Source organism: Coregonus clupeaformis, chromosome 8 (assembly GCF_020615455.1).
Source record: "Coregonus clupeaformis isolate EN_2021a chromosome 8, ASM2061545v1, whole genome shotgun sequence".
In the NCBI taxonomy this organism is placed as follows: domain Eukaryota; kingdom Metazoa; phylum Chordata; class Actinopteri; order Salmoniformes; family Salmonidae; genus Coregonus; species Coregonus clupeaformis.
In genome coordinates this window covers 20934260-21062262 of record NC_059199.1, presented here as the reverse complement: position 1 = coordinate 21062262, position 128003 = coordinate 20934260, and the positions used below count along the sequence as shown (strand labels likewise).

At 44.5% G+C, this 128003-nt stretch overlaps 1 protein-coding gene across 1 annotated transcript; it reads right to left on the bottom strand.

The window, feature by feature from the left end:
- Positions 1 to 14660: 14660 nt before the first annotated feature.
- Positions 14661 to 103932, bottom strand: LOC121572450 (semaphorin-4F). The gene is made up of 18 exons (XM_041884523.1): positions 103128 to 103932; positions 36500 to 36651; positions 36070 to 36129; positions 32898 to 32996; positions 31987 to 32098; positions 30639 to 30758; positions 30134 to 30288; positions 29804 to 29985; positions 28015 to 28156; positions 27193 to 27252; positions 18060 to 18225; positions 17571 to 17680; positions 16781 to 16932; positions 16266 to 16321; positions 15898 to 16009; positions 15727 to 15805; positions 15421 to 15563; positions 14661 to 15231 (listed from the first exon to the last, which is right to left on the bottom strand). Exons 1-18 carry the CDS (start codon positions 103216 to 103218, stop codon positions 14661 to 14663), a joined length of 2562 nt encoding a protein of 853 aa, XP_041740457.1. The 5' UTR covers positions 103219 to 103932.
- Positions 103933 to 128003: the final 24071 nt, after the last annotated feature.

Genomic DNA, 128003 nt, shown 5'->3' with positions numbered 1-128003 from the left:
TGAATACTTTCTGAAGGGACTATATTTACACTATCAGTCAAAAGTTTGGAAACACCTACTCATTCAAGGGTTTTTATTTTTTACTATTTTCTACATTGTAAAATAATAGTGAAGACATCAAAACTATGAAATAACACATATGGAATCATGTAGTAAACAAAAAAGTATTAAACAAATGAAAATATTTTTTATATTTGAGATTCTTCAAATAGCCACCCTTTGCCTTGATGACAGCTTTGCACATTCTTGGCATTCTCTCAACCAGCTTCACCTGGAATGCTTTTCCAACAGTCTTGAAGGAGTTCCTACATATGCTGAGCACTTGTTGGCTGCTTTTCCTTCACTCTGCGGTCCGACTCATCCCAAACCATCTCAATTGGGTTGAGGTCGGGAGATTGTGGAGGCCAGGTCATCTGATGCAGCACTCCATCACTCTCGATCTTGGTAAAATAGCCCTTACACAGCCTGGAGGTGTGTTGGGTCATTGTCCTGTTGAAAAACAAATGATAGTCCCACTAAGCCCAAACCAGATGTGATGGCATATCGCTGCAGAATGCTGTGGTAGCCATGCTGGTTAAGTGTGCCTTGAATTCTAAATAAATCAGTGTCACCAGCAAAGCACCCCCACACTATAACACCTCCTCCTCCATGCTTTATGGTTGGAAATACACATGTGGAGATCATCCATTCACCCAATTTTACACCGGTCTAATGTCGATTGCTTCTGTTTCTTGGCCCAAGCAGGTCACTTCTTCTTATTAGTGTCCTTTAGTAGTGGTTTCTTTGCAGCAATTTGACCATGAAGGCCTGATTCAAACAGTCCCCTCTGAACAGTTGATGTTGAGATGTGTCTGTTACTTGAACTCTGTGAAGCATTTATTTGGGCTGCAATTTCTGAGGCTGGTAACTCTAATGAACTTATCCTCTGCAGCAGAGGTAACTCTGGGTCTTCCATTCCTGTGGCGGTCCTTCTGAGTGCCAGTTTCATCATAGCGCTTGATTGTTTTTGCGACTGCACTCAAATAAACTTTAAAAGTTCTTGAAATGTTCCAGATTGACTGACCTTCATGTCTTAAAGTAATGATGGACTGTCATTTCTCTTTGCTTATTTGAGCTGTTATTGCCATAATATGGACTTGGTCTTTTACCAAATAGGGCTATATTCTGTATACCCCCCTACCTTGTCACAACACAACTGATTGGCTCAAACGCATTAAGGAGGAAAGAAATTCCACAAATTAACTTTTAACAAGGCACACCTGTTAATTGAAATGCATTCCAGGTGACTACCTCATGAAGCTGGTTGAGAGAATGCCAAGAGTGTGCAAAGCTGTCATCAATGCAAAGGGTGGCTTTTTTAAGAATCTCAAATATAAAACATATTTGTTTAACACTTTTTTGCTTACTACATGATTCCATGTGTTATTTTATAGTTTTGATGTCTTCACTATTATTCTACAATGTAGAAAATAGTAAAAAATAAAAATAAAAAAAACCTGGAATGAGTAGGTGTGTCCAAATTTTTGACTGGTAGTGTATATTAGAACAATAATATAAACGCAACATGTAAACTGTTGGTCCCATGTTTCATGAGCTGAAATAAAAGATCCCAGATATTTTCCATATGCACAAAAAGCTTATTTCTCTCAAATGTTGTGCACAAATTTGTTTACATCCCTGTTAAATATTTCTCCTTTGCCAAGATAATGCATTCACCTGACAGGAGTGGCATATCAAGAAGCTGATTTAAACAGTATGATCATTACACAGGTGCACATTGTGCTGGGGACAATAAAAGGCCACTAAAATGTGCAGTTTTGTCACACAACACAATGCCACAGGGAGCGTGCAATTGGAATGCTGACTGCAGGAATATCCCCCAGAGCTGTTTGCCAGATAATTGAATGCTAATTTCTCTACTTTAAGTTGTTTTCTACTTTCAATGTTGTTTTAGAGAATTTGGCAGTCCAATCAATAGAATTTACCACAGGTGGACTCCAATCAAGTTGTAGAAACATCTCAAGGATGATCAATGGAAACAGGATGCACCTGAGCTCAATTTACGAGTATCATAGACTGGTCTGAATACTTTTTTTCTATTGAACTACATATTGCCTACATCAGACTGAAATAGAGAATAAGTGATCTGAATAAATTAATGAATGTGACTCATTAGATTTAAAGAGTTGCCATGCTATAGAGTCAGTACAAGCAAAAACGTTCCACTTGCTTGCCAGGATGTGTTTAATATTCGATCTCACTGAGCTAGTGGTTAGTGCCACAGTGTCAAACATGCGCTTCAACGTGAGCCAAATGTGGCCTACAGGATATTTTAATGGCCCGCCATGTGTCCAGCTGCTAACAATCACTGAAACGAAAGTTAGACACTCAGGGATTATGGAAAATTCCAAAAATGTCGGAAAGGACCATATTTTTTGCAAATTGTGGTGGTAGAGCCGAAGACCGGGCTTTAATCCAAGGTGCGTTGTTGACTTTTAAAAGTAATTTACGCTTGATCCGCAGTTTACTGTGATTGCGATCTCCGCAAACATAAAATAAAACGCTTTTTAAAGGCACATTGTTGACGGTGCAGTGTGCAGTGCGACTTTGATCTAACAACGGCTGAAGGTTCCTACTGAGATACTGTTGATATGCTCCACCTCTCTCTCTGGAAGAGATGAGGTCTCAGGTGTTTGTGTGTGTGTTTGTGTTTATTCTGTACAGGCTTCCTTCTTTTCACTCTTGTCAATTAGGTTACTATTGTGGACTACAATGTTGTTGTTGATCCATCCTCCGTTTTCTCCTATCACAGCCATTAAACTCTGTAACTGTTTAAAGTCACCATTGGCCTCATGGTGAAATCCCTGAGCAGTTTCCTTCATCTCCGGCAACAGAGTTAGGAAGGACGTACTGATACACCATCCAAAGTGTAATGATTAATTTCACCATGCTCACAGGGATATTCAATTTTTCCCTCTTTGCGAGGCATTGGAAAACCTCAATGGACTTTGTGGTTGAATCTGTGTTTGAAATTCACTGCTCGACTGAGGGGCCTTACAGATAATTGTATATGTGGGGTACAGAGATGAGGTAGTCATTCAAAAATCATGTTAAACACTATTATATTGTGAATGCTTTCTGAAGGCATAGGTATTCCTTTTGTCGAGGTGGGTGTGGACAGTGTGGAGTGCAATAGAGATTGGGTAATATGTGGATCTGTTGGGTTGGTATGCGAATTGGAGTGGGTCTAGTGTGTCTGGGATGATTGTGTTGATATGAGCCATGACTAGCCTTTCAAAGCATTTCATGGCTATAGATGTAAGTGCTATGAGGAAATAGTCATTTAGGCAGGTTACCTTGGCATTATTGGGCACGGGGACTATGGTGGCCTGCATGAAACAAGATGGTATTACAAATAGGTTGAAAATGTCAGTGAAGACGCTTGTAGATTTTGAGTCTGATAAAGCCTCATACTGACCCCTGGTGGTAAATATGGATAATTACATTATTTAAGAGTTACTCTTATCTTATATTCCTTTTTCTAGTTTATCTTTTATTTTAGGCACTTTTAAATTATTTTGTTTTGAAAAGTGCTTTAAAAATGTAATACATTATTATTATTATTATTATTAGTAGTAGTTATTTCTTCTTCCGGACGCCAAGCGGTACTGGTGCATCAAGTTTGACATCAACAGGCTCCTGACCAGCTTCTATTCCCATGCCATAAGACTGCTAAATAGCTAACAAAATGGCTACACGGACTATCTGAGTTGACCTTCATATTTTATTCTTAATTTTGCACTGACACTATGCACACTCAGCCCTACACACTACACACACTGATACTCCAACACACATACAAACACTCACTTCATAATTTGCTCACACACACATAATATGCACATACATTTATACTGACTCTACACACATCCACTCTCACACACAATCATCATATATCCTGATGCCTAGTCACCTTACCCCTAAACATATCTACTTCTATCGATCCAGTATCCCTGCACATTGTATGGTACTGGAACTGACCCTGTATATAGTATGCTTACTTACTTTATTGTGTTCTTCATGTTTTTATATATCGTGTGTTTTTGTTCTACCTTGTTACTTTTAGTATTACATTGTTATTGATTACTGCATTGTTGGGGTTAGAGCTTGCAAGAAAGGCATTTCACTGTACTTGTGCATGTGACATTAAAACTTGAAACTTGAGTAGTATCTATTTAATACCAAGAGAAGAAGAACAAAAACAAAGAATGAAAATGAAAAGCTATTTGTCGTCTACGGTTTGATCGAACATTGCGTCAATCAGTGACAAATCTTTTTTATTTTATTACTGCATGCTCTGGTTTAGTGCACACACACCACAGTCCAGACAGCAACAATCCCATAATTACTCCAAAGTAAAAATACAGAGAACATTTATGACGATTCTGCTGACTTAGGTGGGGTAAGTACGTCACTAAAGTAAAAGTTAAGTGGAGAAAACATCCTTCAGTTTGTTGAACCTGCTCCTTGATCCACACCATTCTACTGACTATCCTGTTCTTGTGAGCCTGATTAATTCTAAAAACAACCAAGTGAACACACACACACTCCACACACAACTCCTATGGACATATTTTACCGTTGGAAATGCCCTTTTTAAATAAAATGTTCCTGACGTTCGCTGAGATGGCATTCATGGTAATTAATGCCGGCTCAAACTTAAATGACCTTTGAAAGTCAAGTGCAGTGAACATTTCGACGATGCGCCTTCGATTGAATACCAGCCTTGGGATCCATTGAAATCTAGGGGTGAATTGCAGACATCACAACAACAAAATTTTTTGTCTTTTGTTCCCAGATATGGCTGCCCCCAGAAGCCTCCTCTCTGACGATTAGTTTCAGTGCTACATCTGTCTGGATGTGTTCACTGAGCCAGTCACCATCCCATGTGGACACACCTTCCGCAAGAACTGTATCAGTGAAAACTGGGACAGCAGTGACCAGTACAAATGTCCACTGTGTCGGGACTCGGAAGATATTCCATAGAAGACCCAAACTACATGTCAACAAAGCATTCAGAGATGTTGTTGATCAATTGAAAGCAAGACACATTGCTAAATACCCAGACCTGGCCCCTATCCCCGGCCCGCCCCCAGTGGGTGTGATGTACACTGAACAAAAATATAAACCCAACATGCAACAACTTCAAAGATTTTACAGAGTTACAGTTCATAGAAGGAAATCAGTCAGTTTAAATAAATTCTTTAGGCCCTAATCTATGGATTTCACATGACTGGGCCGGCACCCAGCCATGGGTGGGCCTGGGAGGGCATAGGCCCACTCAATTGGGAGCCAGGTCCACCCACTGGGGACCCAGGCCCAACCAATCAGAATGAGTTTTTTCACACAAAAGGGCTTTATTACAAACATAAATACTCCTGGTGGACATTCCTGCAGTCAGCATGCCAATTGCATGCACCATCAAAACTTGAGACATCTGTGGCATTGTGTTGAGTGACAAAACTTCACATTTTAGAGTGGCCTTTTATTGTCCCCAGCACAATGTGCACGTGTGTAATGATCATGCTGTTTAATCCGTTTTTTGATATGCCATACCTGTCAGGTGGATGGATTATCTTGGCAAAGGAGAAATGCTCAATAACAGGGATGGAAAAAAAATGTCTGCACAACATTTGAGAAAAATAAGCTTTTCGTGCATATGGAACATTTCTGGGATCTTTTATTTCAGCTCATGAAACATGGGACCAACACTTATTTTTGTTCAGTGTACAAGGCCTTGCCCTGCCTTATATTCTCAATATATAGTGTGGAGTGATTTGATTGAACACCTTTGGAAGGCATTGCTTGTCACTCAAAAGCAGCCGACCAATGTGCTGCTGTAGCTGGTACTGTACTACTGCACCGCCATAGCTCTGCGTTGTGTGTGTGATTGATTGATTGAGACTGAAGATGCGGACTTCGGAGATCAGGCTGTTTTAATGTATCAGAGTCCTCTGATGAACAAAACATTGCTGATTAGATCTAACTTCTCTGAAGAAAACTGAAAAAGCATGCCTACCTCTCTCAGTGCATCAAAATGATTTGAGCACGAGCACAGAGGGGTAAAACGTAAGTACGAGTTGGATGCAGGCTGCATGCTATCAAATCAACATGCTATATGAATATATGAACCTGGTGAAATTCAAAGTATTTTAACACAACTGTTACATTCACCGCTCTTGAATTTCTCCAACCTTGTAAAACAAAACAAAAGAGTCTACCAGGCTGAAGGCATGATTCTGAATTCAGCTCAAAGCTTTCCATAGGGTTCAGGGAAAGTGAAGGTTGGTCAGGCCCTCAACTGCCCATTTACACACTATATCAATTCCATTTAATCTTGATCATACAAAAACTCCTCACTTGGTCTGCTTAATAATTAATTTCGCGCAGATAGATTTTGGGTAGAGTCGATCCTATCGCTTCCTCTCTTGTTCTAGTCATTCTATTTATATGGTCTCCTCCCCAACCTCCACTGTACTGTAAAACAACAGCAAAATAGCTACATTATATTAAAATGCTTTTTTATTTTTTTTACATTTTAGTCATTTTAGCAGACGCTCTTATCCAGAGCGACTTACAGTGAGTGCATACATTTTTTTTATTTTTTTTTCATACTGGCCCCCCGTGGGAATCGAACCCACAACCCTGGCGTTGCAAACGCCATGCTCTACCAACTGAGCTACATCCCTGCTGGCCATTCCCTCCCCTACCCTGGACGACGCTGGGCCAATTGTGCGCCGCCCCATGGGTCTCCCGGTCATGGCCAGCTATGACAGAGCCTGGATTCGAACCAGGATCTCTAGTGGCACAGCTAGCACTGCGATGCAGTGCCTTAGACCACTGCGCCACTCGGGAGTTATTAAAAACATACGTTTTGATTGAAACCCCTGCCTGTGTCCCAAATGGTGTAGCGAAATGCTTGTGCTTCTAGCTCCAACAGTGCAGTAATATCTAACAATTTCCCAACATACAGTGGGGAGAACAAGTATTTGATACACTGCCGATTTTGCAGGTTTTCCTACTTACAAAGCATGTAGAGGTCTGTAATTTTTATCATAGGTACACGTCAACTGTGAGAGACGGAATCAAAAACAAAAATCCAGAAAATCACATTGTATGATTTTTAAGTAATTAATTTGCATTTTATTGCATGACATAAGTATTTGATACATCAGAAAAGCAGAACTTAATATTTGGTACAGAAACCTTTGTTTGCAATTACAGAGATCATACGTTTCCTGTAGGTCTTGACCAGGTTTGCACACACTGCAGCAGGGATTTTGGCCCACTCCTCCATACAGACCTTCTCCAGATCCTTCAGGTTTCGGGGCTGTCTCTGGGCAATACGGACTTTCAGCTCCCTCCAAAGATTTTCTATTGGGTTCAGGTCTGGAGACTGGCTAGGCCACTCCAGGACCTTGAGATGCTTCTTACGGAGCCACTCCTTAGTTGCCCTGGCTGTGTGTTTCGGGTCGTTGTCATGCTGGAAGACCCAGCCACGACCCATCTTCAATGCTCTTACTGAGGGAAGGAGGTTGTTGGCCAAGATCTCGCGATACATGGCACCATCCATCCTCTCCTCAATACGGTGCAGTCGTCCTGTCCGCTTTGCAGAAAAGCATCCCCAAAGAATGATGTTTCCACCTCCATGCTTCACGGTTGGGATGGTGTTCTTGGGGTTGTACTCATCCTTCTTCTTCCTCCAAACACGGCGAGTGGAGTTTAGACCAAAAAGCTCTATTTTTGTCTCATCAGACCACATGACCTTCTCCCATTCCTCCTCTGGATCATCCAGATGGTCAATGGCAAACTTCAGACGGGCCTGGACATGCGCCGGCTTGAGCAGGGGGACCTTGCGTGCGCTGCAGGATTTTAATCCATGACGGCGTAGTGTGTTACTAATGGTTTTCTTTGAGACTGTGGTCCCAGCTCTATTCAGGTCATTGACCAGGTCCTGCCGTGTAGTTCTGGGATGATCCCTCACCTTCCTCATTATCATTGATGCCCCACGAGGTGAGATCTTGCATGGAGCCCCAGACCGAGGGTGATTGACCGTCATCTTGAAGTTCTTCCATTTTCTAATAATTGCGCCAACAGTTGTTGCCTTCTCACCAAGCTGCTTGCCTATTGTCCTGTAGCCCATCCCAGCCTTGTGCAGGTCTACAATTTTATCCCTGATGTCCTTACACAGCTCTCTGGTCTTGGCCATTGTGGAGAGGTTGGAGTCTGTTTGATTGAGTGTGTGGACAGGTGTCTTTTATACAGGTAACGAGTTCAAACAGGTGCAGTTAATACAGGTAATGAGTGGAGAACAGGAGGGAGAGCCGGAATTCTTACTGGTTGGTAGGTGATCAAATACTTATGTCATGCAATAAAATCACAGTTGAAGTGTACCTATGATAAAAATTACAGACCTCTACATGCTTTGTAAGTAGGAAAACCTGCAAAATCGGCAGTGTATCAAATACTTGTTCTCCCCACTGTATACCCAATACACATAAAAAAAGTAAGGAATGGGATTTAAGAATATATACATATATGGACAAGCAATGACAGAGCGGCATGGACTAAGATACAGAATAATATTATAGAATAGAATGCAGTATATACATATGAGATGAGTAGTGCAAGATATGTAAACATTATTAAAGTGACTAGTGTTCCATTTCTTAAAGTGGCCAGTGATTTCAATAGGCAGCAGCAGCCTCTAATGTGCTAGTGATGGCTATTTAACAGTTTGATGGCCTTGAGATAGAAGCAGTTTTTCATTCTCTCGGTCCCAGCTTTGATGCACCTGTACGGACCTCGCCTTCTGGATGATAGCGGGGTGAACAGGCAGTGGCTCGGGTGGTTGATGTCCTTGACGATCTTTTTGGTATTCCTGTGACATCGGGTGCTGTATGTGTCTTGGAGGGCGGTAATGCGTTCGGCTGACCGCACCACCCTCTGGAGAGCCCTGCGGTTGTGGGCGGTGCAGTTGCCGTACCAGGTGGTGATACAGCCCGACAGGATGCTCTCTTAATTGTGCATCTGTAAAAGTTTGTGAGGGTTTTAGGTGATAAGCCAAATGTATTCCGCCTCCTGAGGTTGAAGAGGCTCTGTTGCGCCTTCTTCACCACACTGTCTGCGTGGGTGGACCATTCCAGTTTGTCGGTGATGTGTACGCCAAGGAACTTGACACTTTCCACCTTCTCCACTGCGGTCCCGTCGATGTGGATAGGGGGGTGCACCCTCTGCTATTTCCTGAAGTCCACAATCATCTCCTTTGTTTTGTTGATGTTGAGTGAGAGGTTATTTTCCTGGCACCACACTCCCAGAGCCCTCACCTCCTCCCTGTAGGCGGTCTCGTCATTGTTGGTAATCAAGCCTACTACTGTTGTGTCGTCTGCAAACTTGATGATTGAGTTGGAGGTGTGCTTGGCCACGTACTCATGGGTGAACAGGGAGTACAGGAGGGGGCTGAGCACGCACCCTTGTGGGGCCCCAGTGTTGAGGATCAGCGAAGTGTAGATGTTGTTTCCTACCTTCACAACCTGGGGGCGGTCCGTCAGGAAGTGCAGGACCCAGTTGCACAGGGCGGGGTTCAGACCCAGGGCCTCAAGCTTAATGATGAGCTTGGAGAGTACTATGGTGTTGAATGCTGAGCTATAGTCAATGAACAGCATTCTTACATAGGTATTCCTCTTGTCCAGATGGGATAGGGCAGTGTGCAGTGTGATGGCAATTGCATCATCTGTGGATCTATTGGGGTGGTAAGCAAATTGAAGTGGGTCTAGGGTGACAGGTAAGGTAGAGGTGATATGATCCTTGACTCTCAAAGCACTTCATGATGACAGAGGTGAGTGCTACAGGGCGATAGTCATTTAGTTCAGTTACCTTTGCTTTCTTGGGTACAGGAACAATGGTGGCCCACTTGAAGCATGTGGGAACAGCAGACTGGGTAAGGGAGAGATTAAATATGTCCATGAACACACCAGACAGCTGGTCTGCGCATGCTCTGAGGATGCGGCTAGGGATGCCATCTGGGCCGGCAGCCTTGCGGGGGTTAACATGCTTAAATGTCTTAATCACGTTGGCCATGGAGAAGGAGAGGCCACAGTCCTTGGTAGTGGGCCTCGTCAGTGGCACTGTGTTATCCTCAAAGCGGGCGAAGAAGGTGTTTAGCTTGTCTGGAAGCGAGACGTCGGTGTCGGCGACGTGGCTGGTTTTCTTTTTGTAGTCTGTGATTGTCTGTTGACCCTGCCACATACGTCTCGTGTCTGAGCCGTTGCATTGCAACTCCACTTTGTCTCTATACTGATGTTTTGCCAGTTGAATTGCCATATTCCCAGTCACCTTGCCATGGTTGAATGTGATGGTTCACGCTTTCAGATTTGCGCGAATGCTGCCGTCTATCCACGGTTTCTGGTTAGGGTAGGTTTTAATAGTCACACTGGGCACAACATCACCTATACACTTCCTGATGAACTCAGTCACTGCTTCAGTGTATATGTCAAAATTATTTTCGGAAACTACCCGGAACATACAGTGGGGAAAAAAAGTATTTAGTCAGCCACCAATTGTGCAAGTTCTCCCACTTAAAAAGATGAGAGAGGCCTGTCATTTTCATCATAGGTACACGTCAACTATGACAGACAAAATTAGAAAAAAAATTCCAGAAAATCACATTGTAGGATTTTTAATGAATTTATTGGCATATGATGGTGGAAAATAAGTATTTGGTCAATAACAAAAGTTTCTCAATACTTTGTTATATACCCTTTGTTGGCAATGACACAGGTCAAACGTTTTCTGTAAGTCTTCACAAGGTTTTCACACACTGTTGCTGGTATTTTGGCCCATTCCTCCATGCAGATCTCCTCTAGAGCAGTGATGTTTTGGGGCTGTCGCTGGGCAACACAGACTTTCAACTCCCTCCAAAGATTTTCTATGGGGTTGAGATCTGGAGACTGGCTAGGCCACTCCAGGACCTTGAAATGCTTCTTACGAAGCCACTCCTTCGTTGCCCGGGCGGTGTGTTTGGGATCATTGTCATGCTGAAAGACCCAGCCACGTTTCATCTTCAATGCCCTTGCTGATGGAAGGAGGGTTTCACTCAAAATCTCACGATACATGGCCCCATTCATTCTTTCCTTTACACGGATCAGTCGTCCTGGTCCCTTTGCAGAAAAACAGACCCAAAGCATGATGTTTCCAACCCCATGCTTCACAGTAGGTATGGTGTTCTTTGGATGCAACTCAGCATTCTTTGTCCTCCAAACATGACGAGTTGAGTTTTTACCAAAAAAGTTATATTTTGGTTTCATCTGACCATATGACATTCTCCCAATCCTCTTCTGGATCATCCAAATGCACTTCAGACGGGCCTGGACATGTACTGGCTTAAGCAGGGGGACACGTCTCGCACTACAGGATTTGAGTCCCTGGCGGCGTAGTGTGTTACTGATGGTTGGCTTTGTTACTTTGGTCCCAGCTCTCAGCAGGTCATTCACTAGGTCCCCCCCGTGTGGTTCTGGGATTTTTGCTCACCGTTCTTGTGATCATTTTGACCCCACGGGGTGAGATCTTGCATGGAGCCCCAGATCGAGGGAGATTATCAGTGGTCTTGTATGTCTTCCATTTCCTAATAATTGCTCCCACAGTTGATTTCTTCAAACCAAGCTGCTTACCTGTTGCAGATTCAGTCTTCCCAGCCTGGTGCAGGTCTACAATTTTGTTTTTGGTGTCCTTTGAAAGCTCTTTGGTCTTGGCCATTGTGAAGTTTGGAGTGTGACTGTTTGAGGTTGTGGACAGGTGTCTTTTATACTGATAACAAGTTCAAACAGGTGCCATTAATACAGGTAACGAGTGGAGGACAGAGGAGCCTCTTAAAGAAGAAGTTACAGGTCTGTGAGAGCCAGAAATCTTGCTTGTTTGTAGGTGACCAAATACTTATTTTCCACCATAATTTGCAAATAAATTCATTAAAAATCCTACAATGGGATTTTCTGGATTTTTTTTTCTCAATTTGTCTGTCATAGTTGACGTGTACCTATGATGAAAATTACAGGCCTCTCTCATCTTTTTAAGTGGGAGAACTTGCACAATTGGTGGCTGACTAAATACTTTTTTGCCCCACTGTATCCCAGTCCGCGTGATCAAAACAATCTTGAAGCGTGGATTCCGATTGGTCAGACCAGCGTTGAATAGTCCTTAGCACGGGTACTTCCTGTTTGAGTTTCTGTCTATAGGAAGGGAGAAGCAAAATGGAGTCGTCAGATTTCAGATTTGCCGAAAGGAGGGCGGGGGAGGGCCTTATAACCATCCCGGAAGTTTGAATAACAATGGTCGAGGACTTTAGCAGCGCAGTCGAAATGTTGATAGAACTTCGGCAGCCTAGTCCTCAAATTTGTTTTGTTAAAATCCCCGGCTACAATAAATGCAGCCTCAGGATATATGGTTACCTGTTTGCATAAGTCCAGTGAAGTTCCTTGGAGGCCGTCGTGGTATCGGCTTGAGGGGGGATATACACGGCCGTGACTATAACCGAAGAAAATTATCTTGGGAGATAATACGGTCGGCAAAGTTTCCTAAGAGCTAGTCGCGAGGCCGCAATCTTCGTCGGAGCCAACGTTGGTGTAAGGGGCTTTGGTCAAAAGTAGTGTACTATATAAGGAATAGGGTGCCATTTGGGACAAAGCCCCTCACTCAGAGAAACAAAATGGCGGACGTCCAGCCAGGTGAGGCTGGGAAATTCCATAACAGAATCCCTCTCAGTTTTCCAAAATTCCATTTTGGAATTCCAATCCACTTCCTTTTTTTCATTGTAGGGGGTCCTTTTTTTAAGTTGAGCCATTTTTTACATTGAGCATCACTCCGTGGGAAATATAGTATTCATTCTAAGAAAGATTTCTACATATATTTCAGGATGTTGTGTATCCCTGGAAATAATCAGAATTCATGTAAACATTACAGTTTTGAAAACATAGCTTGTCCAAAAAAGTGTACTTTTGGCACAATTTACCCCGGATATGGGGTAAGTTGAGCCACGGAACAGGGTTAGTTAAGCCTCCAACAAATGTATGTACTGAATGAAATATTACCACTACCTTTTTAAAACCATGTCTATCTTTATTTCCAAAACACAATTCAACACAATCACAAATGCTTTTTGTCTTTTAATAATTTGAAGCACCTGTTAACACAGGCTTAACACCTAACAAACACTTTGTACTTTTTTAAACATGTTTGACATAGGCCAGACCCTGTTGTTACCTCATATCCCAGCGATAATGCCTTGCATTACGCCTGGGAAGAAAACACTTCAATTTGCTCAACTTGCCATTGGCTCAACTTACTCCATGGCCATTGGCTCAACTTACCAAGGCAAACATTTTGACTATATTAGTCCACATAGCTACAAGGATGCACTTTCATGCTAGGTTTAGGACCTCATATTGAAGCTTATAGAGACCCCAACTATAGTATAGAACAATCTTAAAAATATCTACTTTGGTTTAGGTACAAGCATCATGAATCCTCTAACACAATAAATTAATTTGACTTGGTGAAAATCCGTTTTTTGGACCTAACTTGCTTACCACTTTTTCCAAGTGGTTCTTCCTTCACAGACGCCATGAAATAATGACCTCATCCTACATTTTTTGTCAAATTATACATTTTGTGTATGGTTCCCTAGAAACAAGGGTGGCTCATTTTAAGTTCAATTCAAGTTACCCTAATCTCCCCTAATACTGTTCCGCCTCCAGTTCATTTAGGAACTGTTTTTTTTCAATCATGATCTTAGAAAGTAAATGTTGACCTCCTGACCTAATGTTTGACCTCTAACCTCGGACCTCGGCCAGTCCAGTCCATCTTAGAGGTCAGAGACAGATCCATAGTTATTCAGGCGGCATATAGATTCTCCACCCTTCTCCCAAAGTACTGCACTTCTTGTACACTCCCAGTCATGGAGTTATCAATTGTGGAAACCCTCTCTGGCCAACGCTTACACCAATCCAATGCTTTTAAATCCATGAGCAAGAGGGAAGAAGTGAACAAGTGCACACTTCGGGAGAAAGGAGAGATTATTGGGACGCAACAGCCGTCTCCGTTAATAGAAGTCCTGGAGGTGTCCTGGAGAATTGGCGGAGAAATGACCTCTCACCACATCATGCACAGGATCGGTGCCGTCTGCCACATAACAAGAGGGAGTAGAGCTCTATAATGTTATGAACCGGTAATGTATCTCTTTTTGGCTGTGTCTCAAATGGCACTCTACTTCCTAAATTGTGCACTACTTTTGACCAGGGTCCATTGGCCTTTGGTCAAAAATAGTGCACTATACAGTATAGGGAATTTGGGACACATATTATGTCTTGCCCCAGTTTCTCAACATGTATGTCACTCTCCCATGTCTCTGTCATGCCTTTGTCATGTTTATGCTCATGTTTCTTCCATGTCCCCCACATGTATTCTGTGTCTCTTCTGTGTCCATCCCGTGTCCATCCTGTGTCTCTCTAACATCTTTGTTTATGTTCATGTATCTCCCATATCATGTTTTCCATGTCTCTCACATGTAAGATGTGTATTGCGTGTGTCTACTGTGTCCTTCCAGTGTATCAGATAGAACTCTCCTCACACTGGGCTAATGGTGCTGGTAACTTAAACAACACAAACCCTGCTAGCTCCTCCTCCAGTCCCCCCAACCCCTCCCCTAGCCCCTCGTCCTCCTCATCCCCCTCTCCTCCTCCCTCTCCTCCCTCCGGCCTCCCCCTTTCCCTATCTCCCCCCCTCTTCTCGTCCGCCACAGTCTCCTGAACGTGAAGCTTTAGCCCCTCCGCCACGGTCGACGTCGCTGACATCACCGGCGTGTTTAATGGATCGGTGTTAGCGTAGCCCGCGTTGCCACGGTTACCGCCGTAGCCACTGCCGCCGCCGTAGTTGCCATGGTGACTGTTGCCGTTATTGTGGTGGTGTGTGAGGAGCAGCGTACCGTTCCCCATTCTCTTCTCCGTTAGCGGGAAACCCTCGGACAACAAACTGGCGCTGCTAGGAGATTGAGGCGTCGCCGAGGAGTCAAGCAAGTCCCGTCCCTTCTCCGAGGAGAGGGAATGGTCAGGGTGGCGCTGGCTAATCCCGCGGCGGCGGGACAGGACGTAAAGGAGGAAGCCTCCGAGGGTGACACCCAGGCTGGGGGAAAGAGGGGGAGAATGGGGGGAGAGAGGGGGGAGGGAGGAGAGGAAGAGGGAGAGAAAGGTTTATTAACATTTGGATGCGTGTGTGCATACGTACGTGCATGTGTACGTGTGTATCCACGCATTTGTCCATATGTGCATGTCTGTATGTGTTTTCATACGTGTGTGCGTGTGTTTATCCTACCTGAAGCAGAGGATGTAGACGACCAGTATGTGGCGCCCTCCGGCCAACGCCACAGCCCCCCCGGTGCTTGGGCCCTCCAGGGTGAGCTGGTAGGAGGCTCTACTACAGGGAGGACTCTCCTCTTTACCCCCTGAAGCACCCTCCTGGTGGGGGGAGAGAGGCGGGTAGGGGGGATAGAGGATTAGGGGGACAGAGGCAAGAGAAAGGGACAGGATGGAGAGAGAGAGATTTATTAAAGATACATTTTGGGAGCAGCAAAGAGTGCTTGCATATGTGTATGTGTGTGTGTGTGTGTGTTCAGCCTACCTGACACAGACAGGTGTATGTCCCCAGGCTCTCCGCTGTGACGGTGACTTCCAGGTCAGAGTGGTGCTGACGGGTGTGTCTTGAAGAAAAACATTGCAAGCATTGAGAGATATTATTATTGTTGTTGTTGTTATTATTATTGTTATTATTCATATTATTACTAAGCATCACCTGTGTGGTGGGTGTACCCAGGTACAGGGATGTGGTGACACCTGGACACAGGGGAGAAGGACACGGAGACCCACTGAGACAAGCAGTACCCTCTGGGCAGGGGAGCAACGACCTGGAGGTGGGGGGGTAGTGGAGGGGAGAGGAGAGGGAGGGATAGAGGAAGGGGGGAAGGAGGAGAGAGGGAGGGGGAGAGAGAGGGGAGGAGTGGGAGGCAAGGGGGAGGGGAAGAGAGAGGGGGAGGTGGGAGTAAAAAATATATATTACTGTGTTTTTTATGGATTTCAATTGCAGCTATAGCCTGGAAACTCTTTGCTGTAATGTACATGTATAGATGGTATTTCTCATTGATTAACAAGTAGTTAACTCACCTTCTCCACTTTCACACAGCCTCAGAGCATCCTCTACCTCCTCTCCCTGGATAGGACTGCAAACACACACACACACACACACACACACACACACACACACACACACACAGTTAGTTCAGCCAGAAACCCAATGTGTGTGTGTGTGTGCGCATGTGTTTTTAACTATACTTGTGTCCCCACAAGAATAGTAAACACATATTTTTTTTTTGTGCATACAAGGTCAAATGCTATTTCTATGGGGTTTAGGGTTAAGGTTAGAATTATTGTTAGGATTAGGTTTAGGATTAGGAGCTAGTTTTAGGTATAGGGTTAAGGTTAGGTTTTGGGGTTAAGGTTAGGGTTAGGGTTAGGTTGAGGGAAAATAGGATTTTGAATGGGAATGAATTGTGTGTCCCCACAAGGTTAGTTATACAATACTGTGTGTGTGTGTGTATGTACAGTATGTATGAAGTCTGTGAATGTGTTTGTGTGTGTGTGTGAAAATACTTTTGTAATAGAGTGTGTGTATTACGCACCCTGTCATGCTGGGACTGCAAGCTCCCTCTTTGACCCTCCACACACACCCCAGGGGTCTCGCCCGGGCACACTCCTCACAGGAAGAGTATAGGCTGCACCCCTCCGCCCCCACACGGGCCAGGGACAGTTGGGTACCCACCAGAGCCTGGCCCTAGGGAGGGGAGAGATAACGGGAGGGGGTGGGGTAGAAAAAGAGAGCGAGAGAAGATGTAATAATGTCAATGTGTAGTAACACAAACATCAAAGTGTAACTATTATCACTCTGAAAGTGTAAGTACACTGCAATGGCAATGTCCTAATGTAACGACATTATTTGGGCCTAACAAAAGGTGTGTGTAACTGTTTTGGTGTGTACTTGTGTGTATGCCTGCGTGTGTGTGTGTACGAGTGTGTAAATTCTTCTGTGTTTGGCGCGTGCGGCATGTGTGTACATGTGTATTTGTGTGTAAATATTTCTGTGTCTCCGTGTGTATAATAATAATAATATGCCATTTAGCAGACGCTTTTATCCAAAGCGACTTACAGTCATGCGTGCATACATTTTTGTGTATGGGTGGTCCCGGGGATCGAACCCACTACCTTGGCGTTACAAGCGCCGTACTCTACCAGCTGAGCTACAGAGGACCACATGTCTCTCTCTGTGTGTGTGTGTGTGTGTGTGTGTGTGTGTGTGTGTGTGTGTGTGTGTGTGTGTGTGTGTGTGTGTGTGTGTGTGTGTGTGTGTGTGTGTGTGTGTGTGTGTGTGTGTGTGTGTGTGTGTGTGTGTGTGTGTGTGTGTGTGTTTGTTACCTTGTGCAGCAGTATGTTGTTGACAGGTTCCTGTGCAGTGAAGAGAGAGATCTCCTGTAGTAAGGTAGTGTTCTGTCCTACCACCGCTACTCTATGGAGCTCCCCACGGTCTGTAGGTTAGACATACATACACACACACACACACACACACACACACACACACACACACACACACAGAGAGAGAGCGACACACACTCACGTTAACAAGGTTTAAAGCACACTCTCATTTAAATGTATCTTTCTCACATTCATTCCTCCTTTAAGTCTTTACCAGATCCCTAATTTCTCCTCCCAGAAGTCTTCCTTTCTCTCACTTTACCATCCCTCCTTCCAAGTTACCCCACCAACACTACTTTCTCCCCCTTAACCACCCCTCAGCCACCCCTCCACTCCTTCACTCCTCCACCCTTGAATCCCCTTTCTCTCTGTCTCTCTCCTCACATCTCCCTCCACTATCCCTCCACCACCCTTCTATCCCTCCCCTCTTACCTGTGCCGAGGTGCAACACGGTGGCTGCGTTGCTCTGGTCGTCATCCGACCCTGTGGTCGTCCTGGTAACAGCTACTTTAGTGTATGTGATTCCCCTCCTCACCAGTAGGGGCGCTGCGATCACACTGTTCTCCATCAGAGGGTGGTCTCTCATAAACGTCAACACCTTGAGGCATAGATATATATACAGTGGGGAAAAAAAGTATTTAGTCAGCCACCAATTGTTCAAGTTCTCCCACTTAAAAAGATGAGAGAGGCCTGTAATTTTCATCATAGGTACACGTCAACTATGACAGACAAAATTAGGAAAAAAAAATCCAGAAAATCACATTGTAGGATTTTTTATGAATTTATTTGCAAATTATGGTGGAACATAAGTATTTGGTCAATAACAAAAGTTTCTCAATACTTTGTTATATACCCTTTGTTGGCAATGACACAGGTCAAACGTTTTCTGTAAGTCTTCACAAGGTTTTCACACACTGTTGCTGGTATTTTGGCCCATTCCTCCTTGCAGATCTCCTCTAGAGCAGTGATGTTTTGGGGCTGTCGCTGGGCAACACAGACTTTCAACTCCCTCCAAAGATTTTCTATGGGGTTGAGATCTGGAGACTGGCTAGGCCACTCCAGGACCTTGAAATGCTTCTTACGAAGCCACTCCTTCGTTGCCCGGGCGGTGTGTTTGGGATCATTGTCATGCTGAAAGACCCAGCCACGTTTCATCTTCAATGCCCTTGCTGATGGAAGGAGGTTTTCACTCAAAATCTCACGATACATGGCCCCATTCATTCTTTCCTTTACACGGATCAGTCGTCCTGGTCCCTTTGCAGAAAAACAGCCCCAAAGCATGATGTTTCCACCCCCATGCTTCACAGTAGGTATGGTGTTCTTTGGATGCAACTCAGCATTCTCTGTCCTCCAAACACAACGAGTTGAGTTTTTACCAAAAAGTTATATTTTGGTTTCATCTGACCATATGACATTCTCCCAATCCTCTTCTGGATCATCCAAATGCACTCTAGCAAACTTCAGACGGGCCTGGACATGTACTCTCCTAAGCAGGGGGACACGTCTGGCACTGCAGGATTTGAGTCCCTGGCGGCGTAGTGTGTTACTGATGGTAGGCTTTGATACTTTGGTCCCAGCTCTCTGCAGGTCATTCACTAGGTCCCCCGTGTGGTTCTGGGATTTTTGCTCACCGTTCTTGTGATCATTTTGACCCCACGGGGTGAGATCTTGCGTGGAGCCCCAGATCGAGGGAGATTATCAGTAGTCTTGTATGTCTTCCATTTCCTAATAATTGCTCCCACAGTTGATTTCTTCAAACCAAGCTGCTTACCTATTGCAGATTCAGTCTTCCCAGCCTGGTGCAGGTCTACAATTTTGTTTCTGGTGTCCTTTGACAGCTCTTTGGTCTTGGCCATAGTGGAGTTTGGAGTGTGACTGTTTGAGGTTGTGGACAGGTGTCTTTTATACTGATAACAAGTTCAAACAGGTGCCATTAATACAGGTAACGAGTGGAGGACAGAGGAGCCTCTTAAAGAAGAAGTTACAGGTCTGTGAGAGCCAGAAATCTTGCTTGTTTGTAGGTGACCAAATACTTATTTTCCACCATAATTTGCAAATAAATTCATTAAAAATCCTACAATGTGATTTTCTGGATTTTTTTTTCTCAATTTGTCTGTCATAGTTGACGTGTACCTATGATGAAAATTACAGGCCTCTCTCATCTTTTTAAGTGGGAGAACTTGCACAATTTGTGGCTGACTAAATACTTTTTTTCCCCACTGTATATATACACACTACCGGTCAAAAGTTTTAGAACACCTACTCATTCAAGGGTTTTTCTTTATTTTTACTATGTTCTACAATGTAGAATAAATAGTGAAGACATCAAAACTATGAATTAACACATATGGAATTATGTCGTAACCAAACAAGTGTTAAACAAATCAAAATATGTTTTATATTAGAGATTCTTCAAATAGCCACCCTTTGCCTTGATGACAGCTTTGCACACTCTTGGCATTCTCTCTGTTGTTGTTGCCCTACTCTGGCTCCAGATGTAAGGATGTTTTATGTATATCATCTATCTAATGTATATCTTATGTACAGTGAGGGAAAAAAGTATTTGATCCCCTGCTGATTTTGTACGTTTGCCAACTGACAAAGAAATGATCAGTCTATAATTTTAATGGTAGATTTATTTGAACAGTGAGAGACATAATAACAACACAAAAATCCAGAAAAACGCATGTCAAAAATGTTATAAATTGATTAGCATTTTAATGAGGTAAATAAGTATTTGACCTCCTCTAAATCCGAAAGATTTCTGGCTCCCAGGTGTCTTTTATACAGGTAACGAGCTGAGATTAGGAGCACACTCTTAAAGGGAGTGCTCCTAATCTCAGCTTGTTACCTGTATAAAAGACACCTGTCCACAGAAGCAATCAATCAATCAGATTCCAAACTCTCCACCATGGCCAAGACCAAAGAGCTCTCCAAGGATGTCAGGGACAAAATTGTAGACCTACACAAGGCTGGAATGGGCTACAAGACCATCGCCAAGCAGCTTGGTGAGAAGGTGACAACAGTTGGTGCGATTATTCGCAAATTGAAGAAACACAAAATAACTGTCAATCTCCCTCGGCCTGGGGCTCCATGCAAGATCTCACCTCGTGGAGTTGCAATGATCATGAGAACGGTGAGGAATCAGCCCAGAACTACATGGCAGGATCTTGTCAATGATCTCAAGGCAGCTGGGACCATAGTCACCAAGAAAACAATTGGTAACACACTACGCCGTGAAGGACTGAAATCCTGCAGCCCCCCCTGCTCAAGAAAGCACATATACAGGGCCGTCTGAAGTTTGCCAATGAACATCTGAATGATTCAGAGGAGAACTGGGTGAAAGTGTTGTGGTCAGATGAGACCAAAATCGAGCTCTTTGGCATCAACTCAACTCGACGTGTTTGGAGGAGGAGGAACTTCACTGCATCAAAGGGACGATGGACGGGGCCATGTACCGTCAAATCTTGGGTGAGAACCTCCTTCCCTCAGCCAGGGCATTGAAAATGGGTCGTGGATGGGTATTCCAGCATGACAATGACCCAAAACACATGGCCAAGGCAACAAAAGAGTGGCTCAAGAAGAAGCACATTAAGGTCCTGGAGTGGCCTAGCCAGTCTCCAGACCTTAATCCCATAGAAAATCTGTGGAGGGAGCTGAAGGTTCGAGTTGCCAAACGTCAGCCTCGAAACCTTAATGACTTGGAGAAGATCCACCAAGTACTAAGTCATGTTTTGCAGAGGGGTCAAATACTTATTTCCCTCACTAAAATGCAAATCAATTTATAACATTTTTGACATGCGTTTTTCTGGATTATTTTGTTGTTATTCTGTCTCTCACTGTTCAAATAAACCTACCATGTAACGATCCCGGCTGTCTGAGTCGGGGTCTGGTCGTAATCTCCAGTTTCCCGAGGGTTCGGGAACGCTCCGGGGAGCGCTCTGGTTTCCGCACCTGCTTCCTATTAGCAATTTGCACACCTGGGCCTAATCAGCACCTTTCTTAGGCTCTGGCCCAACATCCAGTTCCTGCCGGATCGTTAGCCATGAACAGTAGGTGTACTGTGTATCAGTTCAAGAGTATCTTGCGTGAGTTTTGTTATTTTGTACTTTGTTGAGTTTTGTGTTCTTACCTCCGTTTTTGTTCCACCTGCAGTCACACGTCCGGAACCTTCACTCCACCTCTGCCTGATGGTCGGCGGCTGCCGAGCCATCACTGGACCCAGACTGCACCCCCAACTACTCAACCACGCCGCCCGCTCTGTCCCTGGATTATACTGCACCTTTTTGTCGTATCTAATAAACCCTCACCTTCGTTCAACTCTCCTTGTCCTGGTCTGCTTTTGGGTTCTGGCTGAGGGAACTGTGACAGAACGATCCGGCCAATTATGAACCCAGCGGACCTGGACTCTGTTCGCCATGCCATTACCCAGCAGGAGAAGATGTTGGGCCATCATAGCATGGTACTACAGGAGATCGCGTTGTCAGTTCGGAACCTTTCTACCGGCCTGACGGAGGTCCAGAACCAACGCCAGTGTCCGGTGGAGGACTCACTACCGGTTTCACCCATCTCGCCTGCCGCTTCTGAAGTTGTGTCCCTCCGTGAGCCCAAGGTGCCGACGCCGGATAAATATGAGGGGGAGCTGGGAAGATGCCGTTCCTTCCTTATGCAGTGTGGATTAGTGTTCGATCTACAGCCCTACTCTTATGCCACTGACAAGGCTAGGATAGCCTTTTTGATTGAGTTGCTGCGTGGTCGAGCGCTGGAGTGGGCTTCAGCCGTTTGGGAACGACAGGATCCCTGCATGGCTTCATACCAGGGGTTCACGGCCGAGATGAGGAAGCTCTTCGACCATTCCGTCCGAGGGAGGGACGCAGCTAGGCGTCTGTTTTCTCTTCACCAAGGAACTCGCAGCGTGGCCGACTTCGTGATCGAGTTCAAGACGTTGGCTGTGGAGAGTGGGTGGAACGAGGAGTCTTTGCAAGCGGCCTTTTACCAGGGCCTGTCGGAGCAGCTCAAGGATGAGTTGATCTCCTATCCGGAGCCTAGTGACCTGGACAGCTTGGTAGCCTTGTCTATTCGGGTGGATAATCGAGTCCGAGAGCGAAGGAGGGAGAAGCAATGGGGTCCGTCCAATCGATCAGCTTCTCAGTTCCCAGTCGGATCGGGTGGTGGACCAGAACACGTCGATCATTCTCCACCACTAAGGATTAGTAGAGAGGACCTCTCTCCCGATTCTGAACCCATGCAAGTGGGGCGGCACGGGTTAACCAAGGAGGAGCGTCAACCTAGACGTAGGACCAACTGCTGCCTCTACTGTGGTCGCTCGGGACATTACATCTCCACTTGTTCCCGGCGGTCGTCAAACTGCCCGGCTCGCTAAAGTTGGGAGGACTTTTAGCGAGCCAGTTTCAACCTCTCAGTACCTCTGTCAGACCCCGCTTCCCGGCTACCCTTGTGAACAGGAATCAGAGCTTAGCGCTTAACGCTTTTATCGATTCAGGTGCCGATGGAAGCTTTCTTGATGCCGAGTTGGTGGAACAGCTGGGGCTTTCCAAGGAGCAATTGCCGGAAGCCATTGAAGCGACCACTCTGAACGGCAGTAGTCTGGCACGTATCACGATGAGGACTGAACCCGGTTAAGATGCGGTTGTCGGGGAATCATTCGGAGATGATTTCATTTTTTCATTCTGCCGTCTTCCCATGTTCCTCTGGTCCTTGGATACCCCTGGCTGAAGGAACACAATCCCACGTTCGATTGGGCGACGGGCAAGGTAACGAGTTGGAGCCTTGATTGTCATGCTAACTGTCTCAAGACTGCCTGCCCCCATTCGGTTCCCAGTCAGGTGATTGAGGCTAAACCCCCAGATTTGTCCCTGGTTCCCGAGACATATCACGATTTGGGGGAAGTTTTCAGTAAGCAGAAGGCTCTGTCACTTCCTCCCCACCGACCATATGATTGTGCCATCAACCTGGTTCCTGGAGCTGTCTACCCCAAGGGAAGGTTATACAGTATCTCCCGACCTGAACGTGAGGCGTTGGAGACCTACATCAAGGAGTCCCTAGCTGCTGGTCTCGTTCGTCCCTCGTCATCACCCCTGGGGGCAGGATTCTTCTTTGTGGGAAAGAAGGATGGCTCTCTTCGACCGTGTATTGATTATCGGGGTTGAATGACATCACGGTCAAGAACAAGTATCCCCTGCCCTTGATGAGTTCTGCCTTCGACTCCTTACAGGGTGCTACGGTGTTCACCAAGCTAGACCTACGCAATGCGTATCACCTGGTCCGGATCAGAGAGGGGGACGAGTGGTTGACGGGTTTCAATACACCGATGGGTCACTCGAGTATCAGGTGATGCCGTTTGGACTGACCAATGCTCCAGCGGTATTCCAGAGTATGGTGAACGACGTCCTGAGAGATATGATCGGTCTCTTCGTGTTTGTTTACCTGGATGACATTCTGATCTTCTCGAAGGAACCTTCCGACCACGTCCAGCATGTCCGGCAGGTTCTGCAGCGATTGTTGGAGAATCGTCTGTTCGTGAAGGCCGAGAAGTGCGAGTTTCACGCCCACACTACATCCTTTCTCGGGTACATCATCTCCAGGGGTGAGATTAGGATGGATCAGGAGAAGGTTAGAGCGGTTCTGGAATGGGTCCAGCCCGGTACGAGATTGCAACTCCAGAGATTTTTTGGGGGTTTGCGAATTTCTACCGCAGATTCATCCGGGATTACAGCCGTGTGGCCGCTCCATTAACTGCCTTGACTTCCAGTATCAGGACCTTCAAGTGGAATCCGGAGGCGGATCGTGCGTTTCTGGATTTGAAGAGGCGATTCACCAACGCACCGATTCTCTCTCAACCGGACACGGCCCGTCAGTTCGTCGTTGAAGTGGGACGCGTCGGATGTGGGAGTTGGCGCCATCCTGTCGCAGCGATGCTCCACGGACAGTAAACTCCATCCCTGCGCCTACTACTCTCGTCGCCTTTCGCCTGCAGAGAGGAATTACGATGTGGGTAACCGGGAGCTTCTCGCGGTGAAACTTGCCTTGGAGGAGTGGCGCCACTGGTTGGAGGGGGCGGAGCAACCGTTTATTGTCTGGACTGACCACAAGAATCTTGCTTACGTGCAATCGGCTAAACGTCTCAACTCCCCGTCAGGCCAGGTGGGCGTTGTTTTTCGGACGATTCAAGTTTGCCCTGACGTTCCGACCTGGATCTAAGAACGGCAAGGCGGACGCCTTGTCCCGGATGTTCTCCAAGACGGAGGAGAGTGGGTCCAAGACCGAGACTATTCTCCCCCGGAACTGCGTCGTGGGAGCAGTGATGTGGAAGATTGAGGAGGAGGTGCTGGCGGCCCTTCGGACTCAGCCCGGTCCCGGTAACGGTCCACCCGGTCGGTTGTTTGTGCCTGAGTCGGTTCGTCCTGCTGTCCTCAAATGGTCCCACGCCAGCAAGATGGCTTGTCACCCCGGCGTGGCTCGGACTATGGCGTTTCTTCGCAGACGTTTTTGGTGGCCTGCCATGGCCGAGGATACTCGGGGTTTTGTTGCTGCCTGTCCAGTGTGTGCGCAGAATAAGAGTACCAATCGGCCCAGCTCTGGACTACTTCATCCCCTTCCTATTCCCCGGCGTCCATGGTCGCATCTGGCCCTGGACTTCGTCACGGGGTTGCCCGCTTCTGAGGGGAACACGGTCGTTCTGACTATCGTGGACAGATTCAGCAAGTTCGCCCACTTTGTGCCTATTGCCAAGCTTCCCTCTGCCTCGGAGACGTCCGAGATCCTGGTTAGGGAGGTTTTCAGGGTCCACGGGTTGCCCAGTGATATCGTTTCCGACCGTGGCCCTCAGTTTACCTCTGCTGTCTGGAAGTCCTTCTGTTTGGCCATTGGAGCTACAGTCAGTCTCACATCTGGTTTTCACCCCCAATCCAATGGTCAGGCGGAGAGAGCCAACCAGAAGATGGAATCCACGCTACGCTGTCTGGTCTCTTCCAACCCCACCTCCTGGGCCTCTCAGTTGCCTTGGGTTGAGTATGCCCACAATACTCTCCCTACATCTGCCACTGGGATGTCTCCCTTCCAGTGCCTGTATGGCTACCAACCTCCCCTGTTCCCTTCTCAGGAGAAGGAGCTCTCAGTGCCTTCTGTTCAGGCCCATATTCGGCGTTGCCACCGGACCTGGCATCGGGCCAGAAAGGCACTCCTTAGAGGTTCGGACCGGTATCAGCTCCAGGCGAATCGTCGCCGGATCCCCGCTCCCACCTATACCATCGGAGATAGGGTTTGGTTGGCCACACGGGATCTTCCGTTACGGACTGAGTCTAGGAAGTTGTTACCGAAGTTTATTGGTCCGTTTGTGGTGGAGAAGGTGATCAATCCAGTGGCAGTGCGACTCAAACTACCGAGGACGCTCAGAGTCCATCCCACCTTTCATGTCTCCTGCCTCAAGCCTGTCTTCCTCAGTCCTCTGTTGCCTCCTCCGCCTCCTCCTCCTCCTCCTCGGATGATCGGAGGTGGTCCTGCCTACACGGTGCGTCGCATTATGGATTCCAGACGGCGGGGCCGGGGTTTCCAGTATCTCGTGGACTGGGAGGGGTATGGTCCTGAGGAGAGGAGTTGGATTCCGCGGCGACAGGTCCTAGATGCGGATCTCATCAGGGACTTTTACCGCCTCCATCCTGGCGCTCCGGGGAGTCCGCCCGGTGGCGTTCGTCGGAGGGGGGGTACTGTAACGATCCCGGCTGTCTGAGTCGGGGTCTGGTCGTAATCTCCAGTTTCCCGAGGGTTCGGGAACGCTCCGGGGAGCGCTCTGGTTTCCGCACCTGCTTCCTATTAGCAATTTGCACACCTGGGCCTAATCAGCACCTTTCTTAGGCTCTGGCCCAACATCCAGTTCCTGCCGGATCGTTAGCCATGAACAGTAGGTGTACTGTGTATCAGTTCAAGAGTATCTTGCGTGAGTTTTGTTATTTTGTACTTTGTTGAGTTTTGTGTTCTTACCTCCGTTTTTGTTCCACCTGCAGTCACACGTCCGGAACCTTCACTCCACCTCTGCCTGATGGTCGGCGGCTGCCGAGCCATCACTGGACCCAGACTGCACCCCCAACTACTCAACCACGCCGCCCGCTCTGTCCCTGGATTATACTGCACCTTTTTGTCGTATCTAATAAACCCTCACCTTCGTTCAACTCTCCTTGTCCTGGTCTGCTTTTGGGTTCTGGCTGAGGGAACTGTGACAACCATTAAAATTATAGACTGATCATGTCTTTGTCAGTGGCCAAACGTACAAAATCAGCAGGTGATCAAATACTTTTTTCCCCTCACTGTGTGTGTATATATATATATATATATATATATATTACAATACATGATTATATATTATATTTTATTCATGTAAATGAATATCGAAAACATGTTTAAGATGGAAACACTAGTGTAATGCATCACATGATTGTTTGTTCAATGTGTCAATGTGTTTGTACTTGTCCCTATTCAAATAAACAAAATAATAATTATAATATATTATATTATGTTATTATACATGATATATTATATAATATATTACCTTGTCAGGCAGTTTGAGAGAAGATTCGAAGCCCTTCGCTCTCAGAGCACTGTTTAGACACTGGTGGATGAGAAAACAAACAATAATTTAATTAGTCAGTGTGTGTGTGTGGCTGCTTGAGAGACGATGACTCCAATATTTTTTATACAGTTTTTATCAATTCAACTCAATGTATTTTTTTTTATTTCATTTAATTTCAATTCAATTTAATAGATCTGTATTGTTCCTGAATGGCAATTATTGTGCAGCAAAAATGAGATATACATACATCAAAACAATGATTTCACTTATTGACCTACTTTATTGTACTATTTAACTAGGCAGGTAACTGATTGGTCTAGGTGTAGTTACAGGTTCTAGGTGTTATGTTATAGACCAGGGGTATTCAAATTTTACCTTACAAGGTCCCGACTACTGCTTTTTCTCTGTTCTACACGATAATGAATTGCACCCACCTGGTGTCCCAGGTCTAAATTAGTCCATGATTAGAAGGGAAGAATGAACAAAAGCAGTGGAACTGGCTTTGAGGTCCAGATTAAAATGTAAGGGTTCTAGACTGTCTGCCCTGGTCTAGTGTAGGTACTAGTTCTAGGTGTAGGTATGGGTTCTAGATGTCATGTTGTAGACCTTACCCCTACCTGTTCTGGGTGTAGGTACAGGTTCTACCTGTAGTTTCAGGTTTTAGGTGTCGTTATGTTCTATGCTGTACCTGGTCCTGGTCTAGGTGTTGCTACTGGTTCTAGGCGCTATGTTCTAGATTATGCTGGTTCTAGGTTATGTTATAGACTGTGCAGGTTCTAGGTTTTGTGTTCTAGACATTACCTGTCCTGGTCTGGGTGTAGGTACGGGTTCTGGGTTGATCCAATTCTCACAGGTCTTCTTCAGTTCTTTGAAAGGTCCGTCCATCACTTTGCTGATGTCAGCCAGACTGTACACACAAACCGCTGACAACTCCTCATGCTCCCTACACACACACACACACACACACACACTTACTCATTCCAGGGTTTTTCTTTATTTTAAACTATTTTCTACATTGTAGAATAATAGTGATGACATCAAAACTATGAAATAACACATGTGGAATCATGTAGTAACCAAAAAAGTTAACTTAAAATAGCCACTGTTTGGCTTAATGACAGCTTTGCACACTCTTGGCATTCTCTCAACCAGCTTCATGAGGTAGTCACCTGGAATGCATTTCAATTATCAGGTGTGCCTTCTTAAAAGTTAATTTGTGGAATTTCTTTCCTTCTAAATGCGTTTGAGCCAATCAGTGTTGTGACAAGGTAGTGGGGGTATACAGAAGATAGCCCTATTTGGCAAGAACAGCTCAAATAAGCAAAGAGAAGTCAATCAATACGGAAAATGTCAAGAACTTCTAAAGTTTCTTCAAGTGCAGTTGCAAAAACCATCAAGCACTATGATGAAACTGGCTCTCAGGAGCACCGCCACAGGAATGGAAGACCCAGAGTTACCTCTAATGCAGAGGATAAGTTCATTAGAGTTACCAACCTCAGAAATGGCAGCGCAAATAAATGCTTCACAGAGTTCAAGTCACAGACACATCTCAACATCAACTGTTCAGAAGGGACTGTGTGAATCAGGCCTTCATGGTCTAATTGCTGCAAAGAAACCAATACTACAGGACGCCAATATGACCTGCTTGGGCCAAGAAACACGAGCGATGGACATTAGACAAGTGGAAATTTGTCCTTTGGTCTGGAGTCCAAATTGGAGATTTTTGGTTCCAACCGCCGTGTCTTTATGAGAGGCCGTGTGTGTGAACGGATGATCTCTGCATGTGTAGTTCTCACCGTAAAGCATGGAGGAGGAGGTGTTATGGTGTGGGGGTGCTTTGCTGGTGACACGGTCTGTGATTTATTTAGAATTCAAAGCACACTTTACCAGCATGGCTACCACAGCATTCTGCAGCGATACACCATCCGATCTGGTTTGGGCTTAGTGGGAATATCGTTTGTTTTTCAACAAGACACTGACCCAACACACCTCCAGGCTGTGTAAGGGCTATTTTACCAAGAAGGAGAGTGATGGAGTGCTGCATCAGATGACCTGGCCTCCACAATCCCCCGACCTCAACCCAATTGAGATGGTTTGGGATGAGTCGGAGGGCAGAGTGAATGAAAAGCAGCCAACAAGTGCTCAGCATATGTGAGAACTCCTTTAAGACTGTTGGAAAAGCTTTCCAGGTGACACTGGTTGAGAGAATGCCAAGAGTGTGCAAAGCTGTCATCAAGGCAAAGGGTGGCTATTTGAAGAATCTCAAATATAAAATATATTTTGATTTGTTTAAGACTTTTTTGGTTACTACATGATTCCATATGTGTTATTTCATAGTTTTGATGTCTATACTACTATTCTACAATGTAAAAAATAGTAAAAATAAAGAAAAACCCTTGAATGAGTAGGTGTGTCCAAACTTTTGACTGGTACTGTATATACACAGAAGAGAGAAAAATAGAGCAAAAGAGAGAGTGAAAGAAAGAAAGAGAGAAGGATTTGATTTTGGTAAAAAAAAAAAGAGGTGTGTAAACAAGAGCAGTACACAAGTACTCCATCCCTACCTCCTTCTCCATCCCTTCATACTTACCACTGAGAAGTAAAGAGCCCATAAAAGTGCGTAGAGCTTGGATCGCCAGATGTGTGTTGGGTTGTGTAGACATCTGTCAGTATGTTGTAGCGTTGTCCGCTGGCTCTGTTCTCACACACCAACTGAGCCTTGACGAAGGTGGTCCAACGTCTCTGCAATGTCTTCATACCACCTACATCAGACTAGAGAGAGGGGGGGGTGGGGAAGCAGTGGGATCGACAAATGAAGAAAGAGTATTAAGAACGCATGCAAGCTCAAACACACACACAACCAACCGCCTCACACCCCCCCTTCCTCCACCACCACCCCCACTCCATGCCCCACACTCACCTTGCAAACGCGTGCGACCCTGGGAACTTTGACCTTAGTGTAGAGGTCATACTCCTTGGCGACCTCGGTAAAGAAGAAATAGATCTTGTTGTCGTCTCCTGTTGGGTTGGTGTCTTCATCCTGCTGTATGAATGCTGAGGACACAAACTCTGGGTCTGCAGAGAGAGAGAGAAACACACACACAGGTATGAACAAAGTGAGAGAGAGCGAGAGAGAGAGAGAGAGAGAGAGAGAGAGAGAGCGAGAGAGAGAGAGCGAGAGAGCGCGAAAGAGACGTATGAAACAAGTGTGTGGGAGTGTGTGAAGCACTGTGTGTGTGTGTGTGTGTCTGTGTGTCTGTGCGTGTGCATGTGCATTTGCTGGTGGTCTCTGTGTGCTGCTGGTCTGTGTGTGTGCGTGTGCATCTATGCATTGCACCTGTGTGTTGTGTCTGCACACTCTGTGTGTTTGTGTGTGTGTGTGCGCGCGTGCGTGCGTGTGTCTGCGCCTGTGTGTATCCTCTCACCACTGAGCCAGTTAATAGATCTCTCGGTGCGGATCCGTTCCTGCTCCTGACCGGTGGCCCGGGAGATATCGAACAGCGTTCCCAGAAAGTTACTGGTGGCGGCAGTGTACAGGATACCATCTAGAGAGCAGGAGGGATAGAGAGAGAGAAAGAGAGAGAAGGGGAGGGGGAGAAGGGGAGGGGGAGAAGGGGAGGGGGGAGGGAGGGAGAGAGGGAAGGAGAGAGCGAGAGAGAGAGGGTACATATATTTATATTCCGGACTCTGGTCCGGAAGTTAATTTCCTGCAATTCTATCCATTTTGCCATGAGGTTTTTAATGCTGTGTTCTAATATTACTACTTCTGTACATTGCATTTTGGTTGAACTGTTTATACACAGCATATTTATTTATATACTGGATTATTGACATAGCTCACCCTAATATATCTACTGCTGTACATATAATTCTTAGTATATCTTGTGTAAATTCATCCGGTGTATATACGTATAGACTGCATTTGGATTACTGTTACAGTGCTATTGGGGTTGTTAATTGGATTCGTTCCAACATTTCTTGATTTCTTGTTTTTTTCCTATACATTTTTGATTATTTGTGTACTTTATACTGTTTCACATTTGTCTGTGTCGTGTATTGAGATTATGACGTTGTTAAATGTTTTTTAAGTGGAACTGAAAGAATGTTGATTTTAGTATCAAGAGGGAATGTTTTAGTGTAACGTCACATACAACAGACAGGAAGTGTGTTGTAGACAGGGGAGACTGGTGATTGGCCAGAAGAGGGAGCATCTTTTTGCATTGTTTATAAGTAGGGGGAAAACCGAAGGAGAAGGCAGAACGGCCATTGCAATCTGGGACGCCGTTCTCCAGACACCGCGGGTCTGTAACTTATGCTGTAACCTTGTGATATTAATAAAAGCCTCTAATCATTGTGCAGCATAAGCGGACTCTTTGTTGACAGCAATAATTGCCACCATTCACCCGATACGACATCTGCATTGTTAGGAGCTAGTAACATGAACATTTCACTGCACCTGCTATAACATCTGCTAAACTGTGTACGCGACCAATATAATTTGATTTGAGAGTGTGTGAGAGAGGGTTATTTGTAGGCATATCTGCGTGTGTATTAGTATGTGTAAAGTAAGTAAGTAAGCTTTGTCTGAGCCAGAACGGCTCCTGCCCTATGGGCCAATCTCCTGTTTTTGTAGCGTGAGGCAGCTTGATGTCCCTGGATAGGACGCTAACCTCAGGGTGGCCACTGTGTTCGTTAGCTAGTGTGTGTAAAATCAATGTGTATATTACCTGTGTGTGTGTGTGTGTGTGTGTGTGTGTGTGTGTGTGTTATTACCTGCCATGACAGCTGTATAGTGCTGGCTGGGCTCAAAGGGACATTTCCCTTTCCCTGTCTCCATCCTCACCCTTCCATCCTCCCATCGCTCCAGAGAGAATGAAGACATGTTCTGAAAGAGAGAAAAGAGAGGGATGAGAAAAGAGAGAAAAAAACAAAGAGATGAGGTTATCATTCTAAGAGGCCAGCAAGAGAAGGAAGAATGAACAAAATAATGAAAGAAAAAAATGAAAGAAAGATAAATCCTTCTTGCTTTCTCTCTCTTCTGTGTGTGCAAGTGTGCGTGCGTGTGCGTGTGTGTGCGCGTGCGTGCATTTATCTGTCTCTAACATGGAGTCTGCTTGTATGTGTTTTTGTACGAACGTATCTGTGTGTACCTGTCAATCCAATGTGTGTCAAACGGAGTGTGTGTGTGTGCGCGCCATCACTAGCACATTAGAGGCTGCTGCTGCCTATTGAAATCACTGGCCACTTTAAGAAATGGAACACTAGTCACTTTAATAATGTTTACATATCTTGCATTACTCATCTCATATGTATATACTGTATTCTATAATATTCTACTGTATCTTAATCCATGCCGCTCTGTCATTGCTCGTCCATATATGTATATATTCTTAAATTCCATTCCTTACTTAGATTTGTGTGTATTGGGTATATGTTGTGAAATAGTTAGATATTACTTGTTAGATATTACTGCACTGTCGGAGCTAGAAGCACAAGTATTTCGCTACACCCGCAATAACATCTGCTAAACATGTGTATGTGACAAATTACATTTTAATTGATTTGTGTTTGTGTTTGTGTGTGTGTTTTTCTGCCTGTCACTTTGGTGTGTGAACGAGTGTGAACGAGTGTCGGAGCATGTCAGAAGGGTTCGATTGCAGCTCATTGCACACACACACACTCACCAGGAAGGCACACTGCGGGTCGAAAGCATAGGTGCCACAGGCGTAGATCTGCCCGTCTCCCAGAAACTCCAGCAGGCGGATGTAGTTATTACAGTCACCCTATAGGGTGAGACAGAGGACAGGGGGATGAGTGAAATTACAATCATATTTCACCACAGAATTTTAATTAGTTCTAATGTATTGTACTTTAATACTGTAGTTAAAGGGGCAATCTACAGTTCAAACAATAACAAAGTGGGCACACCGACAATGTTTGATCTCATGGATGGCCAGTCCTTGCATCCATAGCTCCGTCTATGAATTTGAGAGTGGATACATTTCTCCAGCCCCATCCCTCAGCTGTTTTACACAGTCAAATGTAACAAATAATATAGTAAGTGCATTAATCTTAAGACAGCTAGGTAAGACAACCACATATCACAGTCAAATATACAGGATACGAACATTCCATTCCAGATAAACAATGGATATATAGCATTTGGCCCCTAAAACCTATGAATTAAAACATCAGTAATATATTACACAGATGAAGGTACCCATAAGCAATCATTTCTGATGGAAAAACACAAATGTGAAAATTAGTGGATATAGCGTTTTGGACATGAACTCTTCACTTTGTTATTTTTTAATCTGCAGATTGCCCCTATAAAAGAGGCAGAATAGATACAGTAAAGAGGTGAATGGAACGCAGACTGTGGGGGGTAGAAGAAGGGTGTCGGATTGGCGCACATTCAACAACTCTGATCTAACAAAGTGGATATTCGTCAAATACGTCATGATTGATGTATTGTAACAGGCCCACAATTTGGTTAATAAAGTCTGATTTGGATATATTTGGCTGTTTTCGCTGCATAACATTTAGAAGTTGTTCTTTTTCAGGTTTAGAAGAAGTGACTGCTACTGTAAATGCTAACTCCCGTTCGTATAAGCTGGTAGCATAGCTAGCATACAGAAATCGGTGGTGGTAGTCAAAGTAGTTTTTAACTGCAATGCAGTTGATTGGTGACCATGACATGAACATGTATTGGGGTTGACATCCATACAAGCATTATACTCAGATTTTTACCTCAACATAGTGTGAAATACACATATATAAACAGTAGCCTAAAGGTAGGCCCATTTTGCTGGGGGGAAATGAGCATCTTTCCCCACGCATTTCCATGGCATTTCCATTGTTTGGGTCGAGTTCCATTGACATTTTTACCGCATCTATACTCCAAGTTGATATTCACGTAATAATAAGGAATTCCTCTCGACCAAGCCCACAAATTGGGGAAACAAACATTACTTCCTATTGACCCCCATTGTAAAAGAGCCAAGTTCGTTGTAGATGTTTTGTTTATTCAGAAATAACAAAACATGCCGAAAAGCTTCTGTGTTGTTCCATATACATGTAACAAGGTAAAAAAAAATCCCGACCTATGGTTCGCAATGCTCCCACGTAGGGAAATAGAGCCTGCGAGAAGAGCCCTGTGGCTTCAGGCTATTCGGCGTGGAAGAGTGGGAAATGTGGGGACCCGGTGTTCAAGTAGGCTACACATAGTTATGTGTGTGGAAAACATTTAATCACAGGTAAGACATTTAACTTGTTTAGTATAGTCCGTTTGTAATTCCACTCACTACTTGTAGCTGTATAGTCTGTTTGTGTTGTTGGTCTTGGCTAGCTTAATGTTCCGGTCGGCAGCTAGCTAGCACTCACTCACGTGGCTGCTAGCACCGTCATGAAAAGGGGCATGAGGAAAGCCCTACAATATTTTTCTATGTAGTGAGAATACTCGTGAGCAGGCAGTGTTGAAAAGTAATCCTTAGACATGTTGTTATTTTCTTAAATGAAGTTTTGTAATTGACTAAAACAAGCTCACAACAAGAACATTACATTTGAAACCAGTCAAGTATTTGTTCTGAGCCATTGAGGTAACCTAGGGAACCACAGGTTGTTTTCCCCACAGGCGGGAAGGGGCCGCGACATTCTATCTTATACCGACTGGGACTATACTGAGAACACTTGAACACTAGAACCACTGATGGTTCCGATAAGAAACCAGAGGGCCCCCATTGGTGAAAGTCATAAGACCTCCTCCACCCCACCCCCCCTCACTCTGCTACAGAAAGACCACCAACTGATCAACCCAACCTTAGCCCACCCCTCAACCCCTTTACCATGACATAAAACCCTTTTTCAATAGTGTGTGTCAAACCCCTCCAACCTCAACCCCCCTCTTATTCTCCACCATGACATAGATATGCACTTGCAATCCTAGTGAATATAGGAGAAGGGAACTAGGTATGCGTCCCAAATGCCACCCTATTCCCTATTTAATGCACTACTTTTGACCAGAACCCTGGTCAAAAGTAGTGCACTATACAGGGAATAGGGTGGCATTTGGGATGTAGACTGGAGGTGGAGGAGAGGGGGGGTTGAAGTTGGCAGGGTTGGTGGTAGTTCTGAACAGCCAATGTGAACGCACACACACACACGTATGCGCACACACACACAATTATTTGAATTCCATTTCATTCGGTTTTTTATGTGAGTTCAATGCACACATTGCACAGAGATAAATCAGATCCAGACTGAACTGTGCAATGTAGTAGGGAGTTGTAGTTTCCAACAGGCCAATATTCTACATAGTTAGCGCATAAAACTTGGCAATTAACTACAATGACCATAATCCACTTGTCCAGTCTGTGTTTCTTTTACACCTGCTACGGAACACACAGAAAAATGCAAGACCGTGAGGGGATATAGAGAGCAGCTGTTGCTCCGTAAGGTATCCCTACCTGAAAATATGTGACCTAAGTGATTGATAGTTGGTATTCTGCAGTCATAAAATAGTGATTTTGTCAGACAGCATCTCTATAGAGATGAGGTGATGACTTGGAATGAAATAAAAAAGTCAGCAAATAAAATGAATATAATATACACAACAACTAAAATATTTTATTAAAGTAAAATAATGTGAATAAATGATGGTTAATAAGTGATAAGCAGTAATGGGCAGTGCCTCGCAAATTTACCAAAGTAGCCTAATGTTCGCCTCTTCCTCTCTGGTTTTATTTAAATTACACAACTTTCCCCAGGCCTTTATAGCCTATCATCTAGCCTATCAATAATATGTTTTGTGATAATTGCACTGTGATAAAAATGTTGAGGGGTAAAACAAATTCTCACCTCTGTCTTTCCTTTAGCCACACAGGACCTCTTCTTCTCCTCAGGAACATCCCACACGATCTAGAGAGAGAGAGAGAGAAGGAGAGAGAGAAGGAGAGAGAGAGAAGGAGAGAGAGAGAAGGAGAGAAGGAGAGAGAAAGAGAAGGAGAGAGAGAGAAGGAGGGAGAGAGAGAGAGAGAGAGAGAGAGGAGAGAGAGCGAGAGAGAGAGGAGAGAGAGATAGGAGAGAGAGAGAGAAAGAATAGAGACAGAGAGATAGAAGGAGAGAGAGAGAGAATGAGGAGGAGGAGAGAGAAACAAGCACAGATGAGAAGACACATTTCAAGGTATTTCAGTTTCTCACACACACACACACACACACACACACACACACACACACACACACACACACACAAACAAACACACAAACAAACAAACACTCCCTCCCTCACCGTGCGTGGTTGCTTTGCCAGGTTGTTTGTATCCACAGCCAGTATGGCGTCTCTCGCACCCAGGAAAAGAACCCCAGATGAACGGTCCAATAGAAAGGTGCTAAAGTTGGCCACGCCCCTGAACTGCTGCGGCCCCAACATGGCGTCCAAATCTGAAAGACGAGAAAGACAGAAGGGTCAATGAGGCAGATAGGAAACTGTAGATCCTACAGGATCCAAAATTAAATCTGTGTTCACACACGCACGCACACACACAATACATGTCGAGAGTTCTGTGGGGTCGAACATCTGAAAATCTCTCTCACTCTATTTTCTCATTCACCAAAAAATGTATCCTCTCTCACTCCCTCTACTGTTCAGCCATACAGTGTACTTTATCTAATGGCTGTGTCAGAGAACTGTTGGCACTCTTACATTTACTTAATCTTTATTTTAACAGAGAAGACAAATTGAGACCTAGGTCTCTTTTACAAATACACACACACACACACACACACACACACACACACACACACACACACACACACACAGTTTTGCTCAGCTAACCTTGTGGGGACATACAATTCAGTCCCATTCAAAATCCTATTTTCCCTAACCCCTAACCCTAACCTTAACCCTAACCCAAAAACCTTAACCCTAACGCTAAACCTAACCTTAGCTCCTAACCCTATCTCCTAACACTAACCCTAAACCTAATTCTAACCCCAACACTAATTCTAACCTTAATCCTAAACCCCCTAGAAATAGCATTTGACCTTGTGGGGACCAACAAAATGTCCCCAGTTGGTCAAATTTCTATTGGTTTACTATTCTTGTGGGGAATTCTGGTCCCCACAAGTATAGTTAAACACGTCCACACACACACACTCCCTGTGCGTGTGTTTGACGTCATCCAAAGATGGGGAAATATCATCAGAACATTCCTGTAAATGCCATATTGTGTAGACAAGATTTTTCTACTCAGGGTCTGTCTATTTTCTCTCTTTCTCTTTCTCTCACACAACCACATACACAACATCAGAATCTGAAGTCAAATTGGTAAAACTGTGAGATCTTCTTGCTATACACCCCGTCTTACCTGTCCTCTTTTCCTCCACTCCCTCTTTCCCTCCTCTTCCACACTTCGCTTCCTTCCTTCCCTCGCTCTTCTCTTTTTTCCCTCATCCACCCGTCATCTGTCCATCTATTCCCCCATAGCACTGCTGCCAGATGACAAACATCCTCCTTTCTAACACTCGTTTATCACCTCTGTCCATCTGAATGACTGACACACTGATGCACACACACACGCATGCACGTACGCATGCACGCAAGCACGCATCGCACAAACACACACAGGCGTGACTGGTTCTGACATGGGCCAAGGGCAAGGACAAAGTTCCAGAGAAATGTCCTTGTGTCCTGTCCCTCTAGGTTACCCCCACACACACACACACCCCACACAACACACACACCCGCTGTGATGCCAGTTCGTAGAGCTATGCCATCTGCCCCCTCCCACGCACACACACGCTCACTCACGCATACACACACCAAACTCTCCCCATGACTGACCACGTAAGGGCACACAAGAACGAGGAGGAACTGAAAGAGATAGAAAGAGAGAGAAAGAAGAGAAACTGAGAGAAACTGAAAAACATAGAGAAACAGAGACAGGTGTGTAGTTAAGTAGTACTGCTCCTGTAAAGGGGTTTCTACTCTTCCTCTTCGTTTTGTCAATTGCGCCAAAAAATCAAAACAATAACTCTAAGATGTTGTCACGGTTTCGGCCGAGGCTGCTCCTCCTCCTTGTTCGGGCAGGCTTCGGCGGTCGTCGTCCCCGGAGTACTAGCTACCACCGTTCGATGTTTCATGTTTGTTTGGTTTTGTCTGTTTGTACACCTGTCCCTTGTTAGTGTTTGATTTTGTTTCCTATTTAGTTATCGTGTGTTGGGTCAGGTGTTATGTGTGATTGTTATGTCAGCTGTTAGCTGTTGGTGGGTTTTCCTCTCATGTTGTTTGTTTTTTGAGAGTCCGCACTGCGTGCGCGTTTCTACTATTTTACGCACTGTTGTGTGTGTGCGTAATTGTTCATGCCTCCCGGTTGGGTTGGCCAGTTACCTGTTTGCAGTTATATTTTTGGATCACTAAAGTCTGTTGACGAACGCCCTTGTTCCTGCGCTTGATTTCTCGCACCACATCCACACTCAGCATTCTTGACAGATGTCATGGCATTAATAATCATTCCCTTCACTTTCTTTTAAAAATGGCTGTGTCCCAAATGGTACCCTATTCCCTCTACAGTCCACTACTTTTGACCAGAGCCCTAAAAGGTCTAGGGCACTAGATAAGGAAGAGGGTGGCATTTGGGACGCATCGTTGGCCTACTTTGTCTTTCGTTTAGGGTCGTCACTTTCTATCTATTCTCCTTAAAACTCATAGGCTCTGACCAAGGCTGTCCTATCTCTATGAGATAGAGAAGTATCATGACACTATCTTCAAATCTCTTTCTTTCTTTTTTTTTGTCTCTACATCCATCCATCGTTACCTAGTCTTCCAGTCAGGTTGACTTGAGAGTATATTAAAATCACATTTTATTTGTCACATGAGCCGAATACAACAGGGGCAGTTTTAAGAAAATATTTAGTAAATAAACTAAACTTAAAAATAAATAAAAGTAACACAATAAAATAACAATAATGAGACTATATACACAGGGGGTTGTCAATGCAAATAGTCCGGGTGGCCTCTTGATTAATTGTTCAGCAGTCTTATGGCTTGGGGGTAGAAGCTGTTAAGGAGCCTTTTGGACCTAGACTTGGCGCTCCAGTACCGCATGCCATACGGTAGCAGAGAGAACAGACTATGACTTGGGTGACTGAAGTCTTTGACAATTTTTTGGCTCTTCCTCTGACACCGCCTAGAATATAAGTCCTGGATGGCAGGAAGCTTGGCCCCAGTGACGTACTGGGCTGTACGCACTACCCTCTAGCGCCTTACAGTCAGATGCCGAGCAGTTGCCATACCAGGTGGTGATGCAAGCGGTCAGGATGCTCTTGATGGTGCAGCTGTAAAACTTTCTGAGGATCTTTTCAGTCTCCTGAGGCGTTGTCGTGCCCTCTTCACGACTTTCTTGGTGTGTTTAGACCATGATAGTTTGTTGGTGATGTGGACACCAAGGAACTTGAAGCTCTCGATGCGCTCCACTACAGACCCGTCGATGTGAATGGGGGCATGTTCGGCCCTCCTTTTCCTGTAGTCCACGATCATCACCTTTGTCTTACTCACGTTGAGGGAGCCACACTGCCAGGCCTCTGACCTCCTCCCTATAGGCTGTCTCATCGTTGTCGGTGATCAGGCCTACCACCGTTGTGTCGTCAGCAAACTTAATGATGGTGTTGGAGTCGTGCTTGGCCACGCAGTCGTGGGTGAACAGGGAGTACAGAAGGGGACTAAACACGCACCCGAGGGGCCCCAGTGTTGAAAATCAGCGTGGCAGATGTGTTGTTGCCTACCCTTACCACATGGGGGCGGCCTGTCAGGAAGTCCAGGATCCAGTTGCAGAGGGAGGTGTTCAGTCCCAGGGTTCTTAGCTTAGTAATGAGCTTTGTGGGCACTATGGTGTTGAACGCTGAGCTTTAGTCAATGAACAGCATTCTCACTTAGGTGTTCCTTTTGTCCAGGATGGAAAGGGCAGTGTGGAGTGCGATTGAGATTGCGTCATCTGTGGATCTGTTGGGGCGGTATGCGAATTGGAGTGGGTCTAGGGTTTCCGGGATGATGGTGTTGATGTGAGACATTACCAGCCTTTCAAAGCACTTCATGGCTACCGACATGAGTGCTACGGGGCAGTAGTCATTTAGGCAGGTTACCTTCACTTTCTTGGGCACAGGGACTATGTTGGTCTGCTTGAAACATGTAGGTATTACAGACTCAGTCAGGGAGAGGTTGAAAATGTCAGTGAAGACACTTGCCAGTTGGTCAGCGCATTCTCTGAGTACACGTCCTTGTAATCCGTCTGGCCCCATGGCCTTGTTAATGTTGACCTGTTTAAAGGTCTTGCTCACATCGGCTATGGAGAGCGTGATCACACAGTCGTCCGGAACAGTTGGTGCTCTCATGCATGCTTCAGTTGCTTGCCTCGAAACGAGCATTAAAGGCATTTAGCCCGTCTGGTAGGCTCGTGTCACTGGGAAGCTCGAGGCTGGCTTTCTCTTTGTAGTCCGTAATAGTTTGCAAGCCCTGCCACATCCGACGAGCATCAGAGCCGGTGTAGTAGGATTTAATCTTAGTCCTGTATTGACGCTTTGCCTGTTTGATGGTTCGTCTGATGGCATAGCGGGAAATCTTATAAGCGTCCAGATTAGTGTCCCGCTCCTTGAAAATGGCAGCTCTAGCCTTTAGCTTGGTGTGGATGTTGCCTGTAATCCATGGCTTCTAGTTGGAATATGTACGTAGGTCACTTTGGGGATGACGTAGTCGATGCACTTATTGATGAAGCCGGTGACTGAGGTGGTTTACTCCTCAATGCCATTGGATGAATCCCGGAACATATTCCAGTCTGTGCTAGCAAAACAGTCCTGTAGCGTAGCATCCACGTAATCTGACCACTTCCGTATTGAGCGAGTCACTGGTACTTCCTGCTTTAGTTTTTGCATGTAAGCAGGAATCAGGAGGATATAATTATGGAAAGAGCTCTCCAAATGGAGGGCAAGGGAGAGCTTTCTACACGTCTCTGTGTGTGGAGTGAAGGTGGTCTAGAGTTTTTTTTTTCCTCTGGTTGCACATGTGACATGCTAGTAGAAATGAGGTAAAACGGATTTAAGTTTGCCTGCATTAAAGTCCCCGGCCACTAGGAGTGCCGCTTCTGGATGAGCATTTTGTTGTTTGCTTATGGCCATATACAGCTCATTGAGTGCGGGCTAGAAAAATATAGATGAAAACTCTCTTGGTAGATAGTGTGGTCTACAGCTTATCATGAGGTACTGTACCTCAGGGGAGCAATACCTCGAGACTACCTTAATATTAGACATCGCGCACCAGCTGTTATTGACAAATAGACACACACCCCCACCCCTCGTCTTACCGGACGTAGCTGTTCTGTCCTGCCGATGCACAGACAACCCAGCCAACTGTATATTATCCATGTCACCGTTCAGCCACGACTCGGTGAAACATAAGATATTACAGTTTTTAATGTCCCGTTGGTAGGATAGTCTCGAACGGAGCTCATCCATTGATTGCACGTTGGCCAATAGAACGGATGGTAGAGGCGGGTTACCCACTCGTCTACGCATTCTCACAAGGTACCCTGATCTCCGCCCCTGTATTTCCTTATTTTCTTCATGAGAATTACGGGGATTTGGGTCTTGTCTGAGAGCAACATTATATCCTTCGCGTCAGACTCATTAAAGAATCATCTTTGTCCAGTTTGAGGTGAGTAATCACTGTTCTGATATGCAGAAGCTATTTTCGGTCATAAGAGATGGTAGCATCAACATTATGTACAAAATAAGTTACAAACAATGTGAAAAAAACATACAAAATAGCACAATTGGTTAGGAGCCCGTAAAACGGCAGCCATCCCCTCCGGTGCCATTCTTTCCACAACTATTCTTTCCACGTCTAGGTCCCAAATGGCCCATTTTAGGATAGGATAGGATGAACTTTAATGTCCCTGAGGGGGAAATTGTCTTAGACAAGGTAGGGTACTTTTCTCTATATAGTGCACTACTTCAAAGAGCGAATCGGTTGTCATTTAGGACACAGTCAGAGTTGTTGTATTTTAGAATTTCTCAGCAGTCACCACCTATTGTACCTACAGTGCCTAGTGAAAGTCTACACACGGCTATCACAGTCTTCACATTTTGCAGCATTAAAATTATATCTAAAAAGGGAATACATTTGAATTGTTTCCTGCAGATCTACACAACTTACCTATTCAAAGTGAAAGAAAGTTAGAGAACATTTTCAAAATTAATTAAAAATAAAATAATGTTGATGTCTTGATTGCGTATGTCGTCACAACCCAGAGTTAATACTTGGTGGAAGCACCTTTGGCAGTCATTACAGCTGTGAATCATTTTGAATAAGATTCTACCAACTTTGCACAACTCTTAGGGGAACATTTGTCCAATCTTTTCGTCAAAATTGCTCAAGCTCTATACATTTGGTTGGGAATCATTGATGGACAGAAATATTCAAACTTTGTCTCAGATTTTCGAGCAGATTTAAGTCAGGACTGAGACTAGACCACTCAGGAACAAAAACAGAGACAAGGTTTGAATATTGCTGTCCATCAATGATTCCCAACCAAATTTACTGTGCTAAATTAACCAAATAGCTACCCGGACTTTCTGCATTGACCCTTTCTTGCACTAACGTTTTGTCTCATCACATACGCTGCTGCTACTGTTTATTTTCTGTCACTTTATTCCTACTTATATGTAAATATCTACCTCAATTACCTCGTACCCATGTACATCGACTCGGTACTGGTACCCCGTGTATATAGCCAAGTTATTGTTACTCATTGTGTATCTATTATTACTGTTATTATTACATGTTTTTACTTTTCTATTATTTCTCTATTTTCTTTCTCTCTGCATTGTTGGGAAGGGCCCGTAAGTAAGCATTTTACTGTTATTCTACACCAGTTTTTTACGAAGCATGTGACAAATAACATTTTATTTGAAATGGCACCCTATTCCCTATATAGTACACTAGAGCCCTTAGGGGTTTGGTCAAAAGTAGTGCACTATATAGGGAATAGGGTGCCACTTGGGATGCATTTACTGGTTCTGCCCAAACCCAGAATGCCCTGCAGGATCCCTGCAGCACCAATCAGAACACAGTTTATTAAACCCCCAGGACACACAAGCACACACATACACACACACGCCAGCGATTTTAATTTCCTACTGGTGTCCCATTCATGTTTAATGCATAATGAATTAATGATTCATAGGGAGAGAAGGAGAGAGAGAGGGATGAGGGTATTTTGGGGTGCTCACTCATTCATACAGTTAGAGTGTAACTTTACTCAACCAGGTAAATATATTTCACTGGATAACAGTTTTTCCTAAAGTCTTTGGTCATTCAACAAATGGCACCCTACAGGCTCTTGTTAAAAGTAGGGCACTATATAGTGAAAAGGTTATCAATTGGAACTTAGCCAGCAGCCACAGAGCTGTGGCCTGACCTTTGAAAGAGGAGGGGAATATGACCTTTTGGTTTGAAGTCATTATCGCATCCCTACTATACAATGATGGCCTTCAGGGTCCTTCCTTCCTTCCTTCCTTCCTTCCTTCCTTCCTTCCTTCCTTCCTTCCTTCCTTCCTTCCTTCCTTCCTTCCTTCCTTCCTTCCTTCCTTCTTGTGTGTGTCTCTCTCTTTCTCTCCATCTCACATCAGTTTGTCGATCTATATCCTGCATGTTGATGCTTTTTCCTGCTATAAGGATACACACACACACACACACACACACACACACACACACACACACACACACACACACACACACACACACACACACACACACACACACTGGACGTCCCATGGTGAGACGGGACACAGCTGGCCGAGGGGGAGTGTTCTTACCCCTCTTCTTCCTCTTCTCCTTCTCCTTCTCCTTTCCCCCTCTCCTCATGAGATGGAGCCGGAGAAGATGGCTGCTATTTTACAGCCCTCTAACCAATTGTACTATTATGTGTGTTTTTTCGCATTATTTGTAATTTATTCTGTACATAATGTTTCTGCCACCGTCTCTTATGACCAAAACGAGCTTCTGGATATCAGGACAGCGATTACTCACCTCATATTGGACGAAGATTTTTTCTTCAACGAGTTGGATGCAAAGGATATTCTACAGACACCCGACAAGGCCCAAATCCCTGTCATTCGCATGAGAAAGAGACGGAGATATCGTGGATGTAGGTCGGGGTGCCTTGTAAGAATCCAATGACGAGCGAGTAAACTGCCTCTTCCATCAATCCTATTAGCCAATGTTCAATCATTTGAAAACAAAATTGGATGACCTAAGACACCTACGTGAGAATGCTATTCATTGACTACAGCTCAGCGTTCAACACCATAGTGCCCTCAAAGCTAATCACTAAACTAAGGATCCTGGGACTAAACACCTCCCTCTGCAACTGGATCCTGGACTTCCTGACGGACCGCCCCCAGGTGGTAAGGGTAGGTAACAACACGTCTGCCACACTGATCCTCAACACGGGGGCCCTCAGGGGTGCGTGCTCAGTCCCATCCTGTACTCCCTGTTCACCCACACTGGCCAGGCACGACTCCAACTCCATCATTAAGTTTGCTGACTACACAACAGTGGTAGGCCTGATCACAGACAACGATGAGACATCCTATAGGGAGGAGGTCAGAGACCTGGCCGTGTGGTGCCAGGATAACAACCTCTCCCTCAACGTGATCAAGACAAATGAGATGATTGTGGACTACAGGGGGAAAAAAAGAGGACTGAGCACGCCCCCATTCTCATCGACGGGGCTGTAGTGGAACAGGTTGAGAGCTTCAAGTTCCTTGGTGTCCACATCACCAACGAACTATCATGGTCCGAACACACCAAGACAGTCGTGAAGAGGGCACGACAAAACCTATTCCCCATCAGGAGACTGAAAAGATTTGGCATGGGTCCTCAGATCCTCAAAAAGTTCTACAGCTGCACCATCGAGAGCATCCTGACTGGTTGCATCACCGCCTGGTATGGCAACCGCTCGGCCTCCGACCGCAAGGCACTACAGAGGGTAGTGCGTACGGCCCAGTACATCACTGGGACCAAGCTTCCTGCCATCCAGGACCTCTATACCAGGCGGTGTCAGAATAAGAATACAAATTGTCAGACTCAAGCCACCCTAGTCATAGACTGTTCTCTCTGCTACCGCACGGCAAGCGGTACCGGAGCGCCAAGTCTAGGTCCAAAAGGCTTCTCAACAGCTTCTATCCCCAAGCCATAAGACTCCTGAACAGCTAATCATGGCTACCCGCACTATCTTTTACGCTTCTGCTACTCTGTTTACTATTTACAATGGGGGAAAAATGTATTTAGTCAGCCACCAATTGTGCAAGTTCACCCACTTAAAAACATGAGAGAGGCCTGTAATTTTCATCATAGGTACACGTAAACTATGACAGACAAAATGAGAAAAAAAAATCCAGAAAATCACATTGTAGGATTTTTTATGAATTTATTTGAAAATTATGGTGGATAATAAGTATTTGGTCAATAACAAAAGTTTCTCAATACTTTGTTATATACCCTTTGTTGGCAATGACACAGGTTTGCACACATCTCAGGAGAGATTTTGTCCCAGTCCTCTTTGCAGATATTCTCCAAGTCATTAAGGTTTCGAGGCTGACGTTTGGCAACTCAAACCTTCAGCTCCCTCCACAGATTTTCTATGGGATTAAGGTCTGGAGACTGGCTAGGCCACTCCAGGACCTTAATTTGCTTCTTCTTGAGCCACTCCTTTGTTGCCTTGGCCGTGTGTTTTGGGTCATTGTCATGCTGGAATACCTATCCACGAACCATTTTCAATGCCCTGGCTGAGGGAAGGCGGTTCTCACCCAAGATTTCACGGTACATGGCTCCGTCCATCGTCCCTTTGATGCGGTGATGTTGTCCTGTCCCCTTAGCAGAAAAACACCCCCAAAGCATAATGTTTCACCTCCATGTTTGATGGTGGGGATGGTGTTCTTGGGGTCATAGGCAGCATTCCTCCTCCTCCAAACACGGCGAGTTGAATTGATGCCAAAGAGCTCGATTTTGGTCTCATCTGACCACAACACTTTCACCCAGTTCTCCTCTGAATCATTCAGATGTTCATTGGCAAACTTCGGACGGGCACTGACTATATGAGGAAGGAGGAGGTCGTCGGGTAAGCTTGGCGTCGGGTAAGCTTGGCTTTATACATTATAGCTTGGCTTTATACATAGCTTGAGCTTTGTCGAGTAAGGCCTAAACTATGTATTTAGATTGTAGTTAGGTATTGTAGGTAGGTATCGTGGGTTGTTGTATGTAATTATTGTAGGTTAGTTTTGTATTCGGCTGTGCCGGGTGTAGCACGAAGCTAGCTAGCTAGCTAACTCACCACCTGGACTAGCTGGCGAGTAGCTATTAGCAACGGTATAGTTGTTTCACGCCTGAGAGTGCCTGTAATTACGCCAGCTGGCTGCCTACAATAATTACATACAATAATTGCCTACCATTCAGCTGTTTTCTAACCTCACTGTCTGAACCGTTAACGTTAGGTAGCAAGTGGCTACTGTGCTTGAAATTTAGCTAGCTTGTTGCTACCTGGATAGCTACTAGTAAACAATAGCTGGAACGACCGAGCCGAACAGACGCGAACTGGCTGAGTCAATTCAGTGGCTAGCTTTGCACTTGGCTAGCTAACAGTAGCTGCTAGGGGTAAGTCATAACCTACACTTGTGTTTTGTTTTTTACATATTGATAGCCCGAGTCGTTCAAGGAATTCGGGACATGGGTGACTAGTTAACGTTAGTTTGGCTCTCTCTGTGTGTTCGTGCCGTGAAAGGAGGGGTTCTTCTTTGTCTGAAAGCAATGGCTAGCTAGTTTGCTAACTATTCTAGCTAACTAACTGGCTGAATAAGTTGACGACGGACTCGCTCAAGCTGTCGGGACTAACCCACAACGTTAGACACGGACACGAATGATCTGCTTGCGTGTTGATACACTGGTGGTTTGTTGTTGCCGAGTATTGGCGCTAAACCGTGTTGTTGGAGACCGGCATGCTAGCTGGCTGTGGCGTCTTATGACGAGGTGCCCGGACGTTTTTCACGGAATAATACTGCACCTAGTTAGCTAGCTGAATAAACTAAGTTAGTCTATTCCTAGAAAACATTGAACCGCTGTAGTTTACAACAATTATAGTTTCTGAGGTGGAAGTTGGGAGAGTTATATTTGGGAGTTGTGGTGAGGGAGGCCCCGCTCTCTCCTTTCCCAGATGTTTAGTTCATTTCATTCCGATCTCCTCTGCATTATTGTAGCCATCTGCTGCAGCCTGTCAACTATGCCTCTGCCTATCCCTGTTCTCTCCTCTCCGCACAGGCTACACAAACGCCTCACACCGCGTGGCTGCTGCCTCTCTAACCTGGTGGTCCCTGCACACACGACCCACGTGGAGTTCCAGGTCTCAGGCAGCCTCTGGAACTGCCGTTCTATTGCCAACAAGGCAGAGTTCATCTCAGCCTATGCTACCCTCCAGTCCCTCGACTTCTTGGCGCTGACGGAAACATGGATTACCACTGAAAACACTGCTACTCCTGCTGCTCTCTCCTCGTCTGACCATGTGTTCTCGCATACCCCGAGAGCATCTGGTCAGCGGGGTGGTGGCACAGGAATCCTCATCTCTCCCAAGTGGACATTCTCAATTTTTCCCCTGACCCATCTGTCTATCTCCTCATTTGAATTCCATGCTGTCACAGTCACTAGCCCATTTAAGCTTAATATCCTTGTCATCTATCGCCCTCCAGTTTCCCATGGAGAGTTCATCAATGAGCTTGACGCCTTGATAAGTTCCTTTCCTGAGGATGGCTCACCCCTCACAGTTCTGGGGGATTTCAACCTCCCTACGTCTACATTTGACTCATTTCTCTCTGCCTTCTTCTTTCCACTCCTCTCCTCTTTTGACCTCACCCTCTCACCGTCCTCCCCTACTCACAAGGCAGGCAATACGCTTGACCTCATCTTTACTAGATGCTGTTGTTCTACTAATCTCACTGCAACTCCCCTCCAAGTCTCCGACCACTACTTTGTATCCTTTTCTCTCTCCCTCTCCTCCAACACTACTCACTCTGCCCCTACACAGATGGTAATGCGCCGTCGCAACCTTCGCTCTCTCTCTCCCGCTACTCTCTCCTCTTCCATCCTATCATCTCTTCCCTCTGCTCAATCCTTCTCCCTCCAATCTCCTGACTCTGCCTCCTCAACCCTCCTCTCCTCCCCTTTCTGCATCCTTTGACTCTCTATGTCCCCTATCCTCCCGGCCGGCTCGGTCCTCCCCTCCAGCTCCGTGGCTTGATGACTCATTGCGAGCTCACAGAACAGAGCTCCGGGCAGCTGAGCGGAAATGGAAGAAAACTAGACTCCCTGCGGACCTGGCATCTTTTCACTCCCTCCTCTCTACATTTTCTTCATCTGTTTCTGCTGCTAAGGCCACTTTCTACCACTCTATAAATTCCAAGCATCTGCCTCTAACCCTAGGAAGCTCTTTGCCACATTCTCCTCCCTGCTGAATCCCCCCTCCCTCTCTGTGGATGACTTCGTCAACCATTTTGAAAAGAAGGTTGACGACATCCGATCCTCGATTGTTAAGTCAAATGACACTGCTGGTCCTGCTCACACTGCCCTACCCTATGCTTTGACTTCTTTCTCCCCTCTCTCTCCAGATAAAATCTTGCGACTTGTGACGGCAGGCCGCCCAACAACCTGCCTGCTTGACCCTATCCCCTCCTCTCTTCTCCAGACCATCTTCGGTGACCTTCTCCCTTACCTCACCTCGCTGATCAACTCATCCTTGACCGCTGGCTATGTCCCTTCCGTCTTCAAGAGAGCGAGAGTTGCACCCCTTCTCAAAAAACCAACACTCGATCCCTCTGATGTCAACAACTACAGACCAGTATCCCTTCTTTCTTTTCTCTCCAAAACTATTGAGCGTGCCGTCTTTAGCCAACTCTCTTGCTATCTCTCTCAGAATGACCTTCTTGATCCAAACCAGTCAGGTTTCAAGACTGGTCATTCAACTGAGACTGCTCTTCTCTGTGTCACGGAGGCTCTCCGCACTGCTAAAGCTAACTCTCTCTCCTCTGCTCTTGTCCTTCTACACCTGTCTGCTGCCTTTGATACTGTGAACCATCAGATCCTCCTCTCCACCCTCTCCGAGCTGGGCATCTCCGGCGCGGCTCACTCTTGGATTGCGTGCTACCTGACCGGTCGCTCCTACCAAGTGGCGTGGCGAGAAGCTGTCTCCGCACCACGTGCTCTCACCACTGGTGTCCCCCAGGGCTCAGTTCTAGGCCCTCTCCTATTCTCGCTATACACCAAGTCACTTGGCTCTGTCATATCCTCACATGGCCTCTCCTATCATTGCTACGCTGACGACACACAACTAATCTTCTCCTTTCCCCCTTCTGATAACCAGGTGGCGAATCGCATCTCTGCATGTCTGGCAGACATATCAGTATGGATGACGGATCACCACCTCAAGCTGAACCTTGGCAAGACGGAGCTGCTCTTCCTCCCGGGGAAGGACTGCCTGTTCCATGATCTCGCCATCACGGTTGACAACTCTGTTGTGTCCTCCTCCCAGAGTGCGAAGAGCCTTGGCGTGACCCTGGACAACACCCTGTCGTTCTCCGCTAACATCAAGGCGGTTACCCGATCCTGTAGGTTCATGCTTTACAACATTCGGAGAGTACGACCCTGCCTTACACAGGAAGCGGCACAGGTCCTAATCCAGGCACTTGTCATCTCCCGTCTAGATTACTGCAACTCGCTGTTGGCTGGGCTCCCTGCCTGTGCCATTAAACCCCTACAACTCATCCAGAATGCCACAGCCCGTCTGGTGTTCAACCTTCCCAAGTTCTCTCACGTCACCCCGCTCCTCCGCACACTCCACTGGCTTCCAGTTGAAGCTCGCATCTGCTACAAGACCATGGTGCTTGCCTACGGAGCTGTGAGGGGAACGGCACCTCCGTATCTTCAGGCTCTGATCAGTCCCTACACCCAAACGAGGGCACTGCGTTCATCCACCTCTGGCCTGCTGGCTCCCCTACCTCTGCGGAAGCATAGTTCCCGCTCAGCCCAGTCAAAACTGTTCGCTGCCCTGGCACCCCAATGGTGGAACAAGCTCCCTCACAACGCCAGGACAGCGGAGTCACTCACCACCCTCCGGAGACATTTGAAACCCCACCTCTTTAAGGAATACCTGGGATAGGATAAAGTAATCCTCCTTATGTATTTCTTGCACTCATTTGAGATCATTTCCACACTGACACGTAGAGCTGCACAATATGTGCAAAAAAATCTAGGCCTTATTGTTAACCAAATGTTGCAATTGCGATTTGACTTTCGATTTAGATCAAAACACTTGGGTAAACTGTTGAAATCATGGAAAAATAATGATTATTCTAATTCTAAAGTTAGAAGATACTAGTGGGCACTTTGAATACAGTGTTGTTTGACATGACAAAGAATGAAAATGCCAGGCAGGAGTTATTGTTGTGACAGGGTAGGAACAAAAGTGCTGGTCAGTGTTTCCTAGGGGACCCTATAGTCTTTGGCTACATTAAACGTTTTCTCTTAGCTACTTCATGTAGCTAACATATTCATGCTTCGCCTATTCCTCTTTGATTTAGAAGACACTGTTGCACAAACAACATGCTGATGTAGGCCTACACCATCACTGGTATCAGGCTGTATAGCTAGCTACGTTTGCTCTGACTTGATTTATTAGCTAGCTAGCTAGCCAGCAAACTAGCGATTAGCATTAGCGGCTAACACGACTTAGCCACAACTTGCTAAGAAAAGACAAACTAGCTGTTTGTAGATATAAGAAACCCAAACTAACAATGTAATTATAAAACGCTTTTGGATTTATATTAAGAAGCAACGTGGAAACAGCATCGTAGTCATCAACACTATTGCATGTTGTGGGGTTCTATTTTCTTATAACTGGATGTGATGACTAGCTTAAAAAGAATGCATTAATGATTAAGCATAAAAGGTTTGTACTGTACTGATATAAATTGTTTCACAACATCAAGCTGTGATTCATGTGAGGAACGTTAGGGGGTAGGATGAGATAAGACTTGTATTTCTCAAAGACACGAACACTGCCTCTATTGTGATCTGTGAACCGTCCAAGGACATGGGTACTGCAAAAAAGTGCTGACTTTCTGGATAAGTTGCAAAACAACTAGATGCCTGGCAACAGTGTGCAACAGTGGAGCGCCAAGGGGCTGGGACCAGCCTGTGCGCCAACGGATTGTCTGAGTAAGTCTAAACCACGATCAGTCTCTACCCTGATTGGCCAGCAGGGAGCGGGAACTATCTTTGTCAGAGTATTTTAAGAAGAACACATAACAATGGCTTAGTTCTCTGAGTGCCCTGCGTGGTATTTCAGTGGACCCATATATACAAACATCATATTTACCATTGAAGTGGTTTGCATTAATTAAAATACTAGTCTATTTAGAAGACGTGTATTGACCTCTTTTGTTTCTAATACCAGATTTGAATTGACGCAACTTAACAATGTGCTGAATTGACCATGCAGACTGAACGCTAGTGTCTTGTGGTCAAGCAACAACAAATGCGCTCCTTGAGTGACGGGGTGGGGCTAGGTCTGTGTGGCAAGCAGCATGGAGAGAGAGAGAGATGACTCAAGTAGCGGAGTAAACTATAAAAATGGATGTTACACAAATATAATATGCCATTTAGCAGACGCTTTTATCCAAAGCGACTTACAGTCATGCGTGCATAAATTTTTTTTGTGTATGGGTGGTCCCGGGGATCGAACCCACTACCTTGGCGTTACAAGCGCCGTGCTCTACCAGCTGAGCTACAGCGGACCACACACAAGGCGTATCACATTTAACCTCTTAAGGATCGGACCATTTTTTTTCCCATTTTCGCCTAAAATGACATACCCAAATCTAACTGCCTGTAGCTCAGGACCTGAAGCAAGGATATGCATATTCTTGATACCATTTGAAAGGAAACACTTTGAAGTTTGTGGAAATGTGAAATGAATGATGGAGAATATAACATATTAGATCTGGTAAAAGATAATACAAACAAAAAAACATGCATTTTTTTTTGTTTTTTTTGTTCCTTGCAAGAGAAAGGCCACAATAGTTTAGGCGCAATTTGCAGTGTGTGTGCAAAGTTTCAGATTGATCCAGTGAAGCATTGCAATACTGGACTATTTTGTATCAAGTCTGCCCAAACGTGCCGAATTGATCAATTGATAGATTTTCAAGTTCATAACTATAGAGAACATACAAAAATGATATGATAATACAAAATGTAAGTTTACACACTCCCAGGAATGTCATACATGATGGATCATTAGCTTATACACTAACTTTCACACATCTAGATGGCCGGGCGGGGTGGGTGTGGAGCCAGAGACAGCAGGGGTTCAAACTGTAGAACCCAGTTCCTACGTTTGAATATAAAAATTGATTTTATCAAACAAAACTATGCTACATTTTATCTCTGGGACCCTTAGGATGACAAATCAGAGCAAGATTACTGAATGTAAGTACATTATTTACTTTCAGAGGTGAATGTATCAAACCAGTTGCCGTGATACGTTTTTTGATGTTGTGCACTCTCCTCAAACAATAGCACAGTATTTATTCACTTTAATAGCTACTGTAAATTGGACAGTGCAGTTAGATTAACAACAACTTAAGCTTTCTGCCCATATAAGACATGTCTATGTCCTGGAAAGTTTGCTGTTACTTACAACAGTCATGCTAATCACATTAGCGCACGTTAGCCCAACCGTCCCATATACGGGACAACAATCTCGTAGAGGTTAACAAACCCAACATTCAAATACCATTATAGAAGATAAAGTAAAAACCCAAACCGGTGTGTGCATCGATACAGGTATATAGTAGAATACAGTATACCTCCCAGCCTGTAGTGTGCATGTGTTTGTCTGCAAGTGTGCATTTAAAAAATTTTACTACTACATGTGCGCATTGACATTATAGCATTACATGTATATGTGTATATGTACATATGTGTATTTGCATGAGTACTGTATGAACAATATCCTGTACATTGCTGAAGAACATGTAAAACAACCATGTAGTACACAATAAGACTTTAAGACCCTAGAGGGGATCCATGTACTGTATGTGTTGAGTCCCAAATGGCCCCCTATTTCCTATACTGTATATGCTAGGCTTAGGCGGTATACTGTATATACCGTATAACGGGGTATTTGGAAATAGCCACTGGATGGTTTTTCAATACCGTTGAAACTATTTCTTTGAAGTTTTTCTATACATTTTAATATTTGTATCTACTTTTTAAGTAAATACCTGCAGTCAACATTATGTTAGAAGATAAAGCAGATTGCATTATTCATTCCACCTGTCACATTATTTTACATGATGAAGTTTACCGTAGTTCCCCAGAACAAAATAAATAAATGTAAATAGCACAACTGGAGAAAGTGGGAGCAGGTGAGTCCAGCTGTGTATTGACGGGTCGCGTTTTATATTGAAAGTCAACAGTGTTTTTTTGTTTCAATAGATTGATCAGGGACGTGCAACTATAGTTTTCCTTCACAGAAAATACATTAGTGCAACACATTCGGACAAAAATAGCGTCATTTTCATCAGATGACAACAGAAGTGCAACGCTATTTGACTGGCAGCCACACAACATTTACATTTACATTTTAGTCATTTAGCAGACGCTCTTATCCAGAGCGACTTACAGTTAGTGAGTGCATACATTATTTTTTTATTTTTCATACTGGCCCCCCGTCGGAATCGAACCCACAACCCTGGCGTTGCAAACGTCATGCTCTACCAACTGAGCTACACCCCTGCCGGCCATTCCCTCCCCTACCCTGGACGATGCTGTGCCAATTGTGCGCCGCCCCATGGGTATCCCGGTCGCGGCCGGCTACGACAGAGCCTGGATTCGAACAAGGTTCTATTAGACCACTGCGCCACAAGTAGGCTAAATGAGCTTACAATGAAAAAGCAAGGTATTTTTTGCAAAAACTATGCATGGCCATCATATTTCAGTTTATTATAGAAAGAATGTAGCCAGCTACATTTCCTAAAGTTTTTCTTAAAGTGAATCTTGCATTTTACAGAGAAAAGTAGGCTGGCTACACCAAGTAGCAGAGAAAAATAGCTACACATCAGTCAGAGCACTGTCTGCTGATAGAACGCCCGTTCATGAATGATCATCCGAGTGGAGAAGTGCAACTGAAGCACAACATTAGTCTGATGCTGAGCAGAAATGACAATAAGAAGCATTTTAGATCTGCGTTTACAAAACGCAGCAAGATATTTCTTATGCGTTTTATATATTTTTCCTGCGTGAAAAATTAAGAACTCTGCATTAACGCAACCCCTAAATTTAACTTGCTAGTTATCTAAGTAAGTGGCTGAATTAATAAGGTGACAGGGCATCATATTGTGTTGGCTTTCTGCTGTGTTTGAGAAGTCAAAGCCCTTTAGATGAGTTATCTGTACAGCTGCCACTGCTATCTTTTGATTTCCTTGCGTTTTTTTCTCCTCTGTTCTCGGCCCGTCTGCTCCTCCCTCATCTTCTCAAAGCAGAGCAGAGCCGGCAGGCCCATTGCCCTAGCTCAGCCAGACTACACACACACAGCTGATCCAGAGCCAGTACTGTTCACATTCACTTGTAAATGTTGAAACTCACCAAAAATGACATTCGGTAGCACCTACCTATATATGTATACCTTTATGAGCTAGACTACCTGTCTTTGCAATTTTTTCCTTTTTTCGTTTGCTCTCGTTAGCATATTTAGCTAGCAGCCTCCATGGAAATTCACTATTACTTGTGTAACTTTTGTTAGCCTTTTTTGTTCGCTTTTTTTTGGCGCCCCCTTGTACCGTAAATCCTGGGATGAGAGAAGGACGGTATGAAAATCTGGATACCGCCCAACCATTTATTTGGGATTCAGTCAAAATGTACTGTAACAACTTATGAATGTGGAATGATGAATACATTAATTCACACACATACACAAGCATGTACACACACGCACACACAAACACACACACAGTCTTTTATAACTAACCTTGTGGGGACACAATTCATTCAAAATCTGAATCTGAAAAATCCTATTTTCCCTAATCCCTAACACTAACCCTTAATGTGTGTGTGTGTGCATGTGCGTATGTGTGTTTGTGTGTTATTATTATATTGATCATCCTGCAGCAGCATGTGACCTCTTGACGTTGTTTAGTCTGCTCTGTTCAGTTAAGAGAGAAGGGTAGAACAGTTTAGATAGCAGAGCGTAAAGCCTTGGCAGGAGTGACAAGGCTTTACGCTCTGCTGTCTAAACTGTTCTACCCTTCTCTCTTAACAGAACAGAGCAGACTAAACAACTTTTGTGGAATGAGAGTTTGGAGGAAATAGAGATTAAAAGGAGAGTGAGAGAGAGAGAGAGAGAGAGAGAGAGAGAGAGAAAGATAGGAACATAGACAGACATTCAGACAGACAGCCAGAGAGAAAAGAGAAAGAGCGAGAGAAAGCGAGAGATGTCCAATTAACAGGATAGCAGTATTAACTCTGACTTTGCTGAAGCTGGAACTACTATAATGACCACAATGCACCTGGAAGGGGCCACACCAGATTCCATCATTATCATCATTTACTAACCCTTCTTTAATAATTAACCCCATTACCACTCTGAATCGATGACAATCAATGATGTCATGACTGGGCACACACACACACACCAGATGTCTTCCTGTGTGAAATCGATGAGTACCCCCCCCCCCCACACACAAACACACAATTACACCCGCTCCACCTTCCTAAAACACACACATACACAAACACATTCTCTCTCTCTCCTCTTTTCTCTCTCCTTCCTCCTCTCATCTCTCTATCTTCTTATAGTCTATCTTCCTTGGTCTCTCGCTCTCCTCCCTGCCTCTCCCTCTGTCCACCTTCTTTCTCTCTCTCCTTCCTCCTCTCTTGTCTCTCTCCATCTTCCTCTCATATCTTCCAATAAAGGCTCAGTGCTGTCAAAAACATGATTTCCCTGTGTTTTATATAGATTTCCACACTATGAGGTTGGAATAATATTGTGAAAATTATGATAATGACCTTTTAGTGTAAGAGCTGTTTGAAAAGACTGCCTGAAATTCTACCTGTTTTGGTGGGAGGGAGTTTTGTCCTTCCATGGTGACATCAACATGCGGAAAATTATTTAATAGACCAATAAGAAAGAGAGTTCCAAACCTCTCTAACAAAAAACACCACATTTTCAGTTTTCCGCTCCCCACTCAAACCACTCCGAGACAGTCCTAGCAAAATTATTTCCTGAGAAATTGCTCTTTGCTAAGAAGCTTGAATGGAGCTGAAGGATGGGACTAATAACAACTAATAACAACAAGATAACTAATGTAAAGCATACTGACTCCATAATAACAATATAGGTTATAGGTTGAGAGCTTTTGTGAAAGAGCACAGTTAGAAAAATATGGCATATAGAAGCAAACCAGATGGACATCATGAAAATGATCAGACAGGTTGAGGGTAGAGGAAGTTCAGGAGTAAAAACAAACAAAATATAATTATTGTAAAAATTTACTGTGTCCATAAAATATATATAGTATGTATAAGCTGGAAGTAGAGGCCTAAGCGTTGTTGTTCACTAGTTTACTCCAATTAGGGAAGGAGTGGTGGGTTTGGAAAGTAATAAAGGGAAATATATTTTTTTTAAAGGATATGTATTTATAGGTATGTACAGTGGGGCGAACAAGTATTTGATACACTGCCGATTTTGCAGGTTTTCCTACTTACAAAGCATGTAGAGGTCTGTAATTTTTATCATAGGTACACTTCAACTGTGAGAGAAAATAATCCACATTGTATGATTTAAGTAATTAATTTGCATTTTATTGCATGACATAAGTATTTGATCACCTACCAACCAGTAAGAATTCTGGCTCTCACAGACCTGTTAGTTTTTCTTTAAGAAGCCCTCCTGTTCTCCACTCATTACCTGTATTAACTGCACCTGTTTGAACTCGTTACCTGTATAAATGACATCTGTCCACACACTCAATCAAACAGACTCCAACCTCTCCACAATGGCCAAGACCAGAGAGCTGTGTAAGGACATCAGGGATAAAATTGTAGACCTGCACAAGGCTGGGATGGGCTACAGGACAATAGGCAAGCAGCTTGGTGAGAAGGCAACAACTGTTGGCGCAATTATTAGAAAATGGAAGAACTTCAAGATGACGGTCAATCACCCTCGGTCTGGGGCTCCATGCAAGATCTCACCTCGTGGGGCATCAATGATCATGAGGAAGGTGAGGGATCAGCCCAGAACTACACGGCAGGACCTGGTCAATGACCTGAAGAGAGCTGGGACCACAGTCTAAAAGAAAACCATTAGTAACACACTACGCCGTCATGGATTAAAATCCTGCAGCGCACGCAAGGTCCCCGTGCTCAAGCCAGCGCGTGTCCAGGCCCGTCTGAAGTTTGCCAATGACCATCTGGATGATCCAGAGGAGGAATGGGAGAAGGTCATGTGGTCTGATGAGACAAAAATAGAGCTTTTTGGTCTAAACTCCACTCGCCATGTTTGGAGGAAGAAGATGGATGAGTACAACCCCAAGAACACCATCCCAACCGTGAAGCATGGAGGTGGAAACATCATTCTTTGGGGAAGCTTTTCTGCAAAGGGGACAGGACGACTGCACCGTATTGAGGGGAGGATGGATGGGGCAATGTATCGCAAGATCTTGGCCAACAACCTCCTTCCCTCAGTAAGAGCATCGAAGATGGGTCGTGGCTGGGTCTTCCAGCATGACAACGACCCGAAACGCACAGCCAGGGCAACTAAGGAGTGGCTCCGTAAGAAGTATCTCAAGGTCCTGGAGTGGCCTAGCCAGTCTCCAGACCTGAACCCAATAGAACATCTTTGGAGGGAGCTGAAAGTCTGTATTGCCCAGCGACATCCCCGAAACCTAAAGGATCTGGAGAAGGTCTGTATGGAGGAGTGGGCCAAAATCCCTGCTGCAGTGTGTGCAAACCTGGTCAAGACCTACAGGAAACGTATGATCTCTGTAATTGCAAACAAAGGTTTCTGTACCAAATATTAAGTTCTGCTTTTCTGATGTATCAAATACTTATGTCATGCAATAAAATGCAAATGAATTACTTAAAAATCATACAATGTGATTTTCTGGATTTTTGTTTTAGATTCCGTCTCTCACAGTTGAAGTGTACCTATGATACACAAATTACAGACCTCTACATGCTTTGTAAGTAGGAAAACCTGCAAAATCGGCAGTGTCTCAAATACTTGTTCTCCCCACTGTATGTATGTATGTATGTATGTATGTATGTATGTATGTATGTATGTATGTATGTATGTATGTGTGATATATATATATATATATATATATATATATATATATATATATATATATATATATATATATATATATATATATATATATATACATATATATATATATACATATATATATATATACATACACACACACACACACACACACACATATATATACAGTGAGGGAAAAAAGTATTTGATCCCCTGCTGATTTTGTTCGTTTGCCCACTGACAAAGAAATGATCAGTCTATAATTTTAATGGTAGGTTTATTTGAACAGTGAGAGACAGAATAACAACACAAAAATCCAGAAAAACGCACGTCAAAAATGTTATAAATTGATTTGCATTTTAATGAGGGAAATAAGTATTTGACCCCCTCTCAATCAGAAAGATTTCTGGCTCCCAGGTGTCTTTTATATAGGTAACGAGCTGAGATTAGGAGCACACTCTTAAAGGGAGTGCTCCTAATCTCAGTTTGTTACCTGTATAAAAGACACCTGACCACAGAAGCAATCAATCAATCAGATTCCAAACTCTCCACCATGGCCAAGACCAAAGAGCTCTCCAAGGATGTCAGGGACAAGATTGTAGACCTACACAAGGCTGGAATGGGCTACAAGACCATCGCCAAGCAGCTTGGTGAGAAGGTGACAACAGTTGGTGCGATTATTCGCAAATGGAAGAAACACAAAATAACTGTCAATCTCCCTTGGCCTGGGGCTCCATGCAAGATCTCACCTCGTGGAGTTGCAATGATCATGAGAACGGTGAGGAATCAGCCCAGAACTACACGGGAGGATCTTGTCAATGATCTCAAGGCAGCTGGGATAATAGTCACCAAGAAAACAATTGGTAACACACTACGCCGTGAAGGACTGAAATCCTGCAGCCCCCCCTGCTCAAGAAAGCACATATACAGGGCCGTCTGAAGTTTGCCAATGAACATCTGAATGATTCAGAGGAGAACTGGGTGAAAGTGTTGTGGTCAGATGAAACCAAAATCGAGCTCTTTGGCATCAACTCAACTCGCCGTGTTTGGAGGAGGAGGAATGCTGCTTATGACCCCAAGAACACCATCCCCACCGTCAAACATGGAGGTGGAAACATTATGCTTTGGGGGTGTTTTTCTGCTAAGGGGACAGGACAACTTCGCCGCATCAAAGGGACGATGGACGGGGCCATGTACCGTCAAATCTTGGGTGAGAACCTCCTTCCCTCAGCCAGGGCATTGAAAATGGTTTGTGGATGGGTATTCCAGCATGACAATGACCCAAAACACACGACCAAGGCAACAAAGGAGTGGCTCAAGAAGAAGCACATTAAGGTCCTGGAGTGGCCTAGCCAGTCTCCAGACCTTAATCCCATAGAAAATCTGTGGAGGGAGCTGAAGGTTCGAGTTGCCAAACGTCAGCCTCGAAACCTTAATGACTTGGAGAAGATCTGCAAAGAGGAGTGTAACAAAATCCCTCCTGAGATGTGTGCAATCCTGGTGGCCAACTACAAGAAATGTCTGACCTCTGTGATTGCCAACAAGGGTTTTGCCACCAAGTACTAAGACATGTTTTGCAGAGGGGTCAAATACTTATTTCCCTCATTAAAATGCAAATCAATTTATAACATTTTTGACATGCGTTTTTCTGGATTTTTTTGTTGTTATTCTGTCTCTCACTGTTCAAATAAACCTACCATTAAAATTATAGACTGATCATTTCTTTGTCAGTAGGCACAGGTATTTACTGTGCTTTGATTGACGAACAGCAAGCTTCACTAGTTTATAAAAAGGTGTCGAACTGATTGAATAACGTCGATCCCATATATTCTTGCCATTCATAAATCATACAACGGAGTTAAATGTCCATGGTATTGCATCGGGACAAGTAAAATAAAGATCTCGTTTGTATTTTAGATATGGAGTCCATCAGGCTTGCCAGACAGTGACGTTAAAGTTAGTGACTCTTCAGTAACCTACCGAATAGCATCGGTAAGAGAGCTGTTGGCGCCCTTATTTGCATACTGGTAGGCCTTTTGGCAATTATCTGCAGAAAAATTATGAAAACATTAGATGAAGATGGTGAATCCTCCTCACTGCAGGAACAATATCGAGGCTAGTGGAGAGATAGCCTCACTCTGGTCCAAAATATGATAAAAGAAAACAGATCGAATCGTTTTAAAAGCTAATGATACTTATATGGTATTTTCTAAGATATTGATATACAAATCAAATCAAATTGTATTTGTCACATGCGCCGAAAACAACAGGTGTAGACTTTACCGTGAAATGCTTGCTTACGAGCCCTTCCCACCAATGCAGAGTTTAAAAATTAAAATAAAATAGTAACACAAGAGGAATAAAATAAAATGCACAAGAATGGAGCTATATATAGGGAGTACCAGGACCAGCTCAATGTGCAGAGGTACAAGGTATTTGAGGTAGATACACTACATGACCAAAAGTATGTGTACACCTGCTTGTCAAACATCTCATTCCAAAATCATGGGCATTAATATGTAGTTGGTCCCCCCTTTGCTGCTACAACAGCCTACACTCTACTGGGAGCGCTTTCCAGTAGATGTTGAAACATTGCTGCAGGGACTTGATTCCATTCAGCCACAAGAGCATTAGTGAGGTCGGGCACTGATGTTGGACGATTAGGCCTGGCTCGCAGTTGGCGCTCCAATTCATCCCGAAGGTGTTAGATGGGGTTAAGGTCAGGGCTCTGTGCAGGCCAGTCAAGTTCTTCCACACCGATCTCGACAAACCATTTCTGTATGGACCTCGTTTTGTGCACGGGGGCATTGTCATGCTGAAACAGGAAAGGGCCTTCCCCAAACTGTTGCCACAAAGTTGGAAACACAGAATCGTCTAGAATGTCATTGTATGCAGTAGCGTTAAGATTTCCCTTCACTGGAACTAAGGGGCCGAGCCCGAACCATGAAAAACAGCTCCAGACCATTATTCCTCCTGCACCAAACTTTACAGTTTGCACTATGCATTTGGCAGGTAGCGTTCTCCTGGCATCCGCCAAACCCAGATTTGTCCATAGGACTGCCAGATGGTAAAGCGTGATTCATCACTACAGAGAACGTGCGTCTACTGCTCCTGAGTCCAAAACACTACGCGCTTCAGCACTCTGTGGTCCCGTTCTGTGAGCTTGTGTGGCCTACCACTTCGCAGCTGAGCTGTTGTTGCTCCTATATGTTTCCACTTCACAATAACAGCATTTACAGTTGACCGGGGCAAGATGAAGTCAGTACAGAAGGTTTGGGTACCATTAAATAACTATTTAGCAGTCTGGCTATTTAGCAGTCCTATGCCTTGGGGGTAGAAGTTGTCTTGGAGCCCCTTGGTCCGAGAGCTGATGCTCCGGTTCCGTTTGCCGGATGATTGCAGAGTGAAGAGTCTATGGCTTGGGTGGCTGGAGTCTTTGGCAATTTTGTCTGACACCGCCTGATATAGAGGTCCTGGATGGCAGGGAGCAGATAAGAGCATTGGGCCAGTAACCGAAAGGGTGCTGGTTTGAATCCCTGAGCTGACTAGGTGAAAAATCTGTTGATGTTCCCTTGAGCAAGGCACTTAACTCTAATTACTCCTGTAAGTCGCTCTGGATAAAAATGTACAAAAATGTACTGGTCTGTCTGCCCAATTTTCTGTAATGCTTTGTGGTCAAGGACAGTGCATTTGCCATACCAAGTGGTGATGCAGCCAATCAAGATGCTCTCAATGGTGTAGCTGTAGAGCTTTTTGAGGGCCCATGCCAAATCTTTTCAGCCTCCTGAGGGGGAAGAGGTGCTGCCGTACTGTAGGTCTACTGATTTTATCAAAGTGTTGAAAGTGGAGTAATCAACTGCTGCTTTCTGTGTAGCAAAGACCATGTTTAACACCTGCTTCATTCTTCAATCATACCTGTATTACAGATAGCTGAGAAACTACCTCTTAATTAAAAGGAAGCTTGAAGCCTGTGGAAGTCAGCAGACTTACAGGATTCTTTAAAGGCCCAGTGCAGTCAACATTATGTTTTTCCTGTGTTTTATATCATATTGTACAGCTGATGAAACTAACACTGTAAAATTGTGAAAAAATGGATCAGTGTTTTTCCTGTTTGTGGTTGAAAATAAAATCTAGCATTAGTTTTGTGGTTTAAAATCAAATCTAGCATTCGAATGTACCAGAGGCCACCAAAATAGAGCTTGTTTGGCAAAAATGTCTTAACCGGGGGAGCCTGTTGGCTACTTCATGTGCTTGTGGAAAGCACTGCTAATATTATGTTGATTTGATCACAATACCCACAGTACAGAAAAACGTTGATAGTGTAAACTAATGGGGAAAACTCTAGTAAAGTTGAGTGAAGTTCAATCTTGTGCATCTCTGCGTGGGCTGGTATTTCTTCTGCGTGGCAGTCCTGGGGGAGCTGCGCGCCATTGCCTCTGTCTATCTGTATTCCTCTGTTTTTTCGTCACCACCCACCAACCCTCCCTCCCTCCTTCCTCCTTCTCCCCCCTACCTCTCCCCCCTCTCTCTATCTATGTTGTGAGTGTTTTCTGAGGGACCTTGGGAGTAGTGGGAGTAGTACAAGGCTAAAACTCTGTGACAAAAAGGCACATCCACTTCTGTCAAACACTGATTAAAAAGACAAATACACACATTCAGGGTTGCTATCTCTGTGCTATTAAGTTGAAACGGACCAGAAATACATTACCATATACTGTATAAAACTGTTTTTTAAAAAGCCTGTAAAAGACAGGCTCTGTGAAAGTGTATTTTCACAAACACACTTACATTTACATTTTAGTCATTTAGCAGACGCTCTTATCCAGAGCGACTTACAGTTAGTGAATACATTTTTTTTTTTATACTGCCCCCCCGTGGGAATCGAACCCGCAACACTGGCGTTGCAAACGCCATGCTCTATCAACTGAGCTACATCCCTGCCGGCCATTCCCTCCCCTACCCTGGACGACGCTGGGCCAATTGTGCGCCGCCCATGACTCACACATCTAATTAAGTCCTCCACACATAACCAAGAACAGGCAACAAACAGTAGACACACACACACACACACACACAGGTTGAACTGAGCAAATTCCTGAAAACAAAAATTAGCTTTTTGGTCTTAATTTAAGGTTAGGTTTAGAATCTGAATTTATGACTTTGTGGCTGTGCCAGCTAGTGACCACCCTGCAGTGCTGCCTCCGGAACAAGATGAATGATGAAAAATGCTAACATTGACACACATTGACTGATAGACGCAATCACACACACACACGCACTCACTCACACACAAACACACACACACAAAGACTAAGTCACACTCATTAAAGGCAGACACCAAAGAAACCTAAGCACAGTAACATCTGCTGTGGCTATTTCTCTATCTGTCGCTGAGAGCAAAAAAACACATCTTCATTCACATGGGCTAAGAGAACACACACACACACACACACACTGTACCCAGTCAACACTTGGCTAATGGTGGTCTGTCTTTCTGTCTTTGTCTATTTCTGCTTCTCTCTTTCACTAAAAATAGGATGAAAACACTTGAAGAGCTCTCTCCCTCTTTTCTCTCCCTCCCTCAATCTCTCCCTTTTCTGAGAGGCACTCTGTGGAAGACAGGGTACTCAGAGAACAACAGAGTCATAGATGGACGTAGACTTCCCTCCCTCTCCTCCCTCATTCTTTTACATCCCGAAATATGAATTCCCTCCTTATCTCTTCCCGCTCTCTTGTCTTATTCTCTCTCACTTTTTCTCTCTCTCTCTGGCCTTACTTCAGGTTGTTTTGACTCCTCCAGAGGCCCGGGGCTCTCAGACAGCTCTCTTTATCCCAGAACGGCTCTCTCTCAGTGGGTAAAGGACCCTCTCAACATCTCCATCTCTCCTCTGGTTCTCTCTCTCTCTCAAACACACACTCCAACTCATTCATATCCAGTAACAATGGATGTTCTGTCAGTGATGCTATAGAACCTCTTCCACAGGGCTCTTCAATGAGCCGAGCCCAGGCTAAGAGAGGATGAGTACCTACACACACAATGTACGGACACACACAAACACATACACACCACTTGCATATAGCTAGACAAACACACCCTCATACACTTACACGTCCGAAGACACACTCATGCGTACATACACACAAGCACACTCTCTCACACACACACACACACACACACACTCTCACTCCAACAGGAGAGTTGTGAGGCCCAGTCATTATAAGGTAGGAGGGAGTGGGGCCGTGGGACTTTGGGACTTCTGTCTTTCCCTGACTTGGGAATGATGACAGAGTGGGAATGGAGAGAGAAAGAGACAAAGGTGTGGGAAGCGGTTTGGAATGAGAGGGTACACGGACATACACACACAAACTCACGAACACATCAAATCAAATCAAATGTTATTTGTCACATACGCAGATGTTATTGCGGGTGTAGCAAAAGCTTTTGCTTCTAGCTCCGACAGTGCAGTAATATCTACCAAGTAATATTTAACAATTTCACAACATATACCCAATACACACAAATCTAAGTAAGGAATGGAATTAAGAATATATACATACATGGACGAGCAATGACAGAGCGGCATGGACTAAGATACAGTAGAATATTATAGAATACAGTATATACATATGAGATGAGTAATGCAAGATATGTAAACATTATTAAAGTGACTAGTGTTCAATTTCTTAGTGGCCAGTGATTTCAATAGGCAGCAGCAGCCTCTAATGTGCTAGTGATGGTTATTTAACAGTCTGATGGCCTTGAGATAGAAGCTGTTTTTCAGTCTCTCGATCCCAGCTTTGATGCACCTGCACTGACCTCGCTCGGGTGGTTGATGTCCTTGATGATCTTTTTGGCCTTCCTGTGACATCGGGTGCTGTAGGTGTCCTGGAGGGCATGTAGTTTGCCCCAGTAATGTGTTCGGCAGACCGCACCACCCTCTGGAGAGCCCTGCGGTTGCGGGCGGTGCAGTTGCCGTACCAGGCGGTGATACAGCCCGACAGGATGCTCTCAATTGAGCATCTGTAAAAGTTTGTGAGGGTTTTAGGTGCCAAGCCAAATTTCTTCAGCCTCCTGAGTTTGAAGATGCTCTGTTGCGCCTTCTTCACCACACTGTCTGTGTGGGTGGACCATTTCAGTTTGTCAGTGATGTGTAAGCCAACACACACACACAAACATACACAGGAGGCTAAGTATCTGGATGTCGATAGTGTGTGTGAATATTGTTAGCTATCTGCTGCAACGCTTCAGTGGTTTAATGAACATTTTCACTTCTCGAGCCAGTGTGTCAAAAGCTACAGCGTACGTCGTTTCACACAATTTTAGCACTACAACACTGATAGTGCTGATAGTATGAATGTGTGTGCGAGCTTGTGTGCATGTGCGTGTGTGAGAGAGTGTGCTTGTGTCTTGTTGTTGAGAAATGACCTTGCAGCTGGAGTCAAAATTAACTGACAAAACACGAAAAGATTCCAAAACTTCGGAGTGAGAGAGAGCACACGAGAGGGAGAGAGAGAGAGAGAGAGAGGGGAAAAAGAGAGAGAGGGGGGATGACAAGATGAGCTCTTCTATGCAAATAGATACAAACCTCCCTTTATCTCTCTCTCTCTCTCTCTATCAAGGTCAACTAGAGAGCCATTTGTTTTATATTTTCTTCAATTTCTCTCCTCCAAGTTGTGTTTGTTAGCACTTTACAAAGAGAACACAAGGAGTTATTTGGGGAAAAGACAGAGCAGGAAAAGAGAGAGAGAGATTCGAACTTCAGAAAGACAAAGGGTGAAGAGCAAATGCAAAGTAGCCATCTGCACCTCTCACATCTAACTTGTTGTTTTCAGAGAGAAAAAAGAGAGAGTTAGAGCGAGAGAGAGAGATGGAGGGAGACAGAGAGAAAAAAACAGAGAAAGAGAGGGAGAGAGACAGATTTGCTGCAGGTACTGCTCCATTAGTGAAACAGAAAGAGAAAGAGAGTGGGAGAGAGAGAGAGAGAGGTAAAGGCTGAGAGCAGTGTAATTTACACACTTTGATGGACACTGGGGACCTATTCCAGGCCTTTTACAGCCAATGCCGCACTGTCTCGGGGTGTGTGTGTGTGTGTACCTGCCTTCTATTTCTGCTGTTGGTCATGAGGGACAGAGAAGAGCACATCTCACCTAGGACAGACCACTTAACCCTGGCCCTCTGCCATCATAAATCTTCTTATAGAGAACACACACACACACACGCATACACATACGCACACACAAAACACACAAACTAGGACAAAGTAGAAAGGCAGGTACCCTAAGTACTGCAACAGAGTCATCAAATGTCAAAAGAATACATGTATAATAATAATAATAATAATAATAATAATAATAATAATAATAATAATAATAATAATAATAATAATAATAAAAAAATATTTAAAAAATGGGACTTACAGTATATAGCGCTTTTCAGTGACCCAAAGTCGCTTGATGTCATATATTGCCGTATGACTATGATGTTTATAAAAACTCAGAACATATACACACACACACACACACACACACACACACACACACAGCTCTCTTTCTGTGTGAGGCCCGCAACCAACCTCAACAGACCTCCATTTGTTTCTCTCTTTCTTAAATTTCTCTCTTTTTTTTCTCTTTCTTCCTCGCTCAATCCCTCTTCCTCTCTTTTTCTCTCTTTGATAAAGGAAGAAACAGTATTAGACATCAGACAGACTGAGGACAAGAGCTGTCCTTATACCAGTGGCGGTCAGTGCAGTTTAAGATGAGGGAAGACCATTTTTTTTAATGAGCATGGCCTTATTTCTATTACAGCATATTGGATGACTGTCCTTCATATTCCATTCACCCAGTTCAATGTAACAGCGATAGGTTTAGGCTACTACATGACACTCAAAGTTTCCCTATACCCATCATGAGGCTGCTACAACCTAGCCTATGAATGAAAGTTTACAACATAGATGCACACAGGTCAATAATGCCTTGCACACTCTTGCCTGCATCTAGCTGGTATAGGATGTAATCATTAGTCCAACAGTTGCAAACAAGAGTTTCTATTGGACAGATTCAGGTATGTTTATCCCCGTTTTGTTCTGTTTAAGAAATGTTTTTCAACAGAATCAGCGGAATGAATACATCCCTGATCACACGTAAACACAGTTCACTTTCATAACAACCACATTGTATTCCTTCTCGCATCTATGCACTCTCCTCCTCTCATCTTTTCCCTTAGTCGCTTGAGGACGTCAATACACAACACATCAGCTGTATGTGACCAGGCGAATAAACCTTTCCAAGCCAAACTATATCATAACTGCTACACACAGCCTACATCGTTGTCACCATATTAGCTAAGGTAACATCATAGTCAACATAGCTAATAGAACTAACACATTAATAAACCTGCTACAATCATGCAGTAACGTTACAGTGTTCAGTCAGTAAGCAGTTTAGCACTTACACCGGCGGGCCCCGGTGGCAATACATTTGTAAAACCAAAAGCTTACCTTGACTTGGAAGAGTTCAGTGTTGTGCTGGATAGTCATAACTCTTGTCTGCAAGGAAATACCTAGTTAAGCTGCAGCTGGCCCAAAACAGAGCGGCACATCTTGCTCTTCATTGTAATCAGAGGGCTGATATAAATACTATGCATGCCAGTCTCTATTGGCTAACAGTTGAGGAAAGACTGATTGCATCACTTCTTGTTAAAAAAAAAAAGTGTTGAAAATCCCAAATTGTTTGCATAGTCAACTTACACACAGCTCTGACACACACACTTACCCCACCAGACATGCCACCAGGGGTCTTTTCACAGTCCCCAAATCCAGAACAAATTCAAGAAAGTGTACAGTATTATATAGAGCCATTACTGCGTGGAACTCCATTCCATCTCATATTGCTCAAATAAACAGCAAACCTGGTTTCAAAAAACAGATAAAGCAACACCTCACGGCACAACGCCTCTCCCCTATTTGACCTAGATAGTTTGTATGCATGTATTGATATGTAGAGCCTTAAAAGAAAAATATATGTAGTTCTGTCATTGAGCTGTTCTTGTCTATTAATGTTCTGTATTGTGTCATGTTTCATGTTTTGTGTGCATCCCAGGAAGAGTAGCTGCTGCTTTTGCAACCAACTGGCAAGTGTCTTCACTGACATTTTCAACATGTCCCTGACTGAGTCTGTAATACCAACATGTTTCAAGCAGACCACCTGTTCCCAAGGACACTAAGATAACCTGCCTAAATGACTACCGACCCGTAGCACTCACATATGTAGCCATGAAGTGCTTTGAAAGACTGGTCATGGCTCACATCAACACCATCATCCCAGAAACCCTAGACCCACTCCAATTTGCATACCGCCCCAACAGATCCACTGATGATGCAATCTCTATTGCACTCCCCACTGCCCTTTCCCACCTGGACAAGAGGAACACCTACGTGAGAATGTTATTCATTGACTACATCTCAGCGTTCAACACCATAGTGCCCTCAAAGCTCATCACTAAGCTAAGGATCCTGGGACTAAACACCTCCCTCTGCAACTGGATCCTGGACTTCCTGAGGGGCCGCCCCAGGTGGTAAGGGTAGGTAACAACACATCTGCCACGCTGATCCACAACACAGGGGCCCCTCAGGGGTGCGTGCTCAGTCCCCTCCTGTACTCCCTGTTCACCCATGACTGCATGGCCAGGCACGACTCCAACACCATCATTAAGGTGCCGACGACACAACAGTGGTAGGCCTGATCACCGACAACGATGACACAGCGTATAGGGAGGAGGTCGGAGACCTGGCCGTGTGGTGCCAGGATAACAACCACTCCCTCAACGTGATCAAGACAAAGGAGATGATTGTGGACTACAGGAAAAAAAACAGGACTGAGCACGCCCCCATTCTCATCGATGGGGCTGTAGTGGAACAGGTTGAGAGTCCACATCACCAACAAACTATCATGGTCCAAACACACCAAGACAGTCGTGAAGAGGGCACGACAAAGCCTATTCCCCCTCAGGAGACTGAAAAGATTTACCAGGCGGTGTCAGAGGAAGGCCCTAAAAATTGTCAAAGACTCCAGCCACCCTAGTCATAGACTGTTCTCTCTGCTACCGCACGGCAAGCGGTACCGGAGCGCCAAGTCTAGGTACAAAAGGCTTCTCAACAGCTTCTACCCCCAAGCCATAAGACTCCTGAAGAGCTAATCATGGCAACCCGGACTATTTGCACTGCCCCCCCACCCATCCCCCTCTTTTACGCTGCTGCTACTCTGTTTACTATTCATGCATAGTCACTTTAACTCTACCCACATGTACAGTGGGGAGAACAAGTATTTGATACACTGCCGATTTTGCAGGTTTTCCTACTTACAAAGCATGTAAAGGTCTGTAATTTTTATCATAGGTACACTTCAACTGTGAGAGACGGAATCTAAAACAAAAATCCAGAAAAACACATTGTATGATTTTTAAGTAATTCATTTGCATTTTATTGCATGACATAAGTATTTGATACATCAGAAAAGCAGAACTTAATATTTGGTACAGAAACCTTTGTTTGCAATTACAGAGATCATACGTTTCCTGTAGGTCTTGACCAGGTTTGCACACACTGCAGCAGGGATTTTGGCCCACTCCTCCATACAGACCTTCTCCAGATCCTTTAGGTTTCGGGGCTGTCGCTGGGCAATATGGATTTTCAGCTCCCTCCAAAGATGTTCTATTGGGTTCAGGTCTGGAGACTGGCTAGGCCACTCCAGGATACTTGAGATGCTTCTTACGGAGCCACTCCTTAGTTGCCCTGGCTGTGTGTTTCGGGTCGTTGTCATGCTGGAAGACCCAGCCACGACCCATCTTCAATGCTCTTACTGAGGGAAGGAGGTTGTTGGCCAAGATCTCGCGATACATGGCCCCATCCATCCTCCCCTCAATACGGTGCAGTTGTCCTGTCCCCTTTGCAGAAAAGCATCCCCAAAGAATGATGTTTCCACCTCCATGCTTTACGGTTGGGATGGTGTTCTTGGGGTTGTACTCATCCTTCTTCTTCCTCCAAACATGGCGAGTGGAGTTTAGACCAAAAAGCTCTATTTTTGTCTCATCAGACCACATGACCTTCTCCCATTCCTCCTCTGGATCATCCAGATGGTCATTGGCAAACTTCAGACGGGCCTGGCTTGAGCAGGGGGGCCTGGCTTGAGCTGGGGGACCTTGCATGCGCTGCAGGATTTTAATCCATGACGGCGTAGTGTGTTACTAATGGTTTTCTTTGAGACTGTGGTCCCAGCTCTCTTCAGGTCATTGACCAGGTCCTGCCGTGTAGTTCTGGGCTGATCCCTCACCTTCCTCATGATCATTGATGCCCCACGAGGTGAGATCTTGCATGGAGCCCCAGACCGAGGGTGATTGACCGTCATCTTGAACTTCTTCCATTTTCTAATAATTGCGCCAACAGTTGTTGCCTTCTCACCAAGCTGCTTGCCTTTTGTCCTGTAGCCCATCCCAGCCTTGTGCAGGTCTACAATTTTATCCCTGATGTCCTTACACAGCTCTCTGGTCTTGCCCATTGTGGAGAGGTTGGAGTCTGTTTGATTGAGTGTGGGGACAGGTGTCTTTATACATGTAACGAGTTCAAACAGGTGCAGTTAATACAGGTAATGAGTGGAGAACAGGAGGGCTTCTTAAAGAAAAACGAACAGGTCTGTGAGAGCTGGAATTCTTACTGGTTGGTAGGTGATCAAATACTTATGTCTTGCAATAAAATGCAAATTAATTACTTAAAAATCATACAATGTGTTTTTCTGGATTTTTGTTTTAGATTCCGTCTCTCACAGTTGAAGTGTACCTATGATAAAAATTACAGACCTCTACATGCTTTGTAAGTAGGAAAACCTGCAAAATCGGCAGTGTATCAAATACTTGTTCTCCCCACTGTACATATTACCTCAATTACCTCGACTAGCCGGTGCCCCCGCACATTGACTCTGTACCGGTACCCCCCTGTATATAGCCTCCCTACTGTTATTTTACTTTACTGTTGCTCTTTAGTTATTTGCTTTTATTTGTTTCACTTAACACTTTTTTATTTTACTTTGTAATTGTTTTAAAAACTGCATTGTTGTTTAAGGGCTTGTAAGTAAGCATTTCACTGTAATGTCTACACCTGTTGTATTCGGCGTATGTGGTAAATCAAATGTTATTTTATTTGAGCTAATGGGGATCCGAATAAAATACCAAATACTAAGTAGCCAGCTAGCTAACATAGCATCCCTCTGTTTGAGCAGAATAAACTAGCTAGCTGCATTTGCTAGCTAGGTACGTGAAACTGAAACTGAAGAAAAAAAGACTCACTCTCTCTCTCTTGCTTCTCCTTCATTTTGGAATAAATTAATTTGTTCAAAACTGTTCAACTATTGTCTTTCTCTCTGAGTCAAATACTCGGCACATTTTCTGCACTGCAGTGCTAGCTAGCTGTATCTTATGCATTCTCTGATCCTTTGATTGAATGGACAACATGTCAGTTCATGCTGCATGAGCTCTGATAGGTTGGAGGATGTCGTCCGGAAGTTGTCATAATTACTGTGTAAGTCTATGGAAGGAGGTGAGAACCTTGAGCCTCCTAGGTTTTGTATTAAAGTCAATGTAGCCAGAGGAGGACGGAAGCTAGCTGTCCTCCGGCTACACCATGGTGCTACCATACAGAGTGCTGTTGAGGCTACTGTAGACCTTCATTGCAAAATAGTATGTTTTAATCAATTATTTGGTGACGTGATAATATTTAGTATAGTTTTATCTGAAAAGGACAACTTTTTTAATGTTTTACAAATAGTATTTTCTGAAAATCACTGATCATCCCCTTCCTCCTCTGAGGAGCCTCCACTGCCTTATACCCCAATACAAACACACACACGCACATGTACACACACACACAAACCAGAATTCTTTAGGCTTGTGGAAATGTCAGAGATATAGAAGGAATCCCCAAGTCTGGCTAAGGATGGAAGGAGAGAGAAGAGAGGAAATAGTGGAGCCTTTAGGGAGAGGGAAAGGAGAAAAGTAGAGGAGGAAGAGAGAAAAGAAAGTGAGAAAGGAGAAAAGAAAGAGAGAAGAGATGAAATAATGGAGCCTACAGGGAGAGGTGGAGAGAAAGGCAGAGGAGAGAAAATGAAGGAGAGAAGAGAGAGAGTGGAACTATCTGTCTGAGAGAGATAAACGCATTAATGGACAAGCCAGCTGGAAGGAAGAGGTGGAATGAAAAGAGGAGAAAAGAGAAGGAAAGAAAGAAGAGCGAGAGAGGCTGTACTTGTGGAAAGGGCAGTCTGTCTTTGCTCTTCTCTCTCCTCTCTAGTGTCCAGAAAAAACAGTGTATGGGTGCATCCATGTGTGCGTGTGTGTGCATGCGCGCGCAAGTGTGCGTGTGTGTGTGTGTGTGTGAAAACCAGGATGTACAGGAAGGACAGCTGCAGAAAGCAGGGGGTAAAACAGAGGATGAGAGGAGTCAGAGAAGGAGAGAGAGAGAGAGAGAGAGAGAGAGAGAGAGAGAGAGGTAGATAGAGGCAGAGATAGAGAGCGAGAGAGAGAGAGAGAGCGAGAGAGCGAGGTTTGATAAACAAGACAGACATGGGACCTTTCAAGCAGAGGTGATCGAACACACGCACATGCACACGGAAACCATTGACCTGAGTGGACTGACATTAGAACACAGTGCCAAAACAGACAACAACACTAAGCCAAGCCATGCCAACTGGACTACTGCCAATAAGGACACCTACACACACACATTCTCAATACACTCAATACATTTCTGCTCAAGGTAGAAGCCTAGTTCCCATCTCTGTTCAGCTATTACATTCCACTCCTTGCAATTCCTGTCATTTACTAAAGAGGCTGGCCTTTCGGCAATCTTTAAATATGAACATGCTATCATTAATGAGCTCAAGGAGATCAGAGGACTTGATCCCGAGTCGATAACCCTCACAGCTATCATCCACAATGTTTATGCAAATTAGACTGATAGGAAAACATTCTAACTTAATTCATAAATTAGATTGGAAACATTCAAACATTGGGCATTCTGATGTAATACATTTCATTGTAAACATAAACATTGGGCATGGGGAGAACAGAGGAATCCCGTTTATTGCATTTTTACCACTAGCCAATGTGATCACATCACACCAGAGAACCTCTTGCCATTCAAACTTCCTCGCCAGTTTCATAGTGAAGGCTGTAGCCTATTATACAGTATATCCAGCAAGCAAGAGCAAGGTGCTACTTTCCTCGAATATATAGACTGAGTGTACAAAACATTTAGGACACCTGCTCTTTCCATGACATAGACTGACCAGGTAAATCCAGGTGAAAGCTATGATCCCTTATTGATGTCAGTTAAATCCACTTCAATCAGTGTAGACAAAGGGGAGGAGACAGGTTAAAGAAGGATTTTTAAGCCTTGAGACAATTGAGACATTAATCCACCATTCATATGCTATCCTATATATTAGGCCTAGCCTACGAGAGTGAATTCAGGCACCCACCTGTGTTACGCAAAAAAAATGATTTGTTTTGAGGTAATTAATTAAAGTTCAACATCGCCAAATTAAATGTGCAATAGAAAAGTAGGCCTAGGCCTATTTAATGAAACCCTGGCTGTTGATGTAGGAATCCCCGATTCCCCACTGAGATACTTTTGGGAAATGGCAAGTTCACTTTTTCATCCGCAACGCACAGGGCCGTGCACAGGCCTTTCAGGCAGCAGGTGCTCAACATGAAAAAAGGGCACCTACCGGCACCTACCGGCACTCATCGGCTATCAGATGATCATTGATGTTGATGACTGACGTAAATCTGCTAGTTATCTAGCTAATTCGTTTTTTACTGATTGTGATTTATCTTCACAATCTCCGTACGGGCAGACTGGGAGACAAGCGCAACCGGGCGCGTGCAAGCTCCGTACAACCAACCAACGGAAGAGGTGGGGGGGGGGCGAACTTGATGACGTCATGACGACTTGCGGGCAGTGGGTTCAGAACAACACCCAAAAGGGCACTTGGCGAGTGGGAGGTTAAAGAGGCAGGTGCTTGGGAACAAGACCCCTATCTGTGCACGTGCCTGTAAACGCATCAAGTGCAAGTGCGCTGTCCAGCAGCTCTCATCAGCAGGATGGGGGGCTTTTCATTAGGAGGGACGTCTACCATGGATCGCTAAAATAATGATTATGATCACATTTCCTCAATTTAAATATTAGGCCTATGGGGACACATATACATTTGGCAGCCAATCACAAGTGCCTTGTATCATCTAGACATGATGTTGAAATATATTCTTTAGCATTATGCTATAATGTAGCCTAGGCCTACTTTCTGATGGACTACAGCCAAGATTTGAAGGTGAGCCTAGGTTTTTAATATGTTTTAGGAAAGGAGAAATATGTCCATTCAGAAAGTTTCCTAAAGTAGCCTGTCTGGACTACATCTCTTAATAAGAGGAAGGACAAATAATATAACTCAAATGAGCATAACAAAATCCAGAAATTTAAGCAAGTCATGATGATCAGCATACAGTATGTGCGAGGAATGAAGACAGGTGCCAGTTTTGCGCAAACATAGCTGGATTGAATCATTACGGAGTCTTCTCTAGCCACTTTGAACAACAAGATCTTGCATTGACACTGCCTTCTTACAAGGGAATGACCGCAGCAGGTCGTAGCAGTATTGTTTATTGTTGTTCTTAAAATTCTAATCCTATATTGCGCCAAATTAGTGCGCACCCAAGGTTCCATAACGTTGTCATGGAAAATATGAATGTTGTTTCCAACTACCATATCAGCAACTGCGCTGTAAATCCGGCTGCATATTGGACATTGAGATTGCCGAAAGGCCAGGAGTGGCAAGGAGTGGAATGTTAGCTAAAAAGACTGGTACCCAGACTAGATGTACAGTACATAGGAAATACAACAGAGAGAAAGAGAGAAGAGATAGAAAGAGAGAAAGGGAGAGAGAAATGCAAAACAAGAATGACATCATCAGAGCAAGATGCAAATATCAAACTCATTCGCGAGAGCCCATGTGGGTTTGTTTGCATTTGTGTGTGTGTGTATACAGTGGGGAAAAAAAGTATTTAGTCAGCCACCAGTTGTGCAAGTTCTCCCACTTAAAAAAATGAGAGAGGCCTGTAATTTTCATCATAGGTACACGTCAACTATGACAGACAAATTGAGAGAAAAAAAATCCAGAAAATCACATTGTAGGATTTTTTATGAATTTATTTGCAAATTATGGTGGAAAATAAGTATTTGGTCACCTACAAACAAGCAAGATTTCTGGCTCTCACAGACCTGTAACTTCTTCTTTAAGAGGCTCCTCTGTCCTCCACTCGTTACCTGTATTAATGGCACCTGTTTGAACTTGTTATCAGTATAAAAGACACCTGTCCACAAATGGAAGACATACAAGACCACTGATAATCTCCCTCGATCTGGGGCTCCACGCCAGATCTCACCCCGTGGTGTCAAAATGATCACAAGAACGGTGAGCAAAAATCCCAGAACCACATGGGGGGATCTAGTGAATGACCTGCAGAGAGCTGGGACCAAAGTAACAAAGCCTACCATCGGTAACACACTACGCCGCCAGGGACTCAAATCCTGCAGTGCCAGACGTGTCCCCCTGCTTAAGCCAGTACATGTCCAGGCCCGTCTGAAGTTTGCTAGAGTGCATTTGGATGATCCAGAAGAGGATTGGGAGAATGTCATATGGTCAGATGAAACCAAAATATAACTTTTTGGTAAAAACTCAACTCGTCGTGTTTGGAGGACAAAGAATGCTGAGTTGCATCCAAAGAACACCATACCTACTGTGAAGCATGGGAGTGTAAACATCATATGTTTTGGGGCTGTTTTTCTGCAAAGGGACCAGGACGACTGATCCGTGTAAAGGAAAGAATGAATGGGGCCATGTATCGTGAGATTTTGAGTGAAAACCTCCTTCCATCAGCAAGGGCATTGAAGATGAAACGTGGCTGGGTCTTTCAGCATGACAATGATCCCAAACACACCGCCCAGGCAACGAAGGAGTGGCTTCGTAAGAAGCATTTCAAGGTCCTGGAGTGGCCTAGCCAGTCTCCAGATCTCAACCCCATAGAAAATCTTTGGAGGGAGTTGAAAGTCTGTGTTGCCCAGCGACAGCCCCAAAACATCACTGCTCTAGAGGAGATCTGCATGGAGGAATGGGCCAAAATACCAGCAAGTGTGTGTGAAAACCTTGCGAAGACTTACAGAAAACGTTTGACCTGTGTCATTGCCAACAAAGGGTATACAACAAAGTATTGAGAAACTTTTGTTATTGACCAAATACTTATTTTCCACCATGATTTGCAAATAAATTCATAAAAAATCCTACAATGTGATTTTCTGGATTTTTTTCCCTCATTTTGTCTGTCATAGTTGACGTGTACCTATGATGAAAATTACAGGCCTCTCTCATCTTTTTAAGTGGGAGAACATGCACAATTGGTGGCTGACTAAATACTTTTTTTCCCCACTGTATGTGTGTGTGTGTCTCTAACCCCAATGCATTGCTTTGCTTTGTGACTATTACTGTCTTTGTGATGTAAGAACCACACCCCTTACACAGATAGGAGAGAGGGGTGTGTGGCTAGGTGTGAAAAATAAAGATAGAAAGAACTCAGATTCTCGTGTCTATGTATGTGGCACAGGCGTGGCTGCTTCTTATGTCCTTTGTGTGTGTGTGTGTGTGTGTGTGTGCGAGCACACGTGCAGGAGTGGTTGTCACAGGTGTATATGACGTCTTAGGTAAGTTAGGTTTAGTTGAACCTCAAAACACAATAATATTTTGTGTGCGTGTATGCACAAGTGTGTGTTAAAGAGAGGGTAGAAGGGCAGTAACACTGTCATTAGCAACAAGCTCTCACAGCCTCACTGCAAAATGAGATGTTTGTCAAATTTTAACGTTGCTCTATACATTACATTTGTACATGTTTGCTGACACTGCATTGCCTATCACTGGGATTGAACATGCGACCATCGGATCCAGAGTCTGCAGATTACGCCTATCCACCATTACCATCCACAGCACCATTTCAAAACACAAGCCTACTTGATGATAATAGCATTCACTGTTCCACGTAGTGGTGACATGGGTTAAGTTAAGGGTTTAGGCACACAGAAACAACTCTATGGTTAAATTAAGGCATTCATTCCGACTGGAATGGTTAAGTTTAGCAATTTATCAAGACTCGCCTTGCATCCATTGCTGATGGATGGTGTCGTAAGCTAAGCAACAGTCTCCCATTTCATAGACCTGGCTTCAATCCCAGTTCCGGGAACTATTTTTTATTTTTTGCCCCCAGTGGACGGTTTTGAAGGAGGTCATTAGAGCTTCTTTACAGTGAGGTGTCTGATCACAGGCTAAAAAGTGTTATATAAAGCTAAACCTTGCAGACATTAGACATTCACAGAGACAGACAGATGGAGTCGAGTCTTGCTGTGACAGAAGTGGGTAAATAAAATATGTGTGTTACTTCCATTTGGGTGAACATTTCCATGCTGACTCACTCCTATAGAGTCACTGATGGCCATACATGTATTATACAAGATAGGACCACTGAACACACGTGACATGAACACACACCTCAACCATGATCCTTTTAGGACCGAGGTACATTAAACTTTTAGAGGAACTTATATTTTTGGAGTTTCACAGTCTGACTCTGACACCCTTAAAGGGATAGTCTGGGATGTAAAAAAAAAATGGCTGTATATGATTAAATTACTAGTACAAACATCTATTTACCAGTCGCATACTGTAGCTTTAAAGGGACAGGGAATGTTCTTCAACTCTGAGAGGTAAACAAAGAAACAAATAGGACTTCAAAGGGAGAGTTGGGGGGGTTGATGTTGAGAGGTAAAAGGGTGAATAGTGGGGGAGGTAGGGGGGGAGGTTTTTAAAAGGGTGAGGTAAAAGAGTAAGGTCAGGGTGGATGGGGGTGAGGGTGAAGTAGGGGTGAGGGGAAAAGGGTGTGGTATGTAAAGGGTAAGGTACAAGGGTGAGGGTGAAATAGTGGTGAGGGAAAACGGTGATGTAACGGATCACAAAAAAAGAAGAACAGGGGAATACTTTTTCTCTCCCACCACTCTCTCACTCTGTCTCTCTCTCTGTCTCTCTCTCGGTCTCTCTCTCTGTCTCTCTCTCTGTCTCTCTCTCTGTCTCTCTCTCTGTCTCTCTCTCTGTCTCTCTCTCTGTCTCTCTCTCTGTCTCTCTCTCTGTCTCTCTCTCTGTCTCTCTCTCTGTCTCTCTCTCTGTCTCTCTCTCTGTCTCTCTCTCTGTCTCTCTCTCTGTCTCTCTCTCTATCAAAATCACATGAATCAGCCGAACACACAATCAAACTCCATTCTGCCACGTGGGCGGAGGAGAGAGAGAGAGAGAGAGAGAGAGAGAGAGAGAGGTGTGTGTGTACTGTGTGAGTGCCCAAGTAGTGTGTGCACGCCTTGACGTATAAGTTTGTTTGTTTGCAAACGGTATGTACTGTGTGTGTGTGGGAGCTCAGGATGCACTGTTTGGTCTGAATCCAAAGTGCCTACAGGTCGTTATTAATAAAACATCACAATACGGTGCAGAGCGTTTGATTTGGCTGCCGGGGGTCAAGAAGACCACAGCTCCGCTAAAACCATTGACAACTACGTGCCGTTTTCAAGGGATTATTAAATAAATGTTATAAATAAACTATTTGGTTTTAATATCATCATCTCTTGAAGAGCATAGTCAGAACTCGTCCTGGTAATGTTGTCAGTTGGACTATTGTCATCACCACTATAGATGGCAAGAAAATCCAACAATATTTGGATATAGCCATCTACACTGAACAAAAATATGAACGCAACATGTAAAGTGTTGGTCCCATGTTTCATGAGCTGAAATAGAAAATCCCAGACATTTTCCATACGGACAAAAAGCTTATTTCTCTCAAATTTTGAGCTCAAATTTGTTTACATCCCTGTTAGTGAGCATTTCTCCTTTGCCAAGATAATCCATCCACCTGACAGGTGTGGCATATCAAGAAGCTGATTAAACAGCATGATCGTTACACAGGTGCACCTTGTGCTGGGGGAAAAAAAGGCCACTTTAAAATGTGCAGTTTTGTCACACAACACAATGCCACAGATGTCTCAAGTTTTGAGGGAGTGTGCAATTTGCATGCTGACTGCAGGAATGTCCAAAAGAGCTGTTGCCAGAGATTTTAATGTTCATTTCTCTACCATAAGCTCGTTTTAGAGAATTTGGCAGTACATCCAACCGGCCTCACAACCGCAGACCAGGTGTAACCACGCCAGCCCAGGACCTCCACATCCGGCTTCTCCAGCTGCGGGATCGTCTGATGGGGGGGCTGGCTGCCAAGTGGATGGGCCTATGCCCTCCAAGGCCCATCCATGGCTGCACCCCTGCCCAGTCATGTGAAATCCATAGATTAGGGCCTAATGAATTTATTTCAATTGACTTATTTCCTTATATGAACTGTAACTCAGTAAAAAAAATAAAAATTGTTGCATGTTGCATTTATATTTTTGTTCAATATAGTTTATCCCCTAAGTAGCCATATTGACGTTATCTGTTATTAGCTAATTACCCAATTTGACGTGGTCCATTAATCAATGTAGCCTATCATGTCTGTCAACAGCAATCGTGATTAAACAATGTTGAAAAGTGGATAATGTTAGCTAACTTCGCTAGGTAGGCCTACGTTGGTTGGTGAAAATAGTACATTAGTTCTACTTACTACTATGTTTAGCCAACTGTACAAAGTTTCTACCGGAAGCTTGCTAAGTAAACTGTATCAGCTAACAGTACATCACCAAATGCGCCCTTCTGCTGCTTGACAGGCAGAGCCCATAAAGGATGGGGAAATTAACCTAAACCACTCATACTTGTCAGGAATAGTTCACTTTAAATTTTATATCACTCAAATATCCAATTAATGGTGGCCAACATCAAGAGATATTTTGAGGCTACCCTCACGTATCTGTAATTACATGATCTATTGATGTTTACTGATCATGAAAAGGATGCAGTTACTTGCTGTATAACTCTGATGGTAGCGCAAAATGTGTAGTTCTGACTATGCTCTTCAAGAGGTGATGATATTACAACCAAATAGTTAACATTTATTTAACAATCCCTTGAAAATGGCACGCAGTTGTCAATAGTTTTAACGGATATAGGGGTTTCCTTGCCCCCCAGCAGGCAAATAGAACACTCTGCACGTTATTGTGACTTTTTATTGATAAGGACCTATAGGGTGACATTCTAAAGAGCCTTGGCTGAGAGAGACAGGGAGAGATGTTCAAAACACCACATACACTACCGGTCAAAAGTTTTAGAACACCTACTCATTCAAGGGTTTTTCTTTATTTGTACTATTTTCTACATTGTAGAATAATAGTGAAGACATCAAAACTATGAAATAACACATATGGAATCATTTAGTAACAAAAAAAGCGTTAAACAAATCAAAATATATTTTATAGTCACCCTTTGCCTTGATGACAGCTTTGCACACTCTTGGCATTCTCTCAACCAGCTTAGATAAAATAAAATAAAAACCCTTGAATGAGTAGGTGTTCTAAAACTTTTGACCGGTAGTGTATATACATTCACTAAAAGAGCAAGACTGGAGATAATGTTTACTGTAATATATACAGTTGAAGTCGGAAGTTTACATACACCTTAGCCAAATACATTTAAACTCAGTTTTTCACAATTCCCGACATTTAATCCTAGTACAAATTCCCTGTTTTAGGTCAGTTAGGATCACCACTTTATTATAAGAATGTGAAATGTCAGAATAATAGTAGAGAGAATGATTTATTTCAGCTTTTCTTTCTTTCATCACATTCCCAGTGGGTCTGAAGTTTACATACACTCAATTAGTATTTTGTAGCATTGCCTTTAAATTGTTTAACTTGGGTCAAACGTTTCGGGTAGCCTTCCACAAGCTTCCCACAATAAGTTGGGTGAATTTTGGCCCATTCCTCCTGACAGAGCTGGTGTAACTGAGTCAGGTTTGTCTGCCCACAAATGTTCTATACGATTGAGGTCAGGGCTTTGTGATGGCCACTCCAATACCTTGACTTTGTTGTCCTTAAGCCATTTTGCCACAACTTTGGAAATATGCTTGGGGTCATTGTCCATTTAGAAGACACATTTGCGACCAAGCTTTAACATCCTGACTGATGTCTTGAGATTTTGCTTCAATATATCCATATAATTGTCCTTCCTCATGATGCCATCTATTTTGTGAAGTGCACCAGTCCCTCCTGCAGCAGAGCACCCCCACAGCACCAAAGTACATTCATCTCTAGGAGACAGAACGTGTCTCCTTCCTGAGCGGTATGACAGCTGCGTGGTCCCATGGTGTTTATACTTGCGTACTATTGTTTGTACAGATGAACGTGGTACCTTCAGATGTTTGGAAATTGCTCCCAAGGATGAACCAGACTTGTGGAGGTCTACCATTGTTTTTCTGAGGTCTTGGCTGATTTCTTCTGATTTTCCCATGATGTCAAGCAAAGAGGCACTGACTTTGAAGGTAGGCCTTGAAATACATCCACAGGTACACCTCCAATTGACTCAAATGATGTCAATTAGCCAATCAGAAGCTTCTAAAGCCATGACATAATTTTCTGGAATTTTCCAAGCTGTTTAAAGGCACAGTCAACTTACTGTATGTAAACTTCTGACCCACTGGAATTGTGATACAGTGAATTATAAGTGAAATAATCTGTCTGTAAACAATTGTTGGAAAAATTACTTGTGTCATGCACAAAGTAGATGTCCTAACCGACTTGCCAAAACTATAGTTTGTTAACAAGACATTTGTGGAGTGGTTGAAAAACGAGTTTTAATGACTCCAACCTAAGTGTATGTAAACTTCCAACTTCAACTATATAAAGGGCAGGATACATTTATTTTTGGCAATGTATTGTGGGTCCTACCTGAGGGCTACAGGTCTACAAAGACCCACCAAACCAACTCACTGCTGCTCACATACAGACATAAACTGATTACACACATGCACGCATACAAACACACACACACACACACACACACACACAGCATGTAGTAGGAGAACAGGTCTTGCAGGTTTGTTTGAAGTTGCAGGAAAGGGAAGGTATAGTATAGTTAAACACGTTCACACAGTCTTCCCACACACACAAACTAACATCATGCAGATTCAAGCACATATGAATAATCTTGATCATACACAGCATATGTTCACATGCATAGCTAAAACACACACACACACTTTACTGTATGTGCAGTATATAAACATAACATGGTAATAAATCTAAATATTACACACACACACAAATCTGTCATGAATCATGTCACACACAGGGGCTATTCCTTCCCAACACACAGTCATACACACTCCAGAGTGCTGACGAAGCGATACACTCCTGTCTGCAGATCAGCTCCTTATTCCCATAGGATAGAGCCCCTGACCTCCATACATACATCACACACACAACATTCTGCTTCTCCAAAACTGATGTGTATGTGTGTAAGAGATATATTGTGTGCGTGTATTTTGTGTGTATATACACACACTCGCTGCAGGCAGATATGGCTGAATAGAGAACCCATGCCTTTGGGCATCCACACCGCCACCTTCTCTTTCCTGCCACTTCAAACAAACCTGCAAGACGTGGTCTCCTACTACATGCTGTGTGTGTGTGTGTGTGTGTGTGTAAGTGTACACACACACACACTGCAGGCAGATTCGGCTGAATAGAGAACCCATGCCTTTGGGCATACACACCGCCCCCTTCTCTTTCCTGCCACTTCAAACAAACCTTTCAAGACCTGTTCTCCTACTACATGCTGTGTGTGTGAGTGTGTGTGTGTGTGTGTGTGTGTGAAAGAGAGAGAGAGAGAGAATGTGTGTATGTTCCCTCTGTGCTTTGGCCAGGGAGGTCAAAGGGCATTTTCCACGTTGCCCTGCAGCTCCTGTGGCTGTCTGTGACACCATCGTTCACCCTGACAACCAGGAAGTAAGGGGCAGGGCATTTTCCTTCCTGACCTACTGCACACAATGGAGCTGCACTGCACACACACACATAGTTTGTGTGTTAGTGTGTTGTTGAAGAAATCTGAATATGGTAGACCAGGCAGGAAAGGTTAAACTGCTGTTTTGTGTGTGTGTGTGTGTGTGTGTGTGTGTGTGTCCCTGGGTTTTATGTACTCTACTTTCCTGTGCTTGTTGTGAATGGGAGGTGTGACTAAAGACCATAGAGAGCCACTGTAGCAGAATATTCTGCTGCCTGAAATGTACTGTGACCTGGTATATTGGAATAGTGTAGTAGAATATTCTCTACCCCGATATTTAATGTGACCCGGCCACTAAGAACTAGCCTGAGTGCCCGTCTGTTTGTGCGATCATGAAAACTCTATGTCCCTCATTGTCATGCCCAACAATGTGACACGCAAGAGCACAAACAGATCTGGAACTAGCCTAGATAATAACTGTTATAATAGAACATTCCACTCTGTGATAATGAGTGTGACCCAGCCACTAAGAGCTGTTGTAGTAGAACATTCTACATATATATTACACATTGGCACATTTATTGAAAATGAAATACACAAATACATAACCATTCAGACCCCTGTGTCTATACTTTGTTGTAGCACCTATGGCAGCGATTACAGCTAAGTCTTTCTGGGTAAGTCTCTAAGAACTTTCCACACCTGAATTGTGCAACATTTGCCCATTATTCTTTTCAAAATTCTTCAAGCTCTGTCAAATTGGATGTTGGTCATAATAACGTAGATTTAAGTCAAAACTGTAACTCAAATCCAGTATAGATTTGGACTTCTGTTTTACGTTATTGTCGTGCTGAAAGGTGAATTCATCTCCCAGTGTCTGGTGGAAAGCAGACTGAACCAGGTTTTCCTCTAGGATTCTGCCCGTGCTAAGCTCGATTCCGTTGATTTTTTATCCTGAAAAACGTCCCAGTCCTTAACGATTAAAAGCATACCCATAACATGATGCAGCCACCACTATGCTTGAAAATATGGAGAGTGGTACACAGTAATGTGTTGTATTGGATTTGCCCCAAACATAACACTTTGTATTCAGGACAAAAACATGATTTCTTTGCCACATTTTTAGCAGTATTACTTTAGTGCCTTGTTGCAAACAGGATGCACGTTTTGAAATATGTTTTATTCTGTACAGGCTCTCTTCTTTTCACTCTGTCATTTAGGTTAATATTGTGGAGTAACTACAAGGTTGTTAATCCATCCTCAGTTTTCTCCTATCCCAGCCATTAAACTCTAACTGTTTGGCCTCAATCCCTGAGCAGTTTCCTTCCTCTCGGGCAACTGAGTTAGGAAGGATGCATGTATCTTTGTAGTGACTGGGTGTATTGATACAACATCCAAAGTATCACCATGCTCAAAGGGATATTCATATTTATTTTTACCCATCTACCAATAGGTGCCCTTCTTTGCGAGGCATTGGAAACCTCCCTGGTCTTTGTGGTTGAATCTGTGTTTGAAATTCACTGCTCGACTAAGGGACCTTAGAGTTAATTGTATGTGTGGGGTACAGAGATGAGGCAGTCATTCAAAACACATAATTCCACGTAGATATTATGGGGTATTGTGTGTAGGCAGTGACAAAAAATCTCAATTTAATCCATTTTAAATTCAGGCTGTAACACAACAAAATGTGGAAAAAGTCAAGGGGTGTGAATTTTTTCTGAAGGCACTGTACAAGTGGAGAGTGTGTGAGAAGGATGGGCGAAAGAGAGAGACAGAGAGAGACAGAGAGTTGAAGGGAAATAAATAAAGCAATATGATGAATTGAGATAGAGTATATGATATGCATTGCATGTGTGTGTGACACAGTGGTTCCTCAATATGATTGTTATCAGGTGAATTCCAGAAACTACAACTTGGCTACACCACAAAGTCATGCTACTGTATGCTACACAGCCATCCCCCAATGAACAGTTACTAGTATGGCCTAATCGTCATATTACGTACTAGCCCCTGGGCTACATCTCCAATAGTGTACTGCATGTTCAGATTATGATACCACTAAGTATGCAATGTAGGCCTCTTAAATTTGGCTGCTGCCCCAGTGCTGTGTACTAAAAAGCCATCCCCAAGTGAATGGATACTATCCTAGTAAGGCCTAATCATTGTGTGCATCCCAAATGGCACCCTATCCCCTTTAAAGTGCACTACTTTTGACTAGAGCCCATAGAGCTCTGGACAACAGTAGTACATTATATATTGAATGGTATTTGACTAGGCACTTGGCTCCAGATCAAGTGCTGTGTACCAAAAAAAAAGACAGGGTTGTGTGTGTGTGTTTGTGTGTGGAAACCAGCCATCTCTGGTACAGTGCATAGTGTAATTATGTAACTAGTCTAAAGCAACCAGTCATGTGTGAGGGACAGTGCCGTGGCAAGGACAGTGCTGGGCAGAGAGAGAGAGAGAGAGAGAGAGCGAGAGAGAGAGAGAGAGACACCCCACACACACACACAAAGAGAAAAAGGATGGGACAGGTACAACAACATGAATATTGATTCTATGGAATTGGCCACTTGACACACACAAACATAGACACACAGTTCTTGCTCTCTCTATACCTAATACACACCATCTTTCTCTCTCTCCCTCTCTCTCTCTCCCTTCCCCTGGGCCACCTCTCTCAGTCAGACCGGGTCAAACCATTATGCAAGCAAGTGGGGGTCGCCACACACAGCTAATGGGCCGCTGTCATAGAGAGTAGGCCTAGGCTCTGCTTTATCAAGGGATAAGAGGGGCGGGGGGAGGCAGTGTTATGTTCCCAGAACCACTGCTTAAATAATCCTTTCGATTTTGACTGGTAAGAACATGAGGTGGTATCTAGCCCAGAACAACACACCCCTGCCACCCAAACACACCCCTGGCTGCAAACACACACACACACACACACCACGCATAAACAAAAAAAGAACACACATACAGATACACAAAATCTCTAACACACACAAACTCTAACACATGCACACACACACTAAAACACACAGCAGTTGATCCATGGTCAAAAGCAAAACAATGGGATTCAAATTGAGTTGAGGCAACCCTGGCTTTGTTTACTTCTGACTTGAGCTCACGGTGTGAAAATTACCAGCAAGAAAACAAGTTGGCCCCTATCACACACACACACACGTGTGATGGCTCAGGGCTCAGTGTTCCATAGAGCACCTGTTTAACAACCTGAGAGAGAGAGAGAGAGAGAGAGAGAGAGAGAGAGAGAGAGAGAGAGAGAGAGAGAGAGAGAGAGAGAGAGAGAGAGAGAGAGAGAGAGAGAAATTGAAATTGAATTGAGAGAGCGAGAGAGAGAGAGAGAGAGAATAAGGTGGAACCATAGAAAAATAAAGAGAACGTGTGTGTCTGTGTGTACTTGTTTTCTTACATTATCAGGACCCCTATGTCCTAACAATTCACCCAAATGTCCTGAAAAGGTTGGAAAACAATAACTTTTTTGATGTCCTGAATTTGTTCAAAGGCTATTTTAAGCTTAAGGGTAAGTTTGAGGGTTTTGGGGTTAAGGTTAGGTTTAGGGTTAGGGTTTTTGGGGTTAAGGTTAGGTTTAGGTTTAGGGGTTAGGGAAAATAGGATTTTTAATGGTCAAACATTTTTACACACCAAAAAGTCCAGATATTTCACAAAAACAAAGCTGTGTGTGTGTTTAGCGTGAGGTTGTGTGTCACCTTGGCTAGAACACGGAGTAAAGATTAATGACACGTAGCTCAGTCCTGGCAACCTCTGTATAGTGTGTTTCACTTTACAATACACGCTTTGTCTCGCCAGTGTGAATGTGTGTCTGTGTGTGCATGTATGTGTGTGTGTGTGTGTGAATGCGCAATTATTGCACCGTTATCTCATGTTGCTATTTGCTCATTGCTCATCAACTGCTTACAGATTTAGCAGTGAGGCCAAGCAACATTTACATTTTAGTCATTTAGCATATGCTCTTATCCAGAGTGACTTACAGTTAGTGAGTACATACATTTTTCATACTGGCCCCCCGTGGGAAACGAACCCACAACCCTAGCGTTGCAAGCGCCATGCTCTACCAACTGAGCTACAGGGGCAACACATACATACCCTGCTACACAATAGCAAGGCTAGCATAGTGACAATGCTAGCTGACACACACCCACACACACGACAAGTGTGTACACACAAACACACACACATACATAATAGTCCAGTCACTGTGTTTAAAATCACAGAAAGTAAAAAGGTTATCAGAGTGAATAACTGACTTTTCCATTTGTTCCCCCTCTCTCTTCCTCCCTCCATCTTTCTGTCACTCCCTCCCTCCTCTATTCCTCTCTCTCTCTCTCTCTCTCCATCCTTTTTCATCCAGTCACCACACACACACTCTTCCCTCTTTCCCTCCTCTCTCCCTCCATCCATCCCTCCCTACCTCTCCCTCCCTTCCTCCCTCTCTCCTGACTGGCATGCAAACACACAGCAAACTCACAGCCCATTCATAATGCAAACTAGGGAGATTATTTCCTGACACAGAGCAAGAGAGAGAGAGAGGAGAGAAATGTACTTATAGGCAAAGGGGTGTGGTCATGTCAACTGACTCATCTATACACACACGCAGATGAATTTGTCCCAAGGAGCTGTTGCCTGGTACTGGCAGACACAGGGCACTGACGCAGTACAGTAAGAGAGATGGAGACAGAGAGAGCGAGAGAGAGAGAGAGCGAGAAAGAAAGAAAGAGAGACAGAGAAAAAGGAAGAAATAAAGAGAGAGACTATATTGTTATATTTCGTAAACAGTATTGACCAGACAGACTAAAACACACAGACAGAAAGATAGTGTGTTACAACAGACAGAAAGGTAGTAACACAGGAGTGCTTGTCAGTAGATCAATAAGCCAAAATCAAACCCATCCACTATCTCAGCCAATCATGGATAGCGGGAAGGTTCCTGTCTTTTTCCGTGGCTAATGGAATACTAGTTTGTTATTAAGGCACATGAAAGTTCACATGTTCCAGTAGGCATTTCTGGCAAAAAAATCAACATTTTGATGAAAAATAAATGTCTACGTTCAAATGCCTCTACTGTGAAGTAGTGATGCCTAGTTTCCTGTACCCCTTCCAAATGGCACCCTATTCCCTATACTGTGCATTACTTTTTACCAGGGCCCAGACTTTTTAAAGTAGTGCACTATATAGGGAATAGGGTGCCATTTGGGATGTCTCTAAGTTAAATAGTTTAATGCCTATTGACCGAACATCAATTTGGCCCTTACCTCTGATCTGACACACACACACACACACATATATATATACACACACACACACACACACACACACACACACACACACACACAGCCCCTTGACTCATGTCCTTAGTAGTCCTATAGAGTGCTCAGTACAGTAGAGCTATTATATTACTTTACAATAGATGTTTTAAGTCCCTCACATACAGATGTTCTTGTCCACTGTAACCATGACGATAGACATTTCATAGGCTGCCATTTGGGACACAGCCTTACTTCCTCGACAAAATGACCTGAATGAGTAAATATGTGTTCCCCAAACTTCACCATAACGGCTTGAAGACACCAGACAGAGCTATCGTAACGGCGTGTGTGTGAATGGTGAAATCACTGGACAGTCAGCTGATGGCTGTTTGTCAGTCAGACAGTGTTTCGCATGTGTGAGAGTTGGTCAATAGGGGCGTCAGCTAATTTCCAAATCATTCCGTTTTCCCAATATTGAGTGAAAAAGTGCTATAGAGAATCATAAACAGATTATGTGACATGCAATAGCTATATCCCATTTCAATGTCTCTCTCAATGACAGCTATTTCACTATCTTACAAGATGACAACACAATACAACAAGGTGTACAATGTGTCGGTCATATCAGGGATTGGTTTCAACTCTGAAAGTAGGTTACTGAGTCGAAGGGAGTTCCTTTTCTTACACACACACACACACACACACACACACACACACTTCCTCTGGAAACACACACACACAAACACAATCCCTCTCGTAATAAACACTTCCACAGACAGCAGTTCCTGTCTATGGAAAGGCAGTCTGTGTGTGTGTGCGCGCGGTGCGTGCTTTCCCTAATGGCAGGAAACAGCCTTGTACCAGTGTGTTACATTCTTAATTACCACCTTCAGTCTCCAATTAAAGACCACAATAAAAGGAGGGATATAAGAAAAAGAGAGACCTAATAAGGCTCAGTCACCCCCCCACACACACACACACACATACGCATAAACACACGCACAGCCCACCAGTCTTTCCCCTGTTAAAACATGAAAGGCCTGAGTAATCCAAATCTGTCTGCCGTCTGTGTGTGTGTGGGTGGGTGCATACGTGTGTGTGGTGACTGAGCCTCGTTAGGTCTCTACACTTCTTTCTTTCATGGTAATTAAGAATGAGGGACTGGCGAAAACAGAGGGAGGATGAGGGAGGAGAGGAACAGCGCTGTGAAAGAAAGAAAGGAGCCTTTCACGTTGCAGTTCTTGACACACTCAAACCGGTGTGCCTGGCACCTACTACCCTACCCCGTTCAAAGGCAGTTAAATCTCATGTTTTGCCCATTCACCCTCTGAAATGGCACACGTACACAATCCATGTCTCAATTGTCTCAATGCTTAAAAATCATTATTTAAACTGTCTCCTCCCCTTCATCTTCATTGATTGAAGTGGATTTAACAAGTGACATCATAACTTTCACCTGGATTCACCTGGTCAGTCTGTCATGGAAAGAGCAGGTGTTCTTAATGTTTTGTGCACTCAAGTGTATAGGGCGTAGAATGAACACTTTCCTTATGACAACGTGTAGTAGATGAGGTTATCTATCACCATGGAAATAATTTCTAAATGGTACACAAACATGGGAGAATGAATGCCTGCAACAATATTTACAGAAATCAAACATTTCTTATAGAAAAGGGTAGGTTTGATAGGAATGCCTGTGTTATGTTTCTATGCTCAAAGCCATTCTTTATATTGTGTTACTGTGTGTGCTATGCCCTGCTTCACTCACGACTCTGTGTTTAATGTACACACACGTACGCACGCACACACACTGCTCCAGTCTGTCTGTGTGCAACTTTTACGATCACTTTCTGACAAGTAGTTGTCAGTTAAGTAATGACAAATTCACAGCAACAAGTTGCCATTAAGTTACTGGAAAATGCCCAATAACCTCTTTATAGTGCAGCTCATTACTGACACACAGGGGCGGTGTGTTCAATAGGGCGATATGGGCGACGCACTGCCAAACGGGAAAAGGAAGGGATTTTTTTTCTAATCAATTATATCACGGCAACAGTAGTTATCAGTGTTGTAATGTCCAATCAGGCTAAAGTCGTGCTTCAAATGGCTCCCCCCCCTTTTGGGGCGATTTCAGTCAGGTTGAAAATCGCCCAGAAGTCTGTCATAGACTCCCATGTAAAATCTATTTTTTTCAAATTTCAGAGCTTTCAATACAATCTCTATGGGTGTCTGAGGGCTTGCACTTACGCGCTTTCGTCATACGTAACGTAACCATGAACGTAACTAAGAAAAGAGCGGATTGTGTCTTTGAAAGAAGTTCCTTTTTGTCGGCGAACAAATGAAGATAAATTGGCAACGAAACAATTAGGACCTCCCAGACCAAATTTAATAATTCAACAGGTTTCTACTAAAGGCGGAAAGTCCTACACCCGAGGATTTTCCAAAAATTGGTACTAACGAAAAAGAACATTGCCACTCAACTGGATGAGGGATACAGGCTAGCTGTCCGCCGCCACAACGATGAGGTTAGTGTTGATAATCACAAGTTTACTGGAGAACTGAGACCAAGTAGAGACTTTGGACAGGGTGGATATGGTATAATAAAGGCAGTTTATTCAGAGGTAAAGATATCTGGAATCGCGTGCACGGACCCGTTCGTCAAACTCTTAGGGAGCTATACATTAAGCCCCATTACTTACCATATCAGATAAGAGAAATTGCTGCAGCTACATATATTTTACATCCTGGCCCTACATAGTTCACTATTTGCATCACTTACCAAAATATTACATGTGGTCATATATGCTTGGAAAGTGGAGATGCCATAGAACGTCAAAAAAGTAAACATTGCTGGAGACACATTGCCGTTTTGGAGAAGAATTCGCGTTTGCTAGCGAAGAGATTTGTTTTGGCAAATTAACTTGGACTGGGAATTGCCAGGAACCTCACGATAAGATATATGCATTGCGAGTCTCATGATTCTATACGTATTGCGATTCGATACTGTGATTTTATTGCGCACCATATGTCTGTTGCAGAGGGATCAGAAAGCCATGAGAACGAGTTTTGATCAGTTATGGAAATAAAAGTGCTGAAAACAAATTGGCTCCCAATGTGAAAAGATTGAGAACAAGCTATGAAGGAACAATAATGGTGTTTTGGTGCAGGTACAGCCAACTAGCGCTAAAATATTGCGATATTGTCAATACAGTATATCGTAAAGTATCACTATGTAACTCGATTTCTTTCACCCCAATCCCTCAAATTAACGGTAAATAACTGAATTGTTTGCCCCACATTTAGCTAAGATGATTAGCTAGCCAGCTAAAATGTTTTATTTAGTTAGCAGTCGCATCTACAATAGTTTACTGTCAATAACATGTCTCCAAAAATGACGTGGTGTCTCCAATTGTGTTGACATTTTACAATTGCGATGCGCATCCATGAGTATCCACTTTCTGTAGCTCAGCTGGTAGAGCACGGCGCTTGTAACGCCAAGGTAGTGGGTTCGATCCCCGGGACCACCCATACACAAAAATGTATGCACGCATGACTGTAAGTCGCTTTGGATAAAAGCGTCTGCTAAATGGCATATTATTATTATTATTATTATTATTATTATTATTATTATTATTATTATTATTATCTGAAGAGAGCCCCGAAACATTGTGTGCAGACATTTTATGCAATAAATGAAGTAGGTTGAATCTAGTAGTTCTGATCTTCTGATTGGTCCTGATGAGTTGGGCGAGGTCCCCTCCAGGCTACTGTCACTGTTGCATTGGCTCTGAGTCGGGTTCTCTGTCTTCAAATGTTCAGCCTAAGAGAGGGGATTTTTGTGTGTGTGTGTGTGTGTGTGTGTGTGTTTAACAGTGATGATGTGTGTGTGTGTGTGTGTGTTTAACAGTGATGATGTGTGTGTGTGTGTGTTTGTGTGTGTGTGTGTGTGTGTCCTCAGAGCAAGAACTCGTGAGTTGGAAGAACTGAGAGGCCTATGGCGTGGGTGTTGTCCTTGGCCACCTGCTGACAAGGCTGACAAGATAGGACCCTTTTGTCCATTGTTATTGGATAGGAACAGAACTTATAACCAGCTCCTGACCTAAATAGATCTTAGCACAACATTTTACTCAACATATCATATTCCATATTCACTATAACAAATATATTTACTACGACATTAGCAAGAACCGCCACATCCTCAGCCGGCTAATCCAGTGTGTGAAGTTTTGCGGAGTGTTTGAGTTAGCTTTGCGAGGCAAAGATGAAACTGAGGGCTCCACCAACCCTGGTAAGCCAACACTTTTGAGATCAGTCAATAAATGCTTCTGGTATTGACTTATATGCTGCCCCTGTCTTCATGTTGTTGCTGGACATATCTTTTTTAAAATGTGTGTAGGTCACCTAAATCATCAGAAAAATTGCCCCCCCCTGAGAATTTTTTCAGGAGCCGCCACTGCTGACACATTCTCTTACAAAGTTTGCAGAACAGACCGTGTAAAAGGATGTGCTCTACTTGCATTGGTATAACCATCAAACACTTAAACTGCTACAACACGTCCATTGACGATTAGCACACCAGTACATTGCCCCCACCTATCAAAGCGTTGTGATGATCGTACCTTATATTCAAAATATTGGGTCAAAAATGTTTCCATTATACCTACAAGGTACCAAACTGTACCATGTGAGTTCATGTGTACCTGTAAAGTGTACCTTTGACCTTTGTGTACCCCAGGTAACAATACTGTAGTGTACCTTAACCATGCCCTTATATTAACACAGTCTTAAAAAATAAGTTCCAAGCAATTAGTATGAACCTGGTAGCACAGCAGAAACACTGATGCACTCCCAACCAAGATGCAAGTTCAAATCCCCAAATAATTAATGTATACTCTATGTCAATTGTCCTTGAGCACTGCTAGTTTTACGTTGATGTTATGTTGGTGGTGACAATTGGACGATTATTCTGGGCAGCTTTTAACAAAGTGCAGAAATGCATTCTTGATAATAAGTCTGTGGCCATATCTCTTTCACGTTCACAGATCTGGTAGTGTAACTCCCATTTAAGGCAGAGTCCCAATTGTGGTCACAGCACAATATGTTACAGTAATTCAAATCAAAATACAGCAGCAGACTGTCATTTTATAGAAATAACATCTTCAAGTTGTTGTATATATTTACTTTATTTTTACTGCAACTTTAGGCAAAGTGCAGAAATGTATTCTTGCCAATCTCCATTATGCACACAGACCTGGTGGCGCAGCAGGAACTTCAGGAAGTTATCAACCAACTTTAGTTATGGGGCAGCAAGTTATGCATTCAAGTCCCAAGGGAGCTTGAGTCCCAAGGGCGGCAGGTAGCTTAGTGGTTAAGAGCGTTGTGCCAGTAACCGAAAGGTCGCTGGTTCTAATCCCCGAGCCGACTAGGTGATAAATCTGTCGACGTGCCCTTGAGCAAGGCACTTAACCCTAATTGCTCCTGTAAGTCGCTCTGGATAAGAGCGTCTGCTAAATGACTAAAATGTAAAGTAATCAGCGTACAGTAGCATACTGTCCATTAACACCTGAATTTAGCTGAAAAGATACAGTAACTAGTTGTAGATTTACCTTATTTTCACAGCAACTAGACAAAAACCTCCAGTGGAACGAGACTGTCACGACTTTCTCCGAAGCTGCCTCCCCTCCTTATTCGGGCAGGCTTCGGCGTTCATTGTCACCGGCCTTGTAACCACTGCCGCTCCATATCTCATCATTCCATTTGTCTTGTCTTGTCAATTACACACATCTGGTTCATATTCCCCTTATTAGTATGTGTTTAAGTGTTCCCTCTGATTGTTTAATGTGAGATGAGTGTAGCTCGGTGGAGCTACCTGTACTTTGTATTGCCGGGATATATTTTTCCCATGTGCCTGTATTTGTTCCAGTATTTGTTTTGCGCACTGCACTGTTGACGCTATCCAGCGTAACTGTGTCCTACGGAATAAACTCTGTATTCAGAGCCTGACTCCTTCAAATCACACTCTCACAGAATCACCCACCCGAAATGGAGTCAGCGGGAGAGGAGCGCATGCCTGGAGTCATGGCACGGGTCCAGGAGCATTCAACGATGCTAGCCAGCTTGGGAGAAGCGATGGATCGGGTTCTTCAGGTCGTCCAACGCCTGGAGAAGAGAGGACCCGATCTGTTGAGACCAGCTGGGCAACCGGATCCAGCCACCCACACCCCAGCACCCAGAGGGATCCATATATCCCGACCATGGGAGTTCGACGGGACAGCTGTTCTCTGCCAAGGATTCCTCCAATTGGAGTTCTACTTCTCCAGCATCAGGCCGGCCCCATCGGAGTGGGAAGAGGTGTCTGCCCTCGTCTCCTGCCTCTCGGGGAAATCCCAGGAGTGGGCCAACGCGGTCTGGAACGAAGGAGGAGCCGCATTGGACAACTACGGGGAGTTCGCTCGCCTCTTTCGGGCTGTCTTCGATCACCCGCCTGAAGGTCGAGAGGCGGGCAAGCGGCTGGCCCACCTGTGGCATGGGACGAAGACTGGCAGGACTTCGCCTTGGAGCTTTGGACTCTAGCAGCTGGGTCTGGGTGAAACGAGCGGGTCCTCATCGACCACTTCCAGTGCCATCTGCGGGAGGACGTCCGAAGGGAGCTAGCCTGCCGGGACACCATGTTGTCCTTCACAACTGGTGGACATGGCCATCCGTTTGGACAACCTACTGGTAGCCAGAGGACGTCCTGGAGGGGGTCTGCCCATTCACACCCCAGCTCTCGAGCTGTCTGACAGATTTTCCGCTCAAAGGCTCTATCTGTATTCTGTGCGCGTGTGATAAATAACAAATATAGCCTACACACGAAATTATGCAAATTAACTTAGAAACCGATAAGCATGACCGGTCAAATGTACTTACATCAATGGAATAGGCTAAAAATGATTATTTCGAAAAGTGAGTATTTTCTTCTTCTCCCAGACAATTGGCCAGTGCCAATTTTATGTATCAGCTTTTCCATTTTTTTTTATCGGCCAAAAGTGGGCTAATACCGGATAACGGAAACCCTGGTCTGTATGCATTGTTTTGAATATATCTCAACATTCCATCATTCCAACTGGACATTCCACACAACATGGGCTTGCAGTGCTTACCTTCCAGTAGCCAATCAGATCAATGCCTTTCAACGGCCAATCAAATCACTGCATGTTGCCGATTTCGGATAGAAGCTGCACTTCAGCACACATTTCTAGGATGTAGTTTGACCCATATCCTAACCTTGACAGTGTGTGTACTATATCTTTGTGTACTTGACATTGTGTCTGTGTACCTCCCTACCCCTTCCCCCTCTTTTCTGCTGACAAAGAGTCTGCGGGGGGGAAGAGAGAGAGAGAGAGAGAGAGAGAGAGAGAGAGAGAGAGAGAGAGAGAGAGAGAGAGAGAGAGAGAGAGAGAGAGAGAGAGAGAGAGAGAGAGAGAGAGAGAGAGAGAGAGAGAGAGAGAGAGAGAGAGAGAGAGAGAGAGAGAGAGAGAGAGAGAGAGAAAGAGATAGATATGGGGGGGGGGGGGGGACTGACAGGCGAGAGCCCCAGACAAAAGTAACGAATTGGAACTCAGTTGGGGTCTCAACTTCCTGTCAACAGTTAGAATAGTAGAATACACAAGGTGGAAGTTGGAAATTTGGTTGTGCTTTAGCAGTTTTTCTCTTGTTTTGTCAGTCACTGACCGTCACTCAATTAGCCATGTGAGCAACAACAAAAATGTTTTGGTATCTAAACTTGTAGTAATCATGGCCGAATGCCGACCGGGCACGCAGGGCATGTGCCCAGGAGCCCTGACCTAAAGGGGCCCCCATTGATTTTGTTAGTCACTCTCACTAATATATCATTAACATGGCATGAGTCAAGGCAAAATGTGTAGAATTGCAGGAAATTAGATGTAAAACTGCAAAGGATTCTCTCCACCCCATGGCAAAATGGGTAGAATTGCAGAAAATGTGCTTTAAAACTGACATAGACACACAGTTCTTGCTCTCGCTCTCCCTAATACACACTATATTTCTCTCTCTCTCTCACTCACTCACACCAGGTCAAAAGCAGTGCACTATATAAGAAATCGGGTGCCATTTGGGAAACCCAACTAAAAGCATTTCTGATTGCATTCCTTATTCCCTTGAAAGCATTTTACCCTACTAGTATCAGCCAACACTACTAACAATCATCCCCATGGCTCAGAGAGTGAGAGAGAAGGGGGTAGAAAGAGAGGCAAAGAGAGAAAAAGAGAGAGGATGGTAGAGAATGGGGGTGTGATAATGCATTTCCCTCCAGTCAAAAACATCCCACCAGTGTCTCACAATACATTGCACTCCTATGCCGGTATTCACAAAGCATCTCAGAATAACACATAACACATACACATACTGTATGCCATGTAACATACACTTTTATCCAAACAGATGCTTTTTTCCTGGGTGGCAGAACATTTAAGTCCTTTAAAGTCCCTTTAGGGGGCTATGAACTGTGATGTCACAACATTGTTAGCCATGGAGGCCATTGTGTTTCGGGGCCTAATCGGTTTCATTTGTGGGGCATTAGAACAGCAGGCCCTGCAGTGAAACTGACAGGAGGGGAGAGGTCAGCGTGGCTTTGTGGCTCCCGCTGTGTTCCCTTCCCACACACAGAGTATACCTCCCAAATGGCACCCTACTCCCTACTATAGCACTATATAGTAAGGGCTATGGGCCCTGGTCAAAAGTAGTGCACAAATAAGGAAAAGGGTGCCATTTGGGATGCAAACCGGGAGAGTAACGTCTCTACTTAGAACTGGTCCTTAGGGGACGCAGACACAGGGTGTTTCTCAATATCCTCACGTCTCTCCCAGTCAAGATCATCTTTGCTCCAGCCTCAAACTGACTGCATGTGTGAATGAAGTCATAAGTCTTAAAGAGACAGCACACACTTTAATAAAAGAGTATCGTGATACTAAACCTGGTATTGAAGTCAGAATTCTGGTATCGTGACAACACTACTGCACTTCCCCATTTACTGAACTTTCTTCCAGCCAGGACAATGGCAATAGAGACAAAACAAGATATGCACAAAGCAAACGTTTTACTTCATAATTATCAGCTAGCTATAGGTGAATCGTAATAATCTCAGCCAGGTCACCTTACAAATTTGGAGTTAATGCCTAAACTTAACCTTAAACACTTTGAAATTTGACGTTTGGAAAAACATTTGAGAAACACGGATGAATGTCTAATTCTGACGTGAGACTATGAGAGCTGGTAGAATAATCTAGCTAGCCAGCTAGTTTAACAAGCAAATACAACCTAAAACTAATGGTATGTAAGGTAGATTTTCCGTGGCTAGCTAGCCAGTTAGCCCTATTGACTTATACGGCTTGCGATCTAGTGGGTATTGTAGGCAGGTAAACATGCCAAAATTAATACAGTGTGTATTTATTAACGTATCAAGATAAAATATTGTAGTCAGGCAACATATGAGATCTGAATGGGCAACATTTCATTCCGAAGTCTGAGTTTATTTTGGCCTAATCACCCAACATCAGTGCCAGACCTCACTAATGCTCTTGTGGCTGAATGGAAGCAAGTCCACACAGCAATGTTCCAACATCTAGTGGAAAGCCTTCCCAGAATAATGGAGGCTTTTATAGCAGCAAAGGGGGAACCAACTCCATATTAATGCCCATGATTTTGGCATGAGATGTTCGACAAGCAGGTGTCCACATACCTTTGGCCATGTAGTGTACTTTCTGTTGAAGCTTGCATCAATGCATGCTTCAAAATATGTACATAGGGAGTACGCATCCGAGAAGTGCCCTCCGTGCTCTGTTTTGCATACTTTGATTTTGACTCATGCTCCAACCTTCCCGTGCTTCAATTTGCGTGCTCGGACTTCGGAGCACAGTAGTATGCTTATTGAGAAACACACCCAGTGTCTGTTGGTTTTCATTGTTGCCTATAACACGATCAGCTTTACCTTTTAGATCCTAATTAAATTATGATTACATGGACAGAGGTGACCTGATCCTAGATCAGCAGTCCTATTCTGAGACGCCTTATGAATACGGGCCCTGGTTTTTTTGTATTTTATTCTGCCAAGGCAGCTATATTCTGCTACTCTTCCTGGGGTCCAATCACAATGACATACAATAAAACAATACATAACACAACACATTATCACACACTACTCTACCATAACATATATACAATACAAAATCAATAATACAGCAAAATAACAATGTAAAAATGCATGCTAGCATGTGTTTGCGAATACACTATGTGTGTGCCTGTGTGTCTCTTCACAGTCCGAGCTGTTCCATAAGGTGTAGTTTTATCTGTTTTTTTAAATCTGATTTTACTGCTTGACTGAGTTACATGATGTGGAATAGAGTTCCATGTAGTCATGGTTCTATGTAGTACTGTCTATTTCCCGTAGTCTGTTCTGGACATGGGGACTGTGAAGAGACCTCTGGTAGCATGTCTTGTGGGGTATGTATGGGGGTTTCTGTGCTGATATAGACATGGGACCTGAGTGACAAGTGACAAATATGAAACACTAAATGCATGTAATGCCAATCTAGAGTGAGTTTCAACAGAACAAAACAACTACAAGACCTTATATAAGAGAATCCATTCCTCTCTGTGACTATCATAAGAAACTAACAACACACACACAAACACCAAGGGTTACAACACAAATAATCTCTCACTTTGTTATGGAACTGAATTTGTTTGTCTCTCTCTCGCTCTCTTAAGATTAGTTGTTTAGAAATGTAAATTCCACTCAACCAGTTGGATTTGTTGCTCAATTGTTTGATGATGTATATGAATGACATGAAACTATCCAGGCTTGAAACACCTGCAGTAAGCCTATGGCCTGACAACACAGCGAGACACTGCTCAGAGCAGCGGCAGCAACGGCACGTCTGTATCATTGACATGCAATAGTTCTGGAACAGCAGAGAGTGTGGAAACTAAACTCCCGTTCTGTCCTGTCTGACGAAGCGCTCCACTGTCCATCCGCACAACCCAACCGTTGGTTTTGAAAGTATGAGAATTCTCACATGTAATCAACTATTATAATTCTCACATGCGACGTGGCTAGGCGCTAGCCTAGGTAGCAATATTTTTAGTTAACGTTACACTCATTCCCACTCCTGTCATTTGTCAAAGTACCCAGTAGCCTGGGTACCAGTCTCTTTGGCAAATGACAGGAGCTGCAAGGAGTGGAATGTTAATTAAAAAGACTGGTATCCAGACTAGCTAGGCGTGGCAAGGAAAGTGCATTATATAGATTATAGCGCTCTAATGGGTACGGTACGGTGATGCAATGTATACATCTCTTCCTCCCTAGTGCGTCCAGGAGTAAACACACTCAGATGGGGATGAAGGCTGCACACAGCAGAAGGTGAGAGAGAGAGAGAGAGAGAGAGAGAGAGAGAGAGAGAGAGAGAGAGAGAGAGAGAGAGAGAGAGAGAGAGAGAGAGAGAGAGAGAGAGAGAGAGAGAGAGAGAGAGAGAGAGAGAGAAAGTCTAACATCATCCTTAGCTCTGGCATCTTCCCCAATATTTGGAACCAAGGACTGATCACCCCAATCCACAAAAGTGGAGACAAATTTGACCCCAATAACTACCTTGGGATATGCGTCAACAGCAACCTTGGGGAAATCCTCTGCATTGTCATTAACAGCAGACTAGTTCATTTCCTCAGTGAAAACAATGTACTGAGAAAATGTCAAATTGGCTTTTTACCAAATTACCGTACGACAGACCACGTATTCACCCTGCACACCCTAATTGACAAACAAACAAACCAAAACAAAGGCAAAGTCTTCTCATGCTTTGTTGATTTCATAAAAGCTTTTGACTCAATTTGGCATGAGGGTCTGCTATACAAATTGATGGAAAGTGAGGTTGGGGGAAAAACATACGACATTATAAAATCCATGTACACAAACAAAGTGTACGGTTAAAATTGGGAAGAAAACACACATTTCTTTCCACAGGGCCGTGGGTTGAGACAGGGATGCAGTTTAAGCCCCACCCTCTTCAACATATATATCAACGAGTTGGCGAGGGCACTAGAACAGTCTGCAGCACCCGGCCTCACCCTACTAGAATCTGAAGTCAAATGTCTACTGTTTGCTGATGATCTGGTGCTTCTGTCACCAACCAAGGAGCGCCTACAGCAGCACCTAGATCTTCTGCACAGATTCTGTCAGACCTGGGCCCTGACAGTAAATCTCACTAAGACAAAAATAATGGTGTTCCAAAAAAGGTCCAGTTGCCAGGACCACAAATACAAATTCCATCTAGACACCGTTTCCCTAGAGCACACAAAAAACGATACATACCTCGGCCTAAACATCAGCGCCACAGGTAACTTCCACAAAGCTGTGAACGATCTGAGAGACAAGGCAAGAAGGGTCTTCTATGTCATCAAAGGGAACATAAAATTTGACATACCAATTATGGTCTGGCTAAAAAATACTTGAATCAGTTATAGAACCCATTGCCCTTTATGGTTGTGAGTTCTGGGGTCCGCTCACCAACCAAGAATTCACAAAATGGGACAAACACCAAATTGAGACTCTGCATGCAGAATTCTGCAAAAATATCTGTGTACCACGAAAAACACCAAATAATGCATGCAGAGCAGAATTAGGCCGATACCCGCTAATTATCAAAATCCAGAAAAGAGCCGTTAAATTCTATAACAAAGCCATCACCTACAAAGAGATGAACTTGGAGAAGAGTCCCCTAAGTAAGCTGGTCCTGGGGCTCTGCTCACAAACACAAACAGACCCCACAGAGCCCCAGCACAACAACACAATTAGACCCAACCAAATCATGAGAAAACAAAAAGAGAATTACTTGACACATTGGAAAGAATTAACAAAAAAACTGAGCAAACTAGAATGCTATTTGGCTCTAAACAGAGAGTACACAGTGGCAGAATACCTGACCACTGTGACTGACCCAAACTTAAGGAAAGCTTTGACTATGTACAGACTCAGTGAGCATAGCCTTGCTATTGAGAAAGGCCGCCGTAGGCAGACCTGGCTCTCAAGAGAAGACAGGCTATGTGCACACTGCCCACAAAATGAGGTGGAAACTGAGCTGCACTTCCTAACCTCCTGCCAAATGTATGACCATATTAGAGACACATATTTCCCTCAGATTACAGAGATCCACAAAGAATTTGAAAACAAACCCAATTTTGATAAACTCCCTTACCTACTGGGTGAAAAACCAGTGTGCCATCACAGCAGCAAGATGTGTGACCTGTTGCCACAAGAAAAGGGCAACCAGTGAAGAACAAACACCATTGTAAATACAACCCATATTTATGTTTATTTATTTTCCCATTTGTACTTTAACTATTTGCACATTGTTACAACACCGTATATATATACATAATATGACATTTGAAATGTCTTTGTTCTTTTGGAACTTCTGAGTAATGTTTACTGTTAATATTTATTTCACTTTTGTTTACTATCTACTTCACTTGCTTTGGCAATGTTAACATAAGTATTCCCATTCAAATAAAGCCCTTAAATTGAAATATATATATATTTGAATGAATGAATGAATGAATGAATGAATGAATGAATGAATGAAAGAGAGAGAGAGAGAGAGAGAGAGAGAGAGAGAGAGAGAGAGAGAGAGAGAGAGAGAGAGAGAGAGAGAGAGAGAGAGAGAGACATTGAGTACAGGGAACACAGGGCCAGCTCCAGACATAAGCTGTCACTTAGAGCACCACACCGCTAGCCCCCCTCTTTCCAAACTTACACACCTGACACCCACACACACACACACATTGCCCAAAACAACGTCACCAATCACTCTGTTTGCTGCATATTCTAAACCAAATAGTAAACAAAAAACAATGGAGACACACACAAACCTGCAGCTGAGTTCAATACACTTGTTGACCTGTGCATAGCCTACAGGTCTGTCACCTGCTAGATCAGCTAACCATTCACATACCGCACGTACGCTATACGCAGGTGCTACTAGCTACCGCGTTGTGAATTGTGCCAAAATGCGTAGGCCTATCCAAAGTTAGGTAGCTGTTTCGAAGATGTTCAATTTCATTTGACAACATTATTCCTCCACACTGTCAGGATCATTCAGTGAGTGGACAAACTGACACTTACCACCAATAGTGCTCAGAGTGGCCGTCCAAGATCCAGAGATAGGACATAACACCCAGAGAAGCCAGAAGATCACCACGCCAGACGCCCTCATGTTTCTGCTCGTGACTCACAGTTGTACCGGTACTGTAGGATCTGGTCCGGTGCAGGGAGCTTTTAATGGAAAGATCCCGGTCTCATCTCAATGTGAGTGTGTGTTTAGATTATTCAATTCAGCACGAGCACGGAGAACGCACAATCACACAACCATACAAGGAAGTTAAATAGAATCATGAAATGTATCTAAATTAAGTAAAATATATAATAAATAGGCTGTTTAGGTTATTCATTTATCAAACTTGTTTGAGTTGATTGACAGACTAATAATAGCTTGCACCAGCTTTTAGCAGCGCACGGTGCATTTAAAATACAAACATTTCCAGAGCAGAGGAAGTCAACATAAATATGGATTAAATAAATATTGTTTATGTTATTCCTCACGGACAAAGTAATGCAAAGTTAATAATTCTGTAATAATGTCCATTCTGTATCTCGAGCTCTTTAGGTTTTAAATCAACACGAGACTTTCTTCATCTGGTCCCAGTCGTTGTGGCTTCGTTCGCTCTTTAGCGCTGCCTGTCCGGCTGTTGTTGGTCACAGAATTTAAACTGTCCGAATTTAAACATCAACGAATATTCCCCGTAAACGAAATATGTTTTAAACAATAAATAATAATAATCCCTCTCAACACCCCGATAAAACAAATTCCAGCACCGTGACAACTGAACCGATCACGGAATAGGAGGAAAGTATAGCAAAGATCTGCCGTCTCGAGCGCTCTCTCCGTCTGTAACTGTCTCAAGCAGCGCAGAGCCGAGCCAGTCTCGAGCCCCGCCCCACACTGGAAACGACAACAGGTAGGCCTAATGATGTCACGTGATCAGATAACGTTTATTATAGTGCCTATAATAATGCCCATGTACTGTTCACTGTAAAACCATGAAACGTGACACGTTTATAGCCTAAACGTCCGTTTTTATAACTGAAACATTAGGCATTTAGATGTGCCAATAAATGTTCTCATCTTAAACACAGGCGTTTAGAATGCAAGATTAAACATGATAGTCAGCTTTTTCCAGTCAATTTCAAATCAGGAGAACACCTATATCTCCTAAGTGTTCAGATTTGAAACACTAGTGTTTACTTTCCCATTGTCCTGTTTATAGTGCATTTAGTCATTAGAAACTGATTTGTCTTTCCATGCCTTTTATCCAGATCAGTGTTAGGAATAAAATAACAATAAAAAATAAAACGTATTTATAAAGCCCATAAAGGAATGTCTGCCACCTTACCTACATTTCAGCACAACTGAACAGGCCATTTGATTCAATAAATCTTGTAGTGTTGTTGTTACTGGACTGTGTTGAGTTCATTTCAGTTAACTCTTGCAGAGTGAAAAATATGTGGGAGGGGCTTCATTATCACATTTCCCAGCATGCTTTGTTGCAGGTAGATTTTTAGAATAGTTTGTTTTAATATCCATGTTTCCTCATGCACATTGATTGATTCATTGATTATATATTATACAAAGATAAATAAGTTAACGTTTTCTAAACTAATCCAATCTGTAAGGACTTATTGCATGGTTGTTCCAGTTTAGATGGTTTAGTCTTGTTTGTTAAGTCCTTTACCATAGCAATCATTTTGAGTGCAGGTTGTGGGTGATAAAATATATAAATGATTGGATATCCACCCTCTGGCTGGATTCCAATAGGAATTACTAATCACTTCACGAACCAGCGTATTGTGACTTGTAGGTCTGATGTCTCCCATGAGCCAGGATTTTTCAGACCACAATGTCAAAGATAATTAGGCCATAACTAAAGGCCTTATGAAATGTGTAATATGTGATCACAAAGGGTTTACTTTTAATTGAAACACATTCACTTAAGCAGTCACTTGGTGAAGGCTTCAGGAATATAAGTTATTGAATGCAACAACTATGTCTCTGTCACTAACAAACACAGTCATGGGTGGGTATCTCTCACATTCACTCGAAAGACATACTGGGAAATATGCAAATATGGCTATACACCCTACAGTGTTAAAACAACACTCCCAGTGTTTTCTGTTTAAAACCTAAACAAATCCTTACACATATTCAAGTCCACACTAAAGACACACCTCTTCACACAGGCTTACCCATATTCTCTATTGTCTTAGCTTTTACCCTCGGTCTAGTTCACTTCCCTGGTTAGTCTGTCAACATGTTTAGTGTACTTTTATAAACTTACTTATTTTAATATATGATTTTATTGTTTGATAAACCTGTTAAATGCTAATTTCTAGTGAATTTTGAGGAAAGGATACAGACAAATCTTAATTTACAAATGGGCAAATTTGCAAGGCTAAGGGGGCCTTGCAGAGGGGCACTTACTCTGGTACAGTCCAATTAGTGTTTGGGCCATGGCCATTCATACTGTACTGAGTACCAGTGTGACTGTTAATGTGGATATATTCAGTTAAACAACCATTTTGTACTCTTTCTCTGCTACTGTATGATTCATTTCGTAGTATTTTTCTCACTTCCCCTATGTCAGGTTGTTACAACTGCTGCTCTATACATACTGTATGGTTTGAAACGTAATATTTTCAACTTATAATAGTTATTATACTGTAATTATAACCCAAAACATTTTTTATTTATTTAGTATTTTACCTTTATTTAACTAGGCAAGTCAGTTAAGAACAAATTCTTATTTACAATGACTGCCTACACCGGCCAAACCCGGACGACGCTGGGCCAATTGTGCGCCGCCCTATGGGATTCCCAATCACGGCCGGTTGTGATACAGGCTGGAATCGAACCAGAGGGTCTGTAGTGACGCCTCAAGCACTGAGATGCAGTGCCTTAGACCGCTGCGCCACTCGGGAGCCCATACACAGTTAAAAACTGTTTTAATCTGTAAAAAAAAAGTAGGCTTGAAAGGTCAAACTGAAATTAATCAATCTCCACTCTACACAATTATCAAAAATAAAATATCATCATGGCTGCCACTCTCCTGCATGAAGTTAACACATGCAATACAACCTCTAGACTTAAGATGCTATCATTTGATCTGAGATCATAAATGATCATTCAGATTGATTCACACTATGACAGATCATTAGTCTATGAACTCTATGGGCTGGAAGAGGTACTTCTCACTATCTTACCTGTTGGTTTGTGGCCTCTCTCGCTCTCCCTCTCTGCCTGTCTGTCCGTTTATGGCTGTCACTCTCCTGCCATGATCATGATAGCACCAAATAAAGTCTTAAGACATGGAACAAACCTTTATGACCCATAATCACCTTGTCTCTAGAAGCAGGGAAGAGGAGGTCAGAGAGTGATTTGATTATTCATCCATCCATCCCTGTACACGCATTTATTAATCTACCCATTTGTGTCACACCATTCTAATTTGTTTCCGGACAGATGGAGGGAGGGAAGAGGGGATAGGATGGTCAGAGAGGGGAGAGACTTTTGGCATCAGTGCCCCAAGGGGTATAGGACACACACACACACACACACACACACACACACACACACACACACACACACACACACACACCAGACTTGTCAAATTAACAACATTTGTTAGCTAATGAAAAAGCATGTTGGGGCTTTAGGGGAGAACGGTCCCCTCTTTCACTCCCCACTCTTCCCTCTCCCTCTCCCTCTCCTCCCCTTCTACTCCCCTCTCCACCTCTCTCCCTCTTCCTCCATCCCCCCCATACACACTCACTCACACACACAGTCCCCCTATCTCCCCTCTTTGCCTCTTCCTTATCTTTTCTTCTCTCTCCCCTCTCCCCCATTCCCCCTTCTCTTCTCTTCTCCCCCCTCCCCCCTGTACCCCTACCAGTGGAGGCTCCTCAGAGGAGGAAGGGGAAGACCATCCTCCTCAGTGAATTTAATAGAAATAGTGAAACATAAAAAAAGTTGTCCTTTTTAGATAAAACTATACTAAATATATTAACGTATATTCAGGTCTACAGTAGCCTCAACAGCACTCTGTAGGGTAGCACCATGGTGTAGCCGGAGGACAGCTAGTTTCCGTCCTTCTCTGGGTACATTGACTTCAACACAAAACATAGGAGGTTCATGGTTCTCACCCCCTTTCATAGACTTACACAGTAATTATGACAACTTCCAGAGGACGTCCTCCAACCTATCAGAGCTCTTGCGGCATGAACTGACATGTTGTCCACCCAATCAAAGGATCAGAGAATTAATCTAGTACTGAAAGCGTAAACTACAGCTAGCCAGCACTACAATGCATAAAATGTGGTGAGTAGTTGACTCAAAGAGAGAGAAAGACAATATTTGAAAAGTTTTTAACAAATTAATATCTTTAAAAGTGAAGAAGAAGCAAGAGAAAGAGATAGCTATATTTAGTTGTATTTTTTCACTTTCACTTTCACTTAGCTAGCGAATGCAGCTAGCTAGTTTAGCCTACTCAAACACCCGGCTCAAACAGAGAGGGATGCTACAGCTATCCAAACACTGGAACTCTTCCAAGTCAAGATAAGCTTGTGGTTTTATTAGTTTATTGCCTCCGGGGCCCTCCGGTGTAACTGCTAAACTACTTGCTGACTGTACTGCATGTAGCGGGTTTATTAACGCTTTAGTTCTATTAGCTATGTTGACTATGAGATGTTAGCTAATATGGTGACAACGATGTAGGCTGTGTGTAGCGGTTATGTCATGAAGGTTTGGCTTGTAAAGTTTTTTTTTGCCTGGTCACAGACGGCTGGTGTGTTGTGCACTGAAGTCCACAAGCGAAGGGAAAAGGTGAGAGGAGGAGAGCACGTAGATGCGAGAAGGAATTATACAATGAGCAAAATGTTCATGCTGTTTGTATGTGGCTGCTATGAAAGTGAAATGTGTTTGCGTGTGATCAGGGGTGTATTCATTCACCAATTTTGTTGAAAAATATTTCTTAAACAGAAGCAAACGTATCGAAACGGGGATAAACATAATGAATGTGTCCAATAGAAACTCTCGTTTGCAACTGTTGGACTAATGATTACACCCAAGATCAGCTAGATGCAGGCAAGAGTGTGCAAGGCAGTGTTGAATGTGTTACTGTCTGTCACCTTGATTACTCGACCTGTGCACCTACGTTGTAAACTTTCATTCATACTCTACGTTGTAGCAACCTCATGATGGGTATAGGGAATATCATGTAGTAGCCTAAACCTATCGATGTTACATCGAGCTGAATGACAGTCATCCAATATGCTGTAATAGAAATAAGGCCATGCTCATAAAAAAAAAATCATCCTCCCTCATCTTAAACGTCACCGACCGCTACTGACCCCTACATAATAGTGGCCACTACACTAAGTGACTGGAGGTTAATGTTATAATTGGCGCCGGAGAAGATGGCTGCCGTTTTACAGCTCTCTAACCAATTGTACTATTATGTGTGTTTTTTCGCGTTATTTGTAATTTATTCTGTACATAATGTTTCTGCCACCGTCTCTTATGACCAAAAATAGCTTCTGGATATCAGGACAGCGATTACTCACCTCGTATTGGACGAAGATTTTTTCTTCAACAAGCCGGACGCGAAGGATATCCTACAGACACCCGACAAGGCCCAAATCCCCATCATTCGCATGAGAAAGAGACTGAGATATCGTGGACGTAGGTCGGGGTGCCTTGTAAGGATCCGACGGCGAGCGAGTAAACTGCCTCTTCCATAAATCCAATTAGCCAATGTTCAATCATTTGAGAACAAATTGGACGATTTAAGATTACGGTTATCTTACCAACGGGACATTAAAAACTGTAATATCTTATGTTTCACCGAGTCGTGGCTGAACGACGACATGGACAACATACAGCTGACGGGCTATACGCTACATCGGCAGGATAGAACGGCTGACTCCAGAAAGACAAGGGGTGGTGGTCTGTGTATTTTTGTAAACAACAGTTGGTGCACAAAATCTAATACTAAGGAAGTCTCGAGATTTTGCTCGCCTGAGGTAGAGTATCTCATGATAAACTGTAGACCACATTATTTACCAAGAGACTTTTCATCTATATTTTTCGTAGCCGTCTATCTACCACCACAAACCGATGCTGGCATTAAGATTGCACTCAATGAGCTCTATAAGGCCATAAGTAAACAGGAAAACGTTCATCCAGAGGCAGCACTCCTAGTGGCTGGGGTCTTTAATGCAGGGAAACTTAAATCCGTGCCTAATCCTAATTTATACCAGATTGTTAAATGTGCAACCAGAGGGGGAAAAAAACTCTAGACCACCTTTACTCCACATACAGAGACGCATAACAAGCTCTCCTTCGCCCTCCATTTGGCAAATCTGACCATAACTCTATCCTCCTGATTCCTGCTTATAAGCAAAAACTAAAGCAGGAAGCACCAGAAACTCGGTTAATAAAAAAGTGGTCAGATGATGCAGATGCTAAGCTACAGGACTGTTTTGCTAGCACAGACTGGAATATGTTCCGGGATTCTTCAGATATCATTGAGGAGTACATCACATCAGTCACTGGCTTCATCAGTAAGTGCATCGATGACGTCGTCCCCACAGTGACCGTACGTACATACCCCAACCAGATGCCATGGATTACAGGCAACATCCGCACTGGGCTAAAGGGTAGAGCTGCCACTTTCAAGGAGCGGGACTCTAACCCGGACGCTTATAAGAAATTCCGCTATGCCCTCCGACTAACCATCAAACAGGCAAAGAGTCAATACCGGACTAAGATTGAATCGTACTACACCGGCTCTGACACTCGTCGGATGTGGCAGGGTTTGAAACCTATTACAGACTACAAAAGGAAGCGCCAAGTCTAGGTCCAAAAGGCTTCTCAACAGCTTCTACCCCCAATCCATAAGACTCCTGAACAGCTAATCATTGCTACCAGGACTATTTGCACTGCTCCCCCACCCCCACCACCCTATTTTAGGCTGCTGCTACACTGTCTATTATTTATGCATAGTCACTTTAACTCTACCCACATGTACATATTACCTCAATTACCTCGACTAGCCGGTGACCCCGCACAGTGACTCTGCACCGGTACCCCCCTGTATATAGCCTCCCTACTGTTATTTTATTTATTTTAAAAAAGGTATGTAAGCTGTACACTGTAATGTGTACACCTGTTGTATTCGGCGCATGTGGCAAATACAATTTGATTTGATTTGATCTCTAAGGAATAGACTGAGAGCTCATATATGCTATCCACATTTCTCTCTCTCTCACACACACACACACACACACACACACACATACAGACACACACACACACACACACACACACACACACACACACACACACACACACACACACACACACACACACACACACACAATCTCAGGATTGCCAATCTACTCCGTACCGTATCCGGTGCTATTGCAATCTGCCTGGGGAAGTTGATTAATTTACTGCTGTGTGTGTGTGTGTGTGTGTCACAGCTGAATTGAACATTTTAATTAGTCACGTTTACAGACAGTGTTGTAAGGGTCAGACTCAACTCTACAACTCTGTGACTCACATATCTCTACTCATCTCTAACTCTTCTGTCGAGATATAGAAACCATGGATGAATGAAGGGATGGACGGATGGAAAGTTTAGCATGGAAAGTTAAGCATGACAGACAACCATCACACATGGTGATGTGGGATCACTCTTACTTCTGACTTAGTTGCCACCAATCTTATTATAAAGATGAATGTTTGTAACTGCATAAATATAATCCAAGATCATCAAAATCATCTATCGTTGGCATGGATTCACCTCCAGTGTATTTGATTAAACGGTGTGTCCACAGTAATGATGTACTATCTGTATGATATGAGAAATTTAATCGAGATTAAGGAGACAGATGGAGCTATCATTTAAGATGCCCTCAATCAGAGTAAAAAGATTATATCAACACTATTGCTGATGAGGAGAGGCTGTTTCTTACACACACACACACACACACACACACACACTTTCCTCCCATCAGCCATCTTTCATTCATATAATTTTGGCTGTGCTTAATGTAATATATGCAATCTGAAATCTGACCCAAATACAGCCTCTAAATGTGTGCGTGTGTGTATCCCTTATCCCTACCACTGAGTACTGTGTGTGTGTGTCCCAATTTTCCGCCCATCCTAATGCAAATGTCCTTTTAATCCTGTTAACTGTCTTTAATGGATGGAGAGAGAAGGAGCGGAGGGAGAGAGAGAAAGAGAGGGAAAGAAAGAGAGAGATAGAGATTGAAAGAGACAGAGACAGGGAGAAAGAGAGAGCGAGATGGGGATAGAGAGCGAGACAGGGGAGAGAAGGGGAGAGAAGGGGAGAGAGAGAAAAAGTGAGAGAGAGACAGAGAGAGTGAGCGAGAGAGAGATCCCAAAGCTGGGAGTCCTGGTGTGTGTCAGGATCCGAAAAACATTACTGCCATTTTCTGAGGTCGTGCAAGGTTAACATATTGTAATTACACATAGAAATTACATCAAAGCTGAAGTATAATGTAGCTAATTTAAAGGAGTATCATTATGAAGGTAAAATAGTGCCTTAAATGTAAAATATGAGTTGCACCTGTATAATCAATTTTGTATTTGCAAAAAATATTTGCAAACAGGCTTCTTTCGAGAACAAATGCAACAAAACTTGCAAGCACATAACATGGTGTGTGAATAAGTACAACAACATTTGCAGACATATGTGAATAAATTAAATAAGATTTGCAAGCATGAAACTACATTTGAGCATGAATGCATCTCATTTACTAAACTTGCAACTGGTGAATCTTCTGTGGATCAAAACGACATTTGCCGATGTCGAATCTCAGAGCTCAGAGTTTTGGCACTAATTTAGCGACTAACCTCGGTAAAAAATGTTTTAGTTGTAAATAACTATTCTGCAAGCAAGCAGCAGAGACATACACAAGCTCTAGTGGAAAGGGCTTTTTCTTCCGAGCAATCAGGTGAGGTGTTGTCATTCTGGAACTCACTTTCACGTTTCACAGGGTTCCGGTCTGGAGGCACGCTTTCCACTGTGCTAAATATGGATCAAATTTGTACAAATTACTAGCTAGCTAAATTATATTCACATAATTTGAAAGCTACCACATGATGTTGGTGAGGGTGATGAGAATTTAAATGAGTGTTTCCACATAGCATAACCGCTACGAAGCTGATGCTAGTTTTTGAATTGATTAGATTTATTAGGATCCCCATTAGCCGATGCCTATGCCGACAGCTAGTCTTACTGGGGTCCGACATATAATACATTTTGGAATTTGGGTGTTAGTTCCTATGTTTAGTTGTTCTATGTGTTTATTCTAGATCGTTTAGATCTATGTTGGCCAGGGTGGTTCCCAATCAGAGGCAGCTGTAGCTCGTTGTCTCTGATTGGGAACCATACTTAGACAGCCTGTTTTGCACAGTTGATTGTGGGATCTTGTTCCGTAAGGTTTGTGTTATGACCTAGGACTTCACGTATCGTTTTGTTGTTTTGGTTCTTGTTGTGTACACTTAATAAAGTATGTACGCCTATCATGCTGCGCCTTGGTCCGCTTCTGTCGACGATCATGACAGAAGATCCCACCGTAATAGGACCAAGCAGCGTGTGCAGGAGCAAACGCCGGGTAAGGAACAGGAGGTTACTCTAGTGGATGTCCTCCTCGGTTGGGGGAGAATCACAGAGGAGGAGGCCGTCCGCTACCGGAGGGCGATGAGGGAGGATGCCCAGGCAGGAGAGAAGAAGCGGCGCCAACTGGGCCGTCGTCGGACAAGCGAGAGGAAACCCCAATAAAAAATTTTGGGGGGGCACACGACATGGACGACGGGGCTGCTGGAGACAGCTACAGGGCGAGTTTGTGGACTAGGAGAGGAGGCCACCAGGTTACGGGGGCCATTGGTCATGAGGGGGAAGGAGAGTGTAGAGGCACGGCGAGAGGTACTGGGTGTGTTACCAGTCCGGTCCGGCCCGTTCCTGATCCCCGCACAAGGCCAGTGGTGTGTGTTCCCAGTACGGTCCGGCCTGTTCCTGTCCCTCGCACCAAGCCTGTGGTGCGCGTCGCCAGCCCGGTCCGGCCTGTTCATGCTCCTCGCACCAAGCCTTTTGGTGCGCGTCGCCAGCCCGGTCCGGCCTGTTCCTGCTCCCCGCACCAAGCCTGTGGTGCGCGTCGCCAGTCCGGCCCGGCCTGTTCCTGTCCCTCGCACCAAGCCTGTGGTGCGCGTCGCCAGCCCGGTCCGGCCTGTTCCTGCTCCTCGCACCAAGCCTTTTGGTGCGCGTCGCCAGCCCGGTCCGGCCTGTTCCTGCTCCCCGCACCAAGCCTGTGGTGTGCGTCGCCAGTCCGGCCCGGCCTGTTCCTGTCCCTCGCACCAAGCCTGTGGTGCCCGTCGCCAGCCCGGTCCGGCCTGTTCCTGCTCCCCGCACCAAGCCTGTGGTGCGCGTCGCCAGCCCGGTCCGGCCTGGTCCTACTCCCCGCACCAAGCCTGTGGTGCGCGTCGCCAGTCCGGCCCGGCCTGTTCCTGTCCCTCGCACCAAGCCAGTGGTGCGCGTCGCCAGCCCGGTCCGGCCTGTTCCTGCTCCCCGCACCAAGCCAGTGGTGCGCGTCGCCAGCCCGGTCCGGCCTGTTCCTGCTCCCGCACCAAGCCAGTGGTGCGGCGTCGCCAGCCCGGTCCGGCCCGTTCCTGCTCCCCGCCCAAGCCAGGGGTGCGCGTCGTCAGCCCGGTCCGGCCCGTTCCCGCTCCCCCGCACCAAGCCAGTGGTGCGCTGCTGTCAGTCCGGCACGGTCCGTGCCTGTTCCACCTGTGCCTGGTCCGGCACCGGTCAGCTGCTCCACGCCGGAGCCAGAGCAATCCGCTCCACCGGTGTTCAGTCCAGCTCCGGCCAGCAGGGCCAGACCACGAGGGCGAGAGAGAGAGTGGTGGTCACGCCCGGAGCCGGATCCGCCTCCGAGGCGGAATGCCCACCCGGCCCCTCCCCTGTGGTGTTTGGTTGGCGCGGTCGCAGTCCGCGCCTTTGGGGGGGGTACTGTCACGCCCTGGCTCTGGGGACTCTTTAATGTTGAGCCAGGGTGTTAGTTCCTATGTTTAGTTGTTCTATGTGTTTATTCTAGATCGTTTAGATCTATGTTGGCCAGGGTGGTTCCCAATCAGAATCAGCTGTAGCTCGTTTTCTCTGATCTGGAACCATACTTAGGCAGCCTGTTTTGCACAGTTGATTGTGGGATCTTGTTCCGTAAAGTTTGTGTTATGACCTAGGACTTCACGTATCGTTTTGTTGTTTTGGTTCTTGTTGTGTACACTTAATAAATTATGTACGCCTATCACGCTGCGCCTTGGTCCGCTTCTGTCGACGATTGTGACAATATACAGCAACACCTCCCACATAAGCATTCCTGTCTCTTCTATAGATGTTATATCCTTGTATTGCTTCTGCTGTATCATCAAATGAATTATCTAAGTGAGTCTCAGAAATGGCTAATATATTAATGTTATCTGATGTTAGCAAGTTATTGATTTCAATAACCTTTTTTCTAAGGCTACATATATTAGTATGGGCTATTTTCAGCCCTTTCCTGGGTAGCTTATCAGAGATAGACATAATATGGAAAACAGTAAACAAAGCAAGAGAAAAATATAGACATTCAGCAGTCCATTAATCAGTTTGTCACGATCGTCTAACAGAGATGAGGACCAAGGCGCAGCGTTGCAGGCAAACATACTCTTTATTTAGCGTCAAATGACCAAAACAACAAAACGATATCGTGACAGTTCACGGTCTAACACAAACCGACTGGAAACAAAATCCCACAAACACGAATGAAAAACAGACTGTATAAATATGGCTCCCAATCAGAGACAGCCAGCAACACCTGACACTCGTTGCCTCTGATTGGGAGCCACTCTGGCCAACATAGAAATAGCACCCATAGAAACAAAACACATTGATCTACACACCCTGGCTCAACATAACAGTGTCCCCAGAGCCAGGGCGTGACACAGTTGGTGTGTGTAAGTGTGTGTGTGCTGAGGGGTTGAAGTTAAGAACCCATAGTTTTGGCTCTATCATCCCTTCCAGGCTTTTGGGAGGGAGGGTGGACAATAAGCTTGGCATAGCAGATGTAGGCAATGTCCCCACGCACTCTGGCAGCTTTAATGGCTGGGTTAAGTTATTTTCTCTTCTGGCGCAAAGCTTCAGGATAGTCCTCGTTGAGGAAGATATACACTACCAGTCAAAAGTTTGGACACACCTACTTATTCAAGAAATTGTCTTTATTTTTACTATTTTTACATTGTAGAATAATAGTGAAGACATCAAAACTATGAAATAACACGAATGGAATCATGTAGTAACCAAAGAAGTGTTAAACAAATCAAAATATATTTTATATTTGAGATTCTTCAAATAGCCACCCTTTGCCTTGATGACAGCTTTGCACACTCTTAGCATTCTCTCAACCAGCTTCAAGAGGTAGTCACCTGGAATTCATTTCAATTAGTGTCCCTTCTTAAAAGTTAATTTGTGGAATTTCTTTCCTTCTAAATGCATTTGAGCCAATCAGTTGTGTTGTGACACTCTTGGCATTACAGAAGATAGCCCTATTTGGTAAAAGACCAATTTCATATTTAGTCAAGAACTGCTGAAATAAGCAAAGAGAAATGACAGTCCATCATTACTTTAAGACATGAAGGTCAGTCAATACAGAAAAGTTCAAGAACTTTGAAAGTTTCTTCAAGTGCAGTCGCAAAAACCATCAAGCGCTATGATGAAACTGGCTCTCATGAGGACCGCCACAGGAATGGAAGACCCAGAGTTACCTCTGCTGCAGAGGATAAGTTCATTAGAGTTACCAGCCTCAGAAATTGCAGTACAAATAAATGCTACACAGAGTTCAACTAACAGACACATCTCAACATCAACTGTTTAGAGGGGACTCTGTGAATCAGGTCTTCATGGTCGAATTGCTGCGAAGAAACCTCTACTAAAGGACACCAATAAGAAGAAGAGACCTGCTTGGGCCAAGAAACATGAGCAATGGACATTAGACCGGTGGAAATGTGTCCTTTGGTCTGGAGTCCAAATTGGAGATATTTTGTTCCACCCGCCGTGTCTTTGTGAGACAAAGTGTGGGTCAACAGATGATCTCCGCATGTGTATTTCCCACCGTAAAGCATGGAGGAGGAGGTGTTATGGTGTGGGGGTGCTTTGCTGGTGACACTGTCTGTGAAAGCAGCCAAGAAGTGCTCAGCATATCTGGGAACTCCTTCAAGACTGTTGCAAAAGCATTCCAGGTGAAGCTGGTTGAGAGAATTCCAAGAGTGTGCAAAGCTGTCATCAAGGCAAAGGGTGGCTATTTGAAGAATCTGTTTAACACTTTTTTGGTTACTACATGATTCCATATGTGTTATTTCATAGTTTTGATATCTTCGCTATTATTCTACAATGTAGAAAATAGGAAAAATAAAGGAAAACCCTTGAATGAGTAGATGTGTCCAAACTTTTGACTGGTACTGTACGATCCTCTTGGCTTTTTCCAGAATAGCTTCCTTGAACCTCAGAACTTAACCGCTATCAGCCTGGGTCTGTCACCTGGGCCCGTTAGGTGTGCAGTTGTTTCATCTGGCTGATGCAGTGCCCAGACAAGATGAGAGCTAACTGCTACAGAGATACAAATGTGAGATCGCTCAGATTCTATCTGTATTAGCTAGCAAGATGTCAATGTAGAACCAATGCAATTATATTCATTTTATTGGCTTGCTATGTGAGTTGCTGGTCCTGAAAATGTATATCTGATATAATGTAGCTAGCTAGTTTTTGTTGTTCTAGTGTCCATTAAATGTTACAGCCAATGATCATGTAGTCATGCATCTGCACACCAGCAAGGAGGAGAAAAGCCTACATTGGGTGAGCTAGCTAGAGCAACATCAACTAGCTAGCTATAACATCAGATTAACATTTTCAGGAAAAGCATGGATAGAGCTAGCTACCTGTAGTAATTGTATTATTTTAAACCACCTCATGCACATCATCTGTATCTGTGATACATTCCATATTATGTTATAATATATTTGTACTGTATTGCTATCTATCTCAAGTTGTACAAATCATCAGCATGAAGAATACTGAATTCTGTTTGAAATGTCAAGTGTACTGAATTCTCATTCAAATAATGTTGTGCCTCTCTTTCAGATCTGCTAAGCACACCTCTGCCTCTGCAAGCCACACAACCACTGTCTCATAGTGGTTGGGTAAGCTCCTTCCTGGCTGGCCCTGTCCAGGGGTGACAATGGACAAGGCCGCAGTGTCTCCCAACCAACATGTCTCAGTCCCCAGTCATTATTTTGCAATAGTTTATGTGTCGGAGGTCTAGGGTCAACTTGTCTTATCTGGACCCATATTCACAAAGCAACTTAGAGTAAGAGTGCTGATCTAGGAACAGTTTTTAATTTTAGATCATAATGAATCAAATTATATTGACTGGTGGGACCTGACCCTAGATCAGCACTCCTACTCTTGTGGCGCATTTCCACACAGGATTTACCTCAGTGTTTTACCCAAAAGGGTCAGACTTTTCTGTTTCCATCTATGTGGGCGGACCTGCTCTCACTTGGGGCCAAAGCCAGGCCACTAGTGCTTTTCAGCTGACATTTACATAACAATGGCTAACTGTGAACTTTAACATCTTCTCACAAAGCAACTGTTTTGATTATGCAGAGGTTGTTGATTCTGCTCTTCACAAGTCCTCACTGTCAGCCCTAGCTAGGGAAACAATGTCCCTAGTGTTAATATATCTGTGCCCAAACAGTTTGAGCTTCTACTTCTAAAAATCCACCTTTCCAGAAATAAGTCTCTCACTGTTGCCGCTTGCTACAGACCCCCCTCAGCCCCCAGGCTGTGCCTTGGACACCATATGTGAATTGATTGCCCCCATTTATCCTCAGAGTTCGTACTGCTTGGTGACCTAAATTGGGATATGCTTAATACCCCAGCCATCCTACAATCCAAACTAGATGCCCTCAACCTCACGCAAATTATCAACGAACCTACCAGGTACAACCCTAAATCCGTAAACATGGGTACCCTCATAGATATCATCCTGACTAACATACCCTCTAAATACACCTCAGCTGTCTTCAACCAGGATCTCAGCGATCACTGCCTTATTGCCTGCGTCCGTAACGGGTCCGCGGTCAAACGACCACCCCTCATCACTGTCAAACGCTCCCTAAAACACTTTAGCGAGGAGGCCTTCCTAATTGACCTGGCCCAGGTATCCTGGATGGATATAGATCTCATTCCGTCAGTAGAGGATGCCTGGTTGTTCCTTAAAAGTAATTTCCTCTCAATCTTAATCCCCAGAGATTGGAAAGCTGCCACGGTCATCCCCCTCTTCAAAGGGGGTGACACTCTAGATCCAAACTGCTACAGACCTATATCCATCCTGCCCTGCCTTTCGAAAGTATTTGAAAGCCAAGTTAACAAACAGATCACCGACCATTTCGAATACCACCGTACCTTCTCCGCTATGCAATCCGGTTTCCGAGCTGGTCATGGGTGCACTTCAGCCACGCTCAAGGTCCTAAACGATATTATAACCGCGATTGATAATAGACAGTACTGTGCAGCCGTCTTCATCGACCTGGCCAAGGCTTTCGACTCTGTCAACCACCACATTCTTATTGGCAGACTAAATAGCCTTGGTTTCTCAAATGACTGCCTCGCCTGGTTCACCAACTACTTCTCAGATAGAGTTCAGTGTGTCAAATCGGAGGGCCTGTTGTCTGGACCTATGGCAGTCTCTATGGGGGTGCCACAGGGTTCAATTCTTGGGCCGACACTTTTCTCTGTGTATATCAATGATGTCGCTCTTGCTGCTGGTGACTCTTGCTGCTGGTGACACCATTTTGTATACATCTGGCCCTTCATTGGACACTGTGTTAACAAACCTCCAAACGAGCTTCAATGCCATACAACACTCCTTCAGTAGCCTCCAACTGCTCTTAAACACTAGTAAAACTAAATGCATGCTTTTCAATCGAACGCTGCTGGAATCACCACTAGAATCACCACTCTCGACGGGTCTGACCTAGAGTATGTGGACAACTACAAATACCTAGGTGTCTGGTTAGACTGTAAATTCAACTTCCAGACTCACATAAAGAATCTCCAATCCAAAGTTAAATCTAGAATCGGCTTCCTATTTCGCAACAAAGCCTCCTTCACTCATGCTGCCAAACATGCCCTCGTAAAACTGACTATCCTACCGATCCTTGACTTCGGCGATGTCATTTACAAAATAGCCTCCAACACTCTACTCAGCAAATTGGATGTAGTCTATCACAGTGCCATCCGTTTTGTCTCCAAAGCCCCATATGTGACCTGTACGCTCTTGTTGGCTGGTCCTCACTACATGTTCGTCGTCAAACCCACTGGCTCCAGGCCATCTATAAATCACTGCTAGGCAAATCCCCGCCTTATCTTAGCTCATTGGTCACCATAGCAGCACCCACCCGTAGTCTGCGCTCCAGCAGGTATATCTCACTGGTCATTCCCAAAGCCAACACCTCCTTTGGCCGCCATTCCTTCCAGTTCTCTGCTGCCAATGACTGGAACGAATTGCAAAAATCTCTGAAGCTGGAGACTCTTATCTCCCTCAATAACTTTAAGCATCAGTTGTCAGAGCACCTTACCGATCACTGCACCTGTACACAGCCCATCTGAAATTAGCCCACCCAACTACCTCATCCCTATATTGTTATTTATTTTGCTCTTTTGCACCCCAGTATCTCTATTTGCACATAATCTCTTGCATATCTAGCATTCCAGTGTTAATACTATTGTAATTATTTTGCACTATAGCCTATTTATTGCCTTACCTCCATAACTTGCTACATTTGCACACACTGTATATATATTTTCTGTTGTATTTTTGACTTTATGTTTTTTACCCCATATGTAACTCTGTGTTGTTTTTATTGCACTGCTTTCCTTTATCTTGGCCAGGTCGCAGTTGTAAATGAGAACCTGTTCTCAACTGGCTTACCTGGTTAAATAAAGGTGAAAAAAAAAAAAAAAAAGGCCTACTGCTGCTAGGTAGCTCTCTCTCTGCTCTCTCCCTCCCCTCTGTCTGTTTTGATTGCAGAAGTGAAGTCTGGTGTGCGGGAGTCAGGGTTCCAGCTGCAGCTCATTCACCATAATCACCTCAGCCTTAAAGACCCGGTCAAACTTGCCACTCATCGTCAGATCATAGTCAAGACGACCATGTTAGTCTCGCTGTTGACTCAACCTGCTTGTTTTCGCTCTTTGTGTTTTTGGCCTGTTCTATTTACTTTTCTCCTGTGCCACAGATTATTGGAACCTGACTCCTGCCTCCGCTTCACTCCTGCCACCACCACCCTGCTTTCCACTACCGGACCTCCCTTTTGGACTCACCACGGACACTAGGACGTTACGGTACCACTCATGCTCAGAACCTGGATCTGTTACCCTCCCTGTAAACCTGGACTTGCTCTTACCCTATTTTTGGAAACCTGGACAATTGCACATTGTAAATAAACCTGTTTAACCTTCTCTGGCTCTGTGTAGTTGTCTGCATTTGGGTTCCTATCTAGTTAAATCGTGACAGTATGATCTGACCATGATGAACACAGCAGACAGTAGCTCGGATACCACCCCAGAGTGCACTCAGATTCGGACTGCCATAGCCAATCAGGGCATTTTACTTGGCCAACATGATACTTTGTTTAAGACTATTTCTGAGAACAGTCAGGTGCTGTTTAATCAGGTTCAATTACTCACCAATCAAGTGTCTGCCCTTACTACTCAAGTTAATAATGCACCCCTCGTGCATGGCATACAAACTGCTCCTTCTCCTGCTCCACCTGTTTTTCCTGCCCCTCCAGCCCAGATCAGAGAGCCTTTTGTTCCTGCTCCAGAGCGCTATGACGGGAACATGGGAACCTGTGGTGATTTTTTGACCCAATGCTCGTTGGTGTTTGAACAACAGCCCCTCACCTACGCCTCCGAGAGAGCCCGTATTGCCTACCTTATCAACTCTACTAGCGGTTCCGCTCGTTCCTGGGGATCCGCGGTCTGGGAGAGCCAGTCGGACATTTGCAACGCTTACGTTGCCTTCACCACTGAGATGAGGAAGGATTTCGACCACCCCGTACGGGGCAAGGAGGCTGCTAAACGTTTGTTTTCTCTTCGGCAGGGGTCTCGCAGTGTGGCGGAGATGGCAGTGGAGTTTCGAACTTTAGCGGCAGTGAGTGGTTGGAATGACGAGGCATTACAAGGAGTGTTCATTAATGCTTTGGCTGAGACCTTGAAGGATGAATTGGTGTCATATGATGAATCGCCTACGCTGGATAATCTTATTTCACTCACCATCAGGTTGGATAATCGGATTCGGGAGCGCCGCCGGGAGAGGAGTGGTAGTTCCAAGCAACCTGTCTGTCGTCAACAAACTCCTCCCCGCCTCTTCCCTACGGAGAGGGCCGAGTCTTCCCGAGTCGATACTAGGAGCACTGAACCCGAAGCCATGGAGGTGGGTCGTGCACGGTTGTCCTCAGAGGAGCGTGCACGTTGTATTCAGGCTCGGGCCTGCCTATATTGTGGAGAGACTGGTCATTTCGTTCCTTCCTGCCCAGTTCGTCCGGGAAAAGGGCCGGCTCATCATTAATGGGAGAAGTTTTGGTGAGCCGAGCAGCGGATTCTTCCTCTTCTCCCCGCATTCTGCTCCAGGCATCCCTCCAGTGGCAGTCCCAGAATTTCCCTGTTAGTGCGCTGGTTGACTCTGGTGCCGATGAAAGCTTTTTGGATCGAGAGTTGGCTCAACAAATGGAGTTAGAGACTGTACCTATGGACCGTCCGCTGCAGGCTAAGGGTCTAAATGGACAATTGTTGACCCGTATTACTCATCAGACTGTGCCTGTTTGTCTCAGAGTGTCGGGTAATCATCAGGAGAACATTCAGTTTCACATAATTGACTGCCCACAGACCCCCCTGGTCCTTGGTATCCCCTGGCTCATACGACACAATCCACACATTGATTCGGTGACAGGTAAAATTGTTTCATGGAGCACATTTTGTCATGTGAATTGTTTGTGTTCTGCTCAGACCCCTGCCAGCACTGTGCCTCAACCTCCACTGGAGTCCATGGATCTCTCTGCTGTCCATGACGTGTATCATGACCTGGCATCCGTTTTCTGCAAACACAGAGCTACTTCTCTTCCTCCTCACCGGCCTTACGACTGCGCCATTGACCTCCAGCCAGGAGCCCCTCTCCCTAGCAGTCGCCTGTACAATCTCTCCCGCCCGGAGACGGAGGCTATGGAGAACTACATTCGGGACTCCTTGGCGGCAGGTATTATTCGTCCTTCCTCGTCACCTGTAGGAGCGGGATTCTTTTTGTTGGAAAGAAGGATAAGACCCTCAGACCCTGTATTGATTTCCGTGGACTTAACAACATCACCATTAAGAACAAATATTCTCTGCCTTTAATTAATTCTGCTTTTCCCCTCCTTCATGGTGCAACTATCTTTACCAAACTGGATCTACGAAATGCGTATCACCTGGTGCGCATTCGTAAAGGTGATGAATGGAAGACTGCCTTCAACACACCCTTGGGACATTTTGAGTATCTGGTTATGCCTTTTGGGTTGTCTAATGCCCCTGCTGTTTTTCAGGCACTAGTGAACGATGTCCTTCGGGACATGTTGAATCGTTTTGTTTTTGTCTATCTGGATGATATCCTGATTTTCTCTGAGTCCTCCCAGGAACATGAGCGCATGTGCGCCAGGTGTTGCAAAGGTTGTTGGAGAACAAGCTATTTGTGAAGATGGAGAAATGTGAATTTCATGTGTCTGAGACCTCTTTTTTGGGTTACATAATAGCTCAGGGGGAGTTGCGGATGGACCCAGCTAAGATCTCTGCTGTCACGGACTGGCCAGCCCCCTCCACCCGCAAACAACTTCAACGATTCCTGGGGTTTGCGAACTTCTACAGGAGGTTCATCAAGGACTACAGCCGCATTGCGGTGCCACTCACCGCTCTCACCTCCATATCACTACCGTTCGCTTGGAATGAAGGGGCCGAATCAGCGTTCGAAGAACTGAAACATCGCTTCGCCTCGGCTCCCATTCTGATGCAGCCGGACCCCGACCGCCAGTTTGTCGTGGAGGTGGATGCATCCGACACTGGGGTAGGTGCGGTGTTGTCACAACGTTCTCCTGAAGATAACAAACTGCATCCCTGTGCTTTTCTTTCACAGAAACTTTCTCAGGCAGAGAGGAATTATGATGTTGGCAATCGTGAACTGCTCGCCGTTAAGCTGGCTCTCGAGGAGTGGCGGCATTGGTTGGAGGGGGCGGAACAACCCTTCATCGTTTGGACGGATCATAAAAATCTGGCATACATCCAGTCAGCGAAGCAGCTCAATCCCCGTCAAGCCAGGTGGGCACTATTTTTTGGGAGATTCAATTTTTCTCTGTCTTACCGTCCTGGGTCACGCAACGTCAAGCCTGATGCCCTGTCTCGTGTTCATTCTGCTGTTGATACTGGTAGTAACCCTGAACCCATCTTGCCTCCTACCTGCAGCATTGTGGCCGTTACATGTGACATCGAAGGGATTGTTAGACAGGCTCAACATCATCAAGCTGACCCTGGGAGCGGTCCTCCTAACCGGTTGTTTGTCCCTGAGTCTGTTCGCTCCCAGGTACTTCAGTGGGCTCACTCGTCTCCCCTTACCTGTCACCCTGGAGTTACTCGGACCCTGGACTTTGTGCGACGGAAGTTCTGGTGGCCCAGGATTGAGGCGGACACTCGAGGCTTCATTGCTGCTTGTACGGTATGTGCACGGAGTAAGAACTCCACCCAGGCCAGCGCTGGTCATCTACGACCTCTGCCAATACCCAGCCGGCCCTGGTCCCACATTGCATTGGATTTTGTCACTGGACTTCCCCCCTCGTCTGGAAAGACTGTCATTCTTACTGTGATTGATCGTTTTTCTAAGTTTGCTCATTTTTTGGCCCTACCTAAACTGCCCACTGCCAGAGAGACGGCTGATATTTTGGTTGAACATGTGCTCCGCTCTCATGGTCTACCCACTGATATTGTCTCTGACAGGGGTCCCCAGTTTGTCTCCCAGGTATGGAAAGCTTTCTGTAAAGCTTTGGGCATCACATCCAGCCTGTCCTCTGGATATCACCCCCAGACCAACGGGCAAGCCGAGAGAGCGAACCAGGAGATGGAGACCGCTCTCCGCTGTGTCACAGGGTCTAACCCTGGGTCATGGAGCTCCATGCTCCCCTGGGTGGAATATGCTCATAACACCTTGACTAACGCTTCCTCTGGTTTGTCTCCCTTTCTGTGTGCTCTGGGTTATCAACCTCCCCTGTTCCCTTCTCAACAGAGGGAACTGGCGGTACCCTCGGTGCAGTCCCACATGCGCCGCTGCTTCAAGGTCTGGAGGAAGGCCAGGGTAGCTCTGTCCCGAGCTTCGTCGTACATGCAGAGGCAAGCCAACCGTCACCGGTCCCAGGCTCCCGGTTACTCTCCTGGTCAAGAGGTATGGCTTAAGTCACGTGATCTTCCATTGAAAGTGGAGTCTAAGAAGATGGCGCCGCGTTTTATAGGACCGTTCAAGATACTGTCTATTGTTAACCCCTGCGCGGTAAAACTACAGCTTCCTGCCTCCCTACGGGTTCATTCCACTTTTCATGTTTCCCAGATCAAGCCTGTGTCGGTTAGCCCTCTGTGCCCGCCCTCTCGTCCCCCTCCTCCGCCCAGGATCGTGGGTGGGGGTCCTGTCTACACTGTCCGGCGACTTCTGGATGTTCACCGCCGGGGTCGTGGTTTCCAGTACTTGGTGGATTGGGAGGGTTATGGTCCTGAGGAACGTTCCTGGGTTCCCAGGAGCTTCATTGTGGATCCTGCTCTGGTCCGGGATTTTCATATGTTACATCCGGATAAACCCTGTCGGCCGCCGGGTGGCGTCCGTAGAGGGGGGGGTACTGTTAGGCCTACTGCTGCTAGGTAGCTCTCTCTCTGCTCTCTCCCTCCCCTCTGTCTGTTTTGATTGCAGGAGTGAAGTCTGGTGTGCGGGAGTCAGGGTTCCAGCTGCAGCTCATTCACCATAATCACCTCAGCCTTAAAGACCCGGTCAAACTTGCCACTCATCGTCAGATCATAGTCAAGACCACCATGTTAGTCTCGCTGTTGACTCAACCTGCTTGTTTTCGCTCTTTGTGTTTTTGGCCTGTTCTATTTACTTTTCTCCTGTGCCACAGATTATTGGAACCTGACTCCTGCCTCCGCTTCACTCCTGCCACCACCACCCTGCTTTCCACTACCGGACCTCCCTTTTGGACTCACCACGGACACTAGGACGTTACGGTACCACTCCTGCTCAGAACCTGGATCTGTTACCCTCCCTGTAAACCTGGACTTGCTCTTCCCCTATTTTTGGAAACCTGGACAATTGCACATTGTAAATAAACCTGTTAAACCTTCTCTGGCTCGGTGTAGTTGTCTGCATTTGGGTTCCTATCTAGTTAAATCGTGACAATAAGGGTGTATAGAGAATGGCTGCCGTTTTACAGGCTTCCAACCAACTGTGCTATTTAGTTTGCTATCTGTTTGTTTTTTCGCATTGTTTGTAACTCATTTTGCTGCTACCATCTCTTATGACCGAAAAGAGCTTCTGGACATCAGAACAGCGATTACACACCTCGAACTGGACAAAGATTTTTTTTAATGAGTCTGACGCGAAGGATATACTGCTTTGTCAAGACAAGGCCCAAATCCCCGTCATCAGCGTGAAGAAAAGACAGAGGAAAAGGGGGAGGAGGACGGGGTGCCTTGTAAGAATTCGTCAACAAGTAGGTAAACCACCACTTCTCTCTGTATTATTGGCCAACGTGCAATCATTGGAAAACAAACTGGACGATCTACGATTAAGACTATCCTACCAACGGGACATTAAAAACTGAGATGTGGCTGAACGACGACACAAATAATATAGAGCTGGCTGGCTTCTCTGTGTATTGGCAGGACAGAGCTGCTACGTCTGGTAATAACTGCTGCTGTGGATTGTCTAATATTGAAGAAGTCTCAAGGTATTGCTCGCCTGAGGTAGAATACCTCACGATAAGCTGTAGACCACACTATCTACCAAGAGAGTTCTCATCTGTATTATTCGTAGCCGTCTATTTACCACCACAAACCGATGCTGGCACTAAGACTGCACTCAACGAGTTGTATATTCCATAAGCAAACACGAAAATGTTCATCCAAAAGTGGCACTCCTAGTGGCTGAGGCAGGCAAATTTAAATCAATTTCTACCAGCATGTCACATGTGCAATCTCTCTGGCCCTGCAGAACCATTCGTCGACAGCGGGCGCATTGGTCTGGCTGGGTGTCCAAGGGGCCAGGACCGGCTGGTACCCCAGGACGCATTGGAAGGGAGTGAGCCCCGTGGAGGAGTGAACGAGGGAGTTCTGGGCATATTCTGCCCAGGGAAGAAACCTAGCCCACTCACCCTGCCGGTCCTGACAGTGGCAACAAAGAAACCTCCCTAGCTCCTGGTTCATGCGCTCCACCTGCCCATTTGACTGAGGCCTATACCCAGAAGTGAGGCTGCCCGTGGCCCCGATCTTCTCAAGGAAAGCCTTCCACACTCAAGAGGTGAATTGGGGGCCACGGTCCGAGACGATGTCCTCTGTAAGTCCATAGTACCGGAAGACCTGTTGGAACAGGACCTCAGCGACCTGGAGAGCGGAAGGAAGACCAGTTAGTGGCAAAAAACGGCATGATTTTGAGATCCGATCTACGACCACCATGACTGTGGTGAAGCCATCAGAACGTGGGAGGTCGGTGACAAAGTCTGTGGACAGGTGTGACCATGGTCGCTGAGGCACTGGGAGATGAACTAGTTTGCCTGCCGGGGCATTCCGAGGTGTCTTCGTTTGGGCACATACGGAACAGGAGTTGACATCAGTAGGCAAGGTGGGCCACCAGTATTTTTGTGATAGAGAATGCAGGGTGCACGTAATACCGGAGTGCCCTGCCGTAAGGGTGGTGTGCGCCCAGATCAGCAGGTGGTCACGGACACTGGTGGGTACATACACGCGCCCCAGAGGGGCGTTGGCAGGCGATGGGTCCTCCTGAGCCGACAGGCGGATGTCCTCGTCCACATCCCAAATGACAGGTGCAATGATGAGAGACGGGGGCAGGATAGGACCCCCCAGATCCTTCCTTTCTCCGATATGGTGCATCCTGGAGAGTCCGTGCGCAATGGTGCCTGATCCAAGTAGTTTATTGTCCAGCGAGGGGACGTGTAGCGGAGAAGGCAGTGGCACGGTGGGCAACCCCCATTCAGAGACCAGCTCCCTATCTATAAGGTTCCCCGCTGATCTGGAATCTATCATTGCAGTGGAAATGGAAGAGAAGGAATAACCAGTCACCATTACGGGAACTAAAAACAATGGTTTTGTGATAGGAGATGATGTAACACTCACGGAGCGGCGATGGGAGACATACCGCCTAGATTGGGAGCAGCCAGGAGATCTGTGGTTGTGTAGGGAGTGCTGCCCACCTCCATGGGTGAGGACTTGGAGGCAGGGCGGCTTCCATAGCTCAGATGGGGTGAGCAGCGAGGCTCCGGGAGGTGTTGGGAATGCCATCTGTCTCTCAACATGTCGTCAAGACGGATGGACATGGCGATGAGGGTATCAAGGTCCATCTCGTCATCCCGACATGCGCGTTCCATCTTGATGTCCTCCCGTAAGCCTCTCCTGAAGGCCGTGCTCATTCCAGCTGGAAGACGCCGCCACCGTGCGAAAGCTCAGAGCGTACTCGGACGCGGGCCCAACT

Bases quoted from the DNA above. Each gene is read 5' to 3' on its own strand.
- LOC121572450 (XM_041884523.1), bottom strand. From the start codon at position 103,218: ATGAGGGCGTCTGGCGTGGTGATCTTCTGGCTTCTCTGGGTGTTATGT. The intron at 32,099-32,897 runs GTGAGTGTGTGT...TCTCTCTTTCAG, and splicing joins ACCCGCAGTGTGCCTTCCTG to AACATGTCTTCATTCTCTCT. The intron at 28,157-29,803 runs GTAAGTATGAAG...GTGTGTGTGTAG, and splicing joins GGGCTCTTTACTTCTCAGTG to GGAGCATGAGGAGTTGTCAG.